General features: G+C 38.6%; 1 protein-coding gene across 2 annotated transcripts; it reads right to left on the reverse strand.

Annotated features, from left to right (window-relative positions):
* Positions 1–3,020: 3,020 nt before the first annotated feature.
* Positions 3,021–115,276, reverse strand: prkn (parkin RBR E3 ubiquitin protein ligase). Of its 2 annotated transcripts, XM_053501367.1 has the most exons (12): positions 115,192–115,276; positions 84,271–84,434; positions 68,257–68,461; positions 65,858–65,976; positions 60,096–60,179; positions 58,105–58,220; positions 51,009–51,145; positions 14,847–14,908; positions 14,159–14,308; positions 5,320–5,403; positions 4,983–5,100; positions 3,021–3,247 (listed from the first exon to the last, which is right to left on the reverse strand). In XM_053501367.1, the coding sequence occupies exons 1-12, from the start codon at positions 115,196–115,198 to the stop codon at positions 3,138–3,140; spliced, it is 1,356 nt and encodes a 451-aa protein (XP_053357342.1). In that variant the 5' UTR covers positions 115,199–115,276; the 3' UTR covers positions 3,021–3,137. The 2 variants fall into 2 exon arrangements, with proteins under 2 accessions (XP_053357342.1, XP_053357343.1); XM_053501368.1 differs by lacking the exons at positions 3,021–3,247; positions 4,983–5,100; positions 5,320–5,403 and adding an exon at positions 13,067–13,142.
* Positions 115,277–144,179: the final 28,903 nt, after the last annotated feature.

A 144,179-nucleotide genomic window follows, 5' to 3' on the forward strand; every position in this document is an offset into this window, starting at 1 on the left:
CGAGCAAGTGTCATTATAGAGCTTCCTTGTTAAAGTAGTTTCCCAACAGTTGGGATTCTTTTTTGCAGGTTAATTTTTTGATTTTTTTTACTTCTCTTTATATATATAATTATTATTTTTATATGAATATTTTTTGTGGAACGAATCATTTCGTTTCCATTATTTATTATGGGGGGAATTCACTTTGATATACGAGTGTTTTGATATACAAGCACGCTTCCAGAACAAAATAAGGCCTGAATCCTCAACCCTGGAGATGCAAGGCAACAGTGCTAACCACTACACCACTGTGCCGCCTGCTTTAATTATTAAATATTTTTATTTTATTTGTGTCATTATTTTTTTTTTAACCATGCAAAACTATCGAGCCACTGTTATTGCTGTAACACACTTGCCTACTTTGGCTAATAAATATGATTTGATTATGACTTCATGTCTACATGCTCCTGTTAATCTACAAACAACAGAACTAAGCTGCAATAACTTACTGGAACACTTCTACTATAATAATAATAATAATAATAATAACAGCAAACATTTAAGATTTCTATAAACCTAAAAGTAAAGTTCAGAGATTTTTAAATAAAAAAGGAACACCACATGCACAACCTAACATTACTGTTTATGACCCACTAGTTGGTTACACGTGAAATCACCATTTTAAAACCAAGACTACTAAAGAAAACACATCACCTGTACTGAGTAAAAACAACACAAATAACTTGAAATTCTGTCAATATGACTCTGAGTTTAGCTCTTAAAAACAAAATGTTCTACACATGACCATACCACAGGTAAAGTCTAAGTTATTTTAGGCCAGGAACACTATCCAAAGCCTTGAGTCATGTTTATGACTCTTTATCTGCTCATGCATGTCTTAAATCACATTCTATGACCAGAGGTCAGATGGTGGTCGGGTAAACACTGCGATAACCAGGTGCATCAGCAATAATCTACACGAACCTTTAGGATATGACTCATATTTCTTTGCTTATTAACCCTGATAGAAAATATCTCCTGACACACCAGAGAAAAAAATGTGGGATGGATCAGTCATTGGCATTAAATTACAGGTTTTTACTGTAAATACTGTAAACGAATTATTGCATTATTATAATAAAATATAATTTTTTACAATAATATTTGGAAATATCAACAGGCTAAAAGGATAAAATTACGATATACGATAAAATTGCGAGCAAGCACTATAGTCAATAATGTATGTACTGTACTATTCACAGACAATACATAGTACACATTATGTAAGCATTGTGCAGATTATACACTGCCTGGCCAGAAAAAGATGGCACACTCTAAGATTTAATTCAGTCACATTTAGCTTTGATTACAGCACAGTGCTAAATGCTCAAAAAACCACTCTGTCACAATTTAAGTCCTGGTATATGTCCATGCCATTGGTAAAGAAAAACTCCATTGATGTGACAACCTGGTCATTTAGCACATTCAGGTCTTTAGCTGATTTCATTTCATTGCCATGTAATGTTGTAAAGTAATGTAAAGTCTAGACCTGAACAACTGGAGCAACCCCAGATCATAACACTGCATCCAAGGGCTTGTACAGTACAGTGGCCACTATGGATTATGGTGCATCGCTTCATGTGCTACACTTCCTACCCTGATGCACCTATCACTCTGGGATAGAGTAAATCTGGACTCATTAAACCACATTGAGTGACTTGAGATACAATCTTTATGCTCCCTAGCAAATTCAAGCCTTTTTTCTTTCCTTATTGCAGCCCAATCCTTTGGCTCTTTTTTGGTCAGGCAGTGTGTATTGTAGCACAAACAACAATAATAATAAAAATCCTATATAGAAACAGTAAAATAGTGAGGTAATGCCTATCTGAAGAAAAATGTTGATGTTTCTATAACAGACAGCAGGACGTCCTGGTCAGATGGTGATTGGTTTTTGGAAAGGAACTGCTCCTGTGTTTTGAAGTTTTGCCTATACAAGCCTGCCCGAGAGGAAAGCTGAAAGACTTTTCTGCCCAGTGTGAAGAACCAGTAATTATTTTCCATGGTTGCTGTAGAGTACAAGCATTTGAGGGTGGGCGGAAGAGTGCCAATATATTCTTTCAGCTGTTCTGTTTGCTGCAGTATGTTCCTGCACAGGATGGATTCCAGGATAGAACTGGATCAGCAGCTCCTGTGCGCATGGAATTGATGTTGGTCTTTCATTTCAGGTTTTGGGAAATTGTAGTCACTAGAATTCTGAAGGTCCACAGATGACCAAGGACTCCTGAAGAATCTAAAAGAGAGCAGTTCTAAAGTCCACCGTCATCGCCATCATCTTGGGGGTGCTTATCTCCAAGTTTTTCTGACTGCACCAGAGTACAAGTTGCAAACTACTGAAGTGCACATTGGTCTTGGAAAAGTCTGATGTCTATAGATTTAAACTTTAGGAGTTCAACAGCAGGGTTACTGGAGGTGAAACCTTTAAAAAAGGTAAAACAGCACTGCAGAGAGGACACATCCTTAGGGAGCTTCAGTGCTGTTTCCTGCATAACAGGAAGCTGGTGATCCACTAAGAGACCGCGGGAAATAAAGTGATGGTGCTAATGCTGAGCTGAACCCCACAAACAGGTTCTTTGCTTAAGTCCCTGGGTTGTCAAGGCATTACAGGATGTAGTGCAGACCCATGTTAAGTGCACCATCGACTGACCTGAGGGAGTCCAGCAGGTTTCCAGTGATGCTCTTCAAGTGGGCCGACACTAGCCATTCAAAGGACCACATGAATATGTTTTATATATAATTTAGAAAATGATACAAATAGCAATGAGTACGTCTTACATTAAGTTGTTCTAAAATACTTCACTACGGGGGAAAAAGGGAACAAACTTTGACACATAGCATGCAAACAATTTTACTACTGTGGCCAAAGTAATTTGAAGTAATTTTGACATAGAGAAGCAACATACATGAGATTATAACTCTAATAGAAATACAGCAGACGATGAAATAATTACTCAAGGACTTAATTTTTTTGTTTTTAATTTTTTATTTATTTATTATAATTTCTATTATGATTTTCTGTGAATGTTGCAGTCAGTGGCAAATATTTCCTTATACAGTAGACACGCTTCCCTGAGAATGTGCAAGCCTTATGATTGTGTGGCTCATGCAAACCAGTGGTTGCCCATACAATCTCTATTCCACTCCACACGGCACAGCCAGCACCACTCGAACTTGCAATGTGCACAAGGACACACCATGTGCATGCAGCCACCTGCAAATACAACCAAAGGACAGCTACATCATCAACAAAGACAAATACATACAGTATTAATATTTAACATACATATTAAAAAAACTAAACAAAGGCATTATTAGCTGGTATATTTGCTTAGTTTTACAAAGCTACTGCTGTTATTGTACAAAAAGTATTTAACATACTGTAACTGTTTTTTTCAGCTTTAGGCTTAGCCACATCTACAATTCCATGTTAATTTCTTCATTTTGAAGCTTTTGTGTTAAAATACAAAAATTGTGTCCTTGGCCAAAATACCTACAATATCCACCTTATATACAGTGAGGTCAATAAGTATTTGATCACTTGCTCATGCACTGTATTAAGGAGAGGATGAAGGGGGCCATGTATTGTGACATATTGGGCAAAAACCTCCTTGCCTCAGTCAGAGCAATAAAGATGGGGGTCTTTGAGGGTCAAAAATCTGTCTGATAAGCACGTGATCACATACTTATTTGACACAGTAATTCACAAATAAATTGTTTAAAAAAATCATACAATGGGATTACCGGACTTTTCTTTTTAGATTCTGTCTCTCACACTGGAGATGCACCTATGCTGAAAATTGTAGACCTCTCCATGATTTCTAAGTAAGAGAACTTGTAAAATCACAGGGTGATCAAATACTTATTGACCTCACTATATATAAAGCATGAAAATGTTAATTTTAGAAATTCGTTGAATTTCGTGATGTTTGGTCATGTATAAATACCACTAACTAACACTTTTCAACTCCTGATTTTTCCTGTGTTTTTTTCTTTCTACATTGTAAAGCAATACTGAAAGCATCCAAAATATGTAATAATCTCATTTAAATATAGTTAGATATTGCGATGTATCTGCTACTGAATGCTCTGTCAAGCCTCTATAACGGCTTTAATCTGAGGTGCCTGTTAATTGGTGATTTTTGAGACTGGTAACTCTAAATAAACTTCTCCTCGGTTTTGGTCTTCCTAGAATGGTCTTCATGAGAGCCAGTTTCATCATGGTGCTTGATGGGTTTTGTAAATGCACATGACAATACAGTTCTTGCAAGAACTATTCCAGAAAGGCTGACCTCCATGTCTTAAAATAACAACTGATGTTATTGTTGTTGTTACATGCTGTAATTACCCAATTCCATGTGTGTTATTTCATGATTTTGAAATCCCCAGTATTGTTGTAGAATATAGAAAATAAATCACTAAACAAAAACAAAAGAAATTTTTAAGTGATCCCAAACTTTTTAGCAGTAATATATGTGTATTTACAATGTATTTTAATATATATATATATATATATATATATGATCAGCCATAACATTAACACATTGATACTGATTACTGTTGACATAATCATGGCCACTCTAGGTTCACCCATGCCCACAGGGACAAACTAACTACTGAAAAAGTGGCCATGAGAGAAAGACAACAGAATACCCAGCTTCCCCAGAACACCTATCGGATCTATGACAACATCTTGGTGCTAGACACCATGGGGTACCCCCCAGAGGCCTGGTGGCATAAGGGGAACTCAAAACCTAGGAGATTTTGATGTTAACGATTTTAATGTTATGGCTGATTGGTGTATAATAAATGACACATAAATTACATTGTGTGTATACTTAAAGTGGAGATTAGCACTAAAACGTGCCTTACTACTTATTTCCCTTCATAGTGTACCATAAATATAAGAAAAGACACATCACATATTTTAAGTGAAATGAAAGGTGTACCATTCTTTTCTACAGGGACTCTGCATTTGGGACAGGGCCGAGTCGTCTCTTTTATAGTGTGCTGAGAAGCTTCTTCCCATCGGGCCCGCAGGGCAGCATCTTCATCCACCATATAACCCTGTCACATCACAACCAAAAGAAGACCAAATGAGAAACAGATCAACAAAATATACAATTTCTGTCAATTATTTGAACAGTTTTTTCATGTCTTTCATGTCCAAACACTTGTCTTATGCAGACAAATGTCCTATCAGCATGTGACGACCCTGAGTCAAAAGCTTTTACACTGTCAGGTTGTTCAGTGTATGTTTTTCAGAGTCATTAAACCATCTCATACCTGCATGGCACCTACTGCAGGGGTTGACTGCTGTCTACACTTGCCCTCATGGTACTCCTCCTTACACTCCCGGCAGAACACAAACTGCACACAACAACAAAGCTGTTTAGAATCAAACAACGCTAATACTGTATCAAATTTGATATTATATTACAAGCAAATATTAGACATGTACAGTACAGCTGCGCTAAAGTGCTGAATAGGATCCAGGGAATTCAATTCTTTTCTTTCGTCCATACATAATGCTAATTATTTGTATGTTAGCCTGGAGCCTATCCCAGGAACTTTGGCACACATGGCAGGTTATACCCTGGATGGGGCGCCAATTTATTGAAGGACACAAATTTACATTTACCCCTATCATGCAAAATCCATGCACACAGCATAGGAGGTAAGATTTAAACCTCCAATCCCAGAGGTATGAGGCAACAGTGCTAACCACTAAAGCCACCATCTTCGAATGCTGTCTGCATTAGACTAGAGACTGATTATCTGGACTTGCTTCAGTTGGTCGAGTCTAGATGCAGCATTAAAATGAAGTTTAACGGACATATTCTAGGACTCAAATTGTGAAAGAGTGGTTGTGGGAGCATGAGGAATCATTTTCAGACATGAACTAGGCACCACATATTGCATGCTGGAATCAAAGCGAATGGCAGTCGAATTAAATATTAACATGTGTGCCTTTTATAGTTTTTTTTGGCTGGGTAGTGAAGTTATTGTAAAGAAGATTTCCTTTCGACGCTTTGGGAACATTTTTGATATTTGTGTTTACTTGATATTGCACTTATTTTACATTACACATTATATTGTTTTAAAAAGTAATACTTGAGTGTTTTTGAAGATGACTTTACGCTGGGTTTAGACCACAGTTGGTGGTGAACTGTTGACCATGCAACAGCAACGACACACACTAGGTGGCGCCCTTTTGTTACATTCCACTTCCACTGTCACTTTTTAATATGACGGTCTACTACACAGGGATTAGACTGTTCCTCTTATTTTTAGCTCGGCAGCACCTTTGAGGCGCAGCACTGATTTGGCACTTCTTCAAAGGCGGGGAGTGTGAAGAGGGGGAGTCGGCGTTTGCTCTCCTCTCTCATTCATTTTGCTTTTTCTTTCTTGCAAAGATGACAGATAGCAGCTCCCATCTCTGAGCCTCCTGACAGACATCTCTTTGTTTTCCTACTCCATGTGCAGTGACAAGGGCGAAAAAAAAAGGAATTATTTGACAGACGTTTTCATCCCACAATGTCCTGCTCCACCATTCTTTTCCCATCCCCTGCTCCAGACAGACTATCCAGAATCAAGCTCCTTATAAGCATCACTCATCATCATCATCATCATAGTCATCGTCATCATCATCGTCGTCGTCGTCGTCCGCAGCAGTCATTTCATCAGCCGCCTGTGGCTTCCTAGTGCTGAGATGATGCTTTGTCAGTGTGGGAAGAAAAGCACTTTGTAGTTTCAGCTCCTACATGGAGCATTTTTAATGTATTTTTGTCGTTTGTGTGGCAGTGTGATGAAACAAAAGAGTGCATCCAACTAACACCTACGTGCACACACACATAAATTATGAACTGTCTGACTTCTGAATCTGTGTGCATGCGTGTTTTAGAGAAAACAGAAGATCAGACAGGAACAAGCTAATGTGTATTAACTAAGTAGGCAGGGGTACGCTGATACTCATCATCTCTGATCTGTAATTTCTTTGTACCCTGTTTGAGGTATTTCTCTTACACATACATAAACACAATTCTGCGTTTTAAAAAACAGACTTCCAAAGTAATACCAGTGCTTTATGACACCCAGCTGACTGACAGAACCCGAAAACATTGAAAAGCACAGGGGAACAAGAAAAATACAGACAGACGCTGACAGAACAGCTCTCTAAAACAAGATATGCCAAACCCTTTAACTTTTACACTTTCATGGTTTAAATCCAGAACTGAATTCTTTGAGATTATGTGTCATGAATTTACAAAAAATAAGAAACAATACAAATTAAATAGAAATAAATATATATATAAAAAAAACTGAAACTACCTTACACAATTCTTTAAAAAAAAAAAAAATCTTCCAGAGAAGCTAGGAGCTATTAGGAACTATGATTCCTAATCAAGGTTCTTAAAAAGGTTGGTTCCCTTTATGGTTTAGGAGGGGTTGCGGATAGAGAATGGATGACAATAATGCCGATTTAAGAGAAGGTGAGGGTTGTTATTCTTCACAGGCCGGTGACACAATAAAATAGCAAGTGCACATCTACAGTATTAAACATCGACTATACAAGCCAGTTCTTGACACTACATTCATACATACTTCATTAATTAAACATGAACTGTAGAATAGAGCAATAATACCCTGCACCGCATGGAACTGAGGTTCAGCAAGGTAGCTAATCAGAGCTTCGAAGCAAACAACCAGCTTGTAACACACTTCTACCTGTAGCCTACCACAACAAAAAGGAAGTGCCATCTTGTGGCATTGCTTGGTGTTACCATGTAGCCATATTACTAAACCTCTGACTGTGTGTGTGTGTGTAAGTAAGAAGTTAAACAATTAGGACACATCTATGCGTTCTGAAAAAGGGTTCTGAAAAAGTTCGGTCAAATTCCAATGGACAGTTTAGGTAGAGTTGCAAACTACAGATTTGATTCTCCCTTGGGTTATGGATTCTGTATATGTAAAAACCTCAGCCAGTGCACAACTATGCTTCCTAATAAAGGTCATGTAAAGGTTTATGCAAATACCCTTTACTGGTTTAGGTGGAGTTTCAGATTGAAGAAAAGTGTGATGAGGGATAAGGATCCCTATGTGTTGCCTATGCTTCGAAGGTAGATGACAATAAAAAAATGTATGCATTTAAAGGTTCCCTGGTTAAATTAGATTGAGAAAAGAAAAACTATGGCAAAAAAGGTGGGGGGAAGGTTTGTACCAGAAGGATGTAGAAAACTAGTCAGATCTGAGAGCAAGATGGAAGAAGCCAAAAACCAAAATATGTTTAGCTGTGCATTTATTAAATGATTTAAATCAAATTTTAAATTATTTAAAAAGTTTTATTGCTATTATTTTCTCTTTTATGTAAAGCACTTTGAATTACCATTGTGTATGAAATGTGCCCCCACCACCACCAAAAAAAAAGTAAGCAGGAGTCTAAAGACTGTGAGGTCAACCTTATGGCAGGCCAATCACCCTGAGCATCATACAAAATCTACTGTACACTAGCTGAACTGAGACCCAGTCAAAGCCTATTCGTCAATCTAACGGAAAATCGGTGTTAAAAGTTGTTAACTGGCGTTCACTGACGGTCCACAAACAATCTAACAGCGTTTCAGCGATTTTTTGTCAAAGACAATAGGCAAAAATATCAGAATCCAGGATTGCTAAACTGACAGAATACAAGAAGAACAAATCCCAGCATTTTTACTTACAGTAATCTTTATCTTCCACATCTGTTGCATAATTTTGACAGGTTTGCTGTACTAAGAAAGAAAACAAATTAATTCAAAACTGCCTAAATTAATCCAGGCTATAAATGCTTATGCAAAATGTATTTTTGCACCTGGATACCGTAAAGTCTTCTTGGAAATGTAAATAACACTTTCTGCATTGGTCCAGTGGTGCAAAGTAGCATAAAACAACGTGGTACGGCATGCTTACAGGTCAGCCTCCTAATACTTTAATCATTACAAAATAACAGTTGCAGATTTCAATTTTAAATGATTTAGCTACATACTGTGCTGTATTTGAAAGGTTTATTGACTTAATTTGACTACTGCCATGAGACGTGCATTTCCATAAGTTTTTTTTTATATAAGCTTTTTTTTGATGTTCTTTTCTCAGTACATGGAATCATGCTGACATGTATTTCCATGGTAACACCTACACCAAAGATTTGACAGACAGAGGTTGAATAACACTGAAATATTAAAATACAATGACGACATCAGTGTGTACAATGACTCGGACAAGAGCAAGTGTTATGGTGAAACTCTGAATGCTCACACCCTCATTTTGAAGTACAATCAAAAGTATATGAGGGTGGCACAAATAAAATTAAATAATAAAAAAAAAAACCTTACACAAAGCATTTTTAAAGTCTTAATACACACAGTGTCATAATCTATATCTGTATTTGGATTAATAAACCTGAAGTAAGCTCTGATAGTTTTTTCCCACTGGGATTATTTAAAGGTTCCATATTTTACAATTTCCTTAACAAGTTAATGATCTGTAGGTCTCAGTGTCTAAGTGCAAATAATCATCAAAAAATAATAAAAAATTACTTAGTATAATTAATTTATAAAAAAAATAATGAATAATAATTATTTATTATTAAGTAATGGCTTTAAAAAATTACAGGAAATATTAAAATGGAAATAGGACACAAAGAAGAAAATGTTTTTTTTTAATCACATTTTTTTGTTTGTACATGCACACTGGAGACCCATGTAAATGTCACAATATGACTAAAAAATAAATGCGGCATAATAGATCACCTTTAATAGTTTATTAACTATTTTATTGCCACTTTATCTTAATCTCTTTTTACCACAATCTATTGAATTTGACCAACCCAAACAACAATGTCTTCAAATCCTTATTTCACACCTTCCAGGTTTACCTGACCACCCTATAGCATCTCAATAAGAATCATAAACCGTGTTAGTATGTGCACCACAAGGGCTGGAGAGTGGGTGTGTGCTCCTGAAGGCCAACTCTAATAACAGCTTTATCTATTGCAGCCAGATCCAGTGCAGTGGCCGCACCATCACTAGCACCTAGCACCCAGACCAAGCAGAGGCCAACACCAACAAAATGAACAAAATGGTGCTTTCTCACTCCTACAGCGGTCTTAAGAATGATTCACAATGATCTTGAGCAGAGTGCAAGGGATTAGTAGTGTTACAGTCGCTCTACCAGTCGTTGGTGGTGAAGCAGAAGCTCAGTCCGTGCTATCTCACTCTCTTTACCTGTGATCAAAAGGATACAGTTACAGATTGTAAGAATGAGGCACATCTGTAGTGCTGCTAGGCTTAGTCTGTGTGATAGGGTTAAGAGCTTGAAAGCTTAAGTGTAGAGCTGCTCCTCCTCTGAAGTGACTAATAAATGTATGGTTCCTCACAACACCCATTGGAATCCCATAGGAGGAGCTGGACTCTGTAGATGAGAACAGGCATGGACTGGACTGACCATCTCGCCATGATAGCAGAAGAAAATTGAATGAAAGAATAAATGAAAGTTGTCTATATCCAGGGCAGTATGATTAGATACTCATATGTGCACTATATTTCCCTTCTATTTAAAAAAAAAATTATGTTAGAGCTTTCGGTACAAATGCCCAAGTTTGAACATGTTATTATTTAGTGTACAACTTATCTACAGCTATGAACAACATCCTGGCCAAATGAGTCTGGCTAATGTATAAATGCAAGTTTTTGTTTTTTTTCAAGTTCTACATTAACTTGCCTAAAACCTAGAGGTGAAAAAAGTAATAAAATTTTGTACTCAAGTAAAAGTACTGTTACTTCAGTGAAATTTGACTGACGAACAGGTAAAGTTACCAGTCTAAAAATCTACTCAACTCAAAGTAAAAAGTAGGTCATTAAAAATTTACTCAGAGTAAAAGTTACAAAGTTACTTTTTTAACAGCGGGGGTGGGATGGGGAATTCTAGTGTAGTACAAAAAAGACAAATGGATATAAATCTCAACCTAGCTGTTTTTAACTGAAGGAACACCTTTGCATAATGAAGCTGTCGCCTTTCTGGTGCATGAAATTTAAAGTGCTGGCTTAAATATGGCCAGGGGCTTGCTTCATAAGTATTTGATGGCATTTCGCTTTCAGCTGGGTCTGCATCACTGGCATCTGTTTTGTCCGTCTCCATCGTTCTTGTGAGTTTAGCGCATTTGTTAAATGTTTTTCCTTCCCCGTTTCATTATTTTTTTCCTTCCCCGTTGCAGTATTTTTATTATTCTTTTATTAATAAATTTTTTACTCAGTAACGAATATGATTTAAAATGTAGCAAAGTACAATACTTCAAACAAAACATACTTAAGTAAAAGTAGAATTACAGATTTTAAAAACTAATTTAAAACGTAAAAAAAAAAACTACTCAATTACAGTAACGCGAGTAAATGTAATTAGTTACTTTCTACCTCTGCTAAAACTTAAACAAGTACTGTATGTGTCCTAATAGTGATATTCCACACATGTGTTCATTCTAACAGCTTTTAAATAGCATATTGCTGAATCATTATTACTTTTATGTGCCTGAATAACAGATGGGGTATATTAGGCATATGGTGCACTTATTCACATCTATAATGCTACGACTTTATACTTTATGCAGTCATATACAGTATGTGGTAAATAGGAAGTAATCTAAGATTTAGCCTGATTGCTAGAAAATGGCTCTACATTCTTCCAGTAGAATAAATAGCATACGATTTAACATTTCATACGCTATATATTCTACACAAAAGAATGTAGAGCCATTTTCTAGCATTTAGAAATTATACAGTACGGTCTGATATCTAGTGTATTTGTCTATGTTAAAATAGTAAAATTCAATGTTACTGTAGGTAAATAGACATCAGACCGTATGAGCCTGATGTGCTAATGCAGACGGTGGCAGTACAAAATTATAGCTGAATGCATTTAAACACAGCATTTAAATATTTCACATAATCAAAAAGATAATTTTGTGACTTTACAGCCACAGGGTGTATAGCACAGAGGAAACTGATTTCTTTATATGTCTAAATTATGTATGTATTTCTGACTCAGATACACTGTGACGATGCTCTTCTTTGCCACTGTACTTGCATTTCATACAGAATGCACCAATAAATACTCCTTTGGTTTATCTCTGACACACAAACACACATCACACATAATACATAGCACAGCAACTATTCTCTTAAACTCAAAAAAAAGTTTACGAATTAGATAAACAACGTAGAACTCAGTCCATTTTTTTTTTTATCTTGGATTGAACTAGGACATGAACTAGAGATGAGCTTCCACCCAGTAGTGTGCCACTGCATTCCTTCTCTGATGATGTTTGTGTTTGCAAGCGTGCAATCAGTCAGCACTAATGGCTGCCAAACACTGTCCTAATCTTTAATCAACTGGCTAATTAGAAAACATCATGCAAATGGTGTGGCAATTACACCCTAATCACTGTATGATTGGACAATAAGAGTAAAATGAGAGGCAGAGGCCAAAGAAGCCACCATAAAATTAAGGGGTCAGAGGTCACTAGGCAGACTAGGTAACACACAGTTAGTGGGCCGACTGATAGCAGGGTTAAGAGTGACTGAATATGACAGTGACAGTAAAGCTATTGTGAAATATTTTAGCCTAAAATTTTAGACTGAATTTTTATGTGCTAACTACTACGGTCTGCATTAAACACTAGACGATCTGCTGAATTTCAAACCATGCATCAGAATGGGGAAGAGAGATGATTTAAGTGATTTTGAACATGCCATGGTTGTTGGTGCCAGATGTGCTGGTCTGAGTATTTCCAAAACGGCTGATCTACAGGGACTTTCACACGTACCCATACTGATCTACAGGGACTTTCACACATACCCATACTGATCTACAGGGACTTTCATAAATACCCATACCATTTCTAGGGTTTATAAAGAATGGTTCGAGAAGATAGAAACTTAAATAATAACACTAACTTAAATAACATCTTGTCATAACAGAGGTAGGTTGAAGAGCATGTCTGAATGCACAGCACGTTGGACCTTGAAGCAGATGGGCGACTGCAGCAGAAGACATCACTCCTGTCAGCCAAGAACAGGTAACTGAGGACACAATTTGCATGGGATCACAAAAATTGGAAGTTTGGAAAAATGTTGCCTTGTCTGATGAGTCATGTGGATGTAGGATCAGTAATTTGACATAAATAAGATGAAAGCATGGATCCATCCTGCCTTGTCTAAATGCTTCAGACTACCGTTGCTGTAATAGTGTTGAGGATATTTTATTGGCACACTTTGGGCCCCTTAGTACCCATTGAGCATTGTTGGTTATCCCTTTATGACCACAGGATAAAGCACCATGTCACAAAGCTAAAATCATCTTAAACTCTTTATTTTTTAAAGGTGACAATGAGTTCACTGTACTCAAATGGCCTCCATAGTCATGTGATAATCCAAAAAAGTGCCTTTCGGATGTGAACAAGATTCGCATCTTTAATGTGCAGCCGACAAATCTGCTGCACATGCATGATGCTATCATGTAACTACAGTACGCACCAAAATCTCTAATAAATGTTTCCAGCACCTTGTATGCCATGAAGAATTAAGGCAGTTCAGAAGGCAAAAGCGGTCCAACCCAGCACCCAATGACGTGGAGATACAGATTATATTCTACCATAATGTTTTTTTACTTCTGCTTGGACTTTCTGCACGTGTAACACTCACCTTCTGTACTTAACTACTGCTGTGATCAAAAAGACTTTCTATAGCTCATCTAATCTCATTGTGTTTCTCACTCATTTTTCTGTACAGCTGCTTTGTGATGTGCTAAAACATCATACAAATACAAAAGAATTGCATCGATTAGTGTTTAAACAGTATACAGTCTCTGATCTGTATTTGAATATGGTGTCAAAATAGTCAATTATTTATGGTAATAATTATAGTTATGCTGATGGACTGATCTCACAGTTCAATGTCTTTAAGATTTAAGCTGCAGCAGCCTTTACCTTTACCTCCAAGCTGCTATGGAGGTCATAAATGAACTGCTTTGCACAGCACAAGAGTAGCTTTCCTGTTTCAGAGATGTTAAGGATGTTAATATTTTTCCCCCGCCTCACCCCGCATCCAAGGCCGTCTCTCAGTTCACACTGCACCCTCCTGCGTTCATCCTCGAGAAGGAGACCCGCCCCGCAGCCTGGAGCAGGGCAAAGAACTCCACCCATCTGCAGCAAACACTCCTCCACCGCATAGCGTTGGTACCGTTCATACTGAGAGAGAAAGAAAGAAAAAAGAAAGGAACAAACAAAGAAAGAAAAAGAGAGAGCGCTCAATGATGGTGTTTAGAGACATACACAGGAGTGCTCCGAGACAAAAGTGAAGAAGATAACAGGGGGAGAGATCGACGCATTTGCCACGGCACAGTAATCTAAAGCCAACAATGGAGAACCCTTCTTGGTGGAGCTCAAAATGTTTTCTTAGCAAACACAGCTACAAATCATTGTGGAAATCCTGAAATACAAGTTGTGCTCAAGGTTTGATAAAAAAAAAAAAAAACATGCTGTGAGGCAGGTGGTGGTATTGGGTTAGAGCGATGGAGAGATAGTAACTGAAAGCAGTGGAGGTGACAGAGAAAGCTGCTTGCTGCTTGGAGAGGACTTATTGAGTGGCATGAAGGAACAGCAGATGAGCCTATTAAGAAGCTGTCAGATAGGACAACCTGTCAATATTGTCCTCCTAGAGACGGCGAGTGTGTGTTTGTGTGTGCGCATGTACGTGTGTATTTAGGGCTTAGTGTTCACAACACACCTGCTCCTCTCCCAGGACCCGGAAATGATGCACCTCTTTAATGAGAGAGTCGGGGCATCGAGCTAGAGAAAAGGGGGGGGGGGGGTGAAGTAGAAGTAGAAACAAAAGCAAACTGGGTGAAATGAAACACAAAAACAAAGAGATTCACACTCTCACACAAACACACACACATAAACACACACACATAAACACAAACGCATTCACAGAAAAGATTAAACCTTTTTTTTTTCCCTGTAAGGGTGACAGTGAAAGTGTGAAATTCTTCAGGAAAAACACAACATTATCCAAGAAAGATGCTTAGAAACTCTGTACAGACAATTCTCCTTTAAAACTGCATAAAATCCAATGTATCTCTAAGGACTAATCTGCTAAGATATTTGCACAGTACAGTATATTAGGGTCGATATTTATCAAGTACTTTATGTAATTATATGGATCCTATTTAACCTAGTTCGGTATAAATAAAATACCACCTTGGTAGTACAGAGTAGATCCTTATAATAATAATAATAATAATAATAATAATAATGGTAATAATAATGGTAATAATACTACTAATAATGGTAATAATAATAATGCATGTTAAAAGAAGGAAAGCTCAGTAGTTTCTTTTCCATAATTAAGAAGTTTCTCAATACTAAGAACTTTGCAAGTAAAAAAATTTGTTGAATATAGTATATGTCTAGGATTCCATATTAAAACTTATCAAATAATTTAAACACACCAAATATACAATTATTAATCTATTCCTAATGTATTTTTAGATTATGTAGATTATTTAGCTCATTTTAAGAATTTATTTCTAAAATTGTCTTAACAGATACAGAAAATGTTTTTAATAACGTTTTAATAGAGTTAAAATAAAATGTCTAGAAATATTTGTACTAATCTTATACACTGCTGGGTCAAAATCCAAAATTCACAGTTTTGGGAAGGGTCAAGTTACAGTATCTGCATCAAGCAAAGACGACAACTAAGGAGATTTAAAATCACTGCAACAGTTATAAACAGTCAACATAAATAAATGTGGTGCTAGAAAATGATGTATGAAAATCACTTTAAAACTTGGTGAAGTTGCATTGGGGAAAAAAAAGTCAAAAACACTGCTATTTTTAATAATAAAAGTAAAAGTATTTTCACACACACAGTATGATGAGTACCCACATGATTGGGATTAAACAGATGTGTGGCCTTTAAAAGGCCATTTAAGAGTGGCGCTACTCACTACTACTACTACTAAAAGGCTTCAGTTTGCCAGACAACATAATTATTAAAATCTTACATTTTATAAATATTGAAAATCAAACTTGGGAAAAGGTCATGTGGTTTGATGAGTCCAGGTTGAGCCTATTCCAGAGCAGGGGCAGTCAGAGTAAAAAGGGAAGTGCATAAAGCAATGCACACATCATGCATACTGGCCACAGTACAAGCTATGGTGTTATGATCTAAGGTTGCTTCAGTTGGTCAAGTCTTGGCTCAGCAATGTGTGGTATGTGGCAATAAGATGAAATGACGGCATGAGCATATTTCAGGACCGATTTTTTCGGAGTTTGACCGAGTTCCTCTGGGAGTTAATTAACAATAATTAGTCCCCACACTGTGCACCGTAATGAAATCTAATGGTAAACTTACCAATGGTAAATACGATATAAATCTGATATTTGTGTTTGTGACAGTTCCGACCCAGGGTTCGGTTTGATTTATAAGTGCTAGTGTCTGTTGGCCTTGTCTGCGGGCAGTAATATAAAAAAGTAAATTGTAAAAACTGCACTCACTTTTAGATCACTCACTGCTTATTCTGTTCAGCTTACATCCTTACAAATAATCAGCCAACTGCTCAGAGGGAGAAAAAACTTACATAGAAGATTGAGTGGAAAAGACAGGCATGCCATATCAACCATCACGCTTTCACTTTCCCTCATTGCAGACTTTTAATCTATGCCCAAGCTATATATATATATATATTTAAATACAACAGCAAGTAATATCAAGTCTAGTTTGCTGATACATGGATTTGCAAAGTGTTTTTGTGTACATAAAGGGTCAAATTATAATACCTATAGTATATATTTAAACAAATATTAAAAAAAAGTTCTTTCTTTAGGTTGTTCTTGTTTTAGGGTTTGTTTAATTGTAGAAATAATGAAAAAACATCATTTTTGTGGTAATGATTTTTTTTTGTTTGTTTGTTTACAGTTGTTTAAATAAGATTTCTGAAAACCAACTGGTAAATGAAGGTAAGCTAAAACTGCTCAGAATCAGAGTTAATAAGCAAATTTAGCCTCCCAGATCAGGACAAGAACACATAGTACACAATTCACAAAACATTAAATGCAATACAGTAATATCATAGAATTCAAAAACAAGTCAACATAAATCACTGCCCACAACACAACTGTCCACAACAACTTACTTTTATACACTACAGTATATTACAGTATAAAAGCAAGTTGAGACCTGACCATTTATACCCATATGAGATTTAGTTGAGTCTCTGGCTGTTATAACCCCGGTTCTTCTGGGAAGGCTTGCCACTAGACTTTGGCCGTGGCAGTCGGAATTGTCCCAAACAGCCACAAGAGCATTAGTGAGGTCAGCCACTGTTGGGTAATCTGCATTACAGATTATCCTGAAAGTGTTCAGTGGGGTTAAGTTCAGGGCTCTGTGCAAGCCACTTAAATTTATCTCCTTTCCTCCGAGTCTTTATGGACCTCACTCTGTGCAAAGGGGCACTGTCACGCTGGAAGATGTTTGGGCTTCTTAGTTCTAGTGAGGGCAATTTATAACACCACAGCAAGCAAGCGCATTCTATAATTGAGTATTTCCAAATTCATGGGAAAAGCTTAAGAAAGGCCTTTATAATAGGGTGTAGATCAAGTAGATCAGGGGTTCACTGTATATACTGTACATTTGGCCATCTAGAGACCTGGCAAGAATGGAAGGGCCAGTTCCTTTGCTTTTGACCTTGAAGACATTAATGTCAAAAGATGAATATGTGATAAGAGATGAGATTTCCAGCTTTACTTTCCTGACATTCACGTCTAAATGTGTTAAACAGCTTGAAACGTCAGCTTTAGTGGCAGACCAGTTAACTTTTAAATGAGCAAATATTGGAATAGATAGTCTTAAAATAATTAAAAGTAAATGACAACACTTGTGTGTGCCCTGTGAAGGATTGGCCCCCCCGTCCAGGGTGTAACCTGCCTTGTGCCCCAAGTCTCCTGGGATAGGCTCCGGGCCTCCCACCATGACCCTGTACACAGGATTAAGCAGTATAGAATATGAGTGAGTGAGTGAGTGAGTGAGTGACAACGCTTGGTTCCCACTGACATTATCGAACTGTCACAAACTTCTTTTGTGATGCTTTTCTATACTTATACTGCAGCTTCTTTTATTTCAGTTGTTGTTAATTTTAGGAGATAAAACGCATGCTCAGCTGGGTTAGGGTCTGGTGAGTGACTTGGCCAGTCTAAAACTTTCCACTGATTTTTTTCCCCTAATGAAATCCTTTGTTGTGTTTGCAGTGTGTTTGGCTCATTCTCTCGCAGCATGATGAAGTCCTCCCAATTAAACTGGATGAATTTATCTGTAGTAAAGTGGCAGGCAGGATGTTTCTGCAGACTTCTGAACTCACAATGCTGCTGTAACCATGAGTTAAATCATTAATAAAGATTAGTTAACTCGTATCAGAAACAGCCATGCAAACCATTGTTGTACTGGCTATGTTCCATACTTGCACAATAGCTCAGAATTCTCCCTCTATGTTTAAGCATGAAAATGGATTTATTCTGGCCCATAATCAGCTTTCTAGTGTTCATGTTGATTGATCCTTTTTAACATCAGAGGCAGTAGACATTTAGAAATAGGAATTGTTTAAACAATCAAACTATCGAAGCAAACCGTTGCAACCAGAAGCGTCTGTGCGCTATTCATTCCAATATTTTTGGACCATTTGGAAAATTGGTGGGTTCACACAAAACAGGTCATGTTCCAAGTAAATACATTTAGATGTATATTTAGGACATTCTGGAATTTCCTTTAGGACCGATAAATAAGAAAGGAAGGAAGGAAGGTAGGTAGGTAGGTGGGTGGTAAATTATCTAATTATCTAATTATCTTAAACTAATTTATCCATCGAATACTTTTGAGGCGGGCAAAAGTTAGGACGCTAATGCCACTTTCAATTCCATAGTCATTCCCGATTTTAAAATAATTTCCACATTGTAAAACAATGCTAAAGGCATACAAAATATGCAATAATCTCATTTGAACAGTTGAAATTGAGATGTGTTTGCTTATTGTACTTATGCTCTGTAAAGCCTTCATAACAGCTCTAATTTGAAAGTTGTGACTCTAAATGAACTTATCCTCTGCAGCAGAGGCAAGTTTTGCTTTCCTGGGATGATTTGAATGCGAGGCAGTCTCTTTGTGGTGCTTAATGTGTTCTGCAAATGCACGTGACAATACTGTTCTTGCAAGAACTATTCTAGAACAACTGACCTGCGTGTCTTAAAATGACAACTGACTGCTGTTAGTTAATTATTAGTTTTGGAACCACAAATACCTCGAAACAAAATACATTTAATTAGATGGTGTGCCAAAATTTTGACTGGTACTATATATGGTAAGGGGAAGGAAATGTTCAGTTAAATGTCATTTATGTGTCACGATTCTGTCACCCATGTATTGCCACACTCCATGTATTTCTCACACACGGGCAGGCAGCACAGCATCATGTATAGAAGGAGCAAATGATTTGCTAAGTTTGTTTAGTATTGTAAATCAATCTGAAAAAAGAAATCATATAGAAGCGAGATATTTATAAAATCATGACACTTACAGAATCCCAATACAAATTTATTCGTCACCTACTGTAGGTATCTAGGTATATAAATCTGGGGAAAGGATGTTCCTTTTCTACACCTTTCTAAGAAAGAATATTAGCTGATGACCTTTTTCGGGAGCTGCAGTAACAAGGATGTGTTTCTTTTCTTTCTCATTTATTTTTGCATGTCTGTCTGACTCTGTATGTATATGTTTATGTGTGTGTAGGTGTGTATAAATGGACTATCAGGCAAAGGGAAAAGACCTAAAGGTCATATTCTCTTTTTTCCCCTCATTTGGTATCTATACTTTTTATATTAGAATAGATTTTTAGAATCAAAGAAATGTCCGGATCGAAAGTATCCATACGTCAGTATTGACCTGCTTATCCCCAGCACACAGTACTACTTTGCACTATCAATATAATAAAATAAAAAAAGGAAAAGCATAAAGCTAAGGGGGAATAAAAACACCTGAGCTGCTGATAAAATTTATTTTAAGATATTTTATGTGGAAGTTTAGACAGGGCTCGTAGATGAGATTTATTAGTTTTGTCTGTAATTAAATTACACATAAACTGCAGAAATACATATTGCGTTATATCAAACAGGCAGACAGTGGCGAGGCACGGTTGGGTTTTTGCTCCTAATTAGCATAACTTAACACTATATACTGTACAGTCCAGTACGTCCCACTGAGAGTACTGTGGTCATAACACACACAGTCACAACAGTTGTATTGAAACTATGAGTTAAAGCTCAGGGGCAGCAGGATAGTGGGTGTTTCCTCCAGCCCCCTGATAATAGAGGTGAAACCTTCATCTTTCTCTGGTGCATCAACACTTTCACACACTCTTAAATATCACAACTAAAACTTCACTGCAAATCCACACCACCTGCTCAGGGGCACAGCAGCTACATCTTCAAATCCTACGTGCTAATTTATCTGGTGAGACCACCTGCCTTCAAAATCATCTTGACAACAGTGTCCACTCCCTCAGTGTGTGTGTGTGTGTGTGTGTGTGCGCTTACAGCTGCATGTGAGTTTATGGAGGATTGGAAAGGTGACACCAGCAGCACTCAGCATACGCTTGAGGCTTGTGAGCTGCGGAATGCTAATGTTGCTAATCTTCCTCCAGGGTCGCTAAGGCAAACACGACTCACTTTTCTTATGCAAATAGAGGCAGCATGCGCTAATCAGGGTTGGACGCGCCTAGGGACTTTGCCACAGCCAGCAAATATTAAATAAAATCAGGGTAGAAAAGACTCACATTTGTCTAAAAGTAATTAAAGAAGCAGCCCGTAGAGACGGCGTGATGTTACCATGGCGATGAAAGGGCAGCCAAAAGTTGGGAACGGAAGATGGACATCGAAAAGGCAAGAGGCGCACATTTACTGTAGACAGGAGGAAACGGATGTGCAGATAGTAAGTGAACAGAGATGGAGCAAGACACATGAAGACATAAAACATTTAACAAAAACAACTAGAAACAGACAATAAGAAGGAGTGCGAAACAAACTGACTGAAAAACATTGATACATCAGGGACAGAAAGAGACTGGGTGAGACAGAAAGACAAAGAGCTAAAGAACTATTGTAAAACAAAACTGAAGGAAGAAACATCACGAAACTGAGAACAAATGGACTGACAAAAAGGAGAGGAGGGTGTACAAATAAAGCAGCTAGAACACGACAGACAGGATTGACTGAGACGTAAATAGAGACTGAAGAATTGACAGAGAAAATGACAGCAAGTAAGAAACGGAGACAAAGGTAAAGCGAGAGACAGACAGACAAGAGAGTGAGGAAGAGTGAGGAGCAGGAAGATACCTGTCAAGTGCAGCTGGCTTCACTAAATATTACATGTGGAACAAGGATTGAAAGCATTCTCATTGAATTAAGTCACTCAATTGCATTATTTTACATTTTTTATTAAAGCACACTGCAGCTATGAGAATACTGATCTCGAACTATTGCATCTGCATGCATATGGGAAACACAAGGAGGCCTAATAAGCCCTGAGAGCATCAGGTTGCTTCACTGAGAGGACCGAGGTTGCAGCAGGATCATTACAATGTGGTTAACAGGTACACTAGCAAAAAAAAAAAAAAAAAAAAGACATTCATAGTATGTCATGGAGCTTATATATAGCAAAATATACTGCAAGACTTGAAGACATTTATGCACACAGAGAGGATTTAATACCACAGATTGAGCAGATTGGTATTCACACCTCGGATACAACAAGAGATTCAACCACTAATTGGACAGTTGTTAGGGAGTTATGCTTGTTGCGTTCACAAAGTAGAGTTTGCTGGAAAGCCAGGAGCATGTCTCAGTAACGTGCGATCCTCACCTTGAACATCAACGAATATTGATGTGCATATTCTATCCTCTGATTTTTTTCCCCAAGCTTACAAGTAAGAGCTTATGAGCAAAGCCATGGTCTAGAGCCTGTTTAAAACCCCTATGTCTGACACCTCTATTCAGAACAAAATATGGCCATCTTAAGGCATGAACTACACACTGGTGATTTGCATAATCTGAACAGAAGAAGGCCTAGAAATTAGACTTATGTACTAATAGGTCTCAATATAGTGAACGTTCCCTGTGTAATATCACAATACTATCCCCAGAAAACAATACCCTGCATCCAAAAAGTTCTAACTATGGTCCACTTTTGTTTGTAGTCTCCATTAAAAAGATATGCCCAGATAAAATGGACAATGCTTGTTCAAAAGGTATTCTCTTTACTCTATTTCCAAAGGAAGCAGGTGACTCAGTGTGGACAACTTGGAAAGATGCAAACAATTATTCAAATGCCCATACAGAGTCCTGATTGTTTGTTTTTTGTTTAAGTATCATGGATTAACTTAACATAGTACAAAAGCAGGGTTTAATGACTGTATTTAGGTTGGTCATTACCTAAATTACCCCAATGGTTGGGGGTTCGAATCTTGCCTCCACTCCATATGTGTGGAGTTTGCATGTTTGTATGGGTTCACTTCATGTTTTCTGGTTTCCTGCCACAGTCCTCAGAATGCAGACTAGGTGAAAACTAGGTGGTCAGAACTAACATCCTGAATGGATGGGTGCTGGTCCATTTGGGCTCAAATGTTTTAAATCTAACAAGGGTAGGAAGGATTGCCTATGAAAGGATTGCATTATGTTGTGGATAAAGGGAAAGATCTGAGAAATGGAAAATAGGACTTTCAAATAAGTTGCATAAGTCATGATGGTGCAAAGAGAAAAAGCTGCTAGAGGTAACCTCAATCATGACATGAACAAACACGAGTGACCTCCATGGAAAGAAATCTCAGAATGCTCCTGATGATATAGAAGAAAAAAACAATGTTATTCATAATTAACGTCTAAATCAATTGGAAATAAAGTTATGAAGAGGGTCCCATGCTTATAATGGGTTTTCTCTGATATACCACACAAAAAAAATACCAGCTAATGTTTGCTGTACTGTAAATTGCCTCTGTGTCTTTGCATGTGGGATGGACCGGATTCCCATCCAGGATTAAATGCCAATACAGGCTCAGGATCCACAGCAGCCAAATCCAGAATGAAACACTTATCTAGATATATCTACGTGTTAGGGAAAAAAAAAAAAAAAAAAAAAAAATATATATATATATATATATATATATATATATATATATATATTTATATATATATATATACACTCAAATTTGCTATTTATTACTGTAAGTAATAGACAGTTTTTCACACAGGGGTATAGTGATGTGATTTACAGCAATACTGATATTATTGCATCATATCACCCTGCCCTAGTCTGCCATAATAGAACCAGGAAAAGAGGGAAAAAAAGCAACAAAAAAAAAAATCCAGAAAAAGACAGCCGAGTTGATTCATCACTTCCAGCATGCCAAAAGGATCTGCCATCTGCCACGACAAGCTAAGACAAAATGTCCGCCAAGTTGCTCTGGTAAACAGCAGCACTTCATATGACAAAGTTCTCCTGCCTCGCTGATCACGATCTGTTCAACACGCTCCTCTATTTCCACTGTTCTGGAGCTCTTTATAAAAAGTTACCCCTTATGGATTAACTTAAACCTAAGTGTATAATCACCTGTGAGTGAACACTATGTAAAGATTAAAATGACACAAAGAGAAATTAACCACACACACACACACACACAAAGTGAGAAAATGAACATAAATTAGAGCGTGACTTGATTATGCTCATTTAGTTGCTTTTTCGCTAAATTACCAGGCGCAGCTTGGGATGGGATGTATAGTGCCTCCTGCTGGCTGGCCCAGCTGTTTGAGTAATGTTTATGAAATGGGTTCGGAAATGAAAGCAGCAGGTCTATAGCACATCAAAATCTAATTCAACCAGGGTTAGCTGTGCAGCAACTCCCGTACAGGAGTTTCTGGTCATATAACATTGAGTGAAAGTTCACCCCATGTGAAATGGCACTTTAACAACAAATAATGCTCACACCCTTCATTACAAGCATCCAATACGACTGTGAAACTAATCGTAGACTTAGTACAAAAAATGCTTTAAAACTATCCCTGTACAGTATATTAAAATACTGGAACCAATTTATTAGCTAGAAAGCTGAGACACTGTGAGCTGTGTTTGCTTGGCAGCAAATCTCTGATGACTCAAAGCAGAACAAGTCTAGAAACAATGCTGAAACCTCTCTTCACTCTGGACTCTTCATTCTACTGTCGCATATCCCACATTATGGCTTAGAGTGCGGTGACGTGTGCCAGCTCTACAGTGGTGGGAAAATGTGCAGAGAAGGCAGACCAGACGGGTTCTCATTTGGGAACATGAATGATACTGTAGCCTTGAGCAGCTGTACTCTGTGCAGAATCTTTTCAGTCAACCAGACTGAACAAAAAGACTGGAAAAAAATTACCTGGTCCTTTTCCCATCTTCACCTGCTCAGTTCGAATGATCTGTTGCCTTATTGCTGTCTCAGATTGTTGTCGTCTTAAGTCTTACAGTATGTGGTCCTATCCACCTCAACATCCAATATGCCCAATCTGATGTGCTTTTCATCTCATATCGGTTATAGAGAGGGGTTTAATTGAGGGGCGGAGCCACAGGAAAGGCCACGGCTGGTGAAGTATCATTTTTAACGGATATCGGGCTTTCCCCATGCTATAAAAACAAGGCGTGGAGTTTGCGCGCCACTACGATGAGCGGCACGCAAGCAGGCTGATGTCATGCCCCCCAAAAGGTGCGGTTGGAATGCTGCCTTTTGACTGCCACACTTTCAATCTAGCATAAAGCTGGCTTTCGTGAGGCTGCCGCCAAAAGAAAAAAAGGCCGTTGTGCGCTTCACGTTAAGGCTCCGTTCCCAGCCTGGAAAGCCACCCAGATGTCGGGATGGATTCCTGTCTGTGGAACCATTAAAGGAAGCATGCAGGAGCCACTGCACACTAACTTTACTAAAAGTAAAGCACTGTAAAATATCAATCATCCATACAATTCTAAAGCTGAAATCTGAAAAGAAGCACATCGCCACCTACTGTAGCAGACGCAGAACTACTTTGGTTAATAAATTTAAAAAATTCCCTTGCCATGCTTGAAGACAATAGTCCGTTTCAATGGCCTAGTTAAGCTACAACAATAGGTCAATTTAACTGTGCATATAAACATACTAACTGAACGTACATGACACAAAAACCTACATAAACAACCCTAGACGAGCACACACCACAGATTGTGGCACCAATAAGTAGCTTATTGTGGTCTTTGCACTACAGCCAGACTGTCATTGCCAGACTGTCAATGTCTCATACTCTAGTCTCCACTATCAGCTGACTATTGGCTCATAACTTTTGATAGCGGAAGCCAAAAATTGTTGATGTATTAGGGTTCAGACCTGCCATCACATCCCAGACAAGGCTTTTTCGGTGTTACCTCCCACTTGATTTTCTTTCTCACCTATTCTGAATTTTGAAGAGTTTATTCCACGCTCTGGTCCTATCACAATATCACACTAAATCAAGGCTTGATTGTGCTGTGTTGTTTTTTTCTTTTCCTTCCCTGCCAAGACAATGTGCCTGAATTAGCATTTGAAAGCCCAATCAAAAAGTACTTAAAGAATGTGCAATTATGTAGACAATCAATACCCTCAGCCTCCCTTGGCAGCACCCCTGACATTTCCAATAAAGAGTATGAATAAGAAATGAAAGGCATGCCATCTTTCTACTCCTTGTTCACTCATCAAGCTGTTTCCCAGCTTTGTTTAATAATTTCCCCCCAAAAAATCAGGCTGAAGCAGAGAGATGCCGGAGTACAAGCCAAACATTTAATTTGCTGACAAAAATACAAGCCTGCCGATGATGTTCGACCACTTCTTACAGGAATGTGAACTTTTAACCTATACAATAGTAAGTATTTTTAACTCATTCAGTTTTAAATGGGACATAGCATAGCTTCAAACAGCGCTGAAAAGACATGCTAACACCCCGACGGCTTAAAAGCTGTGATAAGCACGGCAGGTGTTTGCCCGTTGATAAAAGTCTAGCCTAGTTCGATGTGTATCTGCTTACAAAACGGTCACTGACCTTAACTGCTGTCCATACGTGATACCAAAGAGGAAGTCCGCGGTTGAACGTATGACAGTATCGCCTGAGGCTGTCGACAGATCACAATCGCGTATTATATTATTGATAATAGAGTATAAAAATTAATGCAGTTTAAGACTGTGGAAAACTGAAAGCTTCTGTTTAGACAGCCTGAAAAAAAAGGAGTGGGATATACCGTGCTACAGTATTTCAAGGCTGTATTTGGAGGACGAAAGTAAAAGAGAGAGAGAGAGAGAGAGAGAGAGCAGATAGAAAGAAACCCAATGGGCCAGTTAATAATCCCCCAGCCAGAAAGAGCTTATTTAAAGAGCCCCAGATGTGAGACAGCCTGATTAAAATCTCATGTGTAGCAAGAAAAAGGCCTCCACTGCTCAGAGCATGGCCAGATAAAAACTATAAAAAAGGAGTGAAAATCTGCTATCCAATCAAGTCACAAGTTTCACAAGCATGCATTCTTGAGCTTTCTAGTGTCCTGCAAATTTAAAGACAGAGACACGGTGATAAAGCTATGGAGGGATGCTCATAAACAAGCTCCTGCGGGTTTATTTACAACGCGGATTCGCCTTCCAGCTTCCGCAACAGTTTTTTTCCCTCTCTATCTCCAAGTGTGATAAAGGCAGTGGTCAGTGTGGACAAGGTCACGCTTTTGACAAATCACCTCCATTAATCTCACTCCCCTCTGCTTCCTGATTCAAACACACCACCATCATGTGGCAGCCAGCTTCTTTTTTTGCAACACTAATGGTCATACCCATCAGCACATGCTCCTGCTCCTTGTGTTTATCTCACACTCACACACACATACCATTACTGACAAGAGGAAATCACACAATGCCGTCAACACACTTTGAAGCAGGCGGAGAGGTAAGGAAGTGACAGGTTTTTATAGAAGCTCAGTTTTTATAGAATCAAATCCTCCAGAAGTTCAGAGACACAGGAGAGAGAGAGAGACTCCAGGGATTGGAGCACAGAGCAGTCAAACACCAGCCAGGAATATGCATGTGCTCATTTACCAACACTGTCTCATTTTCGCACATTTGACTGAGAAAGCACACAGTCAATCATGACCTACTTTTTGGCCAATGTCAATCAGTATACAAGATCATACAGTTTTCACTTCTGTGACATGGGGAATTAAAAGTGCCATAGCAGTGAAGAGAGAGAGAGAGAGATTAACAGACTTTACTTTCAGACTTTAATCTGAGGAATGCTTCTCTGCCCAAACATCGAGCGAGAATACACTCTACAGAGGCAGCACTTTTGTCTCAAATCATATTTGCCTTCCCATAATCCCTCTGTAGGTGACAGACCATGGCCAAGCGAGCCTCTGAAATTTGGATAGCATAAACCTGTCTGAATAAAATGACCTGAACACACAGCTTTGGGCTTTCGCCACTAAGGGACAAGCTCTATCAATTGAAGGTCAAACGTAACTCAATAGACACTTTATTAGGAACCCCTGTACACCTACACATTCATGAAACTGTCTAATCAGACAATCCTGTGCAATGCATAGAATTGTGCAGAAACAGACAAGCAGTTACGGGTAATATTCACATCAACCGTCACAATGGGGAAACTGTGATATCAGTGATACCATGGCGTGATTGTCCAGGCCAGATAGCCTGGATTGAGCGTTTCTACAATTCCAGACTTTCACAAACAACCGTCTAACAACAACGGTTCACAAACTGTAGAGTTTATTCTAGAATACTGCATTAAAGAAAGAACCTTAAATGAGCAGCAGTTCTGCAAATAGAAACACATTGCGGATGACAGAAGTGAACTGAGAAACATCAGAGAAACCCAGGTAACTACAATGTACAAATAAGGCAAGCAAAAAAGCATCTCAGAATGCAAAAAACATTAAATCTAGAGCAAAACTGGATAATTGAAAAATGTCAAATTTAAATTTTATTTGTCACATACACAGTCATACACAATACGATATGCAGTGAAATGCTTATACGACCGCCCGTGACCTTAAAAATAAAAGCTTCCTAATAAAAAATAAATATGAATAAAAAGAAATACAATAAAAAATAAACTTAACTAGGATAAGAAATAAAAAATATTCTGTAAAATATAGAAAACCTAGAAATTCTAGAAATTATTGTGTAAATACTGGGGGGTGTGCAAATATGCATGAAAGTGTCTTCTTAAAGTGACTTGTATGCAATGATCCAAGAAATGAAATATAAATATGTAAGTGTGCATGAATGTGCAGGTGTCCATAGGTGTCTATGAATGTCCAGGATAAGTGCAGAAAGACAATGTCATAATTGTGCATGTTTAAAGATGGGTTAGTCCTGTGTGGTCTTTTGGTTGAGAGACCTTATCGCCTGTGTCTCATCGCCTCAGTCTCTCTGTGTTGGCCTTCAGGGAGCGGAATCGCTTTCCTGACCGCAACAGAGAGAACAGTCCATTGTTGGAGTGGCTGAGGTCCTTCACGATCACACAACCCTCTGTAGAGCACGTCTGTCCTGCATGGTGCTGTTTTCAAATCAGTTTGTGATGTTTCTCGTCAGGAGACTCTTTATGGTGCAGAAGTAAAAATTCCTGAGCACCCTGGAGGGCAGTCTGAAGTCTCTCAAGCGCCTGAGGTGGTAGGGACGCTGCCAAGCCTTTTTCACCACAGTGTTAATGTGACAGGACCATGACAGGTCCAGGACGTGAACAACGAGGTATCTAAAGCTGTCCACTCTCTCCCAGCTGTCTGGGCTTTTGTTGATAATGGGGGTCTGGTAGTTCCTCGCCTGCTTTGCACTCAAGTCCACTGTCAGCTCCTTTGTCTAGCTGACATTCAGGAGGAGATTGTTCCTCTGGCACTATTTCTCCAGATTTCCAATCTCCTCCCGGTAGGCTGTCGTTGTTTGTGATCAGGCCCACCACGACGGTGTCGTCAGCAAACTTGATGATGTAGTGGAGTTGGTAGTGGCCATGCAGTCGTACGTGTACAAAACGAGTACAGCAGGGGGCTCAGAACACAACCCTGGGGGCTCCAGTGCTAAAAGTGAGGGAGGCCGAGACATATCCTCCCTATCCTTACTGCCTGTGGTCTGCCAGTTAAGGAAATTGGAGATCCACTGACACATAGATGAGCTGAGTCCCAGGTGCTCCAGCTTGGTGGTGAGTGTGGAGAGAATTATGGTATTAAATGCTGAGCTGTAGTCGACAAAGAGGATTTTAACATGTGAGTGAGTGATGTATGGAGTAGATGAGAGATGGCATCATCTGTAGAGCAGTTTGCACAGTATGCAAACTGAAGTGGATCCAGTGTGCCAGTAGTCTTTTCTTTCTGAGAAGACTGAGGAAGGCCCAGCTTCCACCACTGATCCTGACCACCTTCTATAGAGGGACTATCAAGAGCATCCTGAGCGGCTGCATCACTGTCTGGTTTGGGAATCAAAACAATGATAGATTACTTAAAGCCAGTGGGGATCATCGACTAAGATAAAGAGAGGTGAATATCTCTGTGAGCACAGGTGCTAGCTGGTCTGCGCAGGCTCTGAGGACTCGACCTGAGATGCTTTCTGGTCCTGCTGCTTTCCTGGTGTTCATTCTCCTGAAGGCTGTACACCTTTGCAGTGCTGCCATTGTCTTCCTGTGTGCAGCATGTGTTCATGTGTTCAGCTCGTCTGCCAGAGTCACGTCCATTATAGTCTTTAGTCCCTGCCACAGGCTCCTAGAGTCACTCTGTGGGAGCTGTGACTCTAGTTTTCTCCCATAGCACTGCTTCGCCTCTTTCACCAACTTTCTGATGTTGTATGATGCAGCCTTGTACGGGTCCATATCCCCCTAAAGTCCTGCGTTATAGGCAGTGGTGCGAGATCTCAGGGAATCGTGGATGGTTTTGTCCACCTACGGCTTCTGGTTGGAAATCGTTTTTTCCACGGTATCATACACTAGTTTTCTGACGAATCCCACAGCCGCTTCCGTAAACACGTTAATGTCATCGGAGCTTTTTCGGAACATGTCCCATTCTGCGTCATCGAGTGTGCCTGAAGCGCGGCCACCGATTGGTCCATCCAGCGCGCAACCTCCCTCTGAACCAGAACTTCCTGTTTGAGCCTTTGTTTGTATTTTGGCATGAGGAAGATGGTGGCATGGTCAGATTTCCCAAACGGGGGGCGAGATTGTGCCTTGTAGCCGTCCTTGACTGTTGTGTAGCAATGATCCAGTGTCCCTTCGCCCCTGATGGGGCAGGTGATGTGCTGATGAAAGTTTGGAAAGTGTCCCAGTGTTGTGTCTGGTGCTGAGTGAGTTCCTCATGCAGCCCGCATAAGGCAGTGACCGTGTCCGCTTGTATGTATAAATGAGCCTGGTCTGCTGAGGAACATTGATGTTTGGGTCAAAATTTGGCCTAAACAAGATGAAGCCATGGCCATTAAAGCCATTAAACTGCATTGTGTCTACAGTACAGGTTAATGTGTGTGAAGAGAATGATTTTTTGATCAACCCTGGGAACAGTTATCGATCATTGCCACAGCCTATAAGAGTATTGTTGCTCTCCATGCTATTGTTCCAGCATGATAATGCACCATATCTGACAGAATAAGTCATCTCAAACTGGTTTTACAAACATGACAATTAACTCAGAACTCAGGTTTGCATCTACCGTCACTGGATCTAAATCCTGTAGAACACCTTTGGGAAGTGGTAGACCAGGGTATTCACAGCATGAAAAAGAAACCTTGCAGGATCTTCATGGTGTAATCATGTCAACATGAATTAGAACCTCAAAAGCATGTCTCCAAAATATTGTTAAATCCATGTATTGCATAACTGATGCTGCCTTGAGCCATCGATCCAGTATTAGTATAATGGTCCCTAATTAAGTGTTTGAAAGTGTATATGAGGTTCTACAATGAAACGAAATGGGGGGAAAAAATGCACAATGTAATAATTAAATGACGAGTCAGCAGCCTGCTCCAGTATAGTCTTTCTTTCCTTTTCCAGTCTGATGTACTTTTACTGTTGAATAGTGTACATAAACCCAGTTTCCGGAACATCGTCACCCCCACTCAAAATCTATTCCTGCGTATGGGTTTCCATCACAGTCAATGATCCATCCCCATAACCAGCTCACAGCATGACAGGTTAAGTGCAGGTCACATCCGAATGATGCCATATTTGACTCCCATTTCCCTCCCAAATGGATTGTTACTTCTTGAAGCCTCTCAAGCATGAATGGAGCTTATATTCTGGGCATGATGCATGTTGTTCCACTAGTGCCTTAACCTAAAGACAAAATGCTAAATGATAGGACATATGCGGGTTAGAAAGCACTATGAGAAAAAGCAGGGAGATAGCTTAATCATTTGGTTCACGAACAAGGCTGTATTGAGGCATGCGCTAAGAAGTTAGTGCACACCGATATTAAGACCTTAGACATTGCGTGGTGGAGTTTAACTAAGAAAAGAGAAGTGTCCTGTTTATGTGCAGTTCTGACCTTGAAAGTAAGCACTTTTACTTGCACCACTGTCTGACAGGATGATGAAAGGACAATGTGTCATGCAATATGATATTGATTGATTAATAGATAGATGGACAGATAGACAGGTTTATGTTGTGGTGTTTAGCAACAGGATGTTAGCAGCAGATACTTTGAATGCTTTGGGTTTGCCTAATGGGGCCTCCATGGTTCGGACTTGTTTGTGCGGGACATCCTATGTACGCTCGATTAGATTGGGATCTGGGGAGATATGAGGGCAGATCAACAACCTCGAACCCTTTGCCTCCTGGGCCTTCTGTGTAATAGGCTGTGGTACCCTGGATACCCTGGGTATCCGTGATACTGTCACATTTACTGGTATATACTGTAGTTGATAACTAATGTTATTTGATTCATACGGTGGTGTTAATCTTGTAGCTAATCGGTGTAGACAGACAAACTATATGGTCAGTATAAAGGCACAAGACCATCAAATCCATATAATTGTCTTCCCCAAACTGTTTCCAGAAAACATAAAGAGAACCGGAATGCTCGGTATTCACCAGGCTTTTGTCATCCAACATCAGCACCTAACCTCTTGCAAATCCTTATTTCCAGCTATTCCAGCAATATACTAAAATCCGGTTAAAAGCCGCCACACAAAATATGACTTAAAAAAAAAAAAAGTTAATGAAGGGTGACTCAAGAAGCAAATACAGGTATAACTGGTTAGGTGTCCAGAAACTTTGGGCAATATAGTAAAGATAATATCAACAAATCCAATATTAATTATATAAACTACTCTGAGCTGGAATCATAGCAGTAACTGCTCATCAGTTTATACCTTAAACAGTGAGCACACCTTCTTTACATGAGAGCACATCAAGCTAACAAACACATTACCTTGATTAGGTTATGATGAATGAGGTTATGAGATTGTAATATGTGCGTGAATTTATAACAGATTTGATTCACTATTTAAGTTGGTAATCACAACTTAAATAGTGAATCAAATGTGTTATAAAATCACGCACATATTACAATCTCATAACCTCATTCATCTGAGCACACAGGTAACTGAAAGTGTGCAATATTAGAAAAAAATCAAATGCAGTAAAAGGATGTGTCATCTCACAAGCTGCTAAATAATTAAGGTGGATGTAATATTTTTAAATTAACACTATTTCAGTACTTACTTTAATAAATGACAACCAAGACTATTAATTCAGCAATACAGTATATTGGCAGTATACTAGACTCCTGCATTCCTCTGCAAAAGTATTAGCACAGCAAGACCAATTGCTATATGCTGAGGCTACTTGGTTTTGAGATCAAAAGATGAATGAGATAATACATCGGAATTTCAGCTTTCATTTTCTGATATTTAAATATAGATGTGTTAAACTTATGACGACATGACATCTTTGATAGCAGTCTATCCAGCTAAACAGAGGCAAAGGTATTGGAACAGACGGTCTTAAAGAAAATAACACTTGATTGCACATCATTTGTGTGCAATAAGTGCAATAACTACTACAAAATTATATAGAAATTCGAATCTCCTTCCCCCCATCAAAGTGACTAATCATGTATTCAAATCACTTCTTTTTGTTAAAAAAAAAAGTTTATGCTGCTCCTGTGTCATAACTAATTTATATACAATATCTTTTTCTAACTAACAAGCCAGCTTAATATAAACAATATAATGGAGCAGAGAGACGAAGGCAGACAGAGGAGCGGAGAGAGAAGTATGAAAGGGTAAAGGGAAAGGGGTAGGGAGGGGGACTGGACCCAAACATGCTAGAAAATCTATCAGAATTATAACTCAATTTCCACTTTAATAAGTAGCTGAAAGAGATAACAAAAAAGTGGCTTTTTCATAAAGAGAAGGGCCAGCCAATCAATACTCATATAAAAGCACAGTTAGTGTCTTCTCAGCAGACAGAGGGATATGCCATCTTTCACTGGGCTGTGTCTCGTTTGCCTGGGGCGAGCCGCCCTGCGCTGATAAAGGGCAACGTGAGGTCTCCAAATTTCATTTTTATTGTCCTTCTCCAGCATGAAGGGCAACTGGCCAGACAGAAAGCCAAACATCCACTGCGATCAGTATATGAGAATAATGAGAAAAGGAAATGTTTTGTGTAAATGCCATTTTCTGAACAGACACTGCAGACTGATTCACACAGCTAATAAAGTAGGACACCTGCACAGAGGACACATTTAGAAAAGTATCAAATGTCAACTATAAAACTTAAATATCTGCTGTCACTTTCATCTGTTTAAAAAGCATAATTATGAATAGCAGTAATTATAATGTACTAGTAGTAGACCATTTATTAAGTAACAGTATACCGGTATTTGAGCATAAGTGTAAGGAGAAATAAGCTACTCTTTCTTTGTTATTTGCTGTATAGTTTGAGGAACTGTGTGCTTTTCAATGCAAACCATGGATTCTTTTTCTTTATTATGCATTAGTACGTAAAAACATATCTGATTTTCAAACATCAGTATTCCAACTAAAATGTTAAATACTTGTATGCCGGAAAAGAAAGCACCATTTTATGTAAGCAACCACTTTTCATACAAAAACAAAATAGAAGCTGCTGGGTTTTGCATGCAAAAAAGGTTCAAAAGTCAACGTACTCGGATGTACTACAGTAGAGTTCGTCACTAGTGTCACTTTATTTTTGACTGCACAGTTAAATTTGAGTAAATTTGTTTTTTAATCTATGAATTTGTTTATTCTATTCATGTTATTTTATTCATGTTGTTATTTCGTGACTTGATTCTGAGCTTTAGCAATATGAATGTCCATATTTGTCATGGCAGTAAAACATCCTTTGAATCTCTTCCTTTTTTTCTTTTGCTCTCTCTCTCTCATGCATGCACGTTTCAGGGGAATTCACCCTCCGGGCCAGTGGCTGATCTTTTCTAGAGAACCTACAATTCACAATATCTTGAATTCATTTATCTGTTTCTGCATGGCCAAGTTTTCTCCCTGCCCTCATACATTTTCTCGGTTCCACGGCTCCTGCATGACTGCTGCATGTCACAAAACAATCACGTTTGTTAGTTCCTTAGAGTTATTATAAAGATAAATAGTGATCATTTTTTGGATTATTAAATTAGATGCAAATATTGTAATTTATAATCATTAGTCAACCAAGGCCACGGAAACAAACAATCTGTTTTTTCTTTAGGAGCAACTTCCAAAAAACTGAAGATACCACAACAGATTGCTCCCAAGGATAAAAAAAAAAGTTATTCCAAAATTTTACTGCTATACTAAAACAAAGGTAATGTTGAAGGAGTTGGAGATATTCGATACCCAATTATGTGCACCCACCGTTAAGAGAACTTTATATCAACTGTAGGTGTTGAAGCCTTTTGCTCAAAGACCAGCATAAAAAGACTTCAAAGACCAGCATAAAAAATGGCAGAATAATGTTTGCAGACAATCAACAATTTGTAGGCGTGTTCTATTATAAGATGAAACAAGACCATTTGTCCATAATGATGAATGGAAAAGGTTAAGCTTTCAACCCAATTGTGAAGCATGGGAGTGGCAGCACCATGTTGTGGGGAAAAGATGGCATGTTGAGGACATGGGATTTTCTAGAAATACTGAAGCACACCAATACATCAGTCAGAAAGTTAAACCCTAGCAGCCTGGGTGTTTCATTTGTACAGGGATGAGAGCAAAAGATTTCTAAAATTCATTCTGCCGCTGCCATCAAGAGTTTCATCATCAGTAAAACTTAAAAAAAGAAAAGAAGGAAACCAAAAAGGTAATAATAATATCGACCACAGCATCACTACTACTACTAATACTACTAAGTACTACAGTACATAATTAAACTTTATGCAAAATTTTTTAATGTAACTGTAAATACTTACATAGATTTCCTTCCTTGAATAATACTGTCACTAGGACTAGGACTTAGAGGGACTCATGATTTAATGTTCCAGCTGGTGTGTAACTTTTCTGCAGCCTGTAAATGCATTTGAATGTTGATTGATGTTATTAGATTGTTGATCTGTTCAGCACTAGTATGACTGTTCCAATTATTATCCCGTCTTTTGCGTTTGATTGATGCCCTCCTGCAGATGTAAATGTGTTTTAATCTCAAACAGATCACACAAACACTATGTCCCTTCACTTAGAGAAAAAAAAAAAAAGAGTGTCGGAGTGTTGTTCTGGTGCGCTCTGACCACGATACACCTGTTTATGTGAAGGAACTACCATATGCAGCGATTTGACCTCGAAATAAAAGCCGTTTATAGCTGACCTGACTTATCAGCAAGATGACTGAGCTGAGCGATTTAGCTGGCGTCCTCCACAGACAATTGTTTTAAATATAAAAGCATGAGAAACTAGTTGTATGGCATGATAGCATGTGAAGACGAGCAACTGTAAGTCTCATGCTGAGTGTGAGAGTTGGCAGCTTTGTGGAGCAACCAGCTACTGAATGATGGTTGGTCCTTTCCACACATGGCTTATTTTTCTGTCAACTAGTTTAAATGACAAGTATAAATTTACCTCCATAATGATAAGGCTCCCAAAACCTTTTCCCTAACAGACATGTAACTGATTTTGATGCAGTGGACCTCCTTGGTTTCCACATTTCAAAGCTGGATTGTATTCGAGTTGTAGCTACTCAAAGCAATTACTGCAGATCTGTCAGAAGAGAGCAATACTTTAATTTTAGATGTTTTAAGATTTGGTCCACAAACACTGTTTCAAATATTGAAGCTGTTTCAGTGTAGCTGGTTTTTGTACTTCTCTATTGAGATAAACCTCATGGCTATCTTCAGAAATTTCATCATCTACTTTCAAAAAATCTGTGACAATAAACAGTCTGATTCAGCAGCAAAGGGGGTAACAAACCATGTAATTTGTGGCCTTTTCAGTTGAACATGGTGGAATCAGACCTCATAGTGCTATTGTAGATTTTAAAGAAACGTTCCTTGTGTACTTGAGTTTGTTAACAAATACTGTTTCCAGCAGGTCAAGCGGCATACTTAACTTCCCTTTTAGATCAAGGTTCAATATGTTCTATAGTGTGTCTGCCAAAAACAGCACTTTTTGGCAGACACACTTTTTTTTTAAAGTCGGAGAAATGAAGAAATTTCTGGCACAGGTTCCAAGATGAGCCTAATTTCAAATTTTTAGACACCAGATGGTCTTGATAGATGACGCATGGAAAGGTCCAAAGTTTCATAAAACAGTCATCAGCTCTACAGCAGTATCAACAGTCCTACAAGATTGTTTACAGATTTGATGGTGCACAATTAGTTGACAACAGCAAATTTGTTTTCCCAACATAAGTGATTAAAGGGTTTGTTTTCGAATCAGTACCACATGTCCTGTCTCTTTTTTTTTAAACATTGAGTATACAAATATTGTCAACTGCTTGTCTTGAATGTCACAAGAAACATCCAGGGCTAGATGGAATACTGACATTCTAGAGGTCGAGGTTGAACAATGTCTTGTTTGCAAGGTCCTATATTGTCCTATATTTAATGCTTATGTTTTATGTTCAGGTTTCAAATATTGTTCGTCAGACTCAGAGGACACAAGTGTGTAAGTATGTCGTAAGTCATTGTTTAAAGATTGCCGGAGACTCAGCTGTACGGACATCTAGAGGAAGTTTATTCCATCACTTAGGTGGAAAAGAGAAAACACAACAGAAAAGAGTCTGGATGCACATCTTCCTCTGTCCATAAGAGATGGTGGGACCAGCCGAGCAGTGCTGGTGGATCGGAGGGAACGTGGTGCAGTGCGAGGTGTGATTAGAGCTTTGAGGTACAGTAAGTGGGTAATGGGCCATTTTTAGCTTTGTAGGAAGCATTAGGATTTAAATTTTGATGCGGTCAGCTAGAGGAAGCCAGTGCAAAAAGCGGACAGGTGGGGTAGTGCGGGAGAACTTTGAAGATTAAAAATGAGATGTGCAGCTGCATTCTGGATCAGCTGCAGAGGATGAATGGTGGACAGGGACAGACCTGCCAGAAGTGAGTTGCAGAAGTCCAGTCTTAAAATAACAAGGGACTGAACAAGTACCTGAGTAGCCTGTAAAAAAAAAAAAAAGAAAGAAATGGACGCAATTTTCTTATGTTGTAAAGAAGAAATCGACAGGAGTGAGTAAGGTTAGCAATGTGTGGAGAAAATGACAGAGAAAATTGCCCCAAGATTGTGGGTGGTCAGATGAGCATATACTTTATGGTGAACAAAGAAACATAAAGAACTTAAATACATAAATGTATCTTAAAACACACCAAGCAGTAATCATGACATGAGAAGATATAAAAATATTATTTTGAAATTTTATATAAAGTATTATAACTGATCCCCAAATAGCAAACCAGACATAATTATGGCAAGGAAAAACTCCCACAGATGATATGAGGAAGAAACCTTGAGAGGAACCAGACTAGAAAGTCATTATTGAATGCATTACAGTTTTAAAGAACTCTCTGATGTTTCGAAATGTGGAATTTGTGTGGCATGCTGTCAGGAGGTTAACACACCGACATCTTATACAGAATAGATCAGACCACTGATATCTTAGATGGAGTAGATCAGACCACTGATATTTTATATAGAGTAGATCCAACCATCCAGCTAGGAACTTCTGTAGTCCAACTAATGACCGTGGACACCAGTGGTTTTGGACCATTGTATGTATTCCAATTTTACCAACATAGTAGAAACCCTGGTCAAAATTCACATAGACAATTTAGGAATTGCAGTTAGCCTTATCTGCATATCTTTGGACTGCATGAGGAAACCGACATACCCGAAGGAAACCCACCAAGCACGGGGAGAAGATGACAACTCCATGCACACAAACCACAATGTGGGAATCAAACACGGAACCTGGAGGTGCAAGGCGACAGTGCTAAACATTAAGCCGATATCAGTGTTCTGATCACAATAGTGTACTTTAAACCACTGATATCTATATAGAGTAGCTCAGAGTACTGATATCTTGTACAAAGTAAATCAGGCCAGTGATAGCGTGTATAGAATAAGATGCAAAAATATCATTTTCCTCACAAATTCTGCCTTCTGTGTTATGAAGAATTTGGCTTCACCCTTGATTGGTTAGGATGCTGAAGATTTAATATAAGAGCAAATCTTACTCTTAACTAGAGCACAACCTACTCTAATAACAGAAAGCACACACTGAGACGGCTTATTGCCAGATTCGATCCTGTGTCAAAATGGCTATAGATACAAAAAGTCCTGGCTGTTCCACTCCTAAAATATAGTAAATCATGATAAAAAGAATGGATGTAATGAAAAATAATACTAATATTGCAAAAAAAATTGCAAAATGCAAACCTTTAAAATGGACAAAAAAAAAGAACTGAACATAACATGCTTTATTATTTTTCAAATTTGCAACCTTCTAATTAACCTCTCATAATCTTCTTGATAGAAGATTGTGTATGAGGGTGTGTGTATGAGTGTGTGTGTGTGTGTGTGTGTGTGTATTTGTGCTGGGTTATGCTCTTCCAGCACTGTGACAGCCACAGTGATGAGGATTAATGGAGCAGTACATGCAATGTGCTGATGAGATACTGATGCCACTGGTAAGACCGACATATCACAGAGAAACACGCCACCTTAAAATGAAGGTAGAATGCTAAAAAAAAAAAAAAAAAAAAAAAAAAAGGATTCACTTTCCTAATACCAAACTAGTTCTTCAGTCAGCCACTGATTGGGAAATTTCCAGCATAGCAGAGCACCACTTCAATGTATCAGTGTTTCATCGAGAGTACATTAATGTCAGAATCCCAGCACGCCTGCACTTTTTGAAACCATTCTCTAGATTAATACCTGTTCAAAACTGCACCACTTATATCAACTACACTAATGTCAGTGGGCTTATAATAGCCTGCTGTCACTATGAACGTGTTTTATATTCAGAGAACTGAAGATATGTAATTACTGGTGAAAAACTATCTCTTGGTCGCAATACATCCAAGGCCAAAACATGCCTAGGACCAGCACCAATATTTTTTTCTAAAACTATTATATGAGCTTATGTTTAATCACCCTCTTTGAAATTCTTCAGCAACTGGATTCATATACAATAGATGTACACTGACAATAAGCATTTTCCAAGTATGCTCACAAACTTTGTTGAAAAGAGTTCAGAAATCTCAACTCCCACTCAACTTTCAACCATTCTGTTTCTCCATGCTGCAAAACCATGCTGAAAAATAAAGCACAAAGTCATACATTACAGACACATTCAACATTTCATCCTTTGTAGCTTTGGTGGGGGTGTGTGGAAGTCCAAAACATACATAAAACACAAAGCCATTGGGATGCCTGAATATACGGAGGCTACTGAGAGGCTGATGTACATGAACAGATCCAAGAAGAGACGAAAAGCTAAAGTGATTTTGGCCACAGTAATGTCCATCAGTTTTGGAGAGACATGGATAGTCTCTGGGAGGTTCTTCCTAAAATTTTGACATCTCTTTTATGTACATTAATAATATGAAAATTGCAGCCAGAATTGTAGCCTTAGCACATAATACCAGCCATTGAAAATCTAAAGTCAACAATCTTCCAGTTGCTACGTTCCCACAAACATTTCTTCAATCTGACTAAAATCATTACGATTAGTTTCCAATTTAACTGTTTACATGGACACTGATCTGATAATGCATGTTTGCATGCCCAAAGCCTTTGACCAGAAAAGAGTAGAAAAGAGTTATTCTCACAGTTATAATAAACAGTACAAGTGCGCTGTAGACACATGCATACAAATACAAAATAAAAGATGTTTTTTTACGCGCACACACGTGGTCACAGTGTTATAGTAAACAGTGTGCACGGACGTTGATTATACCGTTGAGAGACGCGCACTTAGACCCAGCAGGGGAGACAATTACCCACAATTCCGCAGCGCAAGAGAGAGAAAAACCATTGGCTCAGTTGTGATTAGTTGTGTTCACGTCAAAACAAGAAGCGCATGTCTGCTACATGATACTTGGTATTAGTAAGCCAAGACTTCGTTTTTCAGGTCACAAATTATTAAAAATCTTTGCTCGTCTTGCGGAACACTCGCAAACCGCTTACTGGCAATCAGAGGTTTCACTTTAATAGATAAAACCCCAAAAAAAGTCATAAACATAGATGCTTAGTATTATAAAAAATAACTTCTAGAAACTGGAAAAATATCAGGGACTGAAAAAGGGAATAGATCGGTTCCTATCACCCCCTGGTGTTAGGAACAGATGTCTTAGGCTGTAGGAATAGCATTAACAGATTCCAGAAAAAAACAATACGAGTTTAGGAGAGAGCAATTCTAGCTTTTATATGTGAGGGCTATAGACAATCATAAATCTTTAGGTTTAGCCTTTGGAGCCAAAGGTATAAACCTTTTTATAATGAAACCAGGTGAACACAAGTAGCATTAGAGACTCTGATTACACCGAAGGGGTGGTAACAACAACCTTAGGGAGCTGGGCTCTGTTATAGTAGTATTATTTGATCATGTCTGATTTCTCTCAAGGTTTCATCCTTTAATTGATAGTTAATATAACCAATAGTTATGATTTATACCCATTTCCTTACACTTTTTTAAAATCATTTCCATATTTTTAGATTTTTTCCCTGGTGGGTCCTGGGAACATCTACTAAAGGTGTTTTATATGCGGCATCATTTGAGTTTTTTTTTCCCACTCCTGTATTGTCTCTCCAAACACTGTCTGTATCCTTGTGTGTGCGCATACTGTAGAAAGGGTCACTGCTCCTCGTTCCTCAGCTGGCAAGAATAAAAAGTCAGTAGCTGCCGTTAGGTGGGCGTCTTAGCCATCTTACCTCCCATTCATCATTTACAAAGGTGGATTCATGGCCTCTGTAAGTGCCTTTTTGTATTATTTAGGGCTGAGCTTTGCACTTCGTGACCCTGCTCATTTTTATCACATTAAAGATGAAGCAAAAAGAACAAGAGGCAAGTGCAGGAAAGGCTTTGAGCTCCCGCAGTTCAAAGGTAGCACACCCATAGGGTCTGTATTTATGCGCTGCTATGTACAAGAGAATGTGCGAGTTGTTATAAGGTGTGGGAGGGGAATTAGAGTCTCCCAGGGGAAATCGTTCCCCTGAAAGTAAATAGCGCGGTCTGTCTAAGAAATATCTTTTTACAAAAGGTGCTGCAACACAACCAGCACATTTGCTTCAATAACCCTGAAAAGCCCCGCAATGAATCCTACAGCCAGAATTCACATCCCAAACTAAAAAGGTGGTCATCCATATTGCAATATACACCACACAGCTGCTGAGGAAGTGCATAACTCTGGTTAAAACAGAAACTGTAATTCATAGATGAAACAGCATCTCCCTTGGCCAGGGGCCTAGAACTAATCTCAGACCATTCCCTGTTCAGATCATTTCATGTTCAGTCCTTAGCAGGTTCCTTGCATTACATGGCTCCATATTCATTCACAAAGTATGGTTGCCTGCTAATAAAACCTTCTTTTTGATAAATCAGTGAGACCAAGCCTGAGCATGCTCAGGGCATGAAACTTATATATCTGTTTCAAGTAAAGTTTGTGCCTCATGCTTCCCAGCAAATTCTTGACTGGTCCTTTTGGTTTTTGCCAAACATTATACTATGACAGCTACTTCTCTCACCATATTGTGAGACATGACTCATACATTACTCATTTCATGAAGTTAATGCAACATGGTGGTTTTCCTCTTAATACTCCACATGCTACATGTAAACTAACCCTAGCCCTAACTCTGGTTTGATTAAACGGCCCTTGTGAGTAATATGCAAATAAAATCCACATTCTGTAAATCTCTTTGCGGCCTTCCCAAAGTGACTTTCTGGATAAAAAAAAAAAAGATTCTCAGATGCTGAATTAATTGTATTTTGCACATTCAGCTTCAAGCGGCAAGCATTTTCAGTCTTCTGCCTAAAAATATAAAGCTTTCAGTAAGCATTTGAATACCAAGATAAGCAGTAATAAGTAGATCACCAAAACATTTTAGTCCTTTCACAGATGCATCTATGAATGTAGTACAGGTATAAAAATCCCTTTCATGCCAATCAATCAATGAAAGATGATGTTCCTTATAGGAATACTTATAAACACGCCTAGGACTGTTAATGGAAGCCTGTCATGGAATATAGATGAAAGATGCAGGTTGCTAAAATATTAATTAAAACCTCAGACAGATATTTATAAGATAATCTCACTGAAAGGAATCCATGCGCCCGTGAGAACATTAATCGGATTCAGGCAGATGAGCACTAACAATCACTGGCTAAACTGACTGTAGGGTACAGCTATTCATTTGTGGCTCAGACGTGATGTTTACTGTAGCAACATTGCCTAGCTGGGCTTCTGAAGAGACAGCAGTCATTTGGCAGCGATTAAGGATGTTTTTAGCCCAGATGAAATGTCAAGGCGGATTTTAACAGGTTAGGCAGCAATTCCACCTTATCTTGCCCTCCAATGGCCATCAGGCTGGTTGAGTCGCCTAAACATGCAACCCTGCACATATCAGTCGTGCGATAAATGAGCCAGCGCAACAGCGTGCAGTCAACCAGATCTGGAGTCATTTATGAAAATACCTTTTGAAAACCCAGAACAGGAGCTCTGTGGGATGTTGTCAGAGGGAGTGTTTTTTTGAATGTGAACGTGTTATGAACAGAGACGTTAATTCCTACAGCGAAAGATTAAGAATTAGCAACAGTGCTGCTGGGGTGATGCCGTAAAAAAACTATATATATATATATATATATATATATATATATATATATTTTTTTTTTTTTTTTTTTTAAGCTGGTAAGCACATCCAAAACAGACAGAAATGTTTTTATTTATTAACAGAATACAGGAATATCATTCAAAGCACATACTGGACGGGGGGACCAGATAAAAGAAAATAAAGAGAAATAAGGAAAGAAATGAAGGTATTTACTTAGAGAACATTAACTGTACCCTTGATAGTTGGTGAAGTGGTACCCTCGACCTTAGTACTCACATTGGAATGTCATTGCAGTGTACTTCAATTTTAAAATTTCTTTACTTCAAGGCTTTCTTTAATATCAACATTTCTGATGCACAAAGTACTTGAATCAGCTGTGTTGAATAACTGTACATATTATGCTAAATTGTTTAGGGCATTGGTGGTGCTGATGTCACTTCCTGAGGCATGTGGGACATACAACAGAAAATAAGACGATTTTACATTTCAGCACTGGGCAGTGTTGGGAATTTTATATAGACTGCTTTTGTTGTTTCATTTTATAATACTAACACTTACACGTACCTGGGCAGATCTAACAGAAATTCCATAAACTGTTGCATAAAAAGTGGCCTTCTGTAAGAGTCATTTGTTTAAAAGAGATTTAAACATGATCTAAATGGTCCAAAAGTGATTCAGTAATACAGCAGTGTTAATTCAAATTTTCGTGTGGTGATGGAACAGAGAGCATCTCTGGCTAAACAAATCAGGGTCACATGCATGTGTGAAGGGTCATATAGGTTGTCCCATTGTGTTTGTGGGTCATGGATTTCATCTGGGATCTTAAGTTTCGTCCCAGCTCCCAAACACCAAGATGGCCTGGCCAAGCAAAACTGCCTTCAAGTGCTGCCAGAACAGGCATCTGATCCACCTAAAACCTGAAGTTGCTAAAGAGGAATAGTCCACCGCCCACAGTTGTAAGAATGTACAGTATATGGCCTTGAATACACATGAGTCTCACTGTCATTTAATTCTTGGATATTGTCATATGAGATGCAAGCTGACTTTGACCCTATCCCAAATGTCTTCTTCTTAGTCTATACTTTTAAGATAAGGAAAAGTCAAAATGCCTGATGTTTAAATCCCTCATTTCCCATCTCATCTCACCACCTCATCAGCACGATCATCTGTCATCATCTGCACTTGTTTCTCACTGGTTCATGTATTTTTTTATGTTTAAATGGTTAGGGTTAGGGTTAGGGTTAGCAAAAACACATTTGTCTGAAACTGGTCAGGTACAGGGACTGGACTGAAAATAAGAGCCAAACCTGCCAAAAACGTGAGCCAAAATATCCTTCAGGAAGCCTGGAGAACTATTCCTTAGGAATACATAAAAATAAAAAAAAAAGAAAAGAAAGTCTGGCTCTTTAGAAGCAAAATATGAAAAAATGAGGGGTGACTCAGAACTTTTGAACAGTACTGTAGATAAAATATAAATGACTAGGCTGTGACACAAGTATTTCATTTTTAATCCAGACTGAGCCTCTAAGGTGGCGGTAGCTTCTGTTTTAGTTTCAGTTTTAGTGGCAGGCACGTTGTATGAAAATGAAGCTACAGGAAAGAAGCGATAACCAGAGGCTTTCTTTAAACCATATTTCAGACTTGTCTTTCATTCAACAGAAATATATATATGATGGGCACCACAGCAGCCTATTAAGTTCAAGAACACATTTTTAAAACATAAGTAAGGCAAAAGCTGACACCATAAACAACATCATCAAAAACAGATTTTTTTTAATTGAAACCACATAATGAATGTCATCATTTGGATTAGGCACATGACCCTATATCCTCTCGAACCTATGCCCATGATCTGAAAGCATCAGGCTGGGTGTAAATGTTAACCAGAGATTCTTCTTTGAAGCCGCTTGTAATAAAACGGTGCATTAAAGCTCTGTTCAAAAGGAAGGTTACGGATAGATGTTTTTTTTTTCCTCCCCTATTCCTGCTCGGCTGTATTTCTTGAGAGAACGGCTTCTTAAGCTCCTGCCCATGTGTTTATCAGCGTTAGCCAATCTGTATTTCATATTCACCAGACGTAGCTGACAACCTCCGCTCCTCCGCTTTCATCCGTGCCTTTGGACAAGCGCTTCGGTTTGAACTGTTAAAAGTTACTTAAAAGTGGAAATGGCATTTAAGGCTGAAGCCTGACCTTTTCCCAGCAATCTGCAATCCACAGCCGCAAAACCGGGGATAGATGGCCTTAATCATTTCACGTCACTAGTCGGTCTGCGACACGTACAGACATGTAGGGGAAAGCCGGCACAACAGTAACACACTTGTTTTCTCTAAATACACATATGCAAATTCAACATTATTAGATGCATTCACAGGTACTCCAAGGAAAGGATATGTCCACTCCTGCAGGAAAATTTAATTTTCTGCCATATAGGATATTAAAACCATAAGTATTTTATGATGATATTATTCCTTATAAAATCTGTGCAGTTGTATACACTTGTAATACTTTTCTTCGTTTGAGCATGCTGTTTATGTTTGCAAGATTGTACGAAACCATGGCGACAGCCTGCATAATAGCACTTATCATCATACTGGATCTTGCTGCACAGGGGCTCAGACTGCTAAGAGTAGTAAAGGGTAACAGCACTGCGATAAAAAAAAAAGATGCACATTAATTTTCGTCCACATAAATATTAATTGGTAACAGTGCACAATGCATTAAGTCATTGTTTTTATAAATCATAATTAGAGTTAAACTGTAATAACCATGGACTATACTAGAGTATATAGTATCATAATTAGAGTGATATGGCAAGATGAACACTACCAAAAACAAAAAGCATAATGTCCATATGAGCTCTGCACCATAAACCAATTAATGTTTTTAAATAGGTAACAGTCCTATGTTCGGTTTCCACACAACAAATACAACATATTTTCCAAGCCACCTTGAGAAGAAAATGACATAATGATATGATGTGGTTCTTTAACTATCATATTAACCTTTGCATGACCCCCTGTCTTTTGAGTTCTTTCCTAATCCTTATATGGCAATATAAGGAATCCTATGATTCACCCGATGTCTACACACACTGCCGACCCCCCTCATCACCACCCCCACCCTCTTTTGTTTCGCAGAACATCTATAGGACATGCGAAAGGTCATGCTCTTTGATGCAGTGGCGGATGGATGAGATGCACATTTGCTTTGCGTACACTCAGGAAATGGCTTAGAACTTGTGTTCCTCTTTCTTCTCTTCGAATAAACTAAAGAACATTGTGACACTCCATTGTGCGTACAGTATGTGAGTGATTGCATCTCTTCTGATCGGCATGTGTGTCTCAGCACAGCATACAGATCTAGCAGTTCGTTCATCAAATTTAAACCCAACAGTAGTGAATACTTGATAGATGATACATTGATTTTCCTGAATAAAGTGTTTCTGAGTGCTGTTAGAATTGCTCCCATGCAATGTTACAACCATGCTGCTTTGTTGCCTTCTGGCTAAAACACAGGACACCATCTGGATTCACTTGCTGAATAGAACCGTTGCAATTGTGCCAATTCTCCTCTACACACCGTTATAAATGTGCATACGTAAAAACTACTTAATCTCATGGAAAACACCAACAAAGATTGTGACTTATATTAAACTACCAAATTAGGGCAGTCAAAGATGAGCATAATTTACCAAGAAAAGAAAGGAAATTACCAGGAGAGTGCTTGAAAAAGTACCGAAATAAAAAAAGACTAATGAACAAAGTGATATAAAACAAAAAAGTGTTCTTGGGTACACAGTAATGAAAGTTATTTCAGAGGAGTTTTAATGTTAAAACGAAAGTAAATGCCCTTTGTGTTATAGAATCGAACCTGAGAGGACTGCATGTCAAAAATTAAGGGACACTTCATAACGAATGAGTTACAGCTATTTGGCTCCTGGTTACTGTTGGGGAGTCGGTAATCATGTCTCGACCACCAGGGATGGTGAGCGAATGTTTGGACTTTAGTAATGTCCGCATTTGACTCGTATACCATAAGATGTCTAGCATCTCAGCACATAACATGACCAGAGCCTATTCGTGACCAGGCGAACCAAGTCCACACACTGTCTGGTTGGTGCGGACATTCAATTATGCCCACATGCTGAGTGAGGCGTTTGAGGAGCTTATGTAGACACGTGCCCAGGTGCCATGCATTTCACCTGATCTGCCCATGACAGCGTTGCCAACCGAGAGAGGAGGTGCCCATGAATTTGCCTGACGAGCTAATTACAAATATTCAAGTATCTTTTTTCGTTGGATTGGTGTTTCATTTTCAACAATCCGGTAAACAAGCAAAAACTATAAGCATTTGCATGCAATTTATTATGGGCCACAAAGATTTACTCGGTCACTAGGGGCATATAAAAAATAGTTAATGTTTAGGACAAACAAGCAAAACAAATTCTATGCATCCCATAAAATACAAGGTACAGCTGTTGCACAAAGAATTTTCCATCAAGCATTACTTTACACACTCCACATTATTTTAGCATCAGATACTCACTCACTTTCACTCATCCTCTATACCGCTTTATCCTGTATTCAGGGTCACGGGGGGCCTGGAGCCTGTCCCAGGAGGCTAAGGGCACGAGGCAGGGTACACCCTGGACAGGGTTCCAATCAATTGGAGGGTGCACACACACATACACACACTCACACACTACGGGCAATTTTGGGAACGCCAATTAGCCTAATCTGCAGGTCTTTGGACTGTGGGAGAAAACTGTGGGAGGTGTAAGGCGACAGTGCTAACCACTACACCACCATGCTGCCAGCATCAGACGATGTTTTCCAAAGTTTGTCCCACACCCTTTCCACTCTATGTGAAGGAAGCAACTACTGCTTGCTCTTGTTGCGTCATTGGTTTAATAATTATTCTGTTTTTAATTTGATATGATTTTACCCAGTTTATTCAAGTGGTTCTTATCTTAATGTTCTCTGCCTACCATTACACCTTTTTACAGCAGCCATGGATTCTTTATAAATAAAGCAGATCGGTTCTGTGAGTCTCTCAGGAAGAATGGATGCATATTTTTACAGTGTTTTTTCACTGTCAATTTTCCCTTTTTCTATCACTGCCTGTTTCTTGTTGCAGTACAATACCTGCTAGTGAAACACCTACTTCTTATATTATCATTTAATATATTTTATTTGGGATTTCTGTATTAAATAAATTCTGTTAGCGTTGTACATGGCAATAGCATTAGCAAGTTACACTGTTTGAAGTGCAGATTGTCTATACAGGTTAAGGTATTAAACTCTTGCACTATACTGTAGTAGGTAGTGCAAGAGATGCGAGTCGTAAGTTCAACATTAAAGTGTAAGTGTTCAGCGATCTGTTCCGGAGTCTGACTGCCTGTGGGAAGAAAGTCTGGAGGATTTGGCTCACATGCTGCGATCAGACAGGAGGGGTGCGAGCAGTCTGTGTGAGGGTTGGGAGAGATCATTCCTAATGCTGCAGGCTTTTGACATAAACAGCTCAATGTTAATGCCCTCAGTGGGAGGAAAACTTGACCCAGTAATGTGCTGGGCTATCTTCACCACCAGCTGTAGCACTTCCTGTCCAAGACGGAGCACTTTTTTAAATTTTTTTTACCGTGATTCTGCAGAAGCAACTGATGGGCTGCTGGCTTCCTTCAGTCTCCCTAGGAAGTAGAGGTGATGGTGTTTTGTTCACCAAGGAGGAAGTGTTTGGCACCATGAGATAATGCGTGTGATGTGTACTCCCAACGACTTCAAGTAACACTGATGCACATGTGGGAGGAAGATGCCTGGATCCTTCTACAATCTAAAGTCTTTTTTTGGTCTTCAGAGAGATTCCTGTCTTTGCTCCAGGACTCCAGCTGCCTCACCTCCCTCTCTGTAGGCTGCCTTGTTGTTGTTGGTGATGAGCCCTACAACAAAGCTCTCGTAAGGATACTTAATGAAGTGCTTGCTGTGCTTTATAAGGACACAGCTGTGGGTGAGCATGGTGTAAAGGAGCAGGCACAATACACTGCCCAGGAGGGGTCCGGTTTTCAGGGTGATGGAGTGGGATGATGAGTGTTGGATCAGGAAACTGATGCCTGTTGCTCAGGTAGTCCAAAATCCAGCTGCATATTGAAGTACTTACTTTGATCTAAGTGAGTGGAGTTTGGGGACCAGTGTCTGAGGTATGATGGTGTAAAACACTGAGCTGAGGTCACTAAACAGCATTCTAACCTAAGTGTCTATGTTGTCAGTGTGGCATAAGGCCACCAATAACACATGGTGGAGCAATTTTTCCAGTTACCATATTGGTGAGGGTCTAGAAAAAAAAACCCACTGGATGTGGTCCATGACCGGCTACACAAAGCACTCGGTGATGGCTGGAGTGAGTGTAGTGGGACAGTAGTCATTGGGGCACTTACCTTGATATTTTTCTTCAGTATGGGGCTAATTATGATTATGGAACTATGGGCAATTTGGGAGTGCAAACCCCTTGCACAGAGACCTGAGGCAGTAATCAAACCCTCGACCCTGGAGGCACGAGGCTACAGTGTTAACCACTACGCCACCATGCTGCCTCATTTTGTAGGTAAAAAGTTAAAACTTGAATTTTCTAAAATATCAACAAGACTTCAAAGCATGGTTCGGTGCCATTAAATCACTTACAGTAAATGTGCATCATTGGTGTAGGTATTCCACTGCCAAAATGAAATAAATAATAGTTTCCAGGATTATATTAAACAAGTTAATATAAGTAATTAAATAATATGTTCTGAAATGTGGAAGTGGAAGACTTTATTCTGTGGATTAACGTCATATGTACTTATCAAAAACAATGCACTGTAGTGCTACTGTAGGTACCTGCCATGTATCATAAATTAAACCTTTCAATAACGTGTCTGGTTATATAACAAGCTGGATCCAAGTCAAGGTCCTGATTATTGTCAGGCAGCATTTTGTGGTTTTGTTTTGCAATGAAGAAATCTATATTCATTTTGAACACTGATTGTTGGTTTGTTATCACAAACTAAAGGAATAAATATTGTTTACTTTACCTGTGAACTTACGGCTAGGCTGTTATCTGACCCGTAGTATAAGCAGAATACAATGTCAGAGTAGAGCTGGCCTATTTAAATGCACCCTCGTAAGCTCTGAACCTTACCATGTGCAACTTTAGCCTACACATGGCATTTGCACAAGGCCCAGAAATTTTTGGGTGGGTGCATGAGCCGATGTATATGCGTGTAAGGCAGAGAGGTGAGAGAGATAGAGGATGCTTTACCTTATGGGAGGTCAGTGTTTCTCCCAGGAGCCCTATTATAGCATGGCAGTAATGGATGTTCAGGCTGAGACAGAAGGAAGGACTATACTTGCAGTGTGTATGTGTGTGTGTGTATACAGATAGAGAAAGAGTGAAAAAGAGAGGGAGAGAACGCAACACTATGATAGGATCTCCTCTTCACTGCAGCCACAAAGCTACTACAATCAATCATTGGTGAACACACATACTTACATGGTCTTACACACACACACACCTACACACACACAGAAGCAGACATGCCTTTCGTGCCTACCAGCACAGGGGAGTGAGTAGCCCACCGCAGGGTCATGGATGAACTGTCGCTCATTCAGTCGGGACACACAGTACATGTGGAAACAATCCAGACAGATTACATGACGCTCGGCACATTGAGCCACCAGGACAGGACTCCTGCAAGACAGAACACATCAGACTAGACTGTAACCACTAGCACTGACCCTGTGTGTGCATGTAATCATTACATAGCCGTATTGTTCGGAAGAGAGAGAATAAGCACAGTTAGAAGAATAAAATGTAAAATTAATAAATAATACGTTAGTTTCGCATTATTTGATTACTCAAATAAATTTGGAAAAAACGGTAAGCATTGGAGATTCAATCACTATAATAAAAAAAGGTTATTTGGTGCACCTTGTACAAGTATAACTGAATCCCAAATTTGTTTATATGGGGAACTGTTGTATAAAAGCAATGTCAAGGTCATGTTGGATGTTCTGGATGTGCAGCACGGCTGTGACGGCTTTGGCACTTAGGCTGCATCCTTGTGCCCTCGACCGCATCATAGCCGTGCTGATATACAGTGTACAAGTCTTGCTCTTGTAAGGAAACGGATTCATCATATTGATTCTATCACAAGACTGTCACAGTCTTGTACAGAATGAAAAATATCACATCACTTTCCGCAAGAGTCTATTGTAGTTCTAAACTTGTACAAAGTCTTTCTGTTGTCCTGTGACAAAGTTTGTACTTTTCTCTATTCCCATTCAGGATAAGTTAGCATCTATTCAACACAATAGCACCACAGCACAAGTTTTCATTAGACTTTACTTTGTCACAGGACATTCAACAAGACAAACACGTGATTGTCTTGTCGAACTCTGTATTAGACACATAATACATTGGGGATGCACTATGTGCATAGGCAGAGTTTGACATTTGTGCACGGGAGAGCACTGAACCCAACTACTGCACTAGATCTTGTGTATATATACACTGTAGCAAAAGATAATAATGCCATAACACAGCAAATCAAAGAAGTTTCTGATCACTGTGGTATATCACACACAGGCTGGTGCTGTGTATCTATATAAATAAAAAAAAAGGTTCTGTCTGTACATCGGTCAGAACGCTCTCTTTCAAGGATATCTTTACATTTTATACATTAAAGGACCCGAAACCAGTCACAGAAGATTTTCCGTCTGTCTGTATGTCTGTCCAGTCAGGTTTTGTCACAGCATCATGCAAAAGTAGATAGACAGAATTTAACAGAACTTTTGCAGTACTTCGATATCTGCCTGAAGTTCAACATGCACCACACAGTAAGTGAAACCAAAATGTTGATTTTATGAACACTTAGGTACTCTACTTTTAAAAAGTGCTATATTTGTCTCAACAAATGGGTTGGTTGCTGTGATGTAATCTGGCACATACAGTAGGTAGTCAACAAAAATGCCTATTACCGCCTTGCTCACCGCCGCGGCAAAACAATGTTATTTGTGAAATAGTTATTTGTGAAATAGCCGCCAGGTGGTGCAAAGTGACGCAGTTTTTAAATATAATTAGAACTTTAGTCATAAAAAAGTCATAACAATATGTTGTATCAAAGAAAAACTACAGTGATGGTAGTTTTCATATCCGAGTACTTTATACAACAAACTTGAAAAATCAGAACCAGAGCTAATGACATTTACTGTATAATAATAATAATGAAAAAAAAAACATTAATTAAATGTTGTTAAATGTTGTACCTGCTTATAACGTCCCTTTTTTTAAACGTTTTGATTTAAATTATGGCGCAGGCTTGACTTTAGGGATGCCGATGGACTGGCAAAGTTTAATTAAAATCTGTCCAGACAGTTGTGACAAAATCGTCTGGACCGGCATACAGACAGAAATTTATTACACAAATATATCCTTGAAAGAAAAAGTTTTGATCAATGTACAGACAAAACCTTTCTTTACGGCCTTAATTTCCCTAGCCCTAATATATGCACAAGAAATTTTTATTGCACCTATTTTTTATTACCATATTTCAGCTACTGAGGGCACTATGCCCTCCTGCCTCCCTGGAATCTCCGCCTATGGCTATGTAAGTGCAATGAGCTGGTGTCCCACCCAGAAAGATATTCCTACCTACTGTAGCATCAAGTGCTACCAAGATAGTCCGTAGATCTATCTGACCACAATTAAACACTAATGTTAGTGTAGGATAAATGAATGAATGATTTTTTCCACAATCCTGGCACTGGAAACCAAATTTATTGGAATTCTTGTCTGGAGATGATGATTCAGTAACACAGAGCCTTGCTTTCCTCTGAGATTGCTGTTCCACATGCGACAGCACTACACCCCTAGACTACACTACAAACTGCAATGCAAAACAAGCTATCGGCCTTTTTGCCTTTTTTTCATGTCAGGCCAATAAAAATCACCTTGCTTGCCAATTTCCAGTAGTATTTTTCTCTGTATAGTTTTGTAGTGCTATTAGTATTTTACTCTTCTGCAGTGCCATGAGGCAGGACTCAATTTCTAACGACTGGCTCAGGATGTTGTGTCCCCTGAGGCTTCCCAAATAACTGATGACTGTCTCGGGAAATAGCTTTGTTTCAAGACAGCATGGGGCTCGAGACAGCAGGCAGGAGGGTGATCCAGTTTAGATACCAACCTCATAAAAACAGGTGTGTGCATCTCAGAGAGAGAGAAAGAGAGAAAGAGAGAGGGAGAGAGAAAGCGTGCAGGAAGGAGAGCAATACAAGAAACTCATTATAAAGTATACCACCAACATATGTAATAGTAATGACTCTCTTTCTTGCTTATTTGTTTTGATTAAGTTTATTTTTTTTACCCAATCAAGGACTGAGTGTTCAAAAAACACCACTTATCCTCTAAAAGAGCCTGTGTCACATACACACAGCTAACGTCCAAAATAATCATTTTCTCTGCAAATCTCAAGAACTCCCTGTCCATTATGCACACACCCTCAATAATAAACACAACTGATCTCAAATCAGGCTTCTAGCATTGAGTCTCAGTCTCAGTATGCCCTCTACTTATGGTGCTTAAAGAGCACGCCTGCGTCCTTGCTTCTGCCCTTCAGAGAGAAGGGGAGCGAAGGACGAAGGCCAAACAAAGGCCCACTTGGGAAGCTAATTGCCGTGCCACTTCAATCAGTTCTTGATTTAAATGGTGAGGATTGCTGATTAGGCGGCATTGTGCCAGATCTCGCCTTGTTCTCATCATTTGGAAAGCAAGAAGGTGGCGACGGTTGTGCTGAACTAATGGCTAACTGCTGACCTTTAGCAAGCCCATAGACTGTGCCGTCCTAGTGATTGCAGCTACAGTAGGCGTAGTGGGAGGAGAATTTGTATCGCTGAGTTGTTTGTGTTAATCACCTGTTGCCTAGTAGTAATAAAAACACAGCTAAAAGACTTGTGGTACAATTTTAAAGAAAGCTTCATCGGTTCAATTGTTTCTGCAATTGCCTCACTCCTCTGAGTTGTAGCGATGTTTCTAATAGAGCTGTAAGTCAAGGGTAGACTGGCGATTTGATTCAATTCGGTGTTTGGGGTATTTTGATTTTGGATTCAGTTCAGTAGCACTAATGTTTATTGTCCAATACGCTACTTGCACGCAGACTCGTTACGTACTTCCGCTTTGAAGTAATAGGGCTCGCCGAGTCGGCTATTGTTTTGGAGTTTGGAGGAAATGTTAAGAAAAAAATGTGTTTATAGATTTCAGAGACAGCAGAAAGTATATGGTTGGAGGGGTAGGGGTAAGGGGAAGGGCCAGATAGACCTCCAAACGAAGATTTTTCGGGACCTCACTTCAAACGAAGGGCTAAGCAAAATTTTCAACATGGCTGCTCACTCGAGCAAGCAGACCCATAAATGTAACGAATTTTTGCCATTAATAAGGATTTTTATGACAAGTTTTCATTATATGTATATTACCTTTAGTCTTGTGTTTGTGTTTATGGTGATGTTTTGTAAAGAAACGTTAGCAAAAAAATCCCCAAAGTTTGCTAGCGGATAGCACCGATTGCACGATATTACAAAAATATATTTTTATGTCATATACACTTTACTACATTCTACAAACAAGTATGAAAATGTAAGTAGGACGGCAGTTTGCCGAGCATTTGATAGCGCATTGTTTTTTTTGCTTACGGCCATACTGTATGTGTACATGTAAATAAACGGATACGTATGATGACGTATAACAGTGTTGTAGTGATGTCCCATTTCTTAGGGGAAATATTTTAACCCTTCTCCTTTCCACTTTGTTTCAAGGGACAAGGAAAAGACGCGAGGGGTAGGGGAAGGGGTAGAAAATAGAATTGGGATTGGACTTTAGTCTACCTCATAAGACTCTTGTCTGTTACAGAGCTGCTCTCTATAACTTTATCATACCTACATGCTCTATTTGCACTATACAGTATGTCTGCATTTGCACTACTCTGTCTGGTTTGCAAAATGTGTGCTTACTTGTATATTGTATTTGTATTTTTTATATTATATGTATAATTGTATTTATTTATATTTTTCTTTGTATATTTAAAATTCTACTTTATGTATTTAATGTTATCCGTTATCCACCAAGGGTCTGAGAGTAGTGCAATTTCAATTCAATGTGGCAGAATTGACAATAAAGTTGACTTTAGGGCCTCCGAGCAGTGGGAAAGTGATCGCCCTATCATCCGCAGATCGCTGATTCGATTCCCGGGTGATGCTGTTACAGTACCTCTCACAGCCGGAGGCCTAGAGAGAGCTGATTGGCTGAGTTCTGTCAGAGAGGAGGTACTCTCGCTCCCACATTAATCACGGCTCTACAGCCAATCAGGGGCGTCTTTGAGCTCGCGCACGCGGAAGGAGCAGATAGCGCTGTCCTCCGAGTGTGTTACTCCGCCCCTAACGGTGTGTGAGCAAGCAGTTCGAAAAGAAGCAGTCGGCTGGCAACACGTGATAGTATTCGGCCCTCCTGGCTGAATGGTAGTGGTAGCCTTAATGTGGGAGCCCCCTAGTGATGGGGAGGAATTGGCCACGACTAAATTAGGGAGAAAATCTGGAAAAAATCTAAAAAAAAAAAAATTAAATGTTGACATTAACTTTATTAAGTTCTTATATAGTATACAATATATATTCTTATATAATATGGTTGTTTTGCAAATACAATGCACGCCAGTTACGTTAATCCGTGGGAGATCCTGGAGACAGCGGGTGTAGAACGTAGCCATTGCTAAAACGGAACTGACTAAGCCCTATTAAAAAGAACGCTGAAGTAGGTGTGCAAGTAGGGCATTTGTCTTGAGCAGCTAGCAGGGTCAAGGTTAGCACATCAAGCATGGTGTACCCCACCTTTTGCCCTGAGGCCCCTGGGATAGGCTGCAGGCTTCCAGCTACGCTAAACTGGATAAGTGGTAAAGAGAATGAGTGAAAGAGAGGGAGTGTAATTTACACATGTCGCTCCTGAGCTGCCAGTGATCCAGACCCCCTCTGCCCTCTAGACCTGTCTGTCATGTCCTGGTGCCCCGCATAGATGCCCTGTGTTGTCTGCTTTGGATGCGTATGGTGACTGGGGATGGTTTTACTTTACCATGTAGACGTTCCTGACCTTGGCTGATGCAGACATCTGTTCTCTGAGAACTTGTGACTATAAGCGCTCCATGGTCAGGACTGGACTTCCCTACATGAGCCACCAACAACTGAACTGGACTCGATAAACTTTCATCCACCTAACACACTGTATGACTGCAAAACAATTCCTGATATCCGTTATCACCCAAATCAGGATGGGTTCTGCCTATTGCCATCTTGGGGAGTTTTTCTTTCCCCCCGTCACCCTCGACTTGCCCTTCAGGGACAATCAAATCATTTTGATTCATACACATTTTTTTTTACATTTCATTTACATATTTTTCTTTTGAGTGTGTAAAGCTTTGCAAAAATGAAAATAACATTACACTGAACTGAATTAATTTGTGGATCAATTCTAAATCAAAAACCCAAAGGACTTCACCACGTCTTCTGTATGACTGTGTACTTGAACCTTCACTGTTTACAATATGCAACTTACTGTGAGACATTTAAATACAGAACTTTATGTTAACCAGCTTAACCAATCATTGTGTGGTTGGTTTGTATCTACTTTTAGCTGTGTAACTCTAATGTACTCCGTATAACTGGCAGTGTGTGTGTGTGTGTGTGTCAGTGTGTGTGCACTGGCTTCAATAATCATTTACACTCATTGAACTTTTGGACACTTTGTAGTGTTACATCATTAAATTGACTCAAATTTGACAATAGACTCACTTGTCTAATTGACAGGAGACTCAATGGTCCTTTTCCCCCTTTGATTCAAAACATGTCTAATGTTTGAAGGTGTTAAACATCTTTTACTATGACATATAGGTGGATTATGTGCTTGCACAGACAGTGGAACCAAGACTTGGTCAAACCAACACATCTGTCTCTTCCTCTTGGGAAAATTGCTCACGCTCTGTCAGGTTGGTTGTTTTAAACCACTCAAGTGCAGGGTTGGCGGTCCACACAGGGTCACTGTTCTATTTAAAGGTGAATTCCTCTAGGATTGCTTTTATTTGACTCCTCAACCCGAACCAGTTCCCCTACAGCATGATGCCACCCCAACCATGCATCTCAGGGTGATGGTTATTTTTCCATCAAACCTAGCGTTTTGTGTCAAGGTCAAAAAGTTAAAAGCCTGGGCTCATCAAACCAGGCAGCCTTTTCTCACATGGCCACTGAAACTCCAAAGCAGCAGTTTGTACACTTTCTTTATTTTATTTTCTTTCTTTCTTTATTTTTTTTACAACCACTCTTTCATAGATCCCAGTGTTGTGAAGTTTTCATGCTTTGGTAGTCCTAGGAACATCTGTCCCATTTGAGCTGTAGATCTCTCCTTTGCTGCTTGTTTGACTAATGTCCTGGTGGGTGTATCATATTCTATAGCGCTCCCTCTCTCTTTTTTTTTAAACCCAACCCTGCTTCACACTTTAGGAGACAGTGAGTTAAAGCATGCCTGAATTCACCTTGGAAGCATACTGTTATCTATCAGTCTCAGTTTTAAGTCAAGTCAAGGCAAGTTTTCTTCTAGACATCTTAAATTACACTCACACAATGTCAGTGCAGGCGATGCAGGGGACATGGCGCACATTGGTCATGATCAAGTCCAGTGCCACTGATGTGTCATCATCAGAAGTGGGATGGGCGGCACACTTCAAATAAAACTCCTAATAAAAAACACAAAAGAAAAGACACCATGTTTCTGTCGGTTCTGGATAAACTGAATACATGATGGAACGTGAGACAGAACTGCAAGTGTGCCTGGGACTTTTGATTGTACAGAATAACAGAACACAGTTATGAGTTATGGATAACACAGTTATCTTTATTTCTCTATATAATTCCCTGCTATACTAATCTACGTATCGCAGTGTTTCACTAGTGCTTGGATACCATCAGGGGATTAGGTTTTCTCAGCATCATGATCAGTCTGCCTGCTTCTCGACTGAAACCGTTCAAACCTTTCAAATATTTACCTGCAGTTAACAGCATCATCATCATTCTGTGCTTGATGTCTTCTGTGAATGTCAAATGTCAAATCTGTTTTACGTCTTCTTATAGGATAAGTTTAATCACAAGTCCCGGTTTGACATGAACGACCCTTGTATATGCAAAACTGCTTGGAAAGTTTTTTTATTCCAGCATGTTTAAATGCAAAAACTAGTCCTAACTAGAACGAACAGATCTTCAAGGTACTTTTCTATACGCTTTAAAGACAACTGAAAAAGTCACAGTGATATCTAAATATCTAAAATGGCTGTTGTTTTTTATTGAATTAACACAGAAAATAATGTCAAAGTCACTCAGAACTATGTAAGGCCAAGATTCTATATGATCACAAACAAAAAAAATAAATAAATAGCACACTAAGAATCACATTTGGTAACTTCCATAGGCAAAATTTAAAATATTAAAAACTGTTACCGCTCACACAGAAAGAATTAAAAATATCTGTTTTTATTTTACTTTTTTTACTATCAAAGTGTTTTATTTTAAAAACCGATCAGATCATCTCTCTTTTATTTCCATCTGTACCACTTTCCCACACTTCTCTCTGTATTGGTTTTGATCCACTATACAATTAAGCTAATGTTACAATCTAGCTAAAGTGAGTACAAAACAAACATCTTTGGAGAGCCTCTTTGGAAAAGGTGAAAGGCCAATGATGAGACAGCAGATGAGACTCAGACTGCCAACAAAAGGAAAGCAGCTTTTGAAAGAAAATGTCAAGAGTCCTACCTAAATTACGGGTTTATCGCAACAGGTGATTCACATGCTCTAACGGATGCAGCCTTAAAAGTATGTGTGAGACAACTTCAACTAAAAACAAAGCGGAATATCCTGAGATCGGCACTGAAGCACTGAAATCCCTGCAACAACCTATCTTTGTGAAGCGCGGTGTCTGCAGTGACAGCAACTAAAACAGAATTATGGAGTTGACTGGACACACTTCTAGTGTCGCTGTCTCCTATTATCATTTATAGATGGGATCGTCTCATCGCAGGGAAACAAGCTCACACTGATTATGAGTTATGGTATGTCGTATTTATTATATACTTTACTATGCTTTGTTATGAGCGTGCAATGCGTCTAAAATAAAACTAGTCCGTGGTGCAAAAAAAGTTGTATGTGCCTTTAACCTTATCTGTTTTATTATTTATGCATTTTATATATATACTTTTTGAAGAAAAAAAATATAACCCATATGGCAACTACACTGACTGAAATTGATTGAAATACAACTGTAAAAAAATATCTTAGAGGGGGGGAAATTCTTGAAATTCTTAATTTTCCAGTATGAGTACCTTTTAAATGGTTAAGTCTGTATGTTTAGTTCAGTACATGTGTATGATGTACTTGTAATATGCATAACGTGGGGTGCTGCTGATCTTGAAAAGCTCAACAATTTTTTACCTAGCCAGTAATTAATGGGAAACACATAATTTCCACATTAGTTCTTAACGCATTTGAAAAACGTCCCACTTGTGACAGTGATTGTAAGAAGGCAGGACAGCATTCAGTGCAGAAAGTAACTCCCTCACCGCCATTCGGCCATCGCAGGCCTCCGACTGACACACACCATGAATCCTTTCTGGCAGAAGCACGTCGTCCCAGCACGAGGGTCCCTGTGAAAAGAAAAATGTCAAAAAAAAAAAAAAAAGGTAGTAAATGACTGGTTACCAAAAAGCCCTTGCCAGACATACAGTAAGATATGTAACATTTTAGGCTTTATCAATCCATAAAAACAACGTCTTTGTTTCTCACGGTTTCGTTTAGGGAGAAAGCCGCAGTATATGTGAATGATGTTTACCGTTTGCATGAGATGCCATATTATATCAAGTGATAAAATAAAAACCTGACTTTGAAATGCAACTTGAATGTGCTTTTACTTTTTCCTGTAGCCAGAAAGAAAGAGACAAAGAGTATGTATGTGTGTGTGTTTGTGTGTGCACGCAATGCTGTATGTATGGCATTTAACTAAACTCGAAACTCAATGAAGTGAGTTTTAAAAATCAAACCTAAACCACATAAGCATGCCGTCTTTAATGCCGGGTACACAGCAGGTTTTGTGCATCATCATCAAGGAACGCGAAGACCATTTGGATAAGCATACATTTCAACATAAATTTCATCACATCCGTTTAATTTCCTGCACTTGACACGTTTTTCACCACAAGATGATACAAAAGTAGTCCACAAGGTAAACCTGCTCAATCTGGCAACCTGATCGGCTATAGAGCTCGCTTTTCTCGATTGCCGTGATTGGTTGGCTCACTTTACTGTACATGCATCAACACCCTATGTGGTCAGTACTTCGTAACCATGTGCGTGCCCAAGCCAGGAATGTTGTTCAGACTTGATCCAGGTTGAAAGCGGTCCGTAAAGTTTACCAGGGACGACCTAGAATGATGTCTGGGACAGTTTTTATATGGTGCACGCATTCAGACATGAACCCTTATGAGAGGGCTTATGTTTAAATTGCAACAATATTAACCAATTACTCATTTATGAAGTACTTCCAAAGTTGCCTTAGAAAGCTTATACAGTACATCCAAAATTTTCAGGTGGAATGAGAATTGTGGAAATGGACAAAGAAAAAAGAACAATCACGCACGCACACACACACACACACACACACACACACAGTTCCAAATTAAGACACTATTTCCATCCATAATTGTGTTGGGATGAACAACTGCCGGACCAAGCCAGGTCTGATTAGCATAAGCGCTTAAACATTCCGACAGGAGCCTTAATAAGCTAGAGAAAAAGGTTAAGAAAATCATTACTCCGCACACAGCAGACAGGGGAGTGATACAGGGCTGGAGCGGAGGAGTGACAGAGGGATGAAGTGAGGGCTGGGAAGAATCCAGAGGGCTGTGATGGTGGGGTTTGGAGATTACACGAAGACACCTGCTAAGAGACAGCAAGGAAAGGTCATGCAGACCTCTGGTGCATCAAAACACATCACACACACACACACACACACACACACACACACACACACACACACACACACACACACACACCATGTGAATGTAATGATTAATGAGAAAAATGGTTATGAATTATTCACCAGCAAGCCTTCCTCCATTGTTCCGTGCAGACTCTCTTTCCCTTTAACTCTCCCTCTCTGTCTGTCTCTCTCTGGACACAGAGAATCAACACCACATCCCAACAAAGCCTTAATTAGGTTACTGTTGGACAAACAGCTCTCTGTCCCTAAGACAGCTGTGAGAATCTTGCAGCATGATTTGAACAGAGTTTATGCATTTATCACGGTATGTTGGGGTCGCTGGAATTGCAGGCAAGAAAGTACACTTCTCCACTACACTGGCTTGGACTGATCTGAATCATAACTTGAGACTATAAAAATTTTACCCTTTATTAGACCAGAATTCAAAATCTCAACATACAGTATAAATAAATTTTACGCACGATGCGCATATCAATAAAACAGTCACCAATAACGAACAGTATTATTTTAAGCAATAACTTCCAGCCAGGTTCCTGTAATGCGCAAGTGGAGTTGAGAAATGATTGTTTGTATACTTCCCACCGACATATATGTCTCATTTGCAAGCTAGAGACAAGTTATTCGTCAATTTTTTGAGAATCAGACATTCCACTTGCTAAATGTTAATAGGAGCGACTGCAGTGGGCAGAGACACTGTGTGCAAGTATGTAAATATAAATTGGTTTTAATTTATGAGACGTTTGATTTAAAGTCCTGGTTTGACTTGAACAAAAATATATATATATGCGTGGGGGGTGTACACGTCTCGTAAAAGGTACTCTTACTAGTAATTTACATTGTATGTTTGTGTTAAAGGTGTATGAGGCAAGCTTTGTCAGACTTATAAACAAATCCAACTTACGAACGTGACCTCGAAAAAAGCCATCGCCACCAGGTTGCACTGCACAACTTGCACACATCACACACTATACAGGGCTAATGTCAGTTTGGGCTCTAAATATTAGTTGAGTGCGTTTGTGTGTGTGTGTGTGTGTGTGTGTGTGAGTGTGTGTGTGTGTGTGTGAGGGTTAGCGTGTGTGAGTGTGAAGGAGAGAGGTGTGTGACGTGTAGATGTGTCAGTCTGTGTGTGACGAGAAAGTGTTTGTGCATGTTTGTGTGTGTGGTGTGTGTCTGTGTGTTAACATTAGTGATCTGTGACCTAGTATATGTGTGCTGTGTCTGTGAGACATGTGACTTCTTAGTGTGTGTTTCTGCATGCGGGCGTGTGAGACAGAGATGTAAGTGTGTGAGTGTTTGCGATTTGTGATGTGTAATATACATGAGTATGAGTGTGTTTGTGTATACGTGCGTGTGTGTGTGTGTGTGCGTGTGTGTGTGTGTGTGTGTGTGTGTGTGTGTATGTATGTATGTGTTGTTCATGTGTGTGATGTATGAGTGTGTTTGTGTGTGTGCTTGTGTGTGTGCGAGATGTGTTTGTGTGTGTGAGTGTTAACATTTGTGATGTGTACAGGTGTTTAATAGGCCACAGATGCTGGAACGTAAGCATCACACTATGATGTTCCTCAGTGTGATGTCACTGAACGTGTCACTAAATATAATGTCACTCTATTATTACTCTACTACTCTGTTATTAATCATTTTTCAGCGTAAGACATTATCATGGCTGACTCGTTTAAGATATTAAAAATCCCGCCACAATTTTGCGTCCTTAATGTCTTTAGATCACAACGGCCCGGTTTGGTGATGATCGTATAAATTCCCTAGGAGGAGTATATCAAAATTCATCAGGTGCGTTTTTGCAAACGACCCAAAATAATCGGCCTCCTGTTGAAGTGAGCCCAGGACATGCAGGGCAAAAGTTGTTCGGCTCAATGAGCTCCAAATGTGTAGAGGGATTCGTGTGCCTACGTGTGTATGAGCTGTGCAGCAAAATCTCAGGCATACTAATGACATCAGATTTAAACCTGTCTGCCAATTTTCATGAGTTTTCGAGCATGTTAAGACCCCCAAAGTCCAAAAGGGTGATTTTTTTTTTTAATCCTTAGGAAAACAAGAGGGTCCTGCGCACCCTATAGTGCTTGGGCCCTCATAAAAAAAGTGTGCCCCTACTAATAAAGATAAAAAACTCAACCTTTACAGATACAGAAGTAAACAAGTATAGAATGCCAAGAATGCATGCTCTGGAAATGTATTAATATTATGATTATTATTAATATTATTAGCATTTTGCAATTCACACTGGTATGTCCTCCACCCCATATGGTTATAGATTGTTATTTCTATGTGCAATGCAAAGTTGGGCTTGATACCTAAAAGGCTGCATTGCATCATAAGAACTCTGATAAATGCAGTGAAGCATGACTCCTTTGAATATTGTCTTTACTTCCTGGGTGTGTCCATAATTATTAAAAGCAAAGCAAGAAAATGCTATTCTCACAGGATATCCTCCTCTTCCCCATGTGAAAGTAATCACATCCGAAACAGGGCTTTGGACACAATCAGAATTAAAAGCTGCAGATGTGAGACTCAACTTGGACATGAGGGGAATGTTAATTGAGCATGACAGCGCATCGAGACGACAGCAGGACCAGGATGCAGAAGTAACGTGACATCTCTGTTCGGTATCCCCATCCACATGGGGTAGAGATTTGGCATGTGTGTGTCAGGAATCTAATCAGCACTTCTTTCTGTGTTGCCCGAGTTCGGAGTTTTGCAAGGCATCATATCAGCACAATGGTATAAAGAGCTCTTCCTCTAGAGACAGAACTTGGAGATGAAATGTTGAAAGACAAACACAAACCGTGCCTAGTTCACAGCCTGAGGCGCCGAAGCAAACAGTCATGGACAGAGACAGCGAATTGTCCGACATCCCGGTCCCTTCACTTCTCTAAAGGCAAAACTGGGAGGTGCAGAACTCGGGACCTTTGCTTTAGCCCGTGAGTTTGCTGCACATCGGGAGACATTTCTGAGGACACAGTCTGGCAAGTGGAGCCGGAGGATCCTTAGAGCCAGCTTCAGCAAGAGATTGGCACAGGAAGCAGGCGACGCTGGCACATGGGCAGTGAACAAGCAGTCCCAATGTGCCAAAGACCACCCTGAGCAGGAAGAAAAGGCAGGTGCAGCTTAGTGACTTGTCACTCAGAGCGTGTGTGGATATGGTGCGGTGGGACAGAAGCCCACATGCTGGAACACCAGATAACACAAGCACCAGGTTGCGCGCACACACACACATACACACACACGCAGCTGGTCCAGGCAACGAGTCACATGTTTCTGATTCAGATGAGGTATGTCATTGTTTGGTAATTGCTCTGTTGCCTAAGGGTGATTAAAAGTTTTGGACAAAATTATTTCTTATATGAGTTTGCAGTCACAATAGTTAGTTGGCAGAAAGTGTCACTTCTACTGCTGCAGGAAAAACAGCATTAGTTTTAGTATAATTACTATGCTGCACAAAACCAATTCAAAATAACTACCAAAAATAAAGTATATCTGAATTGAATGTGAGGGGTGTTCGTGTCAAACAGAGACATTGACGGTGCAAAGTGATAGAACACAGTCATGGGTAGGGATGGGACCCCAATTCAGGGGTCACCCAGTACGGTATCAGCATGATACAGTACCTCAGTGCCGATTCAATCTGCATTGTGATTCTGATTTTATATGTTTTTTTTTTTTTTTTTTTTTACAAATTTCCTTACAATTCTAAACAAACTTAGTAAATAATTCACTCCTACCACACAGGATGCTGTTCTGCCTGCCAATGTGAAAATAGTTTAGAGCACACCACCTGTAGGATTTTTGAGGAACTGTAACTTACTACCTCAAATGCAAACACACAATACAGATTATTAAAAAAGATATGTTTTTAATTGATTTTGGAGACCATGGATTGCAACGAGACAGAATTGAATTTACAGACATACAGCCTCCTTTAAAAACGTTTGCACTATTTAAATATTTCACCGCAGCGAGCAGTCTCATCACTGTACTGTGCTTAAAGTCTTCTGTAAATGTCAACCGTTTTACACCTTCATTCAGGGAAATTTAATCACAAGTCCCACGAACAGTATACACACGCTAAATGAAATGAAATATAGAAACGATCCAAGTCTGAGTTAAACCTAAAGCAAATGACAAAATGTGTGAAACCTCCGGTTATGTTGGCATGCTCACTGTAAAATTAGTACTATGTGATATTCGACTGACATTTGTAGTGTGTGCTTTAGTAATCTGCTGAAAAACTGTAATTACAGTAAAGTGGATGTGTTTGTAAAATCAGATCTATTGATTTTGCTGCTCTGGATTTATATACAGTACACTCACCCGGCTGAGCGTAAGGGTTCCTTGCTTGCATTTTCGGCAGCGCACGCGTAGTTTTCCTGGTTGCACAGACTTGCATAGCGTCTTACAGAACACATAGAAAGTGCTGTGGGGTTTGGGCTCTGTTGATGTAAGCACAAACATTAGTATCGACACAGTTTAACAGCATTCATGCATTAGTCTAGACACCTTAAACACTAACAACAAAAAAAACTGTTCTATTTAGAAAACTAAAATTAGAGCAGAAGAAGAGCAGCACTTGAAGGTTGCATGAATTCAACAATCACTCATCTCAAGTCCTGATTCATTTAGAGATTGCTTTTGCTGCTCGATGGTGGCAGCTATTGTTCGTTTCGAGTGAGGAGTGGAACATTGCTGAGTGAGGGATCAGACAAGGACAAGGTGCATCATGGAGTGCACAGACAAACACAAAGTGAGGACAAAAAAGCCGCAAATCCAATTAGCCGGGAGAATCGGCAAGTAGAAATCTTTATGGTAAATGAAATGGAGAACACGTCCTGTCTGGCTGTTCCACCCTTGTCTAATTCTCTCTCACACACGCGCACACACACACACACACACACACGCACACACGCACACACGCACACCTGGCCGCAGCATTCTCATTAGAGCTAAAAGCATGGGCCTGAGAAGAAGGATGTGGTACCTTGACACGATTCTCAATAAATCCAGTGGAGTGGAGTTTTATAAAGCACGGCCTCTCTAATTTATGACATTGTTGTGAGCGAGCTCCATTATGCTAATGCTTTTAAAGCGAGGGACAAAGGACAGTAAGATAAAGACGAGCATGGGATTGGGTGGAGCAAGACAGAGGGGTGGGGAGCCACCCAAGAGGTGCAAGGACGAACATAGGACAGCTTTTAAAAGTACCCATCAATATGGAGCACGATAACGACGGCATCACAAAAAAAAAAAAAAAAAAAACACTGAAATGGTTAAGGGACAAATCTGGCAGAGAAGAAGCTGGAAAATTCACAAAAATTCTTTTTTTTTTTCCTTCAATAGAGGCCCAGCTCCCTGACCTGCAGCTATGAAAACTGGCATCAACTGTGCAGGTGAAGGAGGTTACTGTACCACAGGATCACAATAGTGCCACCTGCCCCACCCCCACCAGAACAACAGCAAAAACTTATAAACATATTTCCCTGTCTGTAGTGCCTTCTAAGTGGTAATTTGCAAGACGAAGGAGGAATACCCTTTTCACAGTGCGCACGGTATTTACACTGTGTATATACTTACACACAAAACTCATGTTAGCAGGCTAGCTTGGTGCTTAGCTATTGTCTGCTGGCGCGGCTGTAAGTTGACTACAGTAGTAGAACAGAACCCAGACCTACTCGGGCCTATAACTGTACAAGTGCAAAAGATATGGCTGCCTTCATTAAAGTGTTTTTTTTTTTCTTCTATCTTTCTTTTTTTGCTCATTCGAGGAACATAAATATCACAAAAAACTACTTTAAAGGGGAACTATTATACAAAATTTACGTTTTTAGTAATTTTTAGACATGAAAAAAAAACATTACCTACTTTTTGTCCTTTTACCGTTTTTGTATTGGCCAGGCCTCAAACAAGCCAATTAGATTTCCCCCTATTCTGACCTCATAAAAGATGATCGTTGAAATCGTTCTGATTGGAGGTGGATGCAAATCTGATCTGCATTTCCCTTATGCTCGAAGCATTTAATCAGATTATTAATTTTGTCATGTTGTTTCTGTCTGATGTGTAGCATTTAATCTCCCAGACATAAAACAGAAGTGTTTTTTCTTCACCTCTGAAGTTAGGTTAGGCTTCGAATCTTTTCCAATAAATCACAACTACTGTGTAATATGATTGGTTACAAGTCACGGTACATGTTATCTATGATTGATTGGATGCTTTTTTATGTATTAAATGGCGAACCAATCAGTGCCCTTTCTTTGGCATTCTAAGGGGGCATTTTAGATGGAGCATTAGACACACACACACACACACACTTTGTGGAACTCTGTGGATTCTTTCTAAATTGTTAAAATAATAGTAAAATATCGAACCTGCAAAAGTGGAAACATGACATCATTACAACTCAAATTATAACTCATAAGGTATCATTAATGCAGAAGCAATTTCATTCAAGTCAGTTTGGCAAAAGAAAAGGCTAGTTGAATCAGTTTAACTTTCAAGGATCTGAAGGTTTTGCACCTTTTATAGCTTCTTTTGTCAAATGACAAGATTTAATGATTATGGTATTTACAATCGCACAAAGAGCAGAATCATAATAAAACTTAGACAAGTGAATAAATTTGTAAATAAATAAATAAATAACCAAGCCCCAACCCCCCCCCCCCCCCCCCCCCCCCCCCCACACACACACACACACACACACACACACCACACAGAGGTACCTATTTGTGTGTGTGAGTTCTCATTTTCCAGGATGACAGCGAGGCCAGTGGAGGTGGCAGGCAGTCGCGAGGAGCTGAGATCCAGTCGGGTCAGGCTGTCTACTGCTCTGCTCAGTCTTCGCTGTAGCACCAGCTCAGAGCGGCGTGCTGAACCAGCTGGAGGCAGCACCACGTGTACAGTGCTCTGCTCTGGCAGATCACAAGCCTAACACACCAGGAGAGGAAAAATCCCATCAAAATTACCCAGTTAGCTCTTAAGCTGGCTCTTTCAATTCAATTGCAATTTGCAATAAATACATACATACATATATACTTACATAAATAAATAAATAAAAAATTAATGTGCAATGACACCTAGAATTTTTTGTTCATTAAAAATAATATGCCCATATAAAGAAAATATTACTACATACAAAAACATTGTTTTACTTTAATTTTTTTTAAAAGAAATGCCTTTTTTTATTGCAAGCTTTGAAAATTTATTTCATTATTTCACAAGATCCCCAGTAGCTGTAAATGGCTTAAGGCATAACTTGATATACCCAAACACATGACGTGATTGGACACAAACAATTTCTGACGAGATGAAGCAATGAATTGAAATCATTATGTAAGCTCTAGGGAAATAAAATCCATCTTTCTTGTGCTGTATGACAGCCTATAAAAATAAGGAATTGTAACGCACAATAAAGTGCATAACCATGGTACCCTCCTAATACACTGCTGTCTATTGTCTTAAGGTTTTGCCAGACGTCTGATGACAGGAAACTTCGAACATTTCAGTCTCAATTAAAAAGGAACAACATTCGCCGCACAATGCTAATCCAGCTGGATGAGTGCACTCCAGGCCGCTGGGATTACAGCAGAGAGATATAAACATGCCAGTCAACAGCACTGGCACAAAGCCACTGGTAAACAGAAGGAAGGACAAAATTTACAACAGAGAAAACTGACACTGCCTCCCTAGACTGCTGGAAAATAACACAATGTGTGACTGTATACAAAACTTAATCAAGCTATTAAAAAAATCCTTTTTATTAAAAAAATAAAGCCAAATGTGGTGTAAATGTGATGAAATTTCTTTTGAATGAAGATGTAAATCTGATTGACGTTTACAGAAGACTTCAAGCACAGAACAGTGATGAGACTCTGAGCCAGATAAAACATTTTAAAGAAGGCCTTATGCCAGTGAAAGATGATCCCTGCCAGGATGGCTCGGAGCCCACTGCAGTCATTCCCGTAAAAATTCAGTAAGTAAAATGCCTGATCATTGAAAATCGATGAATACCTTCATGCAGAAGAGATGCATCTGTCTGAGTCAACTCTACACGCAATCATTCACGAACACCACTTGCACATTACATGAACTCAGCTGGGCGTTATTGCCACATGCCCAGTACAATCCTGACCTTGCTTCAAGCCAACCACATGTTTGAGCCAATAAAGGAGTTCCTGGGAGGCCAGCGTTACAGGTGTAACATAGGCAGTCCATTCATGGCTCCAGTGTACTGAGAAATCCTTCTAACTTGATTACATCCAAGGGATACGTGCATTAGTGTAGCAGGTGATTATATACAGTAGAGAGAAATAACGGTGTTCTATTATTCTGCACAATCAAATGTCCCGGTTTGACTTGAACGCCCCATATTTTTACCCTTCTCCTTCAACCTTTATGGTGTAAAGCTGTAGTCTGTGCAAAGTCAAAGCATGCCTATTCCCTCTACATCATGCATTAACTCAGCTCGAACACCTACCATGTCTCGCTTCGTGCCTCTTATTATCCAGGCCATTTATTTTCTGTGGAATGTGAGATGCTTCTATTCGACTTCCCTCCATTTGTTTCTTTCTCATGTTCATTTTCAAATGGAAATTCGCAATGCAAATTAGCTTTCCCGTGACAAACATGTTCTCACTGAAAGCGAGAGGCTTATTAGAGCACCCACACATACTAATAGGTGAAAAGGTCCTTGTTTGTGCAACAGTATACACGAGACCACATCTCAGTCAGGAAAATATAGCATGAAATGAGGTGGGGGGCAAAAAAAGAAATTAATTAGATTGTGTTCAATTTCCCTGAGTTAACTGCAAAGATGACTGTGTCAGGCAACAAACTGAAGGCCTTTTGGTCTGGAGTGGATAAGCATTAACCGACAGACCGCTCAAACATGCTCAAAGTTAACTTGAGATACTCTGCCACTCCTGAGCCTTATAAGGACATGACATGAAGGAGGATGACTTCATGGAAATGAACATTGATTACATCCTGCATGATGCATGTCTAAGGAGTCAAAGTGCATCATTTAGAACAGTCACACATGGTGCATATGACGTTTTATGGCAGTCAATAGGACCTTGGAGTTTTATGATAGCATTCTTTTTTGCCATTGCATTTGTAATCAATGACAAAAGGCCTCCTGTGTCAATCAGATAACCCCAGTGATTGAAGGGGTCACACACTGACACTGACTCAGTGCACCTGAATGGATTAGTCAGTCTACTTGACATGTCCCGTTGTTACACAGATCAATTCCCCGTCTCAGAAATTACATTGTTGTAGCCTTAATTTGGTTTCAGGATGGAACATCAGACAGACAATTTTACCCATTACTACAAGGGATGTTCAAGTCAAAACTGGATTTCTCCAGAATAGAGGCGTAAGACTTCAAGCACAATAAAGTGATGAGATTTTTAGCTGCAAAAAAAAAGAAAAAATCTGAATGGTACAAATATTTTAAAGAAGACTGTATGTCCGTGAATGACGATCCCGGAATGACGAGCCTGGCTTTCATCCCACTGCAGTCGTTCCTGTGAACATTCAGTGATTCGAACTCCTGCTTCTTTAAAATCAATGGATAATGTGCAAACTGTACACGCACTTATTCACAAACATCACATGCACAGAATAGAGTTGGTCAGAGTAGAGTCGAACTGGGCCTGACCCCACTGTATTTTGTGTTTGGGCCATGAAAGAGTTCCTGAGAGGCCAGCGTTTCAAACGTCCGATCAGGCAGGCTGATCATGCCTCTGGCATACTGAGAAAACTTTCTACCTTGTTGTTATCCAAGCACTAGTAAACCACTGGGATAAGTGCATAAGTTATATAAGTACAGTGAGTTATATATAGAAATAAAGAAGTTAGTCTTCTGTTATTTTGCACAATTAAAAGTCCTAATCTGACTTGAACGCCCTAAAATATACTTCTTCCAAGAACACTTCTGTGGACATAGTTGCTTTTCTCATTTCCATAACTATATACACCATACATGTTCCTATTAGCTTATTTTGTAGACATTCAGTTGTTGAATATGATTTAAGATTTATAACTGGTTAAGAAGCTGAGACTTCAAAAGTTTAAGGTCTTCAAAGTCTGTGCAAAACCTTATGATCCATGTTAGATCAAATCCATGTGTCATCCAAGTGTCACCTGAGCACATGCTTCAATAAAAGAGAATAGTGATAAGGAAAATCTGATCTTTTATACAAAGCACCTAACATGGTCCATATCACACATTTCCTTTCATTCAATGGTCCCAAATTTTACTATTTCTCTAACAAGTTATAACAGGCTTCCCCAAAGTGTGCGTTAATGCTCCAGCTAAAACACCTCTTACACAATGGCATTTTTTATACCTTAAACTCCCTTTATTTTATTCCGCCTCCAAATGTGACATTTCAGGCCCATAATTTCTGAAACAAAGATAACTTTGCATTTGACCTTTGTAAACCACCACACTGAATTTAAGACTGAACACTCAAGCATTGAGGGTTGGGCTTACTCAATCAGGCATTACAGCTGTTTTTAGACACATACAGACCCATCCTTGGGGGCTCATAAATAATAAAATAAATGGCTAACAAGCAGTTGCATGGCCAGGTGACTAATCAAGACTATTGACTTATCAAGGAAAAGGGCCTGCAAGTAGCTCTTATATGCATTTGCTACCTGTTCACTCAAACATGAGGTGCCTATGCAAGTGAAGGTGATCATCGTTAAGTTGGAAAAAAATGTTTGTTTTTTATGTTCTATTGTGAATAAAATAAAGATTTTACAGGGTTATTTTCTCAGTTTTAAAAGTGGGTAATTTAAAAATTGATGGGAGCAATACAGTACGTCTCAAATAAATTGGGACAGAAGCAACAGAAGTCTGGAAAAGTAAGTACAGTGAAACCTCGGATTGCAAGTAATGCGATTTATGATTACCGAGTATCATGTATCTCGCATGCGCTTCTTGTTTTGAAGCCGAGTGTCACGTGATCACAACTGATCTTGAACTGCGGAATTGTGGGTAATCGTCTCCCCTGCAGGGTCTTAGTGCGCGTCGCTCACTGGTATAATTAACATCCTTGTACGCGTGTACTGTTTACTATAACACTGTGACCATGTGTGTGTGCGTAAAACATATTTTATTTTGTGTCTGTATGCGTGTGTGTACAGCGCGCGTTTAAAGCAAAAGCAAGTCTTATTAGAGAGGTTAAAGATCAATTTTTTCTCTTTGTATCAGCCTGCTCTTTGTGTCTGTATGCGCACGTGTCATTGGACACCGTGCCACACACACACACACACACACACACACACAGTCACACACATAAACTCCTTTATACTTTCGCTTTTAGATACACATACACACACACTCTTTTTCTCTGCTCTCCACAGAACACTGCTTGCGATTTCTTTCAAAGTCAAAGATAAAGTGCAGGTTATTTTGTTTTATTTTTTCACTGTACAGAAGTGATACAGATTAGTGTGTCACTCAATCTATTGTCAGAGAGATTTTTTGTTTATTTTTCAGATAAAACATTTTTTCCATTGTGTGTGAAAAGATTAGAGGAAGGGTAACTGTGTAAGACAGGAAGGGGGGAAGGGAAGGGGCTACTTAAAGGTAAAGTGAAGGTTAATTTGTTAAATTTTTTGTTCATTTTTTGTGTTAATTATTTTTATGTACTTATTTTTTGGGGCTGTGAAACGAATAATTTGAGTTTCTAATATTTCTTATGGGAAATTCGATTTGGTTTACGAGTGTTTTGGAATACAAGCCCAAAAAATTCCTTAAAAATGTGCTCGTAATCCAAGGTTCCACTGTAATACTAACAAGGAAGAACTGGAAGAACATTTTGCAACTAATTAGGTTAATTGGCAACAGGTCATTAACATGACTGGATATTTAAAAAAGCATCTCAGTGAGTCAGAGTCTCTCAGAAATTAAGATGGGCAGAGGTTCACCAATCTGTGAAAAACTCTCAACAAATTGTCAAACAAATTAAGGAATAATGTTCATCAATGTAAAATTGTTTTGAATATATTGTTATGTACAGTACTTAATATCATCAAGAGGTTCGGAGAAATGCAATTTAAAGCTCTATTATGCAAAGAAGAAGCCATGTATGAACATGATCCAGAAACCCCACCATATTTTAAGGGCCCAAGCTCATTTAAAAGGGACTGTGGAAAGGTGCAAAAGTGAAAAGGTGCAAGGTCTTCAGTGGTCCGATGAATGAAAATTTAACATTCTTTTTGGACTGCATGGGCACCGCACCTGCCGAACTAAAGAGGAGAGGAACCTTCCTACTTGCTATCAGAGCTCAGTTCAAAGCCTGCATCTCTGATGATATAATTGGCATTAATACCCATGGAATGGGCAGTTTGCCCATATGGCAAGGCGCCATCAATGTTGAAAGACATATCCAGGTTTTAGACCAGCATATGCTCTAAATTCATATATGATCTTTTTCAGGGAAAGTCTTGCATATTTCAGCAGAACAATGCTATACTGCAACTATGACAACAGCATGGATTTGTAGTAGAAGAGTCCGTCCCATGTGCTGCACTGGTCTGCCATTTTCACTCATTGAAAATATTATTGATAATAATATTTGAGTGATTGTTAATGGATAATATATCTTGAAAAACCTTCTTTTCTTGACCTCTCATCTTGAAGACACAGAACTATTGAGCAGTTAGAATCCTATGTCAGATAAGAATTGGATAATATTCCTCTCCCAAAACCTCTCCCAGCAACTCATTGCCATATAAGTCATTTTTAAAAGTCCCGGTTTGACTCAACCATTTAATAAATCTTAAATATAGATTTTGAGTTGGATACATAATTACTATTATAAAGTCCTCTTACAACTACTATTATACAGGATGCTACATCGCGGTAAACATAGTCCTGTTTTTGAAGTGTGCTGCTGCCATCAATTTCAAAATTACCTTTTTTTTCTTAAAATCGTTCATTTGTTTAAACATTTGATATGTTTTTTATCATCTATTATGGATACAATATAGGTTTATGAGATTTACAAATTATCACATCCCAGCTTTTTTGGAATCAGGGTAGTAATACCGACACTTCAAAACAAGGTGCAAACCACTGGTAATACTCAAGAAACAGAAATGCCAGGACTTTACCAGAAAGAAACAGCTTATGATCCACACCATCTGACAAACATGAAGGTGGTGTAATAGCAAAAACGGCATATGGCTGTGAGTGGAACCAGGTCATTTGTGTTTATTGATGACCTGACTGCTGGTAAAAGTAGCAGAATGAATTCTAAGTGTATAGGGCTATACTCCCTGCTCAGATTCAGTCATATGCTACAAAACTGATGCAGATGTTGCAGATGGATAATGACCCAAACCATACAGTAAAAGATACCCATGGCAAAGAAACTGTATATTCTTTACTGGCCAAGTCAGCCCCCTAATCTTAACCCAATAGATGATGCTTTTCACTTACTGAAGACAAGACTGAATGTCTCACATAAAGCAGAAGCTAAAGGCAGCTTCATTTATGGTCTGTCAAAGCATCTAGATCAGGAAACTCAGCATTTGCTTAATGTGTTCCAGAGTTCAGATAGTCATTGACTGCAAACGATTTTTATCGAAGTATTAAAGGCAATACTTATGTTTGTAATTATGTTAGCTTGTTCTATTATTTGTAAGCCCCCCAAATGGGTGCGTGTGCATATGAAAATGGCTATAATTCCTATGCCTATAATTCCTTAATGCCCAACTTTTGTCAAACCCCCTGAGTGGTGGTGTACAGGGGCCAAATGCCCAAAACATCTTTGTTTCAAAATTTATGGACCTGACTATAAATGATTTGCTGCTGACCCTCAGCCCCGTCAGAGAACATGAGAGCCGAGCAACTACGTGGTGGATGGGATCTTTCTGTATGATGTCACAACAGGGGGGGAATTTAATTGATTTGTTTAAGCCTCATGCTTTTTATTTGTATATCCATCTAAATGTCGAAAAAATGACTAAAAAGTGAACTGTCCATAATAAATATTCTTTACATATTCTTTAACTAGGGACTCAGCAGTAGTGCGGAATCGTAAATATTAAACATTAAAGATATTGAACATTTACTTTTGTACTTTGTTTTACCCCCCCTTTAGATTTTTTGACCCCACTATACTAAAAACATAGATGTACAATAAAAGTAAACACAGATATAATAGATGTTTAGTAACTATTAAAGCCTGTTCAGTGCCTGCCACAATACTCTGGAGGATTTTGCGGCTATCGTCAATGTGTTGAGCACTCACTTGGCGTTGATATGACCTTTCCAAATTATGATGTGCTCTTTGGAGAGCCTGATCAACAAGTCAGTGGTTTAAAGACAGGGACGTTCTGCATAAGCAATGTCTCAAGTCTTTGGAGGCACACAATGACAGAATTTCAATTTTAAAAGTGAGGAGACAATCAATGAGTTGTTCATTCAGAATCATAAGCAGCCCGAAGGACTGCACTCAATTTGCCAAGGTCATTAAAGGGTAAATATATCTCCTATGGATCATTCAATACAAAATATTCATCTGGACGTAGCTCGATCCGGCACATTGTTTACTCTGTTTTCATTGTCATTTATAAAACACAGTGGCAGTGATGTAGGGAAAAAAAGGTGGAAAAGTCATATTCAAATCCAACTGAGCCTCAAAATACTGGAGGTATTTTTTTTTTGGACACACCTGCAAAAAGCTTTGTCATTCTAAGCCTAAGATAAGCACAATTACACACTTTTAACATCCGACTGCAAAATGTGCCAGTATGGCTGATGAGCTGTTGCGACTGTAGCAAATCTGACAACAAAGTATACGCGTGTTTGGAAAGCTGGGTCGCACTGAGTTTGCTGAGGCAGATAGAGAAGCTAAGGAAAGCTCCCACTGCACACACACACACGAGCAGATGGTGGGAAAAAGCTAGGCTAAGAGAGACAAATCCTGCGATGGCTGTGTGACTAATGTGAGCAGGGAGTTCCAAGTCCCACGGCAGCTCAGTCAAACAAGCACGAGAGGCCTGACGCGGAGCGGAGAACGACGGCATCGAACTCAGTTACACATCGTGTGGCGGTAAACAAGCGCAAGACGAAGTTGAAATGAGGGGGATGTCATTTCATTGGCCGGGGTGCAGGAATGAAAGCAAATAATCTTCGAGTCTGAGGTTAACCTTAAGAACGTGAACCATTGTCTCAGCAGAGAAAAAAAACTAACAGAGAAGGAAAAAGAAGCAGAGTAAAAAAGACAGACACTCACTCTCGAGGTTGATTGTCAATGACGGACCAACATCCTCAAGGTACTCTTCCAGAAAAGGGATTCCTCAATAAAATAGACATATTATGCAGAGTGCTAAAATAAATAACATCTGAGATGCACAATTAATAGTTTATTAATTTGACATTGAATAATTAAATATTCATAAATCCTTCGTGGCTCAAGGTTAGTCTGGATATACTTCATGGATAAAGCTAATTATCATACCAGCTTTTTAAGTGCTTCAAACAAACAAATTATCTGTAAGCCTGGCAAGAAAGTACATGTGATGCATCCATGGCAGCTCCGTGCCTTGATCAAGCAGGGAGTGGCATCTCTTTGTCTCTTCCCCCAAATCGGGTCATGAGCAGAACTCATGCAGAGAGTTTGCAACAGGCAAGAAAAGGGTTAAAGACGTGTACGAAGAGGCCGGCTGTATTAGACAGAGACGAACTATAGGAAAACGAGAGATGGATGAGAAAGACAGGGAGGAAGAGCATGGAAACACAGAATGAATGACAGAGCGACAGGGAAAGAGAGAGAGAGAGATGAGTGTTGGTAGTCCTCGGGGATGGGGAAGCTAATAGAGCGCATTACAGCGAATGCTGCTCTCGTCACTACAAATGTCAGACTGCGAGTCCCGCGGCACGGACAGATAAACAGCAGAGACTGTCTGTGCCTGCAGCTACACACACACACACACACACACACACACACACACACACACACACACACACACACACGCACCTCAGACACTACAGCCCAAACGTGAGGTGAATCACAACACACACACACACACACACACACACACACACAAACACACACACACACGTTTATTTTCATAAACCACTATATCACAACCTTGTAAGAGTGACTCGATCACGAAGTAATTCAAAAACTCCATGTCCAGGTTAGGAAATGATTTTATGTAAGGCTTTTCTTATACATTTAACAGCATAAGCCCTCACTTCTAGGTATGAGTGACGTTCAAGTCAAACTGGGACTTACCTACAAACTGATCGACATTTACAGAAAGACTTCAAGCACAGTACCACACAGTACAGACGAATCTGTTGCCACTTGTGCGTCCCAGGAACTCGGCTGGGACTTATTGCCACATCAATCCAAGCCATTTTCACATGTTTGGGCGATAAAAGGAGTTCTGGGGAGGCCAGTGTATAAGACATGAAGCAGGCAGTCCGATCATGAAAACTTTCTATCCTGATGGTATCCAAGCACGAGTGAGACACTGGGATAAGTGCACTAGTGAGGCAGGGGATTCTTTAGAGAAATAAAGGTAATGTTAATTCTCATAACTACATTCTGCTATTCTCTAAATCAAAAGTCCCGGTTTGACTAGAACGGTGTATAAATCCTAAATAAAAATGATTTAGCTACAATTATAATTGTTAACATAAGGTTCATACATAATTACTATTGTACATAATAATTATTAAGTGTGATAAAGATTATGACCACAATTTATAAACACTAGTTTAAATAAAGTGCAATGAATTCCATATTAGCAGTTATGTGAGGAAAAACATGCAATACTATCACAGCCCATGTGTTACATCAAAGACCTGCACTTGTTGTTTATAAATGTATTTTTATGAACCACACAGACAAGTAAATATTCATTACATCATATACATACATATCTACCTGATTACGTACACACTTAATGAAACAAATGCAACAGTCTAATCCTAATGAAATCCCAGCATGCATGCTTAAGTGGTTAATAAGGGGTGAATTATAGACCAATAAGAATAAAAGTAAGTGGCCCGCACCATGTTTTGACCTTAAACGAGTGCTTTGAGGCTCCATGTTTTTAAAGGTAGATCTGCTAGATATGCTAAGATATGCTGCTCAGAAGCTGTGAAATAAAAACAGATTTCTAGAAGTAAGTATACTTTAGCTGCCTTCGAGGCTTGAAGAAATATCAAATGAAGCTCTCTTTGCCTACTTGTGCATTTCCATAAATGTGCCTTAAACAAATCTATTGGTAAACCAAAGGCACTATTAAAATACAGTATCTCTTTTATCCAACAGAATACATTTGATACTGTTAGTCAGTCTTAACTGGGTTTCTTAGTGTGTGTGAGTGTGGAACAGTTACAGTAGGGACTTAGAATGTTGGAACTCGGACAGGGAAGGCAAGAGAGTTGGTTGACATGATGCAGAGAGGAAAGGTGGATATACTGTGTGTCCAGGAGATCAGGTAGAAAGGTAGAAAGGCTAGAAATGGTGTTCAAGTTCAAAAAATGGAGTATGAGTTATCCTGAAAGAGGACTTCGTAAGGAATGTTCTGGTGGCGAAGAGAGTATCAGATATGTAGGTTGATGAGAAATTGAAGGTGTAATGTGCAATGCTGTTAGTGGTTATGCCCCACAGGTGGAATTATGAGTTAGAAGAAAAGGAGAAATTCTGGAGTGAGTTAGATAATAATAATAAGTAAAACAGAGCATCCCCAGAGGTGAGAGAGTGGTGATTGGTGCAGAGGAAGGAAGCAGAGGTGATAAGAATGTAATGGGCAGGTTTGGCCTTCAGGACAGAACCGCATAAGGACAGATGGTGGTGGACTGTGGAAAGTGGATGGAAATGGCAGTAGTGAATCATTTCTTCCAGAAGAGGCAGGAACATATAAGAGTGGAGGCAGAAGCACTCAGGTGGACTACATCTTGTTTCGACAATGTAATGTGAAAGAGATCAGTGACTGCCAAGTATTGGTAGGGGAGAGTGTAGCCAGACAACATAGGATGGTGTGTAAAATAACCCTGGTGGTGAGAAAGGTGAAGAGAACAATGGCAAAGCAGAGGACAAAGTGGTGGAAGTTGAAAAGGGAAGGAGTTGAAATAGGTTTTGGGTTGTCAGGAGGTGCTTTCAGTTGACTGGACAACTACAGCTAAGGTGATCGGGGAAACAGGTAGGCGGGCACTTGGTGTATCATCAGGAAAGAGAAAAGTGGACAAGGAGACTTTGTGGTGGAATGAGAAAGTTCAGAAGTGTATACAGAGAAAGAGGTTAGCTAAGAAGAAGTGGGACACTGAAAGGACTGAAGAGAGTAGACGGGAGTATAGGGAGATGAAGCGTAAGGTGAAGATGGAGGTGGCAAAGCCAAACAAAGAGCATATGAGAACTTGTATGCTAGGTTGGATAGTAAGGAGGTACAGGCTGGCAAGCAAAGAGATAGAGAGTTAGGAAGCTCATCCATGGCCTATAAAAGGGTTGTGAAAGCCCAATCCGGTGAGTAGGTTCATTTGTTTTTCAAACTTATGTCGGTTTCCTATGCCAGATTAAGCAGCCTGCATTACGTCTGCGACAGTGGCCCACCGCCTCTTTAACCAAGCCACCGTCTGCCCTTCCAGCTCACCTCACCTGGCAGCGACCACCAGATCTCTTCTAACGACATACTACACCAACTTCAACTACAATGCTGCACTGTTTAAAAGAAAAACAAGGCATGTTCATTGGAACTTGGTACCCGTGTTTCACTCTGCCTCGTTGAACTGCTATGCCAATATCGTAAAATCCCGATGCTAAAATGTTGGTTCAGACTGCCAGCCCAAATTAGATTTTTGGCATGTCCAGACGGGAATCAGTTTGGAGTCATAATTCAAAAAGTCAAAATCATGTAGTCTGAACAGAAAAAAAAAATAATAATAATCCGACCTAAACCACATGCAGAGGTCATTTAAAATTAGATTCAAATCCAGTCCTTCAAGATATGTCTCAATCTGGATGCTCTACCCCTTTAAATCAGATTTCAAACTGACCATGATGGCACTTACAGCACAATGCGGTCCACACGATCACAAGGTAGACTCCATAATCATGGCTCTATGACTGAAAAGTGAGCAGGAAGACAATGGAAGAAATGGAGATGTTAATACTGCAGTTAAGGTGTCTGCTCTTCCTGAAAACATGGTTAATTCAGCCACACGGAAAATTCACAGCCCAGCTTTTTCTTATAATTAGCAGAAGTAGCGGTAATAGCGTCAAAAGCAGAAAAGGATCCTTTACAATCTATCAAAAGCATGGTAAGTTACCATTCTACAGAGCAGATGTTATAAACATGGTTTGGAAATGCAGAACAATAGTATCGTAGCTGTAGAAATGTTTGATACCACTTTAAGGGGGGATGCATCAGTAAAGGCACGGGTAGAGGGATATATGAGGAAATAATAGGGTGCATGCTCGTTGCCTAATGCATCGCAACAAAGGCAACCGATGTAGACAGGTCAGCAAGGTGTAAGGTTTGGGCATGCAGTCTAAAGTGAACCAAATCCGATACAATTACTTTCAAATAAAAACGTGGACAGTCAGTCCTAAAGATTAGACTTATGAAACAAATCGGATTTGCCTGCATTCTGAACGAGGTCTTAGATAATCATGTGCTTATTATAAATACTGATAAACACTGAAGGTGGATTTGGGAATGAAGGAAACATAAGAGTTCGTCTCTTGAGCTGTCACTTCTGTTTTTACTGTCCTTCATGTCTTATAACCCAATTTTACAGACAGCTCCATGCACACATACAGGTCACCTTCATGTCTGACTCTGTCCGCTAGAACGAGAGAAAGAGAGAGAGAGAGAGAGAGAGAGAGAGAGAGAGAGAGAGAGAGAGAGAGAGCGTGTGTGTGTGTGTGTGTGTCTGGGCTGTCTTCAACAACTGCTCCATCCTGACTTGTTGACTGAATGTGACAGGTACAGTATTAGGTGCAGTATCTCTGGAAATGTCCATTACTGACCGATTGTCCTTATGCTGTCCCACAGCTTAACCAGAAAAAAAAACCCAATAAATAAGGCCACATAAATTACAGATATTAGTGATCTACACAGGTGAAAATAAGTCCTATTACATGACATAACTTACTGACATGGACCAGTGATCGATTATTTTATGAGCCAATCCAAGAAGCATCCAGCATCTAAAATCCTCCACATTTGAAATAAACAGACTCCAGTCACTAAAACTGGGGTTTATTCTGGTTTTAATCCTCATAATCTACAGAAGAAGAACGAGCCTGCGGAAAGAAGGCAACTCTCCTGCATACACCACCTCGCTGAACACATAAAGGACCAATTAGTTCTGCTCTGTTTACTTTGTTTTAAGATGTTTACTTCAATTAAAAGTGTTAACTACTAGGTCATGTATTGAACTGACGCTAGACAAAGAAAACAATCGAATAGTGGGCAATTTGGACTCGTTCCTAGTCTGTTAATTTTTTTAATCTGATAGCCGGAGGGCAATTGTCAACCTGTGCTCAGGGTGATGTGGCGTGGTGTTTGGTTGGTCTCTAGAAGGCCAGAATAAAAATGCGGCATTAGTAAGGTATATGTGGCCTTGATTATATATATATTATCTACACCCATGGCTCATTAGGTGAACAGATGTATTCGCTCCATCAACAGGAGATTTCGAGACTAAATTCTGATGATGTCATAGCCACCTGTGTCTGAGAGAGCTGTTTTAATTGTATTATTAAGGTGAATATCACCATCACTGTCTATCTGTGTTGGTATTTCTAATATGGTTATTTTGGTTACAGACTCAGAGGGGGTTTAAAGTCAAATCTGGACTTCTGAAAGAATAAAAACTACTTTTATCTCTCTATAGAATCCTCTGCTGCACTAATAAACTTATCCCAGTGTTTCACTAGTGCTTGGATACCATAAAGAAAGAAGGTTTTCTCAGTATGCCTCAGCCATGATCAGATTGCCTTAATCACGTCTGAAACACTGGCCTTCCAGGAATTCCTTTAATGGCCTAAACAAATATCAATAAATTTATTAATGGACCCAATAACACCCAGCTGAGTTCCTGTAATGTACAAATGGTGTTGGTGAATGATTTGATGTACAGTTTTTACACACAGATGCGTCTCTTCATCAAGTTGGTGATGAGTTATCCTTTGATTTTTTAAAAGATGAGGTGTTCCACTTCCTGAATGTTTATGGGGGAGCCACCTTGGCCAGGATCACCCTTCACGGACTTGGACCATGGTGCACCATCAGATGTTTTACTGTGGCTGAGAGTCTCACTCAGCCACAGTATCACTGTACTGTACTTAAAGTCTTCTGTAAATCGGTTTTACGTCTTATTATTTATGATATGTTGTATGTTATAAGCTTAACACTCTAAGAAAGTATGTAAAACTGTGTTATATCAAAATATAAACTGTATATCAGTGCTATTAATATGTTGATGCAAATTGTTTTGACTCTGTATTGCAGTCTGGTGTTCAAAAATAAAAAGCTCACTATTATTCCAGTAATATAAAACAACAAAAGAATTAGTAAGTGTTAAATTCGCTCAAAAAAGAAAAGCGAGGCATCTGGAGCTAATGCCCATACACTCTATACACTCCTTTTGTCTCTTTCTGGTCAGGTTTTTTTTTTTTTTTTCCTCATTTGGCCATTCACAGTCATATTTTATTTTGACATGATAGAGCACATTTGATTAGCTTGGCTTGGTATGTCTTACACCTCCATGAGTGAGGGTTTGAAGCCTCAGGTCTGTGTGTGCAGTTCTGGATGTTCTCGATGTGCTTGGTGGATTTCCTGCAGGTACCTATGTTTCACCCCACAGTCCAAAGACAGGTGTTGTGGGCTGATTGGGTTTCTAAACTGCCCATAGTGGATAATTGTTTGTTTGTGTGTGTGTGTGTGCGTGTGCGTGTGTGTGTGTTTATACCTGAAGGCTGTCAGAGGTTGCGATCCTTGGCAACAAATCTTTCAAAAAAGTAATGACCTCTGGTGAGAAAGTCATCAGTCAATGTGGCTTCAATGGACAGATGGATATTTTTGTGTATTTTAGGATATATTTTTGTCTTAAGGGGAAAAAAAGGATTAACAGGACACTTCTGATCTTGCTCATGTGCAGACGCGGCCTTTCATAGGAAGGATTATTTGGACAAGAATAGAAGTGGGAGTAAGGACTTTGCAGATGATGTGCGCATCGCTTATATGAAAGTTAATTGACTCCTTTGAGTGCACCTGAGAGTGCTCTGTGTGCGTGGAGCTGCTTTAATGCATAATTAAGAAGGTCAAACTTAATGAAGCGCTGTGGACTAAAGTTCAGGAGATCCCTAGGCTCTGTTTACCCTGACAGACTACTGCATCCATCAGAGAGAGCTAGAGAGAGAAAGAGAGAGTAAAAAATGGACAGCATGAAGGAGTGAACAAGTAACAGGGGAAACACTTTCTCTCTCTGCAGCCTCTCTCTGTTTTCTACCTCTGACTCTGCAGAAGGATACCTGAGTGACAGCTTGACAAACAGAGCTCACCAGAAAGTGATACACAAACGGTCAGAGAGAAAAGATTCGGCTGAGTCCTCAGGACAACTTCCGAAGTGTGTCCGAGTCTAGCACTGAGTTTCACCCTGATTCTATAATAAACTTCACAGGATCCCTGTTGTTAAAAACAGGAACATGACGAACAGCAGACGAACAGAAGCAGAAAAGTGTACTTACCTGTAGAGTGGAATCACTACAGAGCTCTCTCCCGGCAAAAATGACCCGCAGTTGATCGGGCTGAACACCCTGCAGCCGCCCCACCGTCTCCTTCAGCTCCAAGACGCTCGTTCCCTCTTCCACCTCCACCTCCACCGGACGATCAGAGTTAAAGCGGACATACACTGTTCGGAACATAGGGGTGCACAGAAGCGTAAGAGTTGTAGAATGTGGCAGATCCTAAACAAAAGTGCATTTTATTTGTCATGAAAAACAAGTCTACAATACAGACAAACATATACTGTAGATTGTTAAACAGTGTTTATATTATAACTAATAGGTTCCGCCATCAATTCCATTTCTTTCCGTTTTGAGACACTTCCATTAAAACAATAACACAATGCACAATGATCTAAAGAAATAAACACTGCAATATAACTCTATTATAATACAGAATGGAATATGAAGATATGTATAGTGCATATGGAGAGCTGAAGCCTAAAACAGAGGAAGGGATTGTGCAAGTTAAAGGACAGGTAGCACACACGAGAAGACAAAGCACCCAACTTTACCATTCAGCTTGTTCAGTCACTGTCTGTTTTTCCCCAAACCCCTTCATTAAGATAAGTCCGATTGGGTGCAGAAGTATTTTTTTAACATCACCTCTGCTTATTATTTTTTATTGCAAAAAAAAAAAAAATCCCTGAGGCACAGAGATAAATTAAAAAATGGAAAATGGCTGATCTGGAGAAAAAAAATTCCTCAAATAATTATAAAGACCGAAGCAGGAAGGGGGAAGGTGTCCTTCTCCCTGCATATGTGATCTGAATCAAGTACAGACATGCTCATATTGAACAAAAAATTATCAAGGAATGGCTGAAAATACAGAAAATATATTAAGCGATTGCGGTTTTGGGTGGACCCCAGTGCTGCGGGGTATCCTGTGCTAAAAAAGTACTGGAGTGCTAGAGTTCTAAAAAGACCACTGTACCAGCATTTTGAAATAATCCTTAGTTTTACTATGTGAATGTCTATTTGATATGACTAATAGGAATCTGTCTTAACAGCAGTAATGTTTGTCTGATGTAGTCTAGAACAACATTGCTGGCCACACTAAAGTGAAATTTGGAGTTGTTTCAGTTAGAAAAAGTAAGCCCCTGGAACTTAACCATATGGCTATTTCTGTGAAAAGACAAAAGTTAAAGTTGAACTAAATACACCGTAAATTTAAAAGATACCAGATGGATTTAGCTTGATGGGACTACAGGAGCTTCATACGAGTTTAAGCTAAAATTTCAAATGCTTTTTTGCACAGAATGAGGGTTGTACAGTAAATAACCAACATACGAACGAGTTCCATTCCAAGAGCTTGTTCATACGTCCAATATGTTCATAAATCTAACAAATATTGTATAGGTACTACGATACTAACACAATTGCCTATACACACACGATACTAACACAATTGCCTATACACAGTATAAAAAAAACATGTTCCATGATCTATATAAGTTGAACGATTCATGCTAAAAATACGAGCAATGTCTGCCATGTTTTCAATTCACGCCATTCTCTCAAATTATTTACATATTTGTCTTCATTGATATTGCTTGCCACTACTTAGCAGTACCAGCTTCACCGTCGCTGCTTTTTAAACTTTCTTCCTGACATCCTGGGATCCTAGCATGCTTGTGACGACGAACACCGGACATCTTATCTAACGTTATATAACGTCCATATCTTTAAAAATTCATAACTCAATGTGTTTGTATGTAGGGGACTTACTGTACTCTCGTTCTATGTGACAAACTTCACAATCAGCAGATATCTGTACCTTGTAGTGATCATCTTGTTTATAAGCTTATACCTCAGGGTTGAGATTAGGTGTGAGTTTTTAAACCTCCAGTAATCTGGAGCCTGCACGCTGGAAATTGTAATTTTGGTATTGTAAGATCACTAGTGGCCAGACAGCCAACACATAGCCTCACACACTAACAACAAATTCATAGGCACTTAGTAATTCACAGCTCTTTCAAGAAATTGCATCTGTGGATATTGTTGATTTATTGTACAACGGTGCAGAGCATTTACTGATTGCCACTAAACAACAAGAGCCATAGGTCGTGCACGGGCACTGAAGAGAGTTTTGAGTGATTGCTTGTTGTTAAAGCATGACATTCATCAGTACATGCTTGTGATAGAATATAACACTTGAAATAAGTGTCAAAAATCATAAAGGTAGACAGGATGGAAAAAAGACAAGCAGATCAGTATGATACATGTACGTGTTGGACAGACAAATCAAATTCACATACATCTTATTTTTGGTGGAATATGACTTCTGATATGATTCTTACAGACGGCTTTAAGATACTGTAGTTTATAGTTTTATAAAGGCATACAAAACTGATAATCATAAGACAACACTTCCTCTCTGCTCTCTAATAACTGCGCTAATAGCAGAGAGTGTTTTTCTGACAGCTGGGTTAAAGATAAGGTGTAAATTCAGTGGCACTTTGGACCGATGGTAATGATTTCTATAATCTTCCTGGTTGTTTTATGCCCCTTCTATGGGAATAACAAATAGGTAAATTCCACCTTTGTCAACATTTATCACACCAGGAGTCCATTTGGTGAGGGCTTTGTAATGCGTCTGGAATTGCTGTATTTTCCAGGGGAAAAGTGAAAGAATGAGAGTGAAGGTTTCGCGAACATTGTAAGACTATTGCTGAAGGTGTAGTGGTTAGCACTGTCGCCTTGCACCTCCAGGGTCCGAAGTTTGCATGCTCTCCCCATGCATGGTGGGTTTCCTCCGGGTACTTAGGGGTTAGGTTAACTGGCGTTCCCAAATTGCCCGATAGTGTGTGAATGAGTGTGTGTATGTGGGGTAAGAGTTAAATTTGTACTAAATGCACGATAACTTTAAAAGATTTTATCTCAGTGGGTTGCAGAAACTTCATATGAGTCACATCTGAACTTTTTAATGCATTTGTGCATGGAACGAAGGCTGTGGATTTGGGCTCCAATAACTTGCATGTGATTTAATGTACTTGTACAGTATGCACCTGGATTTTGATTTAAGATTGACTTCAGCGAATCCAAACTATCCTTTTAAGGATGTTCATGTCCATAAACAAGATTTAATTGATTTTACACAATAATGGTTTTGGGAAGGTCTCATTTACTGTTCACTTTTCTTATAACTGAAATTCTAACAGTGGATGGGTGGCATACCTGGAGCTGCTCGATTATGGAAAAAATCAAAATCACGTTAATTTTGGTCATGATTAAAATCACTTTTTACACGATTACTCATTGACTTTGAAAATATGTTGCATTTTTTGAACAGAACAGTGAATTCTCCTTAAAACAGATTAAGACAGATAAAACAAATAAAGGCAAACAAGATCAACAATGTAGGGCACTTCCACAATCTTTTGAAAACAAGTAATAAATAAAATATAAATATTAAATAAAATAATAAATAAATAATAAATAATAAATTATTTTTATTGGTGTCGAGATAGCAAAGCATAACGCTTGTCCAGAGTATTTATCATTTTCCTGAATCCTTCATTTTCAACCGTGCTAATAAGGCACATGTCTTTGGCTAAAAAGTATGCAACGGCATCTGTTATTTTTTTTGTGCCTTTCTGAGCTGGATGGATACAGAGTTGCACTGAATTTTTGAAGTCATCTTTAAAAGATGACTGTGTTGCGGAGGATGTTGTGGTGGTTGTTCGTCGGCCTTTCTGTTTCTTTATTAGTTGGTCATATGTCCTGTGTTAAAATTTTAAATGGTTAAAAAGATTTGTGATATTACCAACCGGTGCCGACACAAGCGCAAAGCTAATCTTGCACCTAATATGTTTTTGATCCACGTCCGCTTCTTCGAATCCAAACTGTTCCCTAACAACAGAAATACTTCTACTTCTTTTGACCAAAGACTTCTGTGGCTGCTCTTTTTCTGCCATCTTCACTCGCGCTGATTTTTAAATGCGATCAGATACCACATACACAACTTCTTCGCTGACAGTATACTGTAGAGTGAGAGAGTTCGGGCTTCTGGAAGTGCAGATACACGCGCGCAGGTCAAAATAACTTTAAAAAAAGTGAATAATTGTTTTTCTCGATTACACCATTTTTGTAAAAGTTGAGACCCGAAATTGAAATCGAAATTCGATTAATTGCACAGCCCTATGGCATACAGTACTTACGCTCTCGCATCAATTATAGCGACAGTAACCAATCAGGGGCGGGTGTAAGTTCATGCAAGCAAAGGGGGCGGACAGCTGTTACACTGTTCCCTAACAATTCTTTAGCAGCAGTTTGTAAAGATGCAATCAGGTGAAGGCATGGGTCTCAGGAAGGAGGTATGTGGTAGTCTTCACTCTTCTTAAAGGAAGATGGAGGAGGATTTGGCTAGGACTAAAGCACAGTGAAAATCTGACAAGAAAATACACACACACACAAAAAAAGATTCAACTTAACTACATGACATCATGCATTATTTGGACAAATGAAACTAGAGGTTTTTTTCTTTTTTCTTTTTTTAAATCAACAAAAAAAAGCTGTATAAAATGCCACCATAACCCTGACCAGGATTAAATGCATGAATATGCACTTTTCCATAGACAGGCAATGTAGTCTTTTCTCCCAGTCACTTTTGCATCGGATGTATTTTTTTTTTTATCACCGTGGTTGATGGAAACAGATTTGTTCGCAACTTCTTTTGTCTTCACAGAGAATCATTTCAATTCATGCAAATATTTGAATGGAAGCCCTGCTAGTAGGGGAGATCACATCATAATGAAGTGTGTGTGTATGCGTATGAGAAAGAGAAAGAGAGGGGAAGTGGGGAGAAAAAGAGAGAGAGAGAGACTGTGTTTCAGAATAAGGGCTGTACAAAACAAGAATCACATTTTTTTGTCCTTGAATTAATTTGTTTTTGTCTTTGAATTATCTCAATTCTTTGACCAGCTTCATAAGGTACAATATGTATATTTATTCCATTCTTACATTAATAGACTGTAGACGAATGCGGTGGTTACATTTTCCCAGCAGATGTTCGCAAATGAGGACTTGTCCGCATTTTGAATTACTGATTAGCTGGCACATTTGTACTGCAAAAGCCCAAAGCTTGAACAGAACTTACTGTTATTTACTACGAAATCTTAGAAATGTATCGTTTGTGAAACAGTTTTTTTAAATAAGCCATTGGTTTAATGTTAAAACATTCTACTGATGTTAAAGGTTTCTCTAAATCTTGAAAAAAAATTAATTGCTTTATTTCTTAGTTTTTATAAGAATTATACCAATTATTGTTTCCTCACGTTCAGTTTTAAAGGGGATCTTATAAACTACTTTTAAGCATCAGATGGGTTCCCAGTGTGTGTGTTTTAAGGTGTGTATGTGTGTATATTTTACGAAAGAGAGAGAGAGAGACTTATCATTTTTTGTTTTGACTGACGTTTAAACAAGCTCAGTGGATTTTCTCCTCATAGAGAATTACCTTCACATCCAGATGCAAATTATTAACACGTACATGTACTAGTTTTATTCACTTTTCACATAGAAATATAATGAGTGCAATTAAATAATCATAGTTAATCACGGTCATAGATTTACTTTTATTAGAAAAGTGCAATGCTAGAAAAAAGAAATGCATGACAAACTGGTTAGAGGCGACATACTATTATGCAGTTTTATATTATCCTAAACAAAATCTCTCAAACGGTAAACTCCTTGCAGCACTAATTACAATGTGAGTCCTGTCTGCTCCTATAGAGGTGACCATGACCGTTATCTCCTTTTTAACTTGGTCTTTTTTCTGCTTTTAACGCACCTAGAGTGAAAGAATGCAGTTGCCATTAGTCATTGATGGTGTGTGCTGTTACACCGAGGTACTTATGGTTACTTCTTGATGTTCAGTGATCTTCAGTAAATGCAATAAAAGCAGATTCTGCCAACTGCCGTTTTAGGTTCACATCTAATGTATTCTTAAAAAAATAGTTCCCCTTTAACGGTAGCTCGAGCACACAACTTTGGTTTTATCCAAACTTCCATCTAGAAGCTTTTTATAATTTCACTTGCAATTTGGCTCACCTGCTGAGGTTTCCTCAGTCATGTCATTATTTGGTTAAATGTGCCATTATCACATACTGGCAGGTAATGGTGCTGTGATTATCGGGAGCCATTAGGGTCAAACTTGGTAATGTCATTAATTTTCGTAAAAAAAAAAATAGTAGCAAGTTAAAATGTCTAAATTAACACATGCATTAGCACGTTAACATTGACAGGCCTAATAATAAAAACAATATTATTTCACTCTACTATATTTTCATGTAATCATCATATCACGGCACATGCAGTAATACAAAGGCAGCGGCATTACACTGGTTATAGTCTGCTGAAGACACAAACTTTGTTTTAATTTCTTCCCCTTTTTCTTTCTCAACATTTTAAAACAGTTCCAAAATCATCCATCATTCTACTATAACTGTAGATTTTTCAAGAGCTGCTCATTCAATTGGAAGCGTTATTTCTTCTGTGGGACACATTAAATCCTGAGAAATAAAGACACCTCAGCAGCACTTCCAGTCATCATTTTTGACCTTGCACTTAAACAAAAAAAACATAGATCTATACTGGAACTCTAGGAATACTACCAATACCAGTATTTTCTTCCTGTAGACACACACACAAGCCACTTTGTGGTCTTGCATTCAGAGCATTTATACACATGTGTTTCACAGATTTGTTTTAAATGAGACGGTACACTGTGTTCACTCTCATTATAATTCAGTTTAGCTTTCCCATTAATTTCTGCCCTTGCATGAAGTCCCAGCACTTCAGGTGCTTTTGGAAAGTCATGTGGTCATGGCATCGCAATGAATAAGGAGGAATAAAATCTGTTTTTATGGTTGCACAAATGCAAATGCTGCAGGATCACAATTTTATGATGATTTTTTTTTCCTAGTAAAAACTGCACAACAGCACACTTTTGACTGCGTTATCAGCCTTTGCAGTAACTGCTGGGTCACAGCCGACCACAAAATGGTTCTTCTCACAATTGTGTAATAGGGCATTATTTAAATCAAGGCAATACAAGCAGTAAAACGTGTTTTACTTACAAACAGAACATCATGATTGTAAATCAAAAAGAAAAATGTGCCAGATTGATAAGGGAGCATGAGGCCAATTAAAAGCAAGATGACTGGGTATCATAGCAAGAAAATGATTATATGACTTAAGTGGAAGTCGAGAAAATCAATCACATCGTACGCAGGCAGTAAGAAGCCAGTGCATCTTGCAGTTGCGTCAAAAAGGAAACAGTGGCCACCTGGGCATGCACCAGCACCGATCTGTGAATGGAGAATAAGCAGCAAGGACCCGAGTGAGTCTGTGGATGATTGATTAAGAGAGCTCAGGCAAGGAAATAAAGCAGAGAGATGACAGCTACACAAGAGAACTAAGATGAACTGTACTGTACTCTATGTTTGTGGTGTTGTGTCTCAGGGTCAGAGCAACCAGAAAGCATTGAAAAGCACCGGGAAGAAATGTGACAGGTGGTGTTTAATATTGGAGAAGGGATAGTTAGAAAAAAGCAAGAAAGCACCAGATAACCGAGACAGAGGTGTCGAGAATCACGCAGATGCCTACTTGAGAGCCTCCAACAAAAACATGAAAAGACGTACAGTGTTTCCCATACGTCTAAAATATACTTGCGGTGGTAGGCGGTGAACCCGGGCTGACATTACCTGCTTTGCACAAAAGTGGTCCGTTAATATGACAGGCAACAAATACGTGTGACCTTTAACACAGTATTTTGATATACTGGATATTTCTAGTACTTTCACACAGTATATTTCACAGATCCAATCCCCCAACCTTGCCCTAAATCTATCCATTTCTGAAGCGCAAGATAAAGTAAAAAATTAAAATTTAAACACTCTTTGGTGTTTACAAAGATAAAAATTTGGTGTTTGCTTGCCAAAGTTTTCAGGATGCTTTTACACTACGGTTTTGGGCCAGGACAAGAACACACTTCTCCTCAAAGCTCGGGACATTTGGGTAACATCTGCGGAACACTCTGGGCACAGATCAACATACTGTAGTTAAGTCCACTTGAAAACATGATCTTGAGCACCGTAGAGTGTACTCAGACATGGGTAGACTCAAATACAGTATAAAAGCCCACCTTACCCGAACATATACTGTAAGTGGACGATCGTTTAAAACACGTGTCTGCCTTGGTGATCCGAAATCTCTGGATAGGTTCAGCACGCTCCAATCTCATCCTCTGACCTATACAACCACAGCTGATGAAGCAGAAGGGCACACAATATTTCTTTTTCAGAAATGTCCAAAAAATTAAGCATAGTGCGAAGGTGCACTTCCTTGGTCTCTTCTTGCCTTGGCAGCTCATGAACCAGGTTCCCACATCGTCTGTTGAACGTGCTGAGGTTGGAAATTAGGTCATACTGACAATGCAATACTGTTTAGCATTGTTTTTTTTGTTTTTTTACATAAACTTGTTCTAAGTTTTGTTGCACAATTGAACCACATAAACTTTTTTTTATTGTGTTACGGACCTGGCAATTATCCAATCTCAAAATGTATTACAGGTAATATATGCACAGTCAGGAATTTAATTATTGGATTTTTTTAAATAACCTTTGAGGTGCAAAATAAATATTGGCAAACATCATTTTTAATGCAATCATTTGTGTCCTTTTTTGCTGATTTGAATACTAAATGGTACATTTAACAGTTTGCAGTTAAACATTGCAGTTTAAATTACAATCGCAATATTTTTTTTTCCATACAGAAAACTACAACAATGGATCCTAACAAGCTGCCATCAACAAAACAAGCCAGCTATTGAACAAAATTGCAGAAGAAAAAGCGTGAAGAGCCTTTTCTTAGGGATTTAGTGTAGGGCGAAACCTGCAGGAGGGTAAGACAGCAGGGAGTGGTGTCGGAAGTGATGCTGAGGGAACAGACCCCGGCAGAAGAATGAGATAGTATTGCTAAGCAACCACAAAGAGCTGTAGTAGCTCAGCATAGTGAGTGAAGCTAACAAGGCTAGCATCGCTAATAAAGGAATACACCTTGGTGATAATGAATGCCATGGAATATTCGGAGAAAATTGCGCTAGAACATAAAAAAAATCCTAAGGGCAAAAAGAGATGACGGCTGGAATCTATTACTGCTTGGAAGGACAGGATGTGCGTAGTCACATATTGTGTGTCTATCACTTTGTTGGAAGGTCTTGCAAGAAATCCAAGGAAGGAATTTCAAGGAGTTTCGACTGAGTGAAATAGAACCGAAACATATCGATCGAGCACATCACTGGAACTGGTAGCAGGAGAAGAGGAAGTGAGTTAATGCCAACGATGCATCAGAACTCAAAAACCCAAAGAGATCACTTCCAGAGAGCTGGCTGATGTGGCATGCCAGGTTCCCTGGAGCTTGTGTCATTCCTCTAGCCATTGATTAGCAATAAAAAAAACAGCTAGAGCACTGAGAAAAACGTCTAAAAATACTGCCAACCTCATAGCCTGTAATTTCCCTTCAGCATAACAGTAAAGAAGATTGATTTCAGCATTTCAGAACATTCCAGTTTGAGCACTGGGGATAGCAAATACTTTGATAAGCCTCTGCCACCTCCTCACTCATATCTTTTATGGCTTAGGATTGGACAAGCCATAGCTCAGTTGTGATGGTTGGGTTTAGTTTGGTGTCAAATACCATATCCATCCAACAGGCCATACGGAAAAGGAAAAGAAGGCCAGGTTGGATCTAACAGATAAATGTTTCAATTAATCCTGAGTTTATCAGGACTGGCTAGGGGGTATTTTGTCCTGTTATAACCCCCATTCAATTTGTATTTCCTTAAGCTAATGATATTTACAGTATACTTGTGTGCATTTTATTTTGGATGGTACAGCCTTCTAAAGCTGGAGCATTCCAGGTCTGCAGTGTCGTGACTCCAGTAGTTTCAATTCAAATGTTTTTTGTTTTTTTGTGACTAACTGACATCAGGGGTCACCACAGAGGATCACCTCGTCTGCACAGTTCCATTCTGACGCAAGGTTTGGCAACTATCTCAATTTTTCATGAGCTTGGGACTGGCACTAATATAGGAAATTATACAGTATAACTATGCATACACACATGCGTGATGGTTTCCTTACATATCCTGTATTCGTTTTGTACAGAGCTTGCAACCAATATGCATGTAAACAGTAAAGGCAGTGTAGTCCGTAGGTAGGTCAAAAAGCGTGTAAAGTTTCCAAAACCCAAATAGATTGGGCATGGGCTAAGGGTAGGATGCCTTCTGCAAACTTAAAAGAATTTCTGGGGGAAAACATTTTTTATCACCTTTTTATGCCACTTTTTATTATCAAAACACAATTTGCATTAAATCATTCATTTATCTTCAGTAATTACGTATCAATACCTACTTGGAAGTGGATTAAGAGTCTATCTCAGGCACAAGGCTGAAATACCCCTACAGGGACACCAGTCCACTGCAAGCACCATGTACGAACTTTCACACTTGGAGGAAATTTAGCACAACCAGTCCACCTACTTTTTTGCGAGCTTGGAGTAAACCGGAGAACTAGAAAGGACCATGTAAGGACAGGAGGAAACAGCAATGGCAATAAAAACGTTGATATCCTTATTTAGACTATGGTCTATATAACCTATAACTGTAACCTAATTTCTATCCTGCTGAGAAAAGTAATGCCATATTTATTCATACGTTAGAGTATTTATGAGTATTTATGATTGACGGTATCTAAAGTATTTTTACTTTTAGGCTTAACTTTCCAATCTAATAGGTTTATATTATAGCTCAATTATTGAGCATTTAAAAAATGCTAGTAAATTTGACACTGATCTGTACAGCACAAGTTAAGTCGGGTCCTCCAGCCATACAAATGGAAGTATTAACAATAGCAGTTGCCCAAATCTGAGGACATTTCCCAGTCCCAGCCGTTAGATTGATCACATCTCAATAGGATTTAAAGGTCTCACCAGCATACATGGATCCAAAATGATAGGATAGGGGGAAAAAAAGGGTAGGTGGTGGCGAGGTTGACAAATCTAAGGTATTTTAGCAAGCAAAGAAAAATAAAAATCACTTCTTGTTGGGATAAAAAGTAAAACAGGTAGGCCCTGAAAAATGCTACCAGCAATGCATTATTATTGAATAGTGCAAGCGAAGTCAAAGCTATCACACATTCTACCACCAAAAAAAAAAAAAAGATGAAAAAAGCAGTCAGGTCACAAGCCATGAGGTATCGAAGCTGCCACCCAGATTTCCACTTGAGCCTTGTACACCTACCAGAGAAATGAATTGTCGCTATATGGTGTCCTGTTGCATATTGAAACATTACTCATCTAATATCAATCCTGTACTGACTCTCTGCTGGATCAGGCTTAATAGAGATATATATTACAGGGATGGTAAACTGCCAAGCAGACCAAATGGGGCTGATGGTTTTGGATATGAGCGCTGTGTTGTCTGTCACAAGTCCATCAGAGGCTCAGACTGGGCAGAGAGGTGGATCATTAACAATGCTAATTAAGCATCAGGATGGTGGCATTCAGCCTAGAGTCAAGCTCATCAGAGACTGAGAAGACAGCAGTACATGCACACATGGCTGGCCAGAACACACCGCATCCCTAGAGTATGTGCTCCACCATTCTGGAGAAAGACACCGAGAGAAGGAGGGGAAAACATCATCATTCTCTGCCATACCTACATTCTTAAAAAAAGAATAGAAATTACAGTGGTTTGGTATTGTCTTCTTTTCTCTCTCAGTTGGAAAATTCTCCCTTGTCAAGTAAAGACAAATGAAGCCAACGCATCTGTTCAACTTGGTGGTCACAAGTTGCATCACATGACAGATGAAGACCTTCCGAGGAAAACGCTAACTATGATCCTTCTTTAGACATGAGCTCATATGCCCACGATTGGCTAATGTACCTCTTATTGACAGTAGAGGAACAACACCATCTCAATGGTGTGCAGTCAACCTTGTGCTCTTGGACTTCTAGCTATAAATGCTTATAGCATACTCTGTATTCACTCAGTTTCTTTGTGTTGTTACGCATAATCAGAATTGGCCATTTTGAGAAATTACATGAGTAATTGCACTAATTTTATAATACAATCATATCATTGCCCATTTTCAACACTATCTAGTAAGTCAAACACACATTAAGTATTCAAGTACAACTGAATATTAATTTAAATAATGATCATATCCTGCCAAATGTTAAAAATAAGATCCCATCCATATTTTTTTCCATATTGTTTATTCCATATAGGGTTACAGGGGGCCTGGAGCCTATGCCAGGGTACTCAAGGCAGGGTACACCCCAAAAGGGGTGCCAATTCATTGCAGGGCACAAGCGCGCACACACACACACACAGACACATGCAATCATACACTACAGACAATTCGTTTTTTTCTACTGTAGGTAGAAACCAAATGCACTGGGAAAACAGAGTAACCAAAATGCACACAGGTGAGATTCGAGCCTGCAACCCTGGAGGTGCGCTAAGCCAATGTGCCACATATATTAACTGTAGCAGTAAAACCTGGACAAAGTAAATATCAAAAAGGTAATTTCTTAAATGACCCACGACTCATGGATAGTCACCTGCAGAATTATTTGCACCTGAGGTACACATTAGGGATGGGACTCACCAGGGAACACCTGATATGATATTATTAAGATAAGTATGTAGGTGCTGATTCTATTTATACTGCAATTCCGTAAGTATCCCAATTTCCCAATTCTAAAGTTTAGACCTTAGCTTTATTCAACTGCAATGAAGATGAGTAAATAAATGAAGTCTATTCTTAATGACATTAGTTTTCTTACTTAAAAACCAAGGGCAACATTTAAATAATACAATTATCATCATCATCATCATCATCATCATAATAATAATGTGTGAGTTTTGAGACTAATTAGCGCTTGTAGTGTTTTAAGTCTGGTGTAAGTGTGTGTGATGAGTGGGTTTTGAGACTAATTCACTCGCACAGTTCGGAGAAAAAGGTTGATTAAAGGCTTTTTAAATTTTTAAAATAAAAATAAACCTAATTTTTTTGCATTTATATCTAGGAAAAAGTTTAAGCCAGGCCTGCATTTAGTACTTGCTGTTCAAACTGCTTTTGGTAACATAACAGCGCTGAATCCTCTCCTATACGGCTTGATTATACTGAAGAATACAGATCAAGGAATCCGAGGAGAAATCCTCAATTCAGAATCTTTCCAGTTTCTCCAGACTCCCCTCTTCAGGTGACATAACAGGCTCTCACTGGGCTTTACAGCTGGAATTATAGCTCCTTGACAGAGACAGACAATTTTCTTTACAATCTCTTAGTAGTTCACAGAGTACATGATGCCAGGTGTCCTAACAAGAATTCCAAACTTATAACACCCTTATAAACCCTTATAACACTCAATAGTTATCAGTGAGGATTAGGTTATTTCCTGTATAAGCATCGTTGTTTTACTCCAAAGTCACCTTGAGTCGAACCACTTTCCACCTTTATTGTGTGTGTGAGCAAAAACAAATGTTGTTAATGTAATTAGATTTAAAGTTTTGTGACGAGTCTTCTGTAATCTTTCTAAAATCAGATCTACTTTAGCTCTACAAAAGCAAATTATGACACCGTGTCACATAATTAATCGTTTTGTTGTTGTTGTTTTTTAATTACTGCCTGTACCAGCTATCCTCGAAACGGGCCACATAAGGGATGCTTTGCTCTGCACTGGTGACTAAAAGGTCATATCTCACTCTAAGAGCTGTATTAGTTTCCTAAATCTTCAAGATCCACTCCATTTGTTTCCTGTTTCCCACTATTTTTCGGCAGCCACCGCACCTGTGTCCTGCTGTTCCTCTTCCGCGTGTCTGAGTCTGATGCTGACGCTTATATGCATGAGAGACTGTGTAACCAATTCCAATTTCAGGCAAAATTTGTTTTCCAGACCCCATCCTCGGGTTTTAATTATAAGGCAATGCATTTGCAGAATGCGCCCTGTGCGTTTCAGGTGGCTATTCACTCGCTGGTGCAGCCGAACCGTGAAATTATTTGCGGGTCTAATCATTGACTAAACAATAAAACATTAATTCAGGGAAAATGGATCAAAGCTAGGTGGTGGGCGAATGGGATTGGGGTCCTCAGGGTGCAGTCAAAGCACAGAACGGGCACGCTGTGACGCATTCTCTCTCTCTCTCTCACACTCTTTCACAGACAGACATTTAGCTGTCGTTAGATGAGTAATAGATTAGTGTAGTATCAGGACACTGCAAGCTGCCAGAGTAGCTTCAATACACTTATATATAGATTTTAAAATGCTCTAGCAAAGTACTGGGAAGCTGACCATCGTTTCTACAAATGGTCAAATGATTCTCTCAGTTAGTGTTCTAACCCCATGAAGGATGTAACTCCACATGTAAATCTACCAGAGGTAGTCATTTAGATGGAGGGTCGTATGACTATAAAGGCCAAAGCATTCGATTTCTCTTGTTTGTATAGAAATGTTAAATAAAGAATAAATAAAAAAAATTATTAAGAATAACTTTGCGTTTATATGCAATGACGCTTAGGGAACAAATGGAGCTAAACAATGCCAACAGATATTTTCTTCCTTTAATCGCTCACCCATCTGTAGCAGTAGCCATGATTTTTTCCGAGAGGCCTCTAGCTCCGGCATTGTACCATGAAATGGACGGTTCAGCCAAATATTAAATTTCCTGTCAAAGAAAATGCCTATATCATCACAACCCTGATTCAAATCTTGTCAAGTTGATAAGCAATCTCGGATAGCCTGTCGTTTCCTACACTGTATGGCCCATTTATCTCTTACAATGAACAAGAGTAAGACTACTTAAGCAGAGATAAGGAGGCACGAAGCGAGAGAAAACTGAATTCTACAGAAAAAAGATAAAACTCGAGTGTGTGTTAGAGATCAGTTCGGAAACCTGCTAGCAAAACAAATAATTAAGCATCTATACATTAATTAAACCGATATTTAACTGCAATCTGAAGAAATATTTGAATTTGGATATAAGCAACCAGCTGATTATACAGTTTATAGACAATTATTATAAAATTAACATAACCGCATGTCTAGTCCACATTGAAAATGTATATTAATAAACTGTTTGACTGTAATGAAAGATATTGACTGTTAATCATTAGACTTGTTTGTAGGCATTTTTAGACAATAGAATCACTACAGTATGAAAGGAAGTCAAACAAATTAACCAGAAAAAAACAAACACAAAACACTCATGAAAAATTATAATAGCTCATTTACTGAAAGAAAATACTGATTGGTGACTAGTGCTGCAAACTTAACCACATACAACTCGAAATCGCAATATGGACCTGTGCAATTATTTAATCAAAAATGGCTGCAATTTATTTTTGATTTCATTTAAATCAATTTAATGTACATATTTTGGAAAATTATATAGCGTTTTTAAGGATTTAAATATTTGCCCAAACACATAAAGAGATAATTTGCCATGTTGTGCTCTTAACTTCGTTAAGTATGTTTGAATGCAAAATGGTCCATTTAATAGTTAAATATCACAGTTTTAATCAAAATCACAAAATTTGTTAAAATTGCAGCCCTAATAAAAAAATTAATAAAATAAAATTTTTTATCAAATTGTGCAGCCCTAATGGTGACGACACACTCAGCACATCCTACTCTGCACTTTCATTATTGAACAACTGTTTTTGTAACCTGTACTTTAACTCCACCATAGCATCTCAAGAGGCACTGATCCGTGGTGGTAACACAGCATCTTCAATGACACATTTAAAAAAATCAACTGCTTCAGATATCAAACTGTGCGTTTGAGTTTACGGATGTCAGGTAGAACCAAAGTTATCATTACTTTTAAAACAAAAATGAACCGCTACTGGAAAATAGGAATGACATCTCAAAAATGTTAAACTCACTTAATGCTGGTATTATTATTATTATTATTATTATTATTTCATTTTTATTTTTTTGGTCATAGAGGTAAAAACAAGCACAAAAACCCATGATCATATGTATCTGTGTATTCTTAAATACACGGCCTATGTAAACACTTTTTTTTTTTTTTCTCAGGCATTTTTGTATGGTTGGTTAAAATAGAATAATATTAACTTCATCATACCACCTAGGTTTTGCTAAAAACAAGGATATGTTCAAGTTTAAGGCTTTATTGTCACTTCAACCATATACAGTTAGTACACAGTGAAACGAAACAATGTTCCTCCAGGACCAAGGTGCTACATGCAACATAAATTTACAACATAAATTACCAGAAAAACTAAACTAGCTAACTAAGAGGCCTAGTTAGCTGGCTAGCAGAGACAAGACAGAGAGACCTAACATAAATTACAACATTAATTAACAAAAACTAACTAGCTAAGGAAGACTATCTACAGGTTTTACAGACAACATAAAAAGCACGTGCAAATGTGCAAACAAGAGCAACAACAAAGTGACAGTGCGACAAACACGACATAACAGAACATATATAGTATATATATATAGACTTTAGTACTGTATATAGAGTGACATAATATGTCACACTATATACTGTATTCCTTAGCCCTATCTTAAAAGATAGTAATGCAGTTACTGTAGTTTAACATTAGAGTCAATATTTCTAGATGTGCACATGAAAACAGTAGGAAGGCGGTGGACCACTCCTTAATAATTATACTAATCCATGGGGAGGAATCATATCATCATATTTCTATTTTTATTTTTAGTTCTATTTTTTCCTAGCACATTTCTATTTTTATTTTTAGTTCTATTTTTCCTAGTTTCATTAATTTTTTTATTTAATTTCTATCGTATTTCTTTTATTCATATTTATTTCTTTTTTGTAAACTTTAATTCTCTTCTAGGGTCAATGGCAGTCGTATAATGCATTTCACTACATTTCGTACTGTGTATGTTTGTGTATGTGACAAATAAAATTTGAATTTTTTGAATTTTTTGAAAAGAGAGAGTGGGGGGGGGGGGGAAGTGAGGAAGGGATAGTTCACCCTCTCTTGCCAAACACATCTGCATAATTTGATGTTAGAATGTCTGGGGAAAAAGGGACAAGATTTTTTCAGTCAAGTTCACTCATACAAATGTCTTAGGGTGCCGATAATTTTAGGTAATCATTTTCTTATATTTTGTAGCATCCAAGACAAACATTTATACTGTATATACAATAAAAAACAATATTTAATGCATTTTAAATGCATATTTTATTATTTCTTTATAAAGTTAACATTTGTCTCAGAGCTCCCCAAAGTGTGTGTGTGTGTGTGTGTGTGTGTGTGTGTGTGTGTGTGTAATGCATTGTATTATGCATTTTCATATGCTCCCTCTGTTTGTTTGAGTACACCATTTTAGTGTCCATGTAAATGAGCTACTACTGGGCCACACCTCTGGCAGAAAATGTGACATCATCTTCTTATATGATGTCACAACAGAGAAAAATCTAATTGGCTTATTTACGCCTCATTTCGTGCCAATACTAAAATGAGAACAGGACAAAAAACTATGATTTTTTTTCCATTTTTTTGTTTGTACACGCACTCGAGACCCACAAGAATGTCTTAAATGACTAAAAATAGAATTTTGCATAATCGGTCCACTTTATATTGTAATTTCTGAAATCCACCAGGTGTTCATTTGAAAAATGGCATCATCTGAGACTGATGTGACCTTTTAAAAGCTGTCAAGGTTATTAAAGAGCTGCCCTCAAAACAATGCGGCGCTATCGGTGGTTTTGACGAACAGTAATACAGTCATTATCCTGCTCTATGTTATAGAAGGTCTTCCTCTGTAATTAGGCAGCAGGACTCACCTCGTCTAGTCGAGTATCTGTCCCCTTCACTCTGTTTTTCTGCAGCTCTTCATTTATTGCTATTTTCCCCTAGTCCCCTGTCTCCATCAATTTCTCTCATTCTCATGACAGCTTGCTTGGAGATATGAAAACTCATGATTGACACACCAATTTCCTTTCTGCCAGCACGCGCCAAAACCCCGATTTCTCAAGGTCCCCTTTTTTGTGTGTCTCAGGTGAACCCGGGAAACGCAAAATGACTGAAAAGACATATCAAGCATCAGACAGATAAAGGAGCAAAGGTGCTGTTGAATATTGATGTATGATTAAAATGATTGTTGAATTCCTTTCATTATCAGCTAGCTGGGATGACAGGTAACTTTTCTCTGGAGCGCCTATTTATATTAAAACTCAAAAATGCTTAAATGGCTCATACTGACATGTGCTATACACTGCATATATATATATATATATATATATATATATATATATATATATATATATATTTGTACAATATATACATAACGTTAACTGTATTTCGTATGGAGTGACATTTGCAGCCCAGCCAAGACGGAATCTTACAGCTCATTTGTCAAGCAGTCTCCCCGAACCCGGGTCTCTACCTCACACCAATCCTGTCACGTTTAACAGATCTTTAGACCACTGCTGTGAAGAAATCGCTTGCTTCTAGCATAACCTTGCCAATAAAAAAGCCTCTTCAATTCCAATAAATTCAACTTGTCTCTTCTCAGCATTCCAAATTCTTAACGCTACCTGGTTCCACACACACAACTGCTTCCTCCTGTCTGTCCTCAACCTGGCTGAATACCAACCGATGCCTGGTAAGCAGTCAGAGAAAAAGACTTGAGATAAATGTGGGTACATATTAAAGGAAATTATTCTTAAACCACAGTCATTCCAAAGGTAGGAAAGACACTTAACTGCAAAGAGGCCTGGAAATCAATAGCAATTTATTCTCTCCTTGGACTCCAAACACAGTGAGTAAATAATCCTGTCCCCGCTCGCTCTAGTCCCAAGAGGTGCCCTGGCGTCTGTCTCTCTGAATCTGAGTCTCTTTTCCTCTCTTAGTTCATGAGCGAACCTGCTTGACCTCACTGATCACTTCCACTTTGCCAAAGTATCCAGTGTCGCTCTGTTACTATACTCTAATGCAATGCAGCAGAATAAAAATCCCAACTGGTAACTACATTCAGCCGTTTTCAAAAGTTAGTATTCTAAGCATGTTTGTGTAAAAACATAATTAATAATCATCAGATTATAGTGGGTCTTAGTATTAGGCAAATACATCCTCAGATGAACAACAGCATATAACTTTATTCACCACGCCATTATTTTAACAAAACAGAAGTCAAAAAAAGAAAAAGATGTGGAAAACACTAAGTGTCTCCCATAATGCAATAGCCTGTAGTTTCATTTGTAGTAATCAGTCTCTCTAACCTAGTTGTGATATTTTGGCCCATTCTTCTTTATAGCATTGCTTCAGTTCATTGAGGTTTTGGCGGAATTCGAATATGTACAGTATATCTCTCTATTAAAGTCCCATCGCAGTGTTTCAGTTGGGTTGAGGTCTGGACTTTGACTATGTAACCCTTTCCAGATTGATGTGCAGCAACAATTGCTCTTCTCTAAAACCAGCTTATGTCTTTCCCTCTTGGCATTGTGTTAGCACACGCCTGAATGCTCCAGCAAACTGCCAAAACTTCTGATTTATAGGAGTTCTGCACACCTGCTGATGATGAGTTAATCAGGGCTGGTGATTAGCAGCACCTGGCTGCAATTTACCCTCCTAAATTCTGTGAAAGCTGTAGGGGGGGATTTAGTATTGCCTAAATTTTTATTTTTTTTTGCTTTTGGGCTTCATTTTTGTAAATAAATAATGTGTACTGTATATTTTTCATCCGAGGTTGTTTTTTGCGTAATAGTTCCACTACAATTAGATGAATTTTAATCAGTTTTTACTCAAAACATTGGCTTTGACCAATCAATACCAATGATATACAGTGGGGGAAATAAGTATTTGATCCCCTACAGATTTTCTAAGTTTGCCCACTTATAAAGAAATTAAGGGTCTATCATTTTTATCATAGGATTATGGTAAAGGATTGAGACAGAATATCAATCAAAAATACAGAAAAAGCACATGATACAAATGTTATGAATTAAGTTCCACTTTAATGAGGGAAATAAGTATTTGATCCCCAAGCAAAACATGACTTAGTACTTGGTAGAGAAACCCCTGCTGGGAAGCACAGTGGGAAGACGTTTCTTGTAGTTGTTTACCAGATTTGCACACATCTTGGGATGCATTTTGATCCACTATTCTTTACAGATTTTCTCTAAATGTTTAAGGTTTCTTGCCTGTTGCTTGGCAACTCGAAGTTACAGCTCTCTCTGTGAATTTTCTATTGGAGTAAGGTCTGAAGACTGGCTAGACCACTTTCTCAGTTCATTGGCAAACCTCAGACGGGTCTGTACATTGTCTTCTTAAGGAGGGGAAGCCTTGCTGTGCTGAAGGATTTCAATCCATGCAGGTGTATTGTGTTACCAATGGTTTGTTTGGCGACTGTGCTCCCAACTGCCTTAAGATCATTCACAAGCTCTTTCCGTGTAGTTCTGGGCTGGTTCCTCACTTTTCTCATGATTATTCTTAATCCATGAGGTAAAATCTTGCATATAGGGCCATTAATGGTTACTTTGTCTTTTTTTCATTTGTAAATAATCGCTCCAGCAGTTGTCTCCTTCTCACCAAGCTTCCAGCTGATGGTCTTGTAGCCCATTCTAGCCTTGTGCAGGTCTAAAACCTTGTTCCTGACTTGCTTTGACAGCTCTTTGGTCTTAACGATGGTGGTGAGGTTTAAATGGAAGATAGAGATTTTGTGAACAGGTGGCTTTTATACATGTACCACTCCTAAATTGTTGTTAAGAGCATCTTCTTAAAGTATTGTGTACCACAAGAGCACATAACCAGTCTGTGAGAGGCAGAATTATTGTTGGTTGGTAGGGGATCAAATACTTATTTCCCTCATTGAAATGCAACTTAATGCAACTGGATTTTTGGTTAATATTCTGTCTCAATCCCTTACCATAAACTAATGATTAAAAATGATAGACCCTTCATTTCTTTGTAAGTGGGCAAACGTAGAAAATCTGTAGGGGATCAAATACTTCTTTCCCCTCGTACGCCCTCGTTCACGAGGAACTTCATAACAAGTGCCTGTATTACATGACCCCCCCCCCCCACTCACCCACCCCTTGTAGTCTAATTTAACAGTACAGTAAAATTTTACAGTATGACTAGCCCAGTGGTTCACAAACATTTTTTGTCATTCCCCACTTTAGAGGGTGGGCGAATTTTCAAGCCCCACTTGTCAACAAAATGATAACCAAAACAGCCAAGTGTACTATTTATTGAAAAATCAATTTCTAAACCAGTAAGATCAAATAACACCAAGTTCAAAACAGATAAAATACACGTGCAATTGTTATAACAGGCTTACTTTGTCACTTATCTAGAGCTTTCTTTCAAAGAAGTCGAGTGGCTTATTAACGTGACTGGGGTGTGTTGTCTCTAAGTGTCTTCCTACTTTGTCTCATGCTGTCTGCTGCCAGCGGGGAGATTTTAGCGAATAACACCTGTTTGTGTCCGCAGTAAAGTTAGTTTGATATTCGCATCTCCGAATTCAATAGCTGCGTAAATAAACCCGCAAATAAGATACCCACATATATTTCCTCTCTACACTGTGTTTAAACTACACCTTAAATTATACATGTTTAAAAGCATAAACACTATTATTCTCTAAGGCGCAACGAATGATTTAGGGATCATCGCAAAATGCCACACACAAACAAAAAGCGTAGAACGATATTGATCTTCCCTTCCGTTCAGCGCCTGAAGGATCAAAAAGCAACTTTGTTACCACACCGGAAACTAGAAATGCCAGACTAGTACTGCCTGATAAAATACAGAAACATCAGCATACACATTGGAATAAGTGAAATTACATATATAATACCGAATGTTTCCTTATATATTGTTCCTCTGCAATTAAAATGCCGACGTTAAACCATTATTGTTGCACTATGGTTCCACTTTTTCTCTGATGTTATTTTAATTTACTTGTATTAATGATCCATTTCTTTGTGTGTCATTATTTAGTTTCGAGTGTCCGATAAAGAAAACAAAGATTAAATAAATGAATAAAGAAAAGCATGAATTAGAATAGGTACTTTCCTATTATTTTTCACTAATTCCCTTCCCTAGCCCAACAGAATAACATTACACTTAGTTAGTAATTGTCACTAACATAATTATAATGATGTACACTTTAGTATAAGTACCTCCATTTGGGTATTTCCAATACCAGTACTTGGCGTCAACAGAATTTTTCGGAATGCCCCATTTCTGGAGCATATTATTAAATACTACCAAGCTACTACACTGCATTGTAGAGAGACATCTCATCAACCCTTCTGATGTGCTTGTTCACACACTTAATCTTCTGGTTTGATTTTATTCTAATAAAAAAAAATTCACACAATACATGCGTACTGAAAAAGCCGTATACTTTTACATATCTGATCATTTCAGTTAACAGTAAATCCATTTTACTGGGCAGGAAATTACCTTCCCTGCCTTCGTGGGCTCTTTGTGCACCATAGCAGTCATTTATAAACAACAACAAAAACAAATCTACACGTCCATATCACTGTCAACATTTGAAAAAAAAAGGATTTTTTTTTCTTGGGCAGCACGAGTGACACCACACAAGTTTAAATTAGTGCAGACATGCCTTTGGTTGCATGCCTAAGGAACCATAATTACTCATCAGAAGATTAGACCACAAATTACCAAGGGATCATTGTCCAGCAAATCTTAGCATACACCACTAACAACTAAAATATTTGAAGTTATTTTCTGACAAGGATACTCCACTCAAATCTGCATATGTAATTAAATATTAACACATCACTCAGAACAAGCAGCGAGTGTACATAAACAGTGCTCCCTAATTGAAAGGGACACTCTGAATGCAACTCCTTCACTACTACATTTCCACAGTAGCAGCAACAGGCATTTGAGGTTTTTGCGTTACTAGGGTAACACATAAAGAATGTAATGTCCCCAACGCGGACATCAATTTGTCCATGTGTTACCCTAGTAATGTATAAACCTCAGATACCTGTTGCTGCTACCGTGGAAATGTCACACTTTTGAAATGGAATATTGACTTCATATCGAAATAAAACCTGATACATTACAAAAAGTATACTACTGAGGTGTATCTATATAAATAAAAGAAAGGTTTTGTCTGTATATTGGTCAGAACTCGCTCTTTCAATAATATCCTTATGTTTCCAGCACTGGAGGAACCAAAATCAGTCCTAGAAAATTTTCTGTCTGTCTGTCTGTCTGGCCGTCTGGCTGTCTGGCTGTCTGTCTGTCTAGCCAGATTTTGTCTCAGCATCACACAAAACTGGCTGGAAAGAATTTACTGAAATTCCTTGTCAGTCCTTAGATACAGTTTGAGACAAAATACAGTACTGAAACTAACAGACCAAAAATATAATCTTATCATCTGTGAGTTAATTTCTTTGAAAAGAAACTAACATACACACTAATAGCGTGTTGATTTATCACAGTATGCTTAATGTAAGCGTTCGAAGTGTGGGTGCACCGCCTCGCTGTAGGCAGTGTTTATATCGTTCACAGATTCTCAACCCAGATTCCTGAAACAAAGGTTGCTGCAGATTCCTGCAAAAGGAGATGATTTTCTCTCGGAATGCAGGCGCAGTACCTGCTGGATCTTTACAGTTGAACACACTCTCCTTTAACATTCCCCACAAGTAACCATCAAATTTTGTAAGGGGAAGTTTGGACGGGTATGGGAAGGAATTGTTCTCCCTGCTTTTTTAAACTCGGTTCTCATTCACAACCACTTGATACTCAACTATGAATACTTTTATTAAGTAAACCCATTTTCAACAACAACTGCACAACACAAATTGGCTGATAACCAAAGAAAGACAACTTGGCGTAAATAATGAAAACTCCAGGGAATGAAAACTGGGAGTGTTACACCCCTAATTCACAGGTGAATTGATTGATCTGTGTCCTTGATATCCTTAATCTTCTGCATTGAGCAGAACACCAGGCCTGTTTGTGCACTGACTGTTGCAGGAATCTACTTTGTCCAAGTCTTAAAGAAATTCAGATTTTTTCAGGTCTGTCTTAAATCTAAAACAAGGTGCTCTGCACACCGAATGCCAGGTTTGTCACCCAGAAGATGAGTACAGTCTAAATTATCATGACTTTCCCCATCATGATATTCAAATGATTCCCAACCCTTGTTATGGCATTTACTGTAAAAGACTCATGTGAAGCTTCTGCAGTGCCACCGAGCTTAATCTTTTCAAATTTAATTTGGATTTTATTTATGTTAGAACACATTTAACACTCTTCTTTCCCTGGAAATTGCTGCATGACCAGTCAGAACTAGACAGCTATTTCCGGGGAAAGAAATAAAGTCTGAATAAAAGAAAGACAATGTTTATGGATTGATGAAGTCCAAAATGTCTGAAAATGTAAAGTTTACATTTAGGCGTCTGGCAGATGCTTTTGTCCAAAGCTGCTTACAATATTACTTAGGTTTCTGACATTGGATAGATCCTTACACTGTACAAGAAAACAAGTTGACCTTGTTTGTGTCAAAATCTAAATAGTTCTTCTGCTAGTTAAATTAATAATTCCATATAAATCCTACAAACATTCAATCATTGGATCTTAAGGTACTGCACTAAGAATCTAGTTCAGATGCAAAGACAGACACTTCAGGTATTTTTTTCATATGATCAGATCTCTTAATCCTCCACTCCCTATGTAGTATGTGCATTCATATCCAACCAAAATACACTCTTCACAGGTATCATTTGAATGTTCTAGCTCAATTAATCTGAATGCGTTGTCATACTACTTTAAGTCACAAGTTGTCTAACATGGAAAGCATGCTCTTGGTATATCTTTGGCACATCCGGTTCTTTTCTACAAACCCTTCCGCAGTCACCCAAATATAGCAGTTACAGCACACCTTTTGTCAGTGGTGGCAGCATGATTACTCTCTGTCCCTGTAACAGACATCCTGACAACATAGAGGTCATCTCTCTAATACACAGATATGTCTGCAGTTCACAACAAAATTTTTCTTTTCTGTTCCCACACCTATCTTGCAGCCCTATTAAACGATTTTGTTTGTTTGGCCAATGTTGATTTTCTCTGTACTCATGTGTGCACCAAACCATTGAACCCTGGTCCAGCAAAAATTAGAGGACACTGCCTTCATCCAATGTAACTCTGGTTCCTGATGGCCTGTACAGGCATTGTGTGCTATGGTTTTCTGAAAAAAAGTTTTGATGCTTAACTGTGATTTTCACAGGAGCTGAAGCCACCTGAACCCCAGTAAATCCATAAATGGGCAAATAGGGGACAGAACGTAGCCTGGGTGTTGGTTGGAACGAGCCTCTTTACCTCAGATAAAACAAACTAGGTAGCTTATATCTTCAGCTTAGCTAAAATGCTAAGACGGCTAATGTTAATTCATTTGCCAGTGTTACTTTCCATTTGATTGAACTACGTCATCCATACAATACCTTTCAACTCCTAATTTCAGATACAGCACTTTCTTGGTTTCAGTCATATTTATCAAAACGGCAACAATATGTCACCCTGAAAGATTCACACTCCACAACAACAACCATGGGGTCCCCCAGGGATCTGTGCTTGGCCCCCTTCTCTTCACCATATACATGCTCCCTCTAGGACAAATTTTCCCCCCTTATGGACTCAGTTTTCATTGTTACGCTGACGACATACAACTGTGCATCAGCACTAAACCCTCTGCCCAACTCCCCCCCAATGCCCCACTGCTTGCAAGATATTAAAACCTGGATGACCACCAATCTTCTCAAACTAAACAGCAGGAAAACGGAGCTCATGGTGGTGGCACAGGCACCACTGCTTAGGAAGGTTGCGGACCTCCACCTGAATGTGGATGGCTGTTCCATCACTCCATGCCCTGAAGTCTGCAATCTGGGCATCATCCTGGATCCTACTCTATCATTTCAGTCCCACGTCAAAAGAATTACCAAATCTGCCTTCTATCACCTAAGGAATATCTCCAGACTCAGGCCCTCACTCTCTGTTTCAGTAACAGAGACCCTCATCCACTCTTTCATCTCCTCCCGTCTGGACTATTGCAATGCCATCTTGTCAGGTCTGCCAAACAAAGCCCTGGATAGACTGCAATACGTCCAGAATGCTGCTGCAAGGGTTCTAACAGGCACTAGGCCCTGGCACCACGTCACTCCCATTCTCAAACAGCTTCACTGGCTCCCCAACAAATCCCGCATAAGTTACAAAGTCCTCCTCCTCACCTACAAATCTCTCCATGGACTGGCTCCCCACTACCTTACTGACCTCCTCCACCCCTACACCCCTCTGAGGTCCCTGCGGTCCTCTTCCAAGGGCCAGCTGATCGTCCCCCGCAGCAGACTCAAGACCTTTGGCGACAGAGCCTTTAATGTAGCTGCCCCCACTCTCTGGAACAAGCTACCCCTTCATGTCCAATGTGCCCCTTCACTACCCCTGTTTAAAAAGTACCTCAAAACACATCTCTTCACAGAGGCCTTTGGCCTCTAGTCCCCCCCTCCCCTCTTACATGCTTACATTACACACGGCTTATACTGTAAAGCGACCTTGGGTATTTTGAAAGGCACTATATAAAACTGAGATATTATTATTATTATTATTATTATTACTTTTCTTTAGATAAGTTAACGTACAACAATCTGAATAGACCATGCTAAAAACATACAGTACCAACAAAAAAACAGCAGAGGGAACACAAGCCTAAATACAAACTTAAAAGACAGCTAATGATCAAACAGCAGAGCGGCGCATAAATACCTGTAAGTGGACAGTGGTGCATCAATAGTGTGATGTGTTTCCATATACATTGTCTACAATAATCCAAGCACTTCTTGTTCTGGCTAGATATAATGCTTTTGTTAAGTATCCTTGTGCCACAGGGGAAACATACCAGCTCCAAAAGCAGTGAAAGATGAAGGCATGTCAGAGCTTCAGCAGTTACGGTTTTGCTTGAACAAATGTGTTCTCACCATGAGCTGTTAATTTCCAGGTTCAATCTTGGCAGAGCAACCAGTTGTGACATAAGGGCTACTGCCAAATTTGAAATAAATCTCTTGACCCTGGCAGGGCCACTTTTACTGTGCAGCAAAATGACAGAAATAATTCTATAGTTACAAGAACGTCAAATGTTTCTTTTTTCTCTGTCTTTGCATGTCTTACAATCAGCATTCAGTTTAAAAAAGTAACTCGATCGTCAGAACACTGCACACTGAAAAAATGTGTTACACCAAACTTATAGAAGAGTAAGTTAATATTTAGTAGCGCATGGTGTACTTCTTCCTACAAACCCCTTTAAAAGTACTGGAATGACAACTCCACTTGCTTTTTACATCCCAAAACTAATATAAGACGAACAATGAAAATTTTAGCTTCCATGAACCAGTGTGTTTCTTTGAACTTTGAACATGACACCATTTTTCTAAAATACTAGAACATTCGACTGACAGGTGTTTATTGCTGCCCAGGTGTGTCACGTTAGATTAAAAGTTTAAAGGAGTAATAACTATTCTTGGTTTTTGCTTGTAAAAACTGCATTTGTTGTTAAAAAGGATAAACCACCATTAACACCAGGGAGCCGTTCAAAGCCATTCTAGAAACAAATACAACTAAAACCAACACATGGACATGACTAATGCTGGTGTCTGCTGTTACTTTGAAATTCCTGCCACTGGTGTACTAACAACTAGACATCCGACAGGCCAGCCAAGAAAAACAGCTGCAGTTGATGGCAGAAACAAAGTGAAGCTTACCTCTATATAGCTTCAATAACAAGTGGTTTTCTTAGGACCAGACAGCTGTTTAATCATCCCATTGTGTGGCTGTGTGGAAATGAGCTTACTTTTAGTATTACTCTTTACTTTTTAGTATTACGGTGCCCAAAAAAATTTTTTTGCTCTACCTGATTTTTTATTTTTTTTTGGCATACAGTGAAACCTCGGATCGCGATCAACGCATTTTGCGAGCGTTCTGCAAGACGAGCAAAGATTTGTAATAAATTTTGACTTGGAAAACGAGCAAGTCTTGGTTTATGAGTGCCGAGTATCATGTATCACGCATGCGCTTCTTGTTTTGACATGGGCGTCATGTGATCACAACTGAGCCAACGGTTTTTCTCTCTCTTGCGCTGTGGAATTGTGGGTAATCGTCTCCCCTGCTGGGTCTTAGTGCGCGTCTCTCACTGGTATAATCAACATCCGTGCACTGTTTACTATAACACTGTGACCACGTGTGTCTTTATGTGAACGACTCATCACAAACGTTTGACTGAAGTTATTAGGTTTTGGGGCAATTACTTTTTCACATAGAGACAGTCAGGGTTAGACAGCTTTTTCACAATAAATAAAATCATAAAATAATTTAACTCACGTTATCGTTGCACAATATTGATGACCTCAATCATTTAAGTGTGACAAATATGCAAAACATACATTCAGGAAGCAGCCAAATACTTTTTCACGGCACATTATTTTTTATGCTGTTGGTTTTTACAGTTCAACTTCATTGAGCATTTAAGTGATCTCTGTTCAAGGTCATTTATGATTTTTTGCAAAGTTGTCATTATCCTTTCTTATTTAAAAATGCATTAAGTAGTTCTTAATCAGATCCCCTCATTTTTTGATGCAGGGCGATTATTTGACCTTTATATTATATTATATCTGATTATACTTTTTTATATCATATTAGGCTTGCATGAACAGAGCTTCACCTGAGACATGTGATTAATTGTTTTCAGGGTTGGCTGCTATTTTTATTAAATAAGGTTTTAGTTTTAGACACTCTAAATTTTATAAGTCAGTCTTTTGATTTATGTTGTCACTAAAGAACAGCTTCTTTTATTTTTGTATACACGGTATATCTAGGTATCCGCTAAAGAATAAAATATAAGCCGGCATAAAATGTCCAACACACTATGCAGCAGCTTCAACAAATTTGCTTCCGGGCAACTGCACTACACAGCAAAACTGAATTAAACTCCTATTCCAATTTCGCTGAGCGTTTAGGGGCCAATGGTAAGATCATTTGCTCTGTCATGCACTTAATACACTAGGAAGCTGACTTAATGTAAAATTGCGTTTATGTGACAAGATTCCTGGGAGAGATATCATTGGCACTGCAGACAATGCAGCCTGAGGGCGAAGATATTCTGTTCAATTCATTCCTATTTTTTCAGACAGGCGCAAGTCAGCTCTCTCAGTCCAAATCCCTGTCTTGCAGCGATCAGCAAACACCTGACATCTCAGACACACAACAAAGAAATAATCGATATCTCTTTCTTTAAAAAGCTCCTTAGGGTGGGACAAGTACTCCCTACAAGTACTCATTCCAGCTACGGTCATCCGTTACATTTTAAAGTGGCACAGGAAAGAATAACTTTTGGGCTGGCTAACTTTATTCATCATTTAAGTTTCATTCTAGTCCAGGATCCGGAGCCTATACCAGGAACATTGGATTAGAGGAAGCGAAACAGAAAAAAACACCATACATTTACCACTTTTGTCAACAACTGAAAAGCAAGGAATAATATTTTAGAAACTGCCAGATCTGGTATGCTCATGATCATGTGCGCATATCAACAAGTGATGGGAAGAAAAATATTCAATTATTTAGAAATATTCCTTAAAACCTGAATGCCAACATTCTCTCGCAACTTCATTGTCTCTATATATCTGTGTATTATTATCATATGAGGACTGTTGGACATTGTTTTTTTGTCAAACTTCTTCTTGAATGAAGACATTGATTAAATTATAGTTATCAGCTATGAATAAAAAGAAACAATTTAAAGTAGAAATTGCGAAGGATTCTACAGTAGTGTCCGTGTCTATATCTATCTAGATAAATTGTCTGTACATTAGTCAGAACTCGCTCTTTGAATGATATCTTCACATTTGATACATTGGAGAACCTTTTCTTTTTTTTTCGTCTTTTTACAGCATCACGTAAAACTGTCTGAACAAAATGTAATGTACATAACGTTGCCAGCCTGCCCACTTTTATGTTTTTTTATGTTTTTTTTTTGTTATGTTGTTTAAAATAAAATAGGCATATGAGATGCGTTTTCTTGCTACAATGTATCTGTGACTGGTTTTAAATGTGGGTTTCAAAAGGTAACTATTCTCTCCTAAGTGCGTTCCATACAGGCCTACTTTCACACATGCTGTGACGACTGTAGAATACATGGAACACAGAGTGATACATATAGATATAAATTCCAGTGCTATAACCGTCCGCATAATCACTGTTAATTTTATGGCAGATCAGGGTGTATGTATACATGCGTTTATATTTATATATAAAATGTCTCTTCTCATTTACACACTATGGGCAATTTGGGTATGCCAATTAGCCTCATCTGCATGTTTTTGGACTGTAGGACGAAACCGAGAGCCCTGGGGAACCCACCAAGCATGGGGAGCCACAGTCTCTGTTACAAAAAATAAATAATAATAATAATTTAATTTTGATTCAGGAGTTTAAGTGACATAGCAGCACGTGCAGCAATATGTGACGTCACAGCACAACTCCAGCACCCTCCCTTAAGTGACCCGAGCTCAATGTGAGTGTAGCGTGCGCTGTCAATGTCAAAGTCTCAGAACAGCGCTGTAAGCTGACGGCTTTCTGTCCTCCAGCCTGAACACGGCACGGCCAAAGTAAAGCCCATGATAACCTCACTGTGTAGTTGTTCGGAAGTGGAGATGTACCTGCGTGTTTTTATGCTTTATCAGACACCTACAGACTCGTGTCAGTGTAATGCCACAGAAGAACTCAACAGGAGAAAACGGAAGGACCAGTAGAGAAACAATCAATCTAATAATTCCGAGTCAGGGCTTACCGATCATACCGGAGACACGAGAAAGCTAAGCTCAGCTCCAGCACCAGGAGACGTTTGTGTTTATTGACATGCTGAAAGGTCTGCGACACTCTGCGCATGCGCGAAGCCGAAGTGGCTTATGGGAAAACTAGTTCTACACGTACTTGTGAGCGGTGAATTAGACGGCGCTTATTAATACACAAAATATCTTTAATATTTGATTTGTCGTATTTGGTCAATATTTAAAGTAGTTTAATGAAGTAATTTGATATGAGCAGTGGCTTTGAGACACTACAATTCCTCCCCAGTGCTGTTTAGCATACAGGAAGTGTGATAGATAGGAGTGTACAGTAAGGACGGCTGGCTCCTTTTCGATCCGGTGTTATGCGCTGAAATGCCCCCCTGCCATGGATTGCCCCCCAACATAATCACTGTCAAATATTATATTAGAACATAAATTAATAGGTTAATGATTTAAAAATTACACGAGACAATAAAATAAAAAAGCAATATAAAAAACATGTATATAAAAAATTGATTTTTTTCATATACAACATGTTTACTTTTATATTGTTTATTTTATAATAAAATTACTTTTGTATAATTTTACGTCATAAACAATTTATATATATATATATATATATATATATATATATATATATATATATATATATATATTTGCATATTCATGACAAAACCCTAAAAAATAAACGTGCAAACACAATACACATTATACAAGAATTTATATTAGTAGTCTTGACGGCTGTCACATGCCTAGGCTTCATTATAATAGTAATATCATATTTGATAACAATAAATCTATGAATTTATGTTCTAATATAATATTTGATAGCGATTATGTAAAGGGGCAAACCATGGTAGGATGGCATTTTAGCGCATAACACCGGTAACAAATAATACTAAGACTAGTATCGCGATGCCGATATCGATACCAATACTTAAAATCTATTCTTTAGGGAAAATTTAAAATTTCTGTAGTGAAAATCTGCAAATGCATTCATCAAAAAAAAATTTGGGCAGACTAGTATGCAAAACTATTAAAGATCAAATTTCTCTATTTTGTGTTTATTATCATTATTATTATTATTATTATTATTATTATTATTATAAACAGAGACAAGTAGTGTGACAAGTAGTAGCAGAATGGTTGACATGAAACAAAATGTTGGTTCAAGATTCACGAGACATTGTTGTCGGTATTCGTACACATACCGGCAATCTGAGTAGGCTACATAGGAATTTTTGGTCAGTGATAAGAAAAGATAGAAAGTAGAATGACCATATAATGACCAACAGTAATAAACAGAAGAGGGATTTAATAGTCTATAACATTATAATAATTATCTAGATCACTGTGATATGTTTAAAACATGATCCCCAGATATTAAATTATTGCACTTTAGTTTAACAAGTTATACATGAGCTTTAATTGCACATTTGATATCAGTTTTTATATTGCACTTTGTGAAGAATAGTGAACACAGTAGTGAAGGTGAAGGATAGTGAACTCAATACCAGATACATGTACGCTGGTTGTAGCAGCAGGTCTCTCTATATGACAAAGATAAAAACTTACAAGGGTGAGACAGACATGCTGTTTTGTTCCCTTGTTTCTTTTGCCATCAGTCTAACTGCGTCTGGAAAGAAGCTCTTAAAGACATATGGTTTGTGTGTGGTTATACTGTCTGGTCTGCAGTATGTGAGGTTGTGTTTTGTGCGTTTTGCGAAAGTAGAGAGTAAGCTGGATGGTGTGTGTCCTTGAAAATACTTTGTACTTTTTTTATACAAACATTTTATGTATAAACTGTCTGTTGATGGGGAGGTCGGATCTAGTAATCCTCTCTGTTGATGAACATTTATGTAATGATAAAATAAACTATGATGTTTGTTGATAATTAATTGACATTACAAAATAATATTTTAAATATTTTAAATGATTCTTTATGATCCCAGAACCACTCTTTCACAATCCTGTAATATGTCTGTGCTGTCAGAGCAGAAAAATGCATAGATGTGATACCATTACATTCAGGTCATCAGCTGACTTCATTTTATTGCTGAGTCTTGACCTGGCCAACTGAAGCAACCCCAGACCATAAAACTGCCTCCAGAGGCTTGTACAGTAGGCACTAGGCATGATGGATACATCGATTCATGCACTTCCCTTTTTATCCTGATGCACCCATCACTCTGAAATAGGATCAAATTGAAACCTTATTTTCTAAATGTTAAAAAAATATTTCAAATCTCTGCAGTTGTTTTCTTTGCTTGATGCATACTAATAATTTTAACAATAATTATGTATAATTTGAGGGCATTTGAGGTGGTAACATGTTGCAGTCCTTCTGTAATCCTACAGGTAGTGCGCTGTAAACTATTTACACAGTGACACGCAGCACGGCCTCCTGTGTTTTTTTTTTTTTTTTTTGTTTAAAATTGTAAAATCATTTTAAACTAATATCGAATCAAGATATTTACAGAGTCAATCGGCCCATGGTGATTCACATCCCTAGTAGTAATAGGTATTAAACTTGTGCAAAAAGAAAGGAGCATATGTCTGCTGATTTGCTGTCTAAATTTAAGCTCAGTGCTTGAATCTTATCACAAGCAGGAGTGAGATTTTTTTTAAACCTTTTGCAGCCCTTAGGTTAAAGTGACACATTGTCATTTTTAATGAAGGAAAAATAGAGAGTGAATCTTTTTTTTTTTTCACCCAAAACCCACACCCTATCTTTGTCTCGATCTGAAACCTACACATACACCTCCCTTTACACAGTTATATCTCTTATAACGACAGACAGGTGGTGATAAATCTAAATTGATAACATGAGTTCATGTCAAAGACACAAAGTAAGGCACTTGACAACACAGATCCAAAAATAAGAATAAGCCCTAAGGTCATGCCCAGCGGAAATGCCCAGTAGGTGCATTTTTAATGAACCCTGATTTAATGGACACAGTATTCCACTAATAATCAAAATAAACTCTTGAAATGGTGTTGAAAACTGAGCTGAAGTACATCAACACAATCCTTGCATAAACCTCAGGAATATTATTGGTTGATGAAATGGAGCCCCATGTTGATGGCATTATATGGATGCTTGTTGGATCTGTTGGTGAACAGCAAGGAGACCATCTATTGCTTTTTTAAGCATTCCAGGATGAGACGCTCAAACTAATCCATTAGAATAGATGCTAGAACAGATGCAACGGGGCTATAGTTGCTGAGGTCTGTAATCTTCACTTTTCTGGGGGATCAGGATGATTGTGATGCCTTCAGCAGGCTAAAACAATCTTAATCCAGGGATTTATCAATAAGGTATGTGAAATTGGCCTGTTTATCAGCACAGTGCTTGATTGTACAGGTGGAGATATGGTCTGAGGCAGCAGCTTTCCTGATGTTCAGTAAAAAAAAAAAAAAAGGTGTTTTTTGATAGTGAAGAAAGACTTAGAAGGAAGATGGAATTTCAGAAAGAGCTCCACACTGGTGTTTATTCTCACCATGCTGTTCAACAAAAACTCAACAAAAGGACAACAGAAAGGGGGCCGTCACTGGGTGGTGGATTTGACCCCATTCAACTACTGTATAGTGTTGAAATGCATGTTCTGTCAGCGTGTGTGTGTGTGTTTACTTGTACTACTCACACCCAGATTTTTTTTTCATTGTGTGCATGTGTGGACTGACATGCATATTCCAATGGTGTTTGTTTTTCCAGTACTGTTGTATCTGCTGTATGTAATGTTATTTCAGAAGGATATGATTAATTTTTGTTTAAAAACAACGCAAATTGAATTTTGTGGGTTTCATATTTGTTCTTTTATATTTATTTTGTCATAGTACTAGTTTAACAAGATGCAGATTAAAATTGAGAGCAACTGTTAAACAGCATAATTATCACTATAGTCATGAAAAACATTATTTCAATTAAGGTTTAGATGAAAAATATGATTTATGCTACACAATAAGTTTTGATTTAACGCTTTGTATAGTTCATTTGTGACTAATTGGACATAATTTAATACTCTGGAAGTTAATTAAACACTGGGGATTTTGCTGTGTACAAAATGTTGATTATGTTGATTCATTACTAAAGTCCCACAAAAACAGAAGACGTTTTTTATTCTGAGCGAAGGGAAAGTAGGAATGCTTGCCTCAGTGCTCAGCACTTTGTAGAACCTAAAGGACTGCAACATTTTCTAAGTTTATAACAGTCAAATTCCATCGATACCAAATTCACAATGATGTTACATCCACCAGCTTGGCCAGCTCACTTTGTGTGGTCAATACAAGCTAGATTTTCAGCAGCAATAACGAATAGCTCGGATCACAGGACCCTGTCACACTCCAACGAAGACCACAAGGTCCCCAAGCGTCCTAAAAATATCAAAGAACGCAGAGGGAATTGGGTCACGTCCCGGTCAGGCTCTCATTGTGCCTCTTATGTTGTCACTAATTTCCTATCACGCACATGTCCATGCACTCACCATGGCTGATTAGATCAAACCGAGTTATAACTACGTCCAATCAGATCACACCACATTATTACCTGGTGCTGATCACACACTTACTGCATTGTCATTGTGTCCGGCGGGTTGGAATAAATACCACAACACGCGCAGTGGTTTTCAGTGATGGTGTGAGGATCAAGTATTTATACAAAACTCTCTAACCATGACATAGACAGGTTGATAACCTGCTGCGTGTGTGCTATTAGAAGAGCGAAATATGAACTTAATGTGGTATTCTACAAGGGGTGGACCGACCTTGGTCATAGCACAAGCCTGAAGAGGTCATTATGAGAACACAACAATGCAATGGCATCTTAATAACAACGAAGACCATTCAATGCCTTTCCTGTATATGCCATGTTTAAAGTGCATCAGTGGTGTTAGTTAAATAGTTAACTGCTGTCATTACTACAGTATGTTTTTATTAAGTACTTCCTGCCTCCTGCTTTGATCATGTCCTTAACATGTCAGGGCAAATCATACAACATCCTTTTTTTTTTGTGAACATACAGTATACATAGTAGGAAGTGTGACAGGGGGGTAAGAGGTTTCCATGGATGCATTTGGAGTTAATATGTGTAATTTGACTCCTATATGGAAATTCTGGACTAAACTTAAAATTTAATATATCATTTGTCATAGTAAGTATTATAATGGTGCATGGAACTGTATCACTTTAGTACTTTTTCAATGCAAGGAAGAATTTCTTTTTTAAAAGGTGCATATTACCAAAACATTTCCCTGTTGCCAACAGAAGATACTAGTGTAAGCATGCAATGTGGAGGAACAATTTTGATCTGAGTTGCTACAGTATGTCTTTGCAGTGTCCAATTTTTTTATGCTAAGTAGTTAACTATTATATCTGTAAATTTGGCAAACTTATTACACTTTGATTAAAATTTCTCAGCTTACTTACTAATTTCACAGCTTACTGTCTAACAAAACGTTTCTATATAAATATATATATATATATATATATATATATATATATATATATATATATATATATATATATGGTCATTCTAGGCAAGATCATTTACTTAAGATCATTCAACGAGTGACAAGATGCCAAGCCATAAAGAAATTCACTAATCATTAATAGTACATGGATAACATTTTAACAACATGGACAAAGGTTAGTCTAATTCCTAAATATTAATATCAGTAGATACCCAGGGGGTGAAAGTAGGCTGAAATTCCTGCTGGTACTGTCTAGCCCAAAGAACAAAGTTCTTTTCAAAGTTCTGTTCAATTGAGAACAAAGGTGAAGAGAATAACCCATGTAGGTGTCGACAGTCTTGTAAATCTTGTAAAGTTTGTCTTTGTGTCTCCACTTATTTCCAATTGAGAACTGCCTCAGTTAACTAACTGTTCCGGTTTGGGTTGAATCCCAAATCGCCTAAAACGGGAATGGAAATGAAAGCTCACGCTCACGTTAACTAGCAGTAATGAAAGATCGAAGCACAACACTGAAGGTTGTGAGGCAATTCAGAACAACTTAAAAGCAATGACTTTGGAGACAAAATGTTGTTTAAGGTGGTATAATGTTACCAGATTGTTTCTCTTGCTAAAAGTGCTTCCATGACTGGTTTTGAATGTGGGTTTTGTAAGGTAGACACATGTACTGTACATACCCTATACCCTATAAACATCCTATATCTGACTTTTTTGGGCAAAATTTAGTTATTCACATTTTCTTATTCTGTGACAGCGAACTAACATAATAATAGGTGTTATTTTAGGTGATATTAATTTTTGGACTCTTTCCTCGGGAAATGAGAAGTCACAGCACAGTTTTGCCTTGTGGAGTAAAAAACCCCTTGAAGCTCAGTTTCTCAAAACCGCTCAGAATGCAGTTAAATAAAACCTTATAATTCCAAGAAGGCGATGTATTTAGCTGGTTTCACATAGAACTTGGCAGATAAATTGAATGGAGATATGAAGAAAACAGATTACATTAACACATTTTAATCAAATGTTCAGGAGAGATACATTATAAAAGTAGCCAAACCTGTTCATTATTGAATTCATGTGTTTCAATCAGGTCTCTTATCCTCTGTGAAGGGCAAAGTTTATACTTCATCATACCAAGACATTTTGGACCATACAATTTTTCGGCAACAAGGCTTCATATCTCCATTCAGTTTGGGGGAAGGCCCTTCTCTATTCCAACATGACTGTAACCCAGAACACAAATCGAGGACTTGAAAGACATGGTTTGATGAGTTCAGTGTGGAAGAACTTGACTGGCCTACACAGCGCCCTGACCTCAACCCTAGCGAGCATCTTTGGCATAAACTGGAACAGAGATTGTAATCCAGGCCTTCTCGGGCATGAATACCAACAGAAACGCAAAATCTTGTGGACTGCCTTCCTAGTCGTTATAGCTGCAAAAGGGGGACCAACTCCATACTGAAGTATATGCATTTGGATACAATGTCATTGCCAAATACTTTTGTCCATATAATGAATGTCCTGCTTCAGAGAGAAGTACAAATGTTGATATTTTGCTTGTTGTCACATATCCAGGCATTGTAATGTATTTAGTGCATGATGTGAGATAAAACTGTCAAAATGTCTTTGGCATAGTCTTTGTTAGATTTTGACTGTCTGACCAAACTACCAACCAATGTAACAGACTAATTACTTCCTACACACCATCTATCCACTAATGCCATACTTAATGCAGGAGATTTTTTTTTTTAAGAATTTGACTAAGTATCTAGGTAAAGCTTTTAAATAAAATAAACTAGTGAACAAACTGTTTGTTCTAATGCAATCTGTTCCTCCGTTTATCATTTATAGAATTCTGAGAATATTTTGTTATACTTTGATGGCACAAAGTTTGCTCTGTTGAGACATGCAAGCCACAGTGATCGTCGAGTTGTTTTGTGCTTTCACCTTGATTTGTTTTCACAGCCGGAATAGAATAGTACCACATAGCATCTCTGTTTGATCTATTGTAGCAAGCCCACCACACTACGTGTTTACCATACTGAAGACAAATTTAAGTCCACAAAAAAATGCCATTTTTATCATTGTCACTATAGTCGGGCTTGACCTAAAAGATGGCAAAGTTCCGTGTTTTGTGTTCAGTCAAGGTTTTTTTTTTTCTTTAGATACATATCTCTTTGGTTTGCAAACACTAAGTAGTCTCTAAATTGCCATAAATAAATTATCATAAATACAGGCAGCACTTAAACAGAATTAACCAACTCAAGCAATCACTCATTTTCTCATGCTCTCCCGACACACTACTGTATATTCAAAACAATCATTTGTGGAAGGTACAAGCAAAATCATTGAGCTCCCTCTGACGGGTCAGAGATAAACAGCTTTTATGTTTTAAGTCAAATCGCTGCATCTTATAGTGTGGCCGGAGCACAACCAGAATGATGCTTCGCCATTTCTTTCTCTCAAGAAACATAATATTTGCATAATCCGGTTAAAATTAAAACACATTTACATTTACATTTTAGCTATATGAAGGGATTAACCGAACACAAAAGAAGGCATAATAATTGAAACAGCTGTAGTAGTGATAAACAGATCAACAATCTAATAAAATAAATCAACATTCGAGTGCATTTACTAACTACAGCAAAGTTATCAGCTGGAGCATTAAAGAGTGAGTGAGGCAGTGACATAAAATTATCCACAGTGACAGGGACATTAAAACATTGAGTTTAATCATACACAAAACATTGTAGCACTTTTTATATTTATAAGAACACTCAAAGGCTAACAATCTATAAGGGAGAATCACATATGCACACATAGGAACAGAGAGAGATTCACAAATTTCATTTTTTTTTTGACAGTACCTTCTCCATTTATTATTATTATTATTATTATTATTATTATTATTATTAATAATAATAATAATAATAATAATACTTCTACTACTGCTTTAATTATTTTTTTATTAGTAGTAGTAGTAGTAATACAGTAATTATTATTATTATTATTATTATTATTATTATTATTATTATTATTATTATTGAACACACTCAGACCAGTGGAGATGATTGTGGACTTCAGGAGGAACCCACCTGCACTTCCCCCACTCACCATCATGAACCGCACTGTGATAGCAGTGGATTCATTCCGGTTCCTGGGCACGACCATCTCTCAGGACCTGAAGTGGGACATTCACATTAACTCCATTGTTAAAAAGGCCCACCAGAGGTTGTATTTCCTTCGCCAGCTGAAGAAATTCAACCTGCCATAGGAGCTGCTCACACAGTTCTACTCAGCCATCATTAAATCCGTCCTGTGCACTTCAATAACTGTCTGGTTTGGCTCAGCTACGAAAACAGACATCAGAAAACTACAAAGGACGTTTCGGACTGCTGAAAGAATTTTTGGCACTCCCCTGCCCACGCTGCAAGAACTGTATACATCCAAAACGAGGAAAAGGGCTCGGAATATCACTTTGGACCCCTCACACCCGGGCCACCTTTTATTTGAACTTTTGCCGTCGGATCGACGCTATAGAGCACCAAACACTAGGACAGTTAGGAACAAAAACTTTTTTCCCCCAGGCAATCTCCCTCATGAACAGTTAAACATCATTCTAACTGTCAATAAATATATGTGCAATATTGTGTGTTCAATAAAAGTATCTCCCACCCTACTCCATTTGAGGTCAACCCTTTTTTTGTGTGTGTCATGCTTTTTGTCTTTTTATTTGTTTTTGTTCTAGAAGCTCTGTCACTAAAACAAATTCCTTGTACGTGCAAGCGTACTTGGCAATAAAACTCTTTCTGATTCTGACTCTGATTCTAATTATTATTACTACTACTATTGCCTTTACTTTAGCCTTTACTTTATTTGTCTGAGGTTGTATTTGCCTAACATTAAGCCACGATGATTTTTATCCCATAATTAAAAAGGGGGGTACTAACTTTTTTAAATGTCTGTATGTATTTCATTTTTATCATGCGTTTAAATGTCAATAATCCATCCAAATGCTCTACACTCTCCCAGAAGTGCTACAAAATTTGCTAACTTTTCTGGATACGTTGAATTCAGGTCAAACGAATGAATATGGAATGCACTGTTTAAGCATGGTGGTGGTAGTGTCATGGCTTGGTCTTGCACTAGTCTCTCCTTGTGTGTTGTCCTGTCCTGTGTTATAAACAAAAAGCATCCCGTATCCCATATAAATTGCATATAATATATAATCATTTATTACTACCTGTGTCTGTACCTCATGTATTGCACATGTATCATTCTGCTTTAACACTTTCCATTATATGCCATGGGTGGTAAATAATAATAGTCAAATGATAGTTATAGCAATAAAAAAATTTGAAATACTGTGGCCTCTGATACATTTTAATGCATAAAACTTAGGCTAGAGTGGGCACAGCTTGACCGTAACTAGACAGCTGAAGATTGGAAAAACATTGTTTCCAATGAAAATCAACTGTTTCCAATCATTATCATGTCCAGTTTCTGTGATTCTGTGTCCACTGTAGCCTCAGTTTCCTGTTTTTTCCTGATCGCAGTGGAATCTCATGTGGTCTCACTTTGATCAGTGCACATGTAGTCCTTCTGCCTCAAGCTTTGAAATGATGTGGATTCTCAAGTGCTTTTCTGCCCACCACAGGGTTTTCTTTTCTTTAGGTGTTTAATATGAACAGTACCCGAAGGTGTTCGCATGATTTAATGCATTGCACTGCTGTAACATGATCGACTGATTGGATAATTGAATGAATGTACAGTTGTACAGGTTCTTATTATAGAGTCCTGCAAGTGTATGTGTTAAATGAGGGCCATCTTTAGTTTCACCTGCCATTTCTTTCTAAAGGTTTGATCTTTATTCATCTGATTACTCAGTACTTACCTATCCAGTTCTGTTGTAACTTACATGCAATATGTAAGACTAGTCCTTTAAATCCTTTGAAGGCCCCAAAAAGAGTTCTCAGCTTATAAACGGTTTCCACTCATGTTTTCCCTCTCTCTCTCTCTCTCTCTCTCTTTCTTTCTCTCTCTGACTTAGTACAGTGTTGCTATTGTAAGGCCACCTCATAATGCATCATGTTTTACAAATCTCACCAGTTATTTGTACATAGTAAAAAATTGTTTAAAATTTGTACCTTTGGGTATTGTAGTCGGGGACCTCCAGGGGTCCATGTGTTCTGTGTTTGGAATTTTCATTTTGTAAGTCTTTTTGTAAGCCTGACAACCTCCTAATACCCAAGATGCTTGCATCCATTCTTTCAAAGTTCAAGGCTCAATAACAAAACTTTTTTAAGCACATCACCAAGGATTATTTAATTTTACTTTATTTTCTGTTTATTCACAAATCCCACTATCATTCGTCTTTCTGCATTGCTGATTTTATTTTGCGTATCAATCTTTTTTTGATGAAAGTCCTGAGATAGAAAGATTCTATGTCTTGAAAAGAGGATTAGATCTATCTATCCTGAATTAGCTTGCCCTGTTTGAGTTCCTGTGTGTTTGTAGAGTACACTTTAATAAATGCATAGAGCTGTTAAATCTGGTGAAACGGTAAATGATGTAAATCTCATTAACATTCAAATTGAAAAAAAAAGGCATCAATGAAATGTTTTCTGCATCTCTTCAAGTATGCTGTGGCATATTACGAGCTAACTCGTGCCATAAAATGATTGACTAAACACGATTCAATTTGCATATTAATGAGTAAGATGACAGATTATAATATTTGCCCGTTTTTTCTTTTTTTTTTTTTTTTGCTTTTTCTCAACAGGGTGCAAGTGTAATTTCAGTCACTTTATTTTCCCAGAAATGACGGATGGTTTTGAAAAACAAACTTTAAAAATGACTTCACATTCTACTTCAACTTGTGCTTCAAGTTTGGGCTCTGCTTGAGGTGAACAGAAAGCAATTTTTCCTCTACGGCTTCATACCCCACGCTGGCCCACAGTGTGATGCTGGAAGTTGTGATTTTACCCTAAAACCTTTTTTAAGGTAGTGTGTTTTGGAAAAATGTCAATTTGACTGTAATGCATTGATCTAACAGCATCACAGGCTGTCCTTGTCAGCATTATACTGTCAAAAGGCCAGCAATTTTTTAAGGAATTTAGACAATTACTGGGTGTTGTTTTTCAATTCAAATGTCAAATGGTTTAAATGTGCCTGGATGAAATAATTGGGTAGTGGGAAATGATGGAAACCTTTGTTTGTTCCTTTTTTTTCTTTCTCTTTTCTTTTTTATCGAAGAGGGTTTAAAAGCTTAAAAAGATGGAGACCTTATAAAGCAGGATGAATGTGTACTATGACTTTGTCTAACTTGCATTTATCGATGGCTGACTAACTTATTTTATATAGAGAGTTATAGTGTATATACTGCAGTTTAGGAGCACCATAACTTTTGTGATTTTCTGTTGGGTCATTAGCTCAACATACTGTAAAGAGTGAGCAATTATAATTATAATTGAGGCCCCAATGAGGGCCCCTACTATTGGTATTGCACTTTTGTATATCATACAGATGGAGGGACAGGGTTACCAAGCAGCTGGAAATGGTAACTGTTACTTTCGAAGGAATTGGACTGCCTCAATTTTAAATGCACCCCCACAAAACATATATGAAAGTGTTCAACTGGGCCTGCGTTCACTTGACTGCTGCTTAATTAGAAGATCAGGTCGATCTGGTTCAAGCTCCTTTACTTTTTTTCTTTCTTCATCCGATCGCCTTGCAAAGGAGTATTTTAACAAAGAAATTACGTCAATCACTATTCAATACATTAACTAACCATCTGCTGACCGTTAATAAGACTCGTTGAGAGTGGTCCAATCACATGAGCCCAAATATTTAAAAACAATATTGATTCGCTAAGAGCAAAAATGTACGTGCCTACGTAGACTCTCGTCTGTACCGCGTACACGAACACAAATGAACGTAATACAGTTTAGAGTTGTAAATAAATTATATGAAGAAATACAGCAGAATATTGTGACTAAATGAATTTATTTCATTATTAAAATAAATAATGATGATGTTAAATAATTACATGTTAAAGTAGCATTCTTCCCTGCATAACTTTAAGGACCCCTTATTGACCGGCCGCCACTGGTAGAGACAGTTAACTAGAGAATGATAAACCCCACCTGTGTATCTCTCTGTTGTGAACAGTCCTCATAAAACCTGAGTCTCCTGAGTGATTTAAAAGTTGTTAATGTTTGGGACTTAACACAGAGCTGAAATCTTCATAGGATAACATGAGTCTCTCACCGTAAGGGTTTTTCTAAAATGCACTAGGAACAAGAGTGTAGCCCTCTCTGTGTCTTAGATATTCGACTCGTAGCACATTCACCTCCCCATTCAAGTAAATGAAAGTGATCATGTTCTATTGTCTGTGTGAGAAACCACGCCTCCTATCACACTCCTCCTCCCTCACACACACACACACACACACTCCCTGGACATACAGACTGCTTATATTTTGGAAAACAGGTGGCCTAATAATGAGCTGTTTTTACTGTTTTGCACCGGAAAAGCGATGCACCATTGTGCATAACTTTACAATTTCTCCAGGAATTGTCTCTATTTGTGTTTAACATCTGATATGTTTTTGATTTGTATGTTTTCCCCACAAGCCAGGTCCTAGTGTCATAACAAACTGAAGATAGTTGCAAGCAACAATGACGGGCCCAAGCACCCTGTGCCATTGCCACCTCTGGGGCACCGCACAACCTGCAAGCCCAGAAGGGTGGAAAAAAAATCCTTAGGAAAACATGAGGGTCCTGCGCGCACTATAGTGCTTGGGCCAATAATAATATAATATATATTATTTAAGAAATATTAAAAAATTTAAATTCTATTCCACATATATGAAAAATTAACCAATTATTATTCCAAATATATTAAAATGTCCAATTTTAATGGTAAATGTCAGTAATGCTTGTTTTTTTCTCATTTTAATGCTTTAATGCTAGACAATAGTACACTCACTTGTCATATAAATCAACACTGCATGTCAGTATATTTAAAAAAATGTCTTATATTCTGCATGTACTCTGAGCAGTTGGATGAATGTAATTGGAATCGGCGGTGAACATCATGGAGAGATGATAATTGGAGTTTTCTTCTTCACCAAGTGTGCTCCTTCTCCTCTCCGTGGTATTCGGCCTGAGCGCCTCTGTCTCCTGCTGACTGCTGCTGGGGTGAGGATGACCATGAGGGGCTTTGCTCAACATGCAGTTTGATTGCTTTTTGTGCAGAGTTGCTTCCTTTTACTTTTTCTAAGTTGGATTACTCGCCACCCAACTGGGTTTGCTAAGACATGTGTTCCTGTGTCACCATTTTTTTGTGATTCTTTTGCTTTAGGCCAAATTTCTAAGCTCTTTATACTTAAAGCTTTTTCTCCTTTATGTGCTTCTCTTTATTGTCTGCTAATTCCATACCTGGGAATTATGAGTTTTTACCTGAGACTTTAGGTGAAAAATGATGCGAAAATTGATGCTGTAACTCGTTTTTGTGCCATGGAATGTTTGTGAGACATTTTACACTAAATTCTTGTTAAACTTTTTATTTACCCTATTATAGTGTACATTATCGTTCTAAAAAAGTGTAAATATTTTTAAATTGAAATGGAACATTATGGCCTCTTAAGTAATCAAAATATTATTAATATAGTTGCAAATGATGACGTTGCAAGAACCGTGTGCCATCGCCACCCCGGGGAGCACCGTACGACCTGTGTGTTATTTAAGTGTGTTAAGACCTTAAAAAAGCACCATTAGCACACATCACACACTTTACAGGGCTAATGTCAGCTTGAGCCCTAAATATTTGTTGTTTTGTGTGTGTGTGTGTGTGTGTGTGTGTGTGTGTGTGTGTGTGTGTGTGTGTGTGTGTGTGTGTGTGTGTGTGTGTGATAGTGAGAGAAAGTGTGTGTGTGTGTGTGTGTGTGTGTGTGTGTGTGTGTGTGTGTGTGTGTGCGAGACGTGTGGATGTGTCAGTCTGTGTGTGACAAGTAAATGTGTTTTTGCATGTTTGTGTGTGTGGTGTGTGTGTGTGTGTGTTAACATCTGTGATGTGTATTTTAGTACTGTATGTGTGTGATGTGTGTGTGAGACATCTGACATGTGTGGGTGTGTGTGTTTTTGTGTGCCGGTGTGTGAGACAGAGATGTGAGTGTGTGAGTGTTAAAATTTGTGATGTGTGATATATGAGTGTGTTCGTGTATGTGTGCATGTGTATGTCTGTGTGAGAGTGTTAACATTTGTAGTGTGTGTGTGTGATATACTGTAAGTGTGTTTGTGTGTGTTTGTGCGTCATGAGAGAGATTTTTATTAATCACTTTTCAGCATAGGTTTAAGACATTATCACGGCTGACCCGTTTGAGATATCAAAAATCCCTCCGCAATTTTGCGTCCTCAATGTCTTTGGATCACATCGGCCCGGTTTGGTGACAACCGTTTAAATCCCCTAGGAGGAGTATATCAAAATCCATCGGGTGCGTTTTTGCGAACGACCCAAAGTAACCGGCCTCCTGTTGAGTTGAGGCGAGGACCTGCATAAACGAGATTTTGCTGCATAGCTCATACACACTTGCACGTAGACACACGAAACTCTGTACACATTTAGAGCTCATTGAGCCGAACAACTTTTGCACTGCATGTGATGGGCTCAACTCAACGGGAGTTATTACTCTAATAAAGTAGATATGCAAATAAAATGTTTGAAACAAGGGTTGGCTTTAAAACAATAAATATTAGACAAATCTTTTTTATGTTTGCTTTTTAACTTATTTATTTTAGATTCTTTTGGGGGGGAATTAATACATAATCTTGAATGACCCAGAAGTGCTTTAGCAATTACTTGGTAATAGCGAGAAGGGTTGATTAAACTAATTACTGATCCCTACATGCAGGACACAGTGGCTGAAAAATCAGCAGGATGTTCCTGGTGCGACAACTTCAAAATATAAAAAAATTACACCAAAAATTGATTTATGCACATGTTGATATACAATTTTATCATATTGAGAGAAATCAGAGAAAAACTGAGAAAACCCTTTACAACGACTAATTTTAATTTCCAGGCTGACTCTGTTCACACTGAAATATACTAGAGCGGGAAGTTTTTTTATATTTGGATTCACAAATATTTTATTTATAAGCTTTAAAATTATTTAATATTTAAACAACTATAAAAAATATTAATTAGCTATTTTGTGTGCCAAGAAAGCCAATAACATATCACAAGATGCTCCTTTTTCTCCCTATTATTCATTCTTTGAATCAATTATCTTCTATACCCCTTATCCTGTGTATAGGATTGCAAAATTCTTACTCATTGTAAATTAAAAGAAAAAATAACTAAAATGAATTTATCAATAAATGCACAATATCTAAATATCATCAAATTGTCAGTAAATATTTCTACTGTCTTAATTAGTGTGTATTTGTGTGACATTTCTGTATAAGGTGCTAACAATCAGACACAAGTCTGAATTTTGATTTCACACCCCAATCTGAGTGTTATTCACATGACACACACACACACACAAGTCCAGTTCACACAACTCTAAATAGTTGAGCAAATACTTAAATACCCATGCATAAGTCCTTAAATCATAACAAGCTGCAACTAATATGTGTTTTACACTCAACATAGACTCTGTAAAATTTACATTGCATTAGTTTTTGGTCGTTATCTGGTCATGCGTATGTGTTTAACCCCCTTGTGCTGCCCTGTAACAACTGAAGCCAATTAAGCTCCTACTGTATGTGCATTGGCATGTGTGTTGTATTGAGATGTTGGATTGAAAACAACTTTGATTGATGTCACATTTAATTCTACAATGGGCGTTAAACTCAAACTGGGACTTGCAGAATATCCCAAACACTGTTATGATAGTAAAATCTACCTTTATCTCTTTATATAGTCCCCTGTTACACTAATGCACTTATCACTAACCCCAGCAGTTCACTAGTGTTCGGATACCATCTAGGTAGACAGTTTTCTCAAAACAAAAGACCGCCTAAAACACTGGCATCCCAGGAACTCATTTAATGGCCCAAACATTTGGGGTACACCCTGGACAGGGTGCCAATCCATCGCAGGGCACACATACATACCCTGGAGGTGGCAGTGCTAACACTACACCACCGTGCCGCCCCCCCAATCTTATACTGTGTCCTAAAAAATTTATAGCATCGCTACCGACATGAAGCAAAATGAAAATGACGCTACTGTATTGATGCTGACCTATAGACCTATATGGAGGAATTAGACATACAGTACTGTATGTCTCTCTCTCACATAAACAGGTGTATTGCAGCCAGAGAGCATTGGCACGAGGATCCTCCACTTTATTCTACCCAAGTGAGGAAAAATATGATTTAAGTAATCCAGTAAATATTAACGCACATGCAGGTTGGTTGCCATTCCCAAATTGTCCGGTGTGAAGGCCTCGATTACACACAAAAGAAGAGATAATAATTAGACGAGTCATAACAGTGCTGAACAGATCAACAATCTATTAAAAGAAATCGACATTCAAATGCATTCACAGACTGCAGCAAATTTACACACCAGCTGGAGCATTAAAGAGTAAGTGAGGGCAGTGACACAGTATTATCCAAAGAGTGAACTACATGTCTGTATTTACAGTGACATGTGAGACAAAATATTTTATATATATTTGCATTGAGTTTAATAATGTAGCTGCATTTCACATATATTGCATGTTTTGTTAGAATCCTTCCTAATCCAGTGTGTTATCCCCTAAATGTTCTTCATTAATATAAATAGTGATGCACCATTTTGTGTAAGACAGAATTCACACTGAACTTGAAAGAGGCAGGAAGGTCTACCGAGCTTTCCAGAGGTTGTAATGGGGGTATTAGTGTTGTCAGGCTACCTATACATGTCTTGATGATGGAAGGAAACTGAAGTATCGTGATCTCAGCTGTAGCTACATAGAAGAAAATACATTTCAGGTTGAGATTTCCATAAATGATTCAACATTACTTTAAACACCCTTGCGGTTATGATTGTTATATGTCGGTGACATATCCATAGAGTTTTCTCTCTAAAGAACTCATGCTTGGTGGCATGAGATATACAGCTTTTTTTTTTTTTTTTTTTTTTTAGATATTTTTGTCCAAAGAATTCTTGAAGGTTTTCAGAACTCTTTACTGACTCTTTACTAACTGCCCTGATGAATATTAGACTTGAATTTTAAAATTCTACTTGACATGTTAAATATGTTGAAATCTTTTTCTGTAGTTATCACACCAATGATATAGATATGGTAGGGGGAAAAACGTTCCAGTTTGAAAATATGTTCACTTTACAAGTAAGGCCCTCAGTCCCTTCTGTTCACATGGTAACCCACTCCACTCATATGGTCATAATGGCTATGAAAAAAACATCCATCACCGGCATGTTAATCAGAACGTTTCCCCTCTCTTATATTCCTGTTTGGCTATTGAGTTCGTTTACATTGGGGAAGAAATCAAGAAAATCCAGTCAATTTTGAGTACATATGTTTTTTTTTTTATTGCGCAAACATCCCTATTACAATTTTTTCTCGAATATTTTATTGTTACCCAACAGTTCCTAACCAGTGAATTATGGCTAGTATTAGCATCTACGGCTGAGGTGCAACAGCTTTCTGGCTATGGATGATATGAGGATAGAAGCGAAATGAGGATTGAAAGGGGTGAGCGTGATGACGGGGGCCGTTTCCGACAGGCCCATCCCCTCTCATTCATCATCATTTGGCGTTTTAATGGCCTGACGAGGCTGGCAGTACTGAGGAACTGCTGTGGCGCTCTCTCTCTCTCTCTCTCTCTCTCTCTCTCTCTCTCTCCCTCGGACCGGCTCTCTTCATCTCACTCGTCCGCCTACAACTGTTGTCGCAGTGTTACGCTTTCCCACTGCAGATGCCATGCTGGCATGCTTCCTGCTGGCACGGAAGAGTCAGATTGGTACCGGGATCAGCTTCAAGCTGTCCAAGATCCGCTTCAGATTCGGGAAAGTCAAGCAGGACAGACATGGACTGTGACAGATTTCCTATGCATATTGCAGAACTACTGTATAACATTAAGGAAAAAGTGATTTTGTCATGTGTGCATATCATTGTCTGTGTGTGTGCATGCACACGCATGTGTACGACTGCTTCCCAATTTAGTCACTGTACCGGCTGCATCTGTATCTGTATGGTGCTCAAAATTATTCATATCTATATCTGTATTCTGAACCTAAAATAGGCGTGGCATAAAGCAGCCAAATTTAAACCCTTGCTACTCTGACCCAGCGACTACTATGTACATGCATCATTCAGTACTGCATACTGTTTTCATGTTAATAAACATGGTGTTTCTCAGCTCCTGTGATTTTAAAATATAACGCTTGCACATGCATGAAGGTAAAAACTTCAGACTCACATGACTTTTATGTTGCTTCCCAATGCTCATCTCTAGTCTGAACTTGTACACTTATTTTTAATCTGCTAATGCAGGGTGTGTCTGATTGGGATTGGAAGATATATACTAAGTGTCAAGAAGAAAAAAAAACTTGCACACCCTTGGACCAACCTTAGATTTGATTACAGCATGCATTTGCTGTGGCAATGTCACAGCATTTATTTCTGTCAAGAGTTACATAAAAATTTTGGCGGTGATGTTATATTTATGATAGGAGAGATAGACTACTCTGTAAAGTCTTTTTGAAGACATTCCAAAGACTTTCAAAAGGTTTAGGGTCAGGACTCTGTGGTGGCCAATTCATATATAAAAATGTTTTCTTGTCGTTGTTTTTTTATGATGCAGCTTAACCAACTGGGGTGCCACGGTGGCGTAGTGGTTAGCACTGTAGCCTTGAACCTCCAGGGTTGAGGGTTTAATTTTAGCCTCGGGATTGTGTGCATAGAGCTAGCATGTTCTTCTCATGCTTGGTGGGTTTTCTCCGAGTACTCCGGTTTCCTCCCCCAGTCCAAACACATGCGGGTTGGTTGACGTTCCCAAATTGTTCAGTGTGTGTACAGCGCCTCATGCACGAGTCTCCTGCGATAGGCTCAAGGGTCCCTGCGTCCCTGTATAGGACAAGATGAATGAATAAACTTGCCAAGCTTTTAAGTCATCACGTTAAGTCATTATTTTACTCATCACATTTCTTCCATTGAGTTGATAGTTCAGCACTACCCTTCCAGGTTTTAATAATGCCGTGGCCAAGTCTTATTAGCCAATCTCCTTAGGTGTTTCTTTTTTTGATACAGGATATGATATGACATATAACAATGATATGACTCATCTGAAACACTATAACATCTTTCCCAAATAGTCAACATAGTTGTTTATGTTACTTGCTTATTTTAATCCAAGCCGTGACTTTTTGATCAGGTGGTGTATTTTTCCACTCTTAACAAGCAACCATCACTAGCAGGGAATCTCGGTTGTGAGATCCATTACCCAGCACCGGCACCCCTGCACTTCAACGTCATCAATCGTGATTCCTTCAGTGCCTTCTGGCCCCACTGCCAGATAGACCACAGGCCTTAAAAAGGAGCTGGAGGGGGGATTATTCAATTATCTTCAGCCACACAAAATGAAGTATGACAGGCTCCCAGTGAGCATAATGTAGGCTGCATGTCAATGTCAATGAAAGGATAGCAGGCTATTAAAAGCTTTGGTCCTCGGTTTAGTTAACCTCATTCCATGAAGTATATGGAAGATAGGGAATTGCCGTTTCACTGTTAATAAGATGTGATGGCAAGGGGAAATGGTGAGCAGTACTCAACAACATTTGACTAGTTCTGGAGCTTTTCTATGCCAAATAATAGAGATGGGGAAAACTTGGTTGATATTTAGTGCATTATCAACTCTTGTTCACCTCTTTGTCATCTATTGATGCTTGGTTGATACCTCACCTGCGAAGGGATGAAGGTTATGCCGAGGATCGGTCGATTAGAGTTGGCTGGCAGCTGAAGTCTCTGAGACAAACATTATAGTTTGCTTCGCTTCATAATGTTTTTCTCAAACATATCACTGCTCATTTTTAGCTCATGGTGACTGTTTTTTCCACCCCAAACCACAATATCTTACTCAAATGGTGTCCAAAGATGTCCGTCCATCTGTATAGGTGGTATTTTGTGTTGTGAACCCAAAATAGTTAATTATGCTATTAGTTAGTCCAAGAAGAAAGCTCATTAAGGGATTTTTTTTTTGGTTGTTTGATCGCAGAGACATGGTGTCAAATACAAATGATCTACATTTAGGTGTTTTATTTTTTCTCCTCCCAAGGCTTTGCATTCTCATCTCTTCACCTAAGTCGGTTCTGTTTCCATGGCAGAAGAAAATGAGAAAGATGTATGAGCATCATTTGGACCCGGACTGCGTGTTCACTAATGGAGCGCTATGATGTAAATGCCACCAGAATTAAAGATTCTATTAGATCTCATATCTCTGTTCCCTGTTCATATTGTGTTGTGTTAATGAATTAAAGAATTTGAAGGTTACCTCTAGTCATAGCTTAATTATGATCTTTCTGAAGCCATGTTGTGATCATTAAAGCGGATAGAAATTCTGTGTATAGACGTATCGAATACATATTAAGGTTTACAACTGAAGGAAATCCTGTGTCAGTTGTAACTACACCTTAAAGTTATACAGGCTCCAGTCAAGATCCCTTTTTTTCTGCAGCAGCTGTAGCTTGCATTTGCATCTGTCATATTGGCCAACTTTTGTCTTTCCATTCTGGTATCCATTTAAAGTGTGCACAAATATCACATAAAAGCATTTAACCAAGCACTCGTGTCAACCTTGTTGGCCTAGCTAGCTTTACCTCAGCCTCTCTTAACTGTCTTTATCCAACTTCTGAAGACGTTCATCATATCTGAATTTAATAATAGGAGGGAAACTTAGTTTGTACCTGAGTGTTGAATTTCCTTAACTCCTTCCCCTTGCTTCAGGAGACTTTCCGGAATGTAATGTTACTGTTGCTTTCTAGATTATGGTTCTATTTTTTTTTTTTTTTTGTTATTCTTATTTTAGGTGTCATTTTATTTTAATTGGTTTCTTTCTCTTTGAGGAAAAACAATCATAGCGCTCATAACACAGCGTCTAATCCAGTTGCTGTCTGTGGAATCAATATGAGTTTTTTGATGTTTTCATTTATCAGCACAAAACAAGATATGTCCTACGGTCAAAGGCCAGGCACATAGCATGATAGGAAAGACCATCAATTATCATAAAATGTCAGCTCAAATGGAAAATAATAAAGAGTAGAGGAAAGAAGATCAAACACCCCTTTTCAGTGAGAGACAGGATTCACACTGTGCATTGTTCTGTGCAATGTGGTGGATGTGGTGTAGCATGTTAGTATACTGTTAAACAGCTTAAAGTGAAACGTTGCACTGTTTGTGTTTCAGTGATTGAAGAACCTGATGGTAACACACAAAAAAACACGGTTTTAAATCTGCCTCATTGTTAACATGGGAAGCTTTCAGTAAAACTTACTTATTTGTTCCAGCATGCCTCTGAATAAAACTGCTCATTTTAGCACAATATTCAATATGTTGTTCAGTGAAGAATGAATTTCTTTGGTAAAACTGTTGAATGATGCGATTACTATGTTTAGTCAAGCTGGGCTCATGAGTGTTTTTTTTTCTTTTTTCTATAAACACCATAAGACATAACCATTGATTATCAATGATATACTGATGTAAATGTAAACTGTTGACGGGGTCATGGGCACCTAAGGCGTTCCCATTCCCTCAGGAATCAAAGGCCAGCCTGTCTGATCCAATCCCACGGTAAAGCCAATGTAGAACTAACCACTAAAACAAAGTCAATGCTGGCCACAATAGGAAGGTACCAGTAAACCCAGTACACCACAGCCTGCCACACATGGAGCCCAGCAAACAAAGAGCCCAAGGCTGCCAACCTGGCACAGTCACGTCTAATCCATGGAGGCCTCACCCCAAAAACCCACAGCATCTAAAGAAACCACTGCACACCTCCAGAGGGGAATCCATACAATACTGGGCATCATGTTTTGTCCAGTACTTAAGTAATGATTCTTATCTAAGGGAATCCTTTAAAATATTACATATGCAAAACTATCAGAAAGGATTACCATATCAGATGTTTTAGGAACATATGGATGAATAGAGAATGAACAATTTCATTTTTTTTTCATATAAAAGTGTACCAAGTATAGTGTACTCCCTCTAATATGTTTGGAAAATATAACGTGATATTTAACTAGGAAAAAGGCTCTTTAGCTTGTCCTTCGTGATGAACCCTTAAAACAATTGCTTTAACACTGTAGAAGAACCCTTGGGAAAGCTTTTTTAAGAAGTGTAATCCTTCGCTGCATTAGGGAGTAGTTATTGTTCTTGCACTCAGTACCATAATCCCTGTAGTCGTGATCTATTTTTGTTTTTGGTGTGCACAATGTTTATTAAAAAAAAAGAGTCTGCACCTGCATCCTCTCTCCTCGTCTCAAGTCCCTGACATAATACAAGACTTACAAACGGATGCAGCAGATTGTCTTTTGCTCGAGCAGACCTGGGAGCAGATCAAAGAGGTGGATATGTTTCTGTGGGAACTAAGGCAGGAGAACTAGAAGTTGTTTGATCGGCTCCTAGCTAAATGCTCCTAGGGAATTTTAGCCAACTTTTTCAGCCAACACTGACAGCAACAAGGAGCCAGAATCAGAGACCAATGGGGCAACCTTCCCGTTGTTTTAGCTGGAACTATGCAGCGAGCAGTGATAAACATTTTAGGGGAGCAGAAAGTAGCCTCTTGTGTCTAGCCTTGTTTCTAGGAGATCTTTGCCCACCCACTCTGTCTCACTAAGGATACTGATTTGGTTCATTTCTGTCTACACTTCATTTACCTTTCCCACCTCTGGAGTTGCTTTAACTCCTGGTGCTGTTGGGAACATCATTCTCCTTGCCCAGCTCAGATCTTGCAAACTAACATCATTCCTCACCTTTGCTTCATGAGTTTCTCCCCTTTTTCCCTGCACTTTCTGCTGATTGTCCAGGACTGGCCTGTCATGGTGGAAGCTGTACATAAAGGCAGGAATATACTTGCTGTTAAACTATGCATGTTCACATACGATGGTGCCTACCAACATCATTTCAGTAGAGGGCGCAATGTAAAATCCAATCAGACAAATTTGCTTAAAGTTAAAAAACATGGTGACACTTGTGGAGACACTTATTTTCCATGCCAATATCAAAGACTGAACTTATCTCCCACTAACTTTCTGACATTTTTGACGTCCCTGCTGACTACACGGCCCTTACCGTTTACATGCATATTGCATCTTGTGGACACAGATGGGTGGATCACATTAATTTCTGAGGATGTGCACCAGCTACTTACCAAAGGAATGCAGGATATGCGAGGTAGCGAGTATAGGGGGGCCCTTAGAGGGAGGGCTATGTCCATGAAGACTGCACTACAGCTCCCATCGGCCGCCGCTAGCCATGTGTCACTAAGCACATTCACCCGAGTCTTGTTGTTCTCACTACCTACATTATGTGCATTCCTTGTGTTTTTTTTTTGCTCAGTGTCATGTAGCTCTTGTGTGTTGATTTTTCCTGTGCTCAGTACTATGGTCCTTGTAGTGATGGTGTCTTTTTTCTTTTTTAAATATGTGTGTTTGCATGATGTTTATTAAAAAACGAGTCTGAACCTGCATGCTTTCTATCTCAAGTCCTTAACACGCTGGATGTTTTTCTTTTGAGATAGCCGCATCATGTTTCATTATGTGTTTGACAGTAACTGTATTGTATCCAGCGCTAAAAATCTAAACGCCAAATGACACCCTGAATGATCTGGCAGCCTTTGGAGGAAGACTTGGAAGCAGCGAGTTATTGTTTCCATCTTTAGGTGATAGACATAATAGGCTCTTCTAAACTTAGAAACGTATATAGTTTGATGGATATATATTTTTTTCAGTTCTTACTGACATTTCTTTATGGAAAATAAAAAGTTAATATTTTACAATTTATATAAAAAAAAAATATGTGTGCAAATATGTTCATATTTAGAGGTTTGAAAAGTGCTCCGTCTCTATGGTGTAGGAGGCTGGATATGGGGCCCTACCAGCAGATGGTGCTCTAACTCTGGTGCTTTTGGGGTCATTTGAATGTTGGAGGACAAAGCTAAAGTTTTCCAGAACTTTCAGACATTCTATGTGCTTGCATAAATTAAATTTTTTTTTGTTTAAGAGAGAGACGGAGAGATTTCATTCACCAGAATGCCCGTTCTCTCTGACATACTGTAATCCCCACAGACCACTCGTATTTTCATGAATGAAACAATTACCATAGGAGACAATCTGGCATGATTTGCATAAGGATATGTAACCAGAGCATTTTCTTCTTTTTAACTAAGACGCCTCATTTGCAAGTGTAATAGCATTACTGAGTTGCTGCAATCATCACGTTACGCCATTAATTATTAAAATAATGGGTGATAGGGTTCTCCATTAATCACTGCTGCTTTGGACCGCAGCCTGTCAGGCCAGCCGAATTCCAGAGGCGAATAATTAGTACGGTATAAAGACGAGGCCAGGCAAAATAAATACATGGAGCCTGCGGAAATCAACCTGTTGCATGATTTCTTGTAATGAGCGAACCATTCTGTGTTATCTTTTGGATTTAAAAGTACAATGTGCGGAGTTGCTGTTGTACAGTATGTAGGCGATTTATGTTGTTACTTTCATTTTCATTCTGAAGGAAGAGATAGATATGTGTAGAAAGTGTAGAGAAGTACCGTTTTACAGTTGTATTTGTGCTTGTAATGTGCACTCGAATAAAACGTCCAAAGAAAGAAAAAAAGGAAGCAAGAAAAGAAGAAAGGAAGAAAGGTGCTTGTGAGAATCTGGACAGGATTTGGTTCAGGACCTCCTCATTGTCCCCCAGTGCTTGGCAGTACACACCAGAACCCCTAGTTCCCCATGTGTCATTCAAGGCAAACGAATACAATATTGTCTTCAGGCAGGCCTGACGTTAGGAGAGAGAGAGAGAGAGAGAGAGAGAGAGAGCAGAGGGGAGGGCTCACAGAAAGAGGGTAATGAACAACTGAGCAGAATCTTAAAGCCTTAAACTCTTTGTTTCTCTTACTTTATGGTCACTTACTGTGGAGATTCATATTCAAATGGTCTCAGGGCTGTGAATTGACTGTTCACACATTCACCGTTGTATACTCACCTCCACCCATCAGCCCCTCTCGAATAAAAAGAACACCCCCCTGAGTAGAGCTAATTAGAATGAAAGGTACAATCCAAAATGAAAGCATCTCAATCCAGTAGTCACTCATGCATTAAGCCCCATTTTGTTGTCTTTTAAATGCTAAGTCGGGGGGAAAAAAAGTCGATTGACAGAGGTTTTGTATGAGACCTGTGTTTGACGCTAGATCTAAGCGCACATCTTAGGCAACAGTGTTTGTTTCTTCGCTTTGGTTTTTGGTCCTTTAAATTAGTTAACATTTTAGTCGATAAAATCAGCTCTTGGATGATCTCATCTGAAAGCCATTCTCTATGGAAAATATGTCATATGAGGGAGAGCACAGTAATGTGTTTGACATGCCTCACTGAATATATAAAAAAAAAAGTCAGAATAATCTGTAGCCTTGCGGCCCCGAGAGAGCTCTTCAGTAACATGCTGGGAAGAAAAACATAACAAGCTGAAGGAAATCTGCGTCAACGCCTGCATTCTGTGCTTGCAAGTCGATTTTTTTTTCGATACACCTCCGGACAGACGTGCTGCTCAGAGGATGATCCTTGAACAGCATAACTCTATTAGTACATGTTGTCTTACAGCCCTGAAAACTGAGCCATCCTGTCAATCCAGCATTCACAGGCATGTGTGTGTGTGTGTGTGTGTGTGTGTGTAACATCACTGCTGATTTGAAATTGCATTCTAGTGACCGTTCCTTTACCAGAGGTATGCCGTGTCTGACAGAGATCAAATCACCTGGAATCCTTCAGATGTCTATGGTGAGCCCAGGCCTCCCTGCCGGCATTCAGGGGAGTTCCTGCAGGAAAAACACACACCGACTGTGCTGCATGTCTCCAGGCAGCGGTATGAGGGGAAAAAAATCCCAGAAGGTGAAAACCCTCTAGGAGTTACAAATCATATCAACATGTGAGGAGGATTTCCATCACAGCTGCTTCCTCATCTGGATAAACAGGACAGGAAATGTGAAACCTCTTCTTCCTCTAGCTGGGCTGGTTCAGAAAAACGAGTATGTGAAGGGATCCAATGGTGCTCTGTAGCTGATTTTTTTAACATAAAGAAGGATGATCTTTCAGACAAATGTCATTTACCACACAGAGGAAATATTAGCTCAAACGTTGAGGTTTTAGTCATAGTGACTGGAGGGATTATGAGTTTAAATCCCAGGAGAACCAGAAAGCTAGCACTGGGTCTATATATATATATATATATATATATATATATATATATATATATATATATATATATATATATATATAAAAATCAATTTTGAACTGCTCATAAATAGTTGAAGGGGTTTCTTCATTCAATAAATAAATAAATAAAAATAAAAACCTTGTCTTAATGAGTAATAATAAAATGCAGTTTTTCTAAATAACCAAGTAAGAAAAAAACATTACAGAGCATGCTGTAATTAAGCAATATCACATGAGTGGGAGTGCTTTTGTACTGAATATCAGCACAGATGTGATGTAGGCGTAGGCTAAGTTCTGAAGATATCACAGCCGTGCTGATATTTAGTACAACTATGATGCTTTTATGCAACAGTTCTACAAACACCAGAGATTATGATTTTTGTTTGATTATTTGACCAGTTATTTAACCAACATATATCCTTTCAGAACCAGGGTTTAAGTAGAGCCCTTGATCATGAGTTAAAGAAGGATTGGGGATTTAGGCCTGTGTTAGAAGCTTGTTAGCTTTGTAACTCACATTAGCTGCAAATACAACAACAATGAATCACAGCTCTAGAACATTAGTAATTTCATTTGTTATGTTTATATTATTACTAACCTAAATACCCGTCCAGCGTTTTTAAAATCCATTTACACTACTTCAGTGGTAAAAATATCAACTAAGCTCATTTCAGAGGAAATTCGGAGCAACTTAGAAGCAATTCCTAAGTACATAAAGGGTTTTTAAAAATGTTTGTCAGATCCGTGATGGCAAAAAACATACCTGTGCACCACAGCGCAGGTCAATAACGATAATAAAAAAAATACATGAATACAGAATACATGTGATCATGTGTATCTGGGCTATTTCTTTGCCTATGTGAATTTTTTTTTTTTTTGGCTTAGTCATGTTTGGTTAAAATGCAATTAAATTTACTCACTCACTCACTCATCCACTACACCGCTTTATCCTGTATTCAGGGTCGCGGGAACCTGGAGCCTATCCCAGGAGACTTAGGGCACGAGGTGGGGTACACCCTGGACAGGGTGCCAATCCATCGCATAGCACACACGCGCACACACACACACACACGCTCATTCACACACTACAGGCAAGTTAGGCCAATTAGCCTAACCTACATGTCTTTGGACTGTGGAAGGAAACCGGAGCACACAGAGACAGGAATGGAGCCTGGCCAAAAATCGAACCCCGACGGTGCAAGGCGAAAGTGCTAACCACTACACCACCGTGGCTCAGAAATAAAAATTTCGTTAATCATATTGCCTTTGTTGTGCTATATATATATATATATATATATTGTTCAGAACAATATAAGCGGAACAAAAATGGCTAAAATTCTCAGAGCTGTAAGGGGTATAGATGAGGGTATTAAATGTGGGTTTTGGCAGGCAGCTGCTCTCCCCTCTTTCCAGTACTGCAGTACTTCCACCCATGCTGGCGACCAACAGTTAGTGTAATTAATGATTTTTAGGACACCTGTGACGCAGACTGATATATACAGTTAAACGTCTCAGTGATGTCATGCTCTGTATCAGCACTCAAGGAATGCCTCTTGTCCAATCAGATGTCTTGGTTAGAACTAACCATTGTATAATATAAAAACAATAATGAAATAAAGCGAGTTCCTGTTATCAATAACATTATAGCTATAGAGAGGTGTTTCTTCACCAGCCTCTATTTTTTCTCTCTCTCTTGAAATTAATAAGAGATATGAAGAAAACCACAGCTTGTCATATTTCAAAGAAACAGGAAAACGCAAAGCCCTTAGAAAGGGAGAGTCTAAAATGTTATTCACATAATAGTCTCCTTTCATTAGCATTCAATAAATCCCTCCTTACAAAATGCTTCACCACATGAACAGTTAGATAGTAAGTAACAATACACTTTTAAAACATGCTTACTACTAGCCCTTTATTATATGGTAAACCCCACTATAAAAGTGATAACACAGTTGAATAAGCACCTTAACAGAAACCTGAGATTTTCATTATAGCATGCCATTCGATTTAAAGGTTTATCCATAGTAGACTGGTACATTCTAATCTTTCAGTCATAGTTGACAGAATTAGAAACAGAA

Source organism: Clarias gariepinus, chromosome 8 (genome assembly GCF_024256425.1).
Source record: "Clarias gariepinus isolate MV-2021 ecotype Netherlands chromosome 8, CGAR_prim_01v2, whole genome shotgun sequence".
NCBI lineage: Eukaryota > Metazoa > Chordata > Actinopteri > Siluriformes > Clariidae > Clarias > Clarias gariepinus.

Coding starts and splice junctions, on each gene's coding strand:
- prkn (XM_053501367.1), bottom strand. Junction 60,180..65,857: donor GAACCCTTACGCTCAGCCGG/GTGAGTGTACTG, acceptor TTCTTTTCACAG/GGACCCTCGTGCTGGGACGA. Junction 14,909..51,008: donor CTACTCACTCCCCTGTGCTG/GTAGGCACGAAA, acceptor CCTTTTCTCTAG/CTCGATGCCCCGACTCTCTC.